This window comes from Rhinolophus ferrumequinum, chromosome 11 (assembly GCF_004115265.2).
Source record: "Rhinolophus ferrumequinum isolate MPI-CBG mRhiFer1 chromosome 11, mRhiFer1_v1.p, whole genome shotgun sequence".
NCBI classification, from domain to species: domain Eukaryota; kingdom Metazoa; phylum Chordata; class Mammalia; order Chiroptera; family Rhinolophidae; genus Rhinolophus; species Rhinolophus ferrumequinum.
This window is the reverse complement of record NC_046294.1, coordinates 39376200-39503152: the sequence shown is the minus strand read 5'-3', so window position 1 is coordinate 39503152 and position 126953 is coordinate 39376200. Positions and strand designations below refer to the sequence as shown.

The window sequence follows — 126953 nt, the reverse complement described above, 5'->3', positions numbered from 1 at the left end:
ACACATTATTAAAGTTTCTAGATTCATAATAATATAAGAGCATAATTTCTGGAATAAGTATTGCTGAGCAAACCAACACATTTGAAAAGCAAGAACATTTGGTCATGCATGAGAATATGCTGCAGTAGCACTTAAAAACTTTACAGATTTTTATCAGTGATGACATGTAGCAAGATCCTGAAATAGACCTTTGGCCCAATCAGAACGTTCATCTTTTAGTAACTCACAGACAATTTAACATTAATATATTGAGTACATAATTTACATTTATCTTTGGGTTTACTCCTCCCACCCCAATAAAAAGTTCTTTATACAGTATACATAGAAGGTAAAAACAGACTGCCTAGGTTTGTATCCTGGTTCTGCCACTTCCAACTGTTTGATCTGGGCAAGTTACTTGACCTCTCTCTGCCTCAGTTTCTTCATTGGTAAAATGAGGAAGTAATAGTACCTATTTCACAGAGGTCCTGTGAAGGATTAGATGTAAAGTGTTTGTGCTTAGTAAGTGATTAATAAGTGCTAGCTAATTATAAGTACTTCTGATTATATTACTTATATATGCTCATCACTTTAAAAATTCAGCAATACATAAAAGTAAAAAAATGAATAAAAGCCACCCAAACCATTAATATTTTTGTGAAACTCCTTTCAGTCACATTTCTATGTATGTGAGTGACATGCAGAATCCGAAATTTACTATAGAGGGGAAAGCAAATTTATATAAGGAGCACTGGTGCCTCCAAGAGGGACATGTTCCAGATCCTTCTTTGATATTCAGAGTTATTGAACCAGTGGTTTTTGAACAGTTTCGGGTGGCAGGCAACGGGTCCCCCCTGGGATTAAAAATGCCTATGACCATCAGTAACAGAGAAGGCAGTGTTTTGGCTTCTGCCCTGCAATGAGAGTGAGAAAGGTTTATGTGGTAGCAGATACCAGCCTCTGCACTGTTTCCGTTTGCAGAAAAAGCAGCTGGTGATCCTAGTGAGTGGTGTGTGTATAAGCAGTGGGAAAGCCTGTCTGTCAAGGGCTACAGTCCAGGAAGTCAAAGCCCACTTTGGAAGGCAATGACGCCTTCGAATCCTCAAGCTCTCTTACAAGTAACAAGGGGCACTGATCCAGAATATCCATGTCAGAGTCTTGTTATCTGAGGAATAACTAACATTGTACCTTCAAGCAAGCTAAACCAAAGCTAGAAGGAACAGAATAATACAGACCAAAGTGCAGATAAGTGAAATACAGAGTAGAAAAACAGTTGGGAAAAAAATCAACAGGAAAAAAATGAAAAAAAATCAACAGAACCAAAAGTTGGTCCTGTAAAAAAATCAACAAAATTGACATTGAGGAATGTCATTGAAGATTCTTGGGGTAGGAGACCCAAGAGGCAAAACTGTATTTTCGGCTAAACTGAGAATAGGATTGAGGTTATAATCATTTGAACAGTAAAAGAAATATGACTTTATTTTGTAGTCATGCATGGCTTAACGAAGGGGACACATTCTGAGAAATGCGTTAGGCAATTTCATGGTTGTGTGAGCATCACAGAGTGCACTTACACAAACCTAGATGGCGTAGCCTACTACACACTTGGCCTGTATGGCACAGCCCATTGCTCCTATGCTACAAGCCTGCACAGCATGTTACTGTGCTGAATACTGTAAGCAGTTGTAATATAATGGTAAGTATTTGTGTATCTACTATGTTTCACCGAAAATAAGGCCTAGCCGGACCATCAGCTCTAATGCATCTTTTGGAGCAAAAATTAATGTAAGACCCAGTTTTTTTTAATATAAGACCCGGTCTTATAACATAATATAATATAATATAATATAATATAATATAATATAATATAATATAATATAATATAATACAATATAATATAATACCGGGTCTTATATTAATTTTTGCGCCAAAGGACCCATAAGGGCTGATGGACAGGCTAGGTCTTATTTTCGGGGAAACACGGTAAACATAGAAAAGGTACAGTAAAAATATGATGGAAAAGATAAAAAATGATACACCTGACTTACTATGAATGGAGTTTGCAGGACTGTTACTCTGGGTGAGTCAGTGAGTGATTTTTTTTTTTGATGTCTCTTTTTTTTTAATTATTTGTTTTCAGTTACAGTTGACATTCAATATTATTTTATGTTAGTTTCAGGTGTACAACAGAGTGGTTAGACATTTATATAATTTATGCAGTGATCCCCCCAATTAGTCTAATACCCAACTGGCACTATCCATAGTTGTTACAACATTATTGATCATATTCTCTATGCTGTACTTTACAGCCCCATGACTATTTCGTAACTACCCATTTGTACTTCTTAATCCCTTCACCTTTTTCACCCACCTTCCCAACCCCTACCCCTCTGGCAAACATCAATTTGTTCTCTGTATCTATGAGCCTATTTCTGTTTTGTTTTTTCATTTATTTTGTTCTTTAGATTCCACATATAAGTGAGGTCATATGGTATTTGTCTTTCTCAGTCTGACTTATTTCACTTAGCATAATACCTTCCAGTTTCATCCATGTAAGACTTCATTCTTTTTAGTGGTAAGTGATTTTGAAGGCTTTAGGACACTACTGTACATTATTGCAAACTTTATAAACACTGTACACTTAGGCCTTAAAAGCTGCTAAAACTCCTTGATCCATGGTTGGATCAAAGAGGTGGTATTTGGAGGGAGAAACACCACTTTGATATTTGGATGAAGATCACCAATTAAAGGTGGACGCCTGGGAGCATTATTAACAATAAGCAAAATCTTGAAAGGTATGTTATTCTCCAAACAGTGCTTCTCCATTTTGCTAGCACAGCAATTCAGGAGATCTTGGAAGAGGAGCTGGTCAGCCATGACTTGTTACTGCTCTGAACAAAATACACTAGCAGTGTGTGCTTATTGAAATGCATGAAGGCCCTAGGGTTCTCACGGCCAGATCACAGGGGGTTTCCATTTGTAACCTGCAACACTGTCCTCAAGTAAGACTGCTATCTTCTCCTTAAAAGCTTTGAAACCTGGCATTGACTTGGTGTCCGTACAGATGAAAGTCCTTTCAGGCATCTGTTTCCAGAATAGGAAGGTTTTATCTATATTGAATATTTGCTGTGGAAAGTAATTTTCTTCCACAGTTTCCAAAAATTCTTCAGCGGCCTTACATTAGCACTAGCAAACTTGCAGTTCATTTTCACATTATGATTGATGAGCAAATGAGCAATGGTTTTTGAATCCTTTAAACCACCCAGAGCTAGCAGGAAATTCAACATCATAGTCAGGTTTAACCTTTTCTGTCAACATTGCAAACTTTTTGCTTTGGCCATGATCGTCATGGTGCTGAGAGCGATACACCTCTGTGTTTGGTCTTCAATTCTGGTCATTGCAAGTTTCTCCATGTCTGATATGGGCCCTTCTTGAATTTTTGTTAGTCTTGTTATTTTATATGGTACCTTCATTGAAGCAGATCCTTTAACAATCCCCAGCACTTTGTTCTTGTTCTTCAAAATCATAGCTTTGGTGGAATGGGACATGCCTGACTGACAAGCAATAACTGTCACTGGTTGTCCACCTTCATAGTCCTGAATCACTTTTAATTTTGTTCCCAGGTCAGTCGCTTGACTGGGTCTCTTACTGACAATAGTAGTAGTGAATTTTGTACACTTAGGGGCCATGATGTACAAAACAATAAGAGATTAAATCAAGCACGAGAGAAAATGATGTAATCAAGAGATGTGGTAAACATGAGTAACATAATCTTTTATTATCTTTATCAGGTATTACGTACTGTACAGAACTGTACGTGCTATTCTTTTGTACAAGACTAGAAGACTGGCAGCACAGTAGGTGTGTTCATACCAGCATCACCACAAACGCATGAGTTGCATTACAAAGTTACAACAGCCATGACATCACTAGGGGATAGGAATTTTCCAGCTCCATTATGGTCTTAGGGGACCACTGTCATATATGTGGTTCTTGGTTAACCGAAATGTCGTTATGCAGTGCATGACTGCATATCCAAGTAAATGAAGAGGGTATACCGTATTTCCCCGAAAATAAGACCAAGCTGGACCATTAGCTCTAATGCATCTTTTGGAGCAAAAATTAATATAAGATCCAGTATTATATTATATTATATTATATTATATTATATTATACCCGGTCTTATTTTAATATAAGACCGGGTCTTATATTAATTTTTGCTCCAAAAGACGCATTAGAGCTGATGGTCCGGCTAGGTCTTATTTTTGGGGAAACAAGATACTTGTAACTGATCTTTGTGGGAGCATCTTATTCCCAGAAAATATTACTTTATGATGTTAAGGTTGGGTTCGCAGTTTAAAATATCTAGAGCTTCTTCATATTCTGTTAAGCCTGTTATTGAAGAAAATAGTGGGAAAAAGAAGCCTGGGTATTTTTCATGTATGGGAGGAGTAAAAAGCTTGATCCCTGGAGAAGATTAGGGAAAAGTGGGAGAAGGCCAGTAGAGAAGTGGGGAAGTAGTGGGTTTCTTGTAACGGTAGAAATAGAATCTCTCAGATACAGTATACTGGGAAGGTACATAGGTGGCTACAGAAAGTCAGGGCAGAGTCCTGAGCACCAGGGTTTGGTGATCTGTGGCAAAGTTCTCTGTGGCTGAGAGAGCACAAATGAACCATCCACGTTCGGTCTCATGTGGTCTAATGAGATATGGTCTTGTGGTAAAACTCAGGGACTAAATAAGCCTGGACCTTAAGCATATATTCGGTAGAGATTACAACACACTGAAGGCCAGAGGTCTCTCCCCAGTTTATCCTGGAACTGAATAAGCCCTGGAATCCTGGTAAAACCCAAAGAAAGAGAAGGGAGCCATGAAGGATGACTGATATTGGATTTATCACTCACCTTGATGTAAGATTTAATTGGCCCCTGAAAAAAATTCTTTAATTGTCACATTATTGGTAGCTGCTGTAGCGTCAGTGTCCTTGAAGCGGCCCGAATGAAGGCTCGTGTCAGGGCTTCATGGCAGAGTCGACTTTCTAACACAAGCCCTGTAACTAACATGTTTATATCATATCACACGTAACGTGTGTGAAAATTAATTTGGTTAACAACTGTTTTAATTTAAATTTCTCACAAAACAGTACCTGAAAGAAGGACTTGGGTGTGGGAGCTTGGCACTATCAGGAAGCAGGAGTGAGGGAATAAAGAGAATGTGGCAGATAAAGAGAAATTGCGGATACAGAACGTGTTATTAAGCTAGTTACTGTGTGGCCAACTGGGGTTCAGTCCCTCCCAAGACCCTCTAAAGAATCATACAAAATGGGCCTCAGAATGGAAGGATGGGAGAATGGGGCATTTTTTCGTTCATTCTCAGAGTTTGTTGATTTCTGCAAAGAAGTCAGCTATGATAAAAAATTGGTACTTTAACTTTTATTAATAGAATACTTGTAACATACCTCACATGTGATCATAATACAACATTACAACACGGGTATTGAGAATTACACACACATTATTATTTTTGTTTATTTGTACTATGAAATTCTATCAAGTTGCTATTCAGAGGGTGGCAGTTGAAATCATAGCAGAAAATTTCTAACTTTGTGAAAGTCTGTATTTTTTAATATTATCTTCATGAAGCATAGTAATATACACATAAGTGTAACACAACATAATATTCTTTTTATCCTTTTCAGACGCATTGTGTGATACTTTTGTTGTAAAGGATAAATGTTAGCAAGGTGGCAGATAGATTCTTCTTATTTTGCTTAATAACAGAGTGCTAAGTAATACTGTTCAATAAAAATATTCTCTAAAATTACTTCACACATCTCATAACTATATTAGCATTAATCTTGAAGTACAACTGAAGAACTTCACACCAGTATGGAATTTCTTTTCCAAAAGAGAATATCTGTGAATCAAATCAAATCAAATCAAGTCTAACACTTTTCAGGCAGAAAGGATTGAGTACCTTCTGTACGTTTAGCCCATCTCTTCATTGTGAAACTTCTTAAAGTGACCTAAAAGTCACTTCTATCTAACCCAGATAAAATGTTTCTTTAATTGTTGAAATGTGGCTTCCTTACTTCATCACTCATACTCTTTTTGCCAAGGACTCCTGTGTTGCAACATCCAATGGTTAGCATTTCTTTGTTCAGGTAGCCTCTACACTGCATTAGACACAATCGCCTGCTCTATATTTTGTGAACTTTGTCCTGAACACCTGGTCTCTATTTTCTTCAATACTTTCTTCTGTCTTCCTACCACATTCAAGGGTCATACACTAGCCTACCCTAAGCCTTGCTCATTGGTTTCACAACCATTCCTATTCATAGCCTGCTATGTTCTCATCCAGGCTCATGCCCCCTCTTGCCTATAAGCCATATCTTCTTGGACATCACATCATCTCAAACACAGTATGTCTGGATATAGACTCACTCTCTATATCAACTTCCTTTCAACTTCATTTCTTAGCGGTAACCATTTCCCACGGTCGTTAGATTTCAGTACCCTGCCCCTTTAGCTATATATAGCTATAAATATTCCTTATATCTAATTTAGATATTCCCTGTATCTAACCAGTTGCCATAAAGCCCTGCAGGTATTTTTTTTTTTTTGAAAGAATTCTCAAACCAATGTATTCATCTTCATTCTACTTCTACTAGTTGTTCAAATGCTTATAAAATGTCTTGTTCGTGAGGTCAAGGGCAACCTAGTAGGAGCTATCATTTGCAAAGCAGCATCACCTTAGAAGGCAAGTTAGGCCCTAGGAGCTGGGGAAGACAAAATGAGCTGTTGATCAAGTTTGAGGGCCATTTTCAGAGGGTATCAAGAAGAACTTATATAACCAATACCTCAGGATTATATTTCTACAACTTCTCACCACGTCTTCCAGATGCTGTATGCTACTAAAATGTTTTGCTCACACCCACCTCTACACCTTCATTTATTGGGTTAGTCTGGGTTGGCGATACTAGTTGATTGTTGTCTCATTGCTGGTTTATGTCAGAAAGGCTTTGGTACCAGGTCAAAGCAAGAATATGGTCAAGCACATCCTCGGTTGGTTTCCATGAAAACTAAAAGGTGAGCTGCCACAAAGAGGTACACCTTAACTCAGGACATTGTTCACTAAGTCAACAGGATTTGTCAGGAACTGGAATTGAAGTGAGCTTTCCAGAACCAGCAGAGACCCAAGCCAACAGAAAAATTCTCAGCAGGAGTTTTTCTAAGCTTCTTGAAGTTCTCTGCCATCCATCTGTAAAGCAAAAGCAACTCACACCTTCACACTGAGCCCCATTTGAACTCTTCTTGTCTTTGACTCCTAACAAGGCTCAGCATTTCCTGCAAAAGAGTAGCTAACATTTATAGAGCACTTTCCATGGACTAGTGTATTAATTATATTTTTAACACTTTATAATGTTTTGAGAAAATTGAGGGGTTCTAGCTAGCTGAGGAGAGACTGCCCCTCCCAGGACTAGCTAATTCCCAGGGATAGTAAACAATTTGCCTGAAAACATGCATTTCTTACACAAATCAACCAATCCCAAGTTCATACCCCAAACCACCTCCTTTATCTAACTCTCCCACACCAAGGCATATTTCCCCTGCCCTAAATCATCCAGGGCCAAGTACTAGACAACTAGAGACCACCCCAGTAGCCTAGAGCCCACCAGAATTATTCAAACTAGCCAATCCTCAGCAGTTCCCCTGCCCTGCCTTACCTTTCGCATGGAAAACAATAAAAGCTCTGGGTCAGTCTTCCCCTCACTCCCTTCTGCTTCTTGAGCAACACTGGTGCCCTCCCCATGTGGCCCTGCAGGGTGTGGTGCACCCCTCTCCTCTCAGAAAATGGAAGTAATACAAATCTTTCAATGGCATTATCCTCTCCATGTCATCATTTAGTCCCCTTCTTAAATTAAAATCCCACAAGTACAACTGAAATAGCTAACGTGTTTCCCTGAAAATAAGACCTAGCCAGACAATCACCTCTAATGCATCTTTTGGAGCAAAAATTAATATAAGATGTGTTCTTATTTTACTATAATATAAGACCGGGTATAATATAATATAATATAATACCGGGTCTTATATTAATATTTGCTCCAAAAGACACATTAAAGCTGATTGTCCGGCTAGGTCTTATTTTCGGGGAAACAGGGAAGGAGCAATTCTAAGTACTTTTTATAGATAAACTCATTTAATTTTCATAACTCTATGAAGTTTACACTGCTATTACCCCCATTCTAACAAGGAGGACATTGGGGTACAGAAAGGGTAAGTTGCTCACAGTTCTACGAGTGGGTGGCCGAGCTGGGATGCAAACCCAGGCAGCCCAGTGTCAGTCTGTGATTTCACAACTGCACTGGATTGCCTCTGGAGGAAGTTGGGATATTCTTCTTGCTCAAGACACAAATCCCTGGCATTCTTCTCGCCACTACAAGCCTCCTGCAAGAGTTGCCCTTCTTGTTTGATAACCTGCCTTAAATTAGTTACCAGAATGAGGAGCAGACATCTCTGAGACCTGAAAACATCACTGTTCTGATCCCAGCTGGTTGGCCTGGATTGAATAGAGAAAAGAACATTTAGTTTAGATTACGTAGAACTCAGATGCTACAAGAATGACAATCCGTACTCTTTGTCCCTTGGATTTATCTTTTTATAAGAATACAGCACCAGTACTGAATACATAAGAGCACAGTCCTTTAAGTGACGCTAGGAATGAACCAAAATGCCTTATATGGAGCCAACTGGAAGCCATTCAATGTTTCTGGGGCACAAAGTACAAGATGGCACAAAGTACAAAGTAGGAGATGAGGCTAGAGAGATCCACAGGAGCCAGGCCAGGAATGGCTCTTAGGACTTGCAAAGAAGCACATAGGTGATAGGGAGCCCATTTCTTTCCCTTCCTCATGCTTGAGAAATGATCTCCCAGTGGCTACTACATAAATGGTCACTTAGGTTGTGTAACATGTAGAGTAAAACTTTTATCAATGACACTAATAAAGCTTAAAACCAACATTTGACAAACATTTTTTCAATTACTGCCTTGGGACAATTCCCAGAAATAAGATTGAGTTCAAGAAAAGTATTGTTCTCATTACTTTTTACCTTGTTAACCTCGAGACTGCTTTCATTAACTTATATAGCCTTAAGCCTTGTACATAGACATGCCAGCATTCAGTTTCACCAGGTATATTTATGCTGTCATCCTACACACTCATTCTACACTCATTCTTTCCTCCTCCACTCTCTCCAAATCTCCAACATCCCCTTCCCTTTCCTTACTTTCAAGGGATAAGCTTGTTATTATAGAGACAATCGGGAATCTGCTCCCCACAGATCTACCAACCCTCCAGCGTCCATTTACTCTTTTGACCCTCGGATTATAAAGGATGGAACTGGCACGCTCCTAAGGACAAACTGTCACCTGTTCATTGATCTTTTCCCCTCTACTCAGGACTGTGCTTCTCCTCTCTCTTCTCAATGTCTTACGACTTTAATGACACTAGTAGCTCTCCCCTGAGTTTCAGGCTTGTACTAGTATGTCTGATTTCTCAGCTTCTCTACTTGGATATCTATGGGGCATCTTTTTTTTTTTTATGTTCTCAGGATCTGTGTGGTCTTGGGTTTTCTTTTTTTACTTTTGAACTATAGTTGACATACAATATTATGTTAGTTTCAGGGGTACAACATAGTGATTCAACATTTATATGTCTTATGAAGTGATCACCACAATAACTCTAGTAACCATCTGTCACCATGCATAGTTAATACAATATTAATGACTATATTCGCTATGCTGTACATTAGTTCCCATCTATCTGGCATCTCAATTGTAGCATATCCAGAAATCCTGATTTCCTTCATCCTCCAAATCTGCTTCTCCTCCAGTCTGCCTTCTCTCTAAGTTAATAGCACAATCATTCACTCAGTTGTTCAGATGCCAGACTACGAGTTATCCTTGATTCTTCTTTCTTTCATGCCATACACCCAACCTATATGCAAGTTTGGTATATATTTTGGATATATGCCAAAATATATCCAAAATATATCCCCAAATCTCTCATTTCTCACCTCCTCCACCACTATCATTTTAGCCCTACTCTCCTCATCTCACATCTGGTTGTTATCATAGCCTCCTAAGTGGTTTTTCTGCTTTCACTCTTAGATTCCTGCACAGTATCCAAAGTATTTTATAACACAAATCGGATCATTTCACTGCCTTTATCTCAAAGTTCAAATTACTCTCCATCACCCTTAGAACAAAATCCCAAGCCCTTCCCTTGGCCTAAAAGGCCCTGCGTGATCTGACTTCCAATCATCTCTCCTTGTCGCCTCCTGCTCTTTCCCTGTTCACGCCACTCCAGCCACACTGGTCCTACTGTTCTTCAAATACAGTAAGCTGGCTCCCACCTCAGCATTTGTGCTGGCTGTTCTCTTCACAAGAATTCTCCCACATAAATCACACGACTTCCTGCCTCACTTCGGCCCATTCTTAATTATCACCTCCTCAGCACCCTGTCCACCTCATGGAAATAACCTCTTACGCCCCTTGACTTTCTAAGACCTCATTCATTTTGTCTTTTTGTTTACTCATATTTCTGCTCCCTTCTCCCCCATCTACATGACATTAGAACATAAGTGCAATGAGAAAAGGAATTTCATTTGTTCACTTCTGTATCCAGTGCCAGGAACATAGGTGCTCAATAAACATTTACTATACATGAATAATTTAATAAAAAATAAAAAACACAGTGTTTGTGTTTTGGAAAAATGTAGCAGGACATATTGATGGAAATGGAGTCTTTGGGGTTCAGATTCAGTTAGTGGGTAGGATCACCCCTCAGATCCATTTCCAAGGGTATGGCCAGGTGAATTCTCTTCCCCCTGTTTAATTATATCCACAATTTAATAGACAAAATAAAGATATTGAAAGATGTCTGATGGGCCAGAGTAGGGCTGGCTAAGATCTAGATAAAAAATAGAGAAACAGCATTCTAAAAATACACTCTCCAAGAAGATAAAAATTACATTATCTCTCTTCTGCAGCAAGGTCAGCAAACTTTTTCTGTAAAGGCCCAATAGTAAATATTTTTTGGCTTTGAGGACTATATAATACATAAACAAATATGCATGGTTGTGTTCCAATAAAACTTTATAAAAACAGGCAGTGGCAGGATTTCGCCCTCAGTTATTGTTTGTCAATCCTTGATGTATAATAGTAAAATTTTTATCCAAGTACATGGCTGCCTGGCTAAAGCTGTTTCCCAGCCTGCTTTGTACCTATCTGTGGCCATGTGACTAACTTTAGCATCTATCTAGATTAGGGTTATTCTTAATCTCAGTAGTATTGACATTTGGGGCTAGACAATTTTTATTGAGATTTAATTCATACCATAAAATTCACAGTTTTAAAGTACACAATTCAGTGGTTTTTAGTATATTCACGGGATGTATTAAAAATTTAACACTGTCATTCCAGGACATTTCATCACTCCTAATCTATTAGCAGCCACTCCTTGTATCTCCCCACTCCCACCCTCACCCCCGTGCCACATACTCTGGCAACCACCTATCTATTTTCTGTCTCTATAGATTTGCCTACTCTGCACATTTCATATAAATGAAATAATACAATATGTGGTCTTTTGAGACTGGTTTCTTTCACTTAGCATAACATTTTTAAGGTTCATCCTTGTAGTACCAACTATCAGTATTCCATTTCTTTTTCACAGCTGAATAATATTCCACTGTACCTATATACCACATTTTGTTTATCCTTGCATCAGTTGATAGACATTTGAGTTTTCTCTACTTTTCAGCTATTATTAAAAGTTCTTTTATGAAAATCATGTACTAGCTGGCTCATATTGTAACTCTATGTTTAACCTTTGAGTAACTACCAAACTATTTTCCAGAATGGCTGCACTATTTTACAGTCTTACCAGCAATGTAGAGTATTCCAATTTCTCCATATCCTCACCAATACTTGTTAATGTGTGCTTTCTCGATTATATCCATTCTAGTGAGTGTGAAGTGGTATCTAATTTTGGCTTTGAGTTGCACTTCCCTGATGACCAAAGATGTTAAGCATCTTTTCATGTGCCTATTAATGATATGTATATCTTCTTTAGAGAAATATCTATTCAAATTCTCTGTCCATTTTAAAAATTGAGCTGTCTTTTTATTGTTGACTTGTAAGAATTTTTATATGTTCTGGATACTAGTCACTTATCAGATATATGATTTGCAATATTTTCTCCAATTATGTGTGTTGTTTTTCTCACTTTCTTGATAGTGTCTTCTGAAGCACAGAGTTTTAAACTTTAATGGTTTAATTTATGTATTTTTACTTTGGTTGCATGTGCTTTTGGTCTCATATTAAGAAACTGTTGCCTAATCCTAGGTCATAATGAATTATACTTATGTTTTCTTCTAAAAATACTTTGTACTTTTAGTGCTTAAATTTAGGTCTTTGATCCATTTTGAGTTAATTTTTGTATATGATATAAAGCAGAGATCTAAATTTATTGTTTTGCATGTGGTTATGCAGTTGTCCAGATGATTATTTTGGAGGGCTGTCCTGTGCATTGTAGGTTGTTTAGCAGCATTCCTGGTCTCTACCCTTTAGATGCCAGTAGCACACCTCTCCAAATTGTGACAACCAAAAATGTCTACATTGTCAAATGTCCCCTGGGGGAAAAATTGACCACTAATCTAGAAAATGGGAACTGTCTTGAAATGAAGTGTGTAACCTCTGGGCCTTACTCTTTTAAAAGAAAAGGAAAGGACTTCCCCTTGACTATTTCTTCCTACCTGCTGGTTGGAATATGGATGTGATGGGGGGTGTTTTTTATTCACAGACATTTTATTCACAAGATAAAAACCATAGGTAAGAAATGACAGAGCAATAATGCAAAAAAGCCTGCATTCTTGATAAATATACTGCCATCATATCAACCCTACATTGTTTATCCAGCTTGATCCATAAGAGTGAAAAAAGTTTTCTAATTTATTTAAGACACTAATATTTTGAATAATCACAACTGAACTTATATCCTAACAAACAGATATAGATTTTTTTAATGTAGGAAATATTCTCTCATCTTTCTCCACCCCAGCCTTTACTTCGACTTGTAAAATTTTTGAACAAATCCCTTTTGCTCTCCCAGGAGGATAAGCACAGAGCTGACAGCCACATTTTGCCATAACAGTGGCAGTGTGTTCCTGACTCTGTCAGGCATTCCAGTACGATACTGCACGTGTAAATGCAAGGAGGAATACAACAGGATGGCCTGTGGATCGGAACAAGGAATTCAACACAATTTACATATAAGGTCCAAATGGGGAAATAGTTAAAAATGTAGGTATAAACCAGGTTTTGAAGGGTCTACCACATGTTTTGAAGAACTCAATCTTTTCCTGAAGGACATGATGAGTCACCGAAGTACTTGATTGGATTTCTAGTTTAGAAAGATAATTCTTAGGGTAATGTGAAGAATAAATTGGAGGGAATTATGGCATGGCGAGGAAAAATAAATTGAAGATAATGGCTATTTGGAGAAAAAAATAAAGCAATTTAGAAGATAAACTAGTTAGTCCAATATAGCAAGCTTTAGAAGATAAACTAGCTAGTCTAATAAAAAAGAGAGAGAGATAACAGGAAAACATAAAATGAAGAATGGTGGTAGGGGCTTACAGATAAAGGAAATTAAAGAAAGTTGCAGATGTCTCCCTCTTCTTACCCCAGCCCCATTTCCATTTCCATTCTCCTATAGGCATTGATTTTAGTGTATTAAATGTATGTTTTTCCAGAACCAATAGAAAAAAATAAACAAATGAGACTATATCAAACTAAAAAGATTTTTCACAGCAAAGGAAACCATCAAAAAAACAGTAGAATGGGAGAAGTTATTTGCCAATGATATGAGGTTTGACAATTAAGATCACGAACTCATCCTAGAAAAGTGCTACACCCCTCATCGCTGAATATCACTATGGTCACCTTCGAAGCACTCCCCTTGGGAAGCTATGCACTGATGCCAGTGCCTAGTCCACCCTTCAAAGCAATTTTGGAACTCTTTTTCTGGAATGGCCATCAGAGCTGTCATCGTATTACCCTTGATGTCCTGAATGTCATCAAAATATCTTTCTTTCAATATTTCCTTCATTTTCAGATAAAGAAAGAAGTCATTGGCAAGGGCTAGATCAGGTGAGTAGGGAGGGTGTTCCAATACAGTGATTTATTTACTGGCTAAAAACTAGCTCATAGACGTGCCGTTTGAGTTGGTGCATTGTCGTGATGCAAGAGCCATGAATTGTTGGCGAAAAGTTCAGGTCGTTTTCTTTTCTTTTTTTTTTTTGAATTATAAAATTTATTATTTTTTAAAATTAGTTTCAGATCAGGTCGTTTTTGTCTAACTTTTTCATGCAGCCTTTTCAGTACTTCCAAATGGTAAACTTGGTTAACTGTTTGTCCAGTTGGTACAAATTCATAATGAATAATCCCTCTGATATCAGAAAAGGCTAGCAACATCGTTTTGACTCTTGATTTGGACTGACAGACCTTTTTGGTCATGGAGAATTGGCTGACTTCCATTGTGCACTTTGACGCTTTGTTTCAGGGTCATATTGGTACACCCATGTTTCATCACCGGTGATAACACGGCCCAAAACATCATCTTGCCTCTCCAAAAGTTCTTGGCAAACTTCGACTCTCCTTTGCTTTTGTTTATTGGTGAGTTCCTTTGGGACCATTTTTGTACACACCTTACGCATGCCAAGATTTGCAGTTTCCTAACTGTTTCTCTATCGATGTTTACTTGGTCTGCTATGCTTCTTACAGTCAGGCGACGATTTTGAGGTACAATTCGATGAATTTTTGCAATGTTTTCATCAGTTCTGCTTGTTACTGGCCACCCTGACATCTCTTCGTCAGTGACCCGTTCAGTCCCCTCAGGAAAATGTTTAATCCATTTGTACACTGCCATTTTCTTCATGGCATTATCCCCATAAACTTGGAATAATATGTCCCTGATTTCACTTCCACTCTTGCCAAGTTGAACAAGAAATTTAATGTTTGTTCATGGCTCTAACTCAAGCTCAGACATTCTTGTGACGGCACATAAAAGCACGCAACAAGAATAATGAATGCCACTCAGCAAGACACCACCACATATTGACACGAACACAGCTGTGAGACACTGATATACCAAAGTTATGAAACCTCACCGAGCTGTTTGTACAGTTCTGCCAGTGTAAGCGCATGGTGGCAAATTCTTAAACTTTATTGTCAGACCTCGTATATACAGATCTGTGATCAAATTGTAAGTGTAAAGGTCAATAAATTATCACAAATGAATATGCTCTGGTCATTACACCAAAGTCAACAAATACAATATTGGGAGAATCCCAGAAACCTCTATCTTAACTCCTTCCTGTCACTACCTCCTCCCCAATGTTAACCGCATAACGACTTCCAGAACCGTAGATTATTTTTTGTCTGTTTTGAGCTTCAGACAAATCCAATCACATGGTACGCTTTTGTGTCTGGCTCCTTCATTAAACATCACATTAATGAGATTCACCCATACTGTGTGTAGCTGTAGTGCTTATTTTTTATTGCTGTATAATATTTCATTGCTTGCTTATACCACAATTTATTTATAATTCTACTATTGATAGACTTAATTGGGTAATAGCCACTTTTGGCTATAATGTATTATGCTTTTGTGAACATTCTGTTACATGTCTTTTGATATGCATGTGATTTCATTTCCTAGATCCAGGACTAAGATTGGTTGCACCAATATGTATTTTTATCATGAGTGCTTTCAGAGATTCAATTGCTTTTTCACACACATGGCATTGTCACTATTTTTTATTTTTAGTCATCCTGGTGGATGTATGATAGTATTACTGTGATTTTAATTTGCATTTTTGATGACTGTTGAGGTTCAGCATCTTTTCAAAGATTTATTGGCTGTCTAGATATCCTTGTTTGTGAAGTGCCTCATCAAGTCTCTTGCCCACTTTTTTAATTGGAGTGCTTATTTTTTTCCTTATTGATTTATAGGCATTCTTTATATATACTGGGTATAAGGCTTTTATTGTGTGTGTGTGTGTGTGTGTGTGTGTGTGTGTGCACGTGCACACGTGCGTGTGTGTATACCGGGGGTGCCAAAAAAAAATGTGTACAAGTGGACAATTTGGTCAACGTTGCTCAAGCAGTAGTCTGCCATAATCAGAAGTCTCTGGATGCTGATGGTAAACACTTTGAGCACCTCTTGTCATTGCAGAAGTCAAATGTGACTTGTGCTTATCTTTTGTTATCAGTATATATTATTACAATTTTAATACAGTTTTCCTTTCTTAAAATGTGTATACATTTTCATTTTTTGACACCCTCTGTATATCTTCTCAAAGCCTTTTCTCTTAGCATCTTTTGATATTTCTTCATTTTAATCTAACCCAATTTATCAAATATTTTTGCATACTACAAAATCATGGAAATAATCTCCTCTGTAATACTCTAGAACTTTATTTTTTACATAAGAGTATGGTGCTATTTCTGGCTCTTTGCTCTTCCTTTTAAAATTTAAAATCAGATTGTCAGTTTTCAAATACACAAAAAATACTTGCTGGGATATGAATTAGAACTGCATTGAATCTAGAGTTCTTTTGGGAGGAAATCGATATTTTTATAATAATTGGTTTTATAATCCATGCATAATTAGATCCTCTTGAATGTCTTTCAATAATGTTTTGTGGTTTTCTATACGAAGATCTTGTACATTTTTTGCTAGATTTACTCTTAAGTATTTTATAACTTTAAAATTTTTTAATTATGTCTTTTAAAATTTTTATTTTCTACTTGATTCTTTCAGGTTTTATATATAAGTATTGCAAATTTAGTTTGCTATTATTTTGTTTAAGAGTTTCGTATGTATGTTCATGAGTGAGAATTACCCACAATTTCTTTCTTGTTATGTTTTCACAGGTTTTTATGTGAAAGTAATCCTTGATTTATAAAATAAATCCCTCCTTTTGTATTCTCTGTAAATATTCGTGTAGCCTTGGTATAATTTCTTCATTAAATATTTGGAGAAATACCCAAGCGTCCTCACTTACTAAATTCCAATTTTTCTCTTCATGCCTCCCAATGGCTGAACCTACCTGAAAGCCAGCTGGTAAGGGAATCTTGGCCACAAAACTTCCTACACTACAAGGCAGAGCAAGGAATGGGTTTCAGAGTAAACAGAAAAGATCTGCATACCTTCCATTGCTGGAAGTAAATTGAGATAAACAACCTGTTTCTTAGCCTAAACAGGTGTAATTTACAAACTTTGATTATCCTAGTGTTCTCCCTTCATAGATCATGTACGAGATATCTTTTTGGCTATTGCATACATGATCTTGGAGGCACAAGATCTGACTCACACTTTGGAAACATAAATCAGCCTAAGGTGACTCTGCAGTTGACAGACAAGGAACACACGCATCAGTGGCTCCTTTGAGGCTAGGTCCAGTGAGGAAGTCAGGATGTAATTTAATGTTTATATTACCATGTTTCCCCCAAAATAAGACCTAGCTGGACCATCAACTCTAATGCATCTTTTGGATCAAAAATTAATATAAAACCCGGTATTATACTATATTATATTATATTATATTATATTATATTATATTATATTATATTATATTATATTTATTATATTATATTATAATTATATAAGACCCAGTCTTATATTATAGTAAAATAAGACTGGGTCTTATATTAATTTTTGCTCCAAAAGACGCATTAGAGCTGATGGTCCAGCTAGGTCTCACTTTCGGGGAAACACGGTACTACCTGCTGTGAAAATAAACCTCTGACTTAAAATGGAGTCAGGAGGCATCAAAAAATAATATAAAATACCTAGGAATAAATTTAACCAAGGAAGTAAAAGACCTGTACTCAGAAAATTATAAGACACCAAAGAAAGAAATCAAAGAAAATACAAATAAATAAAGCATATACCTTGCTCATGGGTAGGAAGAATTAACATTGTTAAAATGTGCATACTACCCAAAGTAATCTATAGATTCAATACAATCCCTATTAAAATACCAATGGCATTTTTCACAGAACTAGAACAAATAATCTTATAATTTATATGGAACCACAAAAGACCCCAAATCTTATAATTTATATGGAACCACAAGCCACAGTAATATTGAGAAAGAAGAACAAAATTGGAAGTTTATTATATTATGCTAACTGATATCAACCTATATTGCAAGGCTATAATAATCAAAATAGCATGGTACTATTTCTGGCCAAGATGATGGAGTAGGTAAATGCTGTGCTTACCTTCTTTCATGACCACATCAGAATTACAACTAAATTACAGAACAACCACCATTGAGAATTGCCTGATGTCTAGCTGAACTGAAGCCCTGCAATTAAGGACATACAGAAGAAGCCAACTTGAGACTGGTAGGAGGGGCAGAGATACAGAATAGGCTGGTCCCACACCTGCAAGTAACCACTAAAAATTGGGAGGGATATCTTGGCTGTGGCGATTCCTCCTCCCCCCAGAGGAACGAGGGGTCCCAGACCCACACAAGACACCCCAGCCCAGGGTTCCAGTGCTAGGGAGAGAAGTCCCCATCACTTCTGGCTGTGAAAAGCAGTGGAAATTGTGGCTGAGTGAGACTAGGGTGGTTGCAGTCCCAGTAGTTCCTCTTAAAGGGGTCATACACAAACTTACTTGCTGACGAACTTACTCACTCTGAGCTCCAGTGCTGGGACAGCAGCTTGAAAGGCACCAGAGACATATGGGGAGGAAATGAATTGTCTGGATGCAGGCTGAGGGCTGGAGGGGTAGCTTTCTCTCCAATGGAGGAGCTGGTGGAAACCATTGTTTCTTTGTTGAGCCCTCCCCACTCCCAGTGTGCAGATGCAGATGGCCACCATACCTGAGTCTCCATCAACCTAGCTAACACCTTTTGTTTGCCCTGATGAGACCTCACTCCCACCCAACTTGTGGGCACGTCCAAGCTGTATCCAGTGGTGTTTCCATACAAACAGCCTGTCTTGGCTCATCCTGCAGACTTCCCTAAGATCTCTCAAAGGTTTACAAAATCCAGGCAAGGGCCATTTGGCTTTGGTGTGTCCTATACTTCTTGATGAGCAGCACCAAGCCTGGCATAGTGACAGCCGGCCTTGGTTAGAGCTTGGCCTCTTGCAGTACCTCCAAGCTCAGCAGAGGCAATGGCCATCTATGGATGGTTTTGTGGCTCATGTCAGGTGGCGCCAGGCAGGGCACAGGCTGTGGCTGAACTTGGCCTACAGCAGGTCCCCTCCCAGGAGGCCCTGGGCTGGTATATCCAGACCAAGCCAGAGATCACCCTGTCACCTCCAAGGATGACACACACAAAGGGCAGACTCAGCAAGCACCAGAGCCCTGCTAAAGTGAATCCTGCTTTATGGGTCAGCCCCTGCAAAACAACTTCTCCACTGCAGTCACAGAAAGTCCTCACAACAAATCAGCATGAGGATCAATCCCTCTCATTGATGTGCAAACAGCAACCAAGACTCAACTATAAGAGGAGGGCACACACACCCCACACAAAGGGCACACCTGGAGCACCCGGGTCTGGTGACCAGGGAGACTGTGCCACTGGGCCCCACAGCACACCTACTACATAAGGCCATTCTCCTAAGACTGGGAGACATAGCAGCCCTACCTAACACATAGAAACAAATACAGGAAAGCATCCAAAATGGGGAGACAAAGAAAAAGGTCCCAAATAAAAGAAGAGGACAAAACTCCAGAAAAAGAACTAAACAAAATAGAGACAAGCAATCTACCAGACACAGAGTTCAAAACACTGGATGCTCAATGATCTCAGGCAGAACTTCAACAAAGAGATAGGAAATATAAAAATGGAGATAGAAAGCATAAATAACAGCTAATCAGAAATAAAGAATACAGTAGAAGGAATCAATAGTAGATTAGACGAAGCAGAGGATCAAATTAGCAATTTAGAAGGTAAGGTAGCAGAAAACACCCAATCAGAATAGCAAAAAGAAAAAAGAATTAAAACAAAATGAGGCTAGTTTAAGGAGCTCTAGGACAACATCAGGCGTACATTCACATTATAGGGGTACCAGAAGAAGAAGAGAGAGAGGAAGAAATCGAAAACTTATTTGAAGAAATAATGATGGAAAGCTTCCCTAACCTGGTGAAGGAAATAGATATACAAGCCCAGGAATCACAGAGAGTCCCAAACAATATGAACCCAAAGAGGCCCACACCAAGACACATCGTAATTAAAATGCTAAAGGTTAAAGACGAATCTTAAAAGCATCAAGAGAAAAGCAGTTAGTTACTGTGTTTCCCCGACAATAAGACCTAACCAGAAAATAAGCCCTAGCATGATTTTTCAGGGTGACATCCCCTACACATAAGCCCTAATATGTCTTTTGGAGCAAACCTTAATATAAGAGCTGGTCTTATTTTTGGGGAAACACCATACCTACAATGGAGCTCCCATAAGTCTATGAGCTGATTTCTGAACAGAAACTTTGCAGGCCAGAAGAGATTGGCTGGAAATGTTTAAAGTGATCTACAACTAAAGGATCTACAACTAAAGGATCTACAACTAAAGATTACCCAGCAAAACTGTCAGTTAGAATTGAAGGACAGATAAAGAGCTTCCCAGACAAGAAAAAGCTAAAGGATTTCATCACCACCAAACCAGTGTTACAAGGAATCTTAGAGAAACTTCTTTAATATGAGAAAAAGAAAAAAAAAACATGAATAAAATGGAAATAATTATATATCTATCAATAATTACTTTAAATGTAAATGGATTAAATGCTCCAATCAAAAGATAGGGTGGTTGAATGGATAAGAAAACAAGATCCTTACATATGCTGCCTACAAGACATTCATTTCAGAGCGAAAGACACAAATAGAGTAAAAGTTAAGGGAATGGAAAAGATATTTCATGAAAATGGAAACAAACAAACAAACAGAAAAATCTGGGTAGCAATATGTATACCAGGCAAAATAGACTTCAAAACAAAGGCTATAACAAGAGATAAAAGAAAGACCCAGCAATTCCAGTCCCAGGTATTTGTCCAAAGAAACCCAAAATACTATTTTGAGGGGACATGTGCATCCATATGTTTATTGCAGCATTGTTTACAATGGCCAAGTTGTGAAGGCAGCTTGAGTTGGCTGCCTCCCCATCTTAGTCCATTGATGGATGAATGGACAAAGAAGGAGTGGAATATATACACAATGGAATATTGTGTGGCCATGGAAGGGAATGGGTTCTTGCCATATGTGGCGACATGGATGGACCTGGAGGGTATTGTGCTGAGTGGAGTATGTGAGACAGAGAAAGACAGATGCAATGTGATTTCACTTGTACATGGAATCTAAAGAAAAAACAAACAAACAAACAAAACAGAAACAAACTCATAGATACAGAGAACACTTTGATGGTTGCCAAATAGGAGGGAGGTTGGGGGTGGGTAAAAAAGGGGAACCAATTAAGAAGTACAAACTGCTTGTTGCACAGTAGTCATGGAGATGTAGGGTATAGCATAAGGAATACAGTTAATAATATTGTAATAACTATGTATGGTATCACATGGTTACTAGATTTATTGGGGTGATAGATAGGAGGGGGGTTTGCAGGGAAGGTGAAGGCATTAAGAAGTAAACATTGGTAGTTACAAAATAGTCATAGAGATGTAAAGTAAAGCATAGGGAATATAGCCAATAATATGGTAATAACTAGGTATAGTGCTGGGTGGTACTAGACTAGTAAAGGGATCACATCTTAAATTGGATAAATGTCTAACCACTATACTGTACACCTGAAATTAATATAAAATATTGAATGTCATTGGTAATTGAAGAATTAAAACATGGGGTGGAGGAAGGTGAAGTGGAATAAGAGTTTCAAATCTCCAGATATAAAACCAGTAAGTCATGGGGATGTAATGTACAGCAGAGGGAATATAGTCAATATTGTGATAACATGGTATACTCATAGTGTCAGATGGTTGCTGGACTTATCATAGTGATCATTTCGTTAGGTATATAAATGTTAAATAACTATCGTGTACACCTGAAACTAACATAATATTGTATGTTAGCTAGATTTTAATGAAAATCTTAAAAAAAAACAGCATGGTAATGCATAAAAACAGACACACCGATCAATGAAACAGAACAGAGAGTCCAGAAATAAACCCATGCCTATATGGTCATTTAATCTATGACAAAGGAAACAAGAATATACAACGGGGTAAAGACAGTCTATGATAGTCTATTCAATAAATGGTGTTGGGAAAACTGGACAGATACATACAAAAATAAAAAGAGAAACTGGACCACCTTTTTACACCATCTACAAGAATAAACTCAAACTAGATTAAAGACTTAAATGTGAGACCATAAGACCATAAAACTCCTAGAAGAAAACATGGACAGTAAAATCTCTGACATTACTCTTAGTAATATTTATTCTGATATCTCTCCTTGGGCAAGGGAAACAAACAAACAGAAAACAAATGGGACTACATGAAACTAAAAAGTTTTCGCACAGCAAAGGAAACCAACAGAATGCAAAGACAACCTACTGAGTGGGAGAAGATATTTGCTAATGATACATCTAATAAAGGGTTAATATCCAAAATTTATAAAGAACTCATACAACTCAAGACCAAAAAAAATAAACAATCCAATTAACAAATGGGCAGAGGACCTGAATAGACATTTCTATAATACAAAGAATACATACACATGGCCAATAAACATATGAAAAGATGCTGAATGTCAATGATCATCAGAGAAATGCAAATTAAAACCACAATGAGATGTCATCTCACTCCTGTCAGAATGGCTGTCATCACTAAATCAAGGAACAAGCCCTTGGTGAGGATGTGGAGAAAAGGGAACTCTCATGCACTGTTGGTAGGATTGTAAATTGGTGCAGCCACTAGGGAAAATGGTTTGGAGGTTCCTCAAAAAATTAAAAACAGAACTACCATATAACCCAGCAATTCCACTTCTGGGTATTTATCCAGAGAAATCCAAAACACTAGTTTGAAAAGATAGATGCACCCCTATGTTCACTGCAGCACTGTTTACAATAGTTAAGATATGGAAGCCACCCAAGTACCTGTCCATAGATGACTGAATAAAGGAGATGTGGTACAGGTATACAGTGGAATATTACTTGGCCATACAAAAGAATGAAATCTTACCATTTGCAATGACATGGATGAAACCGGAAGATATTAGCTAAATGAAATAAGTCAGACTGAGGAAGATAAATACCATATGATCTCATTTATATGTAGACTCTGAAAAACAAAATAAATGAACAAGCAAAACAGAAACAGACTCACAGATACAGAGAACTGATGCTTGCCAGAGGGGAAGGGGGTTTGGGGAGCTGGGTGAAAAAGGTAAATGGATTAAGGAATACAAATTGGTAGTTATAAAATAGTCACAGGGACGTAAACTACAGCATAGAAAATATAGTCAATAATGTTGCAACAACTATGTATAGTTCCAGGTGGGTACCAAACTAATTGGGGGGAACCACTGCATAAATTATACAAATGTCTAACCACTATGGTGTACACCTGGAACTAATATAAAATAATATTTAACGTCAAAAAATAAAACTTAAGAATCTAAATAAATAAATAAATAAATAAATAAATAAATAAATAAATAAATAAATAAAATAAGAGTTGTGAGGCCAGAAGGGGGAGCCTTCACACACTACTACTCTAGTCAATTACAGACCCCAACAGGAAGAATCCTCAATTATGGACCTTAACCCATTTTAATGGGGTATGGAGAAGTTAAGTAATTTTTGTAAGGCCACACATTTGTTAAGGTGTGAATCTTGGCTTTAAGCCATGGCAATCTGGCCAAACAGCCTTCATTTTAATTACTTTCTAATACTGCCTCACTGAATACATAATTCTCAAAAACACATGGTTTGAGTGGGTGGGAGAGACTGATTAAATATATTAGTTAAGTCAAGGAAACTGTGAGATATAAATAATAAAAATAATTTAGCTGATGATTCAAGAGCAGTTGTCCTGAAATGATGAGGGGGAAACATGGGCATAGGCCGAGGCAAGTGTCTATTACTATGCAGAAGATAAAGAATAAAGCTGTACTTGGTCTAAAACGAGTCTCTCTGGACAGTCTGTCCCAACCAAGTCTTTTGGCAGCTCTTCATCCCCCTGAGAATTTTATGTTATTGAGTTGATCTCTTTCACTCGTTTCTAACTCTTTTGAACTCTTTGATCTTGTTAGTACTTTTCCTTTTACAATACCTTTTTCAGCAACCCAGTGAGGTAAGCAAGGTAGGTATTCTTATTCTCATTTTACAAATCAGTTAAGTGGTTTGCCTAAGGTCATACTAGAAAGTGAGTGGCAGGGTCAAAATTAGCCAAGGTTATTGTCTCCAGATTTTGTGCTGTTCACGTTTTGACACACTGGCATTCTAAAATACCACCTCCCTCCTTTTTTTTTGCCATTACTTTTTTTGCTTTTTAACTTGTCTTTTTCTCCATAGTCTATTGTACTGAATAATTACATGCAGCAACAACAGGCTTTCTTTGGTATCCATGTCTATCTTATCAAGAGATCTTGATGACCCAATTCAAGTGTTTCTTGAAAAATTATTTGTAAACAGAGTTCCTTACTGATGAATTCTCAGGTTTTAGATATTTTAAAAAGCTTTTCTAATGAGTTCTTTGTATGACTAACTAACTGATTCAAGGCATTTTAAAACTATTACCTGAGATTCTCTTGGCTTTCACTTGGCACAGTAAAATCTGAAATTACTCTAATGTTTTTCTATTTCCTTCTATTTTTCCTACCCTTAGGAAGACAAAAACATAAATCAAAGCTTTCTGTCAGTCAAGCCTTCTCTGCTAAAGCTTTCTGAACATTGACCAGTTCAGAATATGTTTATTCAGAGTTAAAATATATTCACTATTGAAATATTGGACTTCAAATCTACTCTTTCCTTGTTTAATTATTAATATAATCTCTCCATGTAAAAAATATTTAGATAATGCTAAAATCGTCTCTTATTAACTGCAACAATATGAATCTGTCCCCTTCCACCATAGGTAATAACTGGTATCACTTTCATTTTTGACTTTCAAACTTTTTTCTCTGCATTTATGCAATACATACATTCCCTTGGGAAACGAAGTTAGTTTGTAACTTGGTTTTGTGAGATTTTGTAGATTTTACATAAATGATGTTCTGAAACTTGCTTTTTTTTCATTTAACATTATGTCTTAGGGATCTTTCCATATTAACATTATTTGTTTTAGTGATTATATAGTATTTTGTGGTATGACTCTGCCACAATTTATTTCTCCACACTCATTGGCCTATTTCTTATTTTTCCATTTACAAAAAATGCTGCAACAAATATCCTTGTACATGCTTTCTTGTGCACCTCTACTGCTATTTCTTTGGGGTAAATAAATATGGAGAAGTAGAATTGCTGAGTCACCGAGTGTGTTATGTTTTAAAATTTTAACACTTTACTGCCAAATTGCCCTCCAAAAATGATTGCAATTTTAACTATTAGCAGTGTATGAGATGATCTCTTTTCCCAACCTTAGCTACCCTTGGTATTTTCATTCTCTCAATTTTGCAAATATACAAACAAAATGCTATCTCAGTGTTATAATTTGCATTTTTCTGTTTTCTAGTTGGGTTCAGTGTCCCCTCATATCTTTATGGCTATTTATATTTCTTTTGTGAGTTGTCTGTTTATATCATTTACACTTATTCTATACAGATGGTCTTTTTCTTACCACTAATGTCTTTGGTGAAAAGAGTTTTACATGTTGATAAAGTCAATTTATGACTTGATTTTTTAAAAATTGAGGCAAAATTCACTTAATAGAAAATTCACCTTTTTAATCATTTTAATGTATGTATACAATTCAATGATTTTAATACATTCACAATGTTGTGCAACTCTCACCACTATCGAATTCTAGAACATGAGGGGGAACTAGAGTTTGCCACCCCAAAATATGCCTTTTGGGATATTGACTTTAAGCTGATTATTAACAAACAAAAACCTCAGAAAGAACTGTGGCCCTCCCTTTTACCTACCTAAAGGAATTCAGATAGAAAAACTTGCTTAAAGGAAGCGAGCATCACCTTGGCATCATAATATAAACTCACTGCGGCAGTCAGGGAGAAATCTAACAAAGCCTGTTCGTTGTATTTCCGTCTGTGTCCCAATATTTCTGGTAGCCCAGCAAGAATTTCTTCACCACATGTTTGCTTTTTCTCATCCACCTGTGAATTGCCTACTTTCCCTTTGAAATCCAAGACCCCTGCTTCCCTCTCTTTAGTCCAGAACGTCATAGAAGCTAAACAGCCCAGTGTGTCCTTCTGATGAAACCCCCTTTTGTACATATGTAATAAATTTGGAAGTTTTCTACTGTTAATCTTTCTCACGTTAATTCAATTATCAGCCTGGCCAGAAGAACTTAGAAAGGTGGGAGCAAAATTGTTTTTTGTGCCCCCACAATATCATCCCCTGAAAAAGAAACCCGGTGTTCATCAGGCATTCACTCCACATCCCCCTCCCCAATCAAGTCCCTGGCAAACTCTAATCAGCTCTATGTCTCTGTGGATTTCCCTATGCTGGACATTTCACACAAATGGAATCATATGCTATGTGGCTTTTTGTATCTGGCTTCTTTCACTTAGCATGTTTTCAAGGGTCATTCATGTAGTATGTATCAGTACTCCACTCCTTTTTATTGACAAACAATATTCACTTATATGGATATGCCACCTTGTATTTACTCGTTCATCAATCATGAGCATTTGGGGCTGTTTTCAAATTTTAGTTATTATGAATAATGCTGTTATGAAAATTGCTGTGTAAGTTTATGTCTGATCCACTGTTTTCAATCTCTTGTGTATATACCTAGGAGTAGAATTCCTGAGACTTACGTCTATGCGTCTATGTTTAATGTTTCAAGGAATTGCTACACTATTTTCCAAAACAGCTGCATCATTTTACATCCCAACCAGCAACTTATGAGGGTTCCAATTGCTCCACATCCTTATCAGCAGTTGTTGTTTTTCTATTTTAAAATTATACCTTCCCTAGTGGATGTGAAGCAGTGTCTCATTTTGGTTTTGAATTGCATTTCCCTAATGATTAATGTTGTTGAATATCTTTTCCTGTGCTCCTTGGCTATTCGTGTATCTTCTGAGATATATCTTCTGGAGATGTTTCTATTCAAATTCTTTGCTCATTTTTTAGTTGGTTTGCTTGTCTTTTTTTTATTGTTGAGTTGTAAGACTTTTAAAAATATGTATTATGGATACTAAAGCCTTATCAGATATGAATTGCAATTTTTTTCTCCCATTCTGTGGATTGTCCTTTAACTTTCTTGATAGTGTCCTTCAATGCACAAGAATTTTTCATTTTAATGAAGTCTGACATCTGTTTTTCTATTTCTTATATATTTTTTGCACATGTTTGGGTATCGTATCTAATAATTCAATGCCAAATCCAAGAAATGGAAATTTGCTCCTAGGTTTTCCACTGAGAGTTCTATATCTTTAGCTCTTACATTTGGATCTTGATCCATTTTTGTGTTAATTTTTGTATATGGTATGAGGCCAGGGTCCAACTTATTCTTTTGCATATGGCTATTCGGTTGTCCCGGCACCATTTGTTGAAAAAACTATTCTTGTCCCATTGAATGGTGTCGGCATCCTTATTGAAAATCAATTAACCATAAATGTGAAGGTTTATTTCTAGACCTCAATTCTAGTCCACTGATCTCTACATCTATCCTTATAGCAATACCACAGTGTTTTGATTACTGTGGCTTTGTAGTATGTTTTGAAGTTCAGAATTATGACTCCTTCAGCTTTGGTATTTTTCAGATTATTTTGACTATCCTGAGTCCTTTGCTATTTCATATGAATTTTAGAATCAGTTTGTCAATTTCTTCGAAATATGCTATTGAAATTTTGGTAGGGATTGCACTGTATCTGTAAATTTGAGGAATATTGCCATATTAACTATATTAAGTCTTCCAATCCATGAACACAGCATGTCTTTCCATTTATTCAGGTTTTCTTTAAATTTTTTTCAACAGAGTTTTATGATTTCAGTGTACAATTCTTGCACTTTCTCAGTTAAATTTTTTTAAGTATTTTATAATTTTTGGTATTATAAATAAAATTGTTTTAATTTTGTTTTCAGATTGTTCATTGCTAGAGTACAGAAATATAACTGATTTTTGTATGTGATCTTGTGTCCTGCAACTTTGTTAGGTTCTTTTTTAGTTCTAATAGTTTGTTAATAGATTGTTCAGGGTTTTCTACATATAAAATTATGTCATCAGTGAATAGAAATAGCTTTACTTCTTCCTTTCCAATTTTGACGTCATTTTTTTTCTTGCCTAATTGCCCTGGCTATATCTTATAGTATAATATTGAATAGAAGTGGTGAAAGCAAATATCCTTGTCTTGTTCCTGATTACAGGGAGAAAACTTTAAGTATAATGTCAGCTGTGGGTTTTTCTTACAGATGCTCTTTATCAGATAGAGGAAGTTTCTTTCTGTTCCTGATTCGTGAAGTGTTTTTTTCATGAAAGGATGTTGAAATTTGTCAAATGCTTTTTCTGCATCTATTGAGATGATCGCGTGATTCCCCTCCCTTCATTCTCATAATATGGTGTATTACACTGACTGATTTTCATGTATTGAACTACCCTTACATTCCTGAAATAAATCCCACTTGGTCATGGTGTATAATTCTTTTAATGTGATGCTGGATTTGGTTTGCTAGTATTTTGTTGAGGAATTTTACATCTATTTCCATAAGAGATATTGGTGTATAGTGTGTGTGTGTGTGTGTGTGTGTGTGTGTGTGTGTGTGTGTGATTTCTTTGTCTGTCTTTGCTATCATGGTACTACTGGCCTCACACAATGAGTTAGGAAATGTTATCTCCTCTTCCACTTTTTGGAAGAGATTGAGAAGAACTGGTGTTACCTCCTAAATGTTGATAAAGTTCACCAGCGAGGCTGTCTGGTCCTGGGTTTTTCTTTACTGGAAGTTTCTAGTGGATAACTGATTCAATTTCTTTACTTGCTATAAGTCTGTTCAAATTTCTTTAGTCAATATTAGTAGCTTGTGTGTTTCTAGGAATTTGTCCATTTCATCCAGGTTGTCTAATTTATTGGTGTACAGAGTTGTCATAGTATTCTCTTATAAACATTTTTTTAAAAAGATTTTACTGGGGAAGGGGAACAGGACTTTATTGGGGAACAGTGTGTACTTCCAGACCTTTTTTCCAAGTCAAGTTGTTGTCCTTTCAATCTTAGTTGTGGAGAGGCAGTTCAGCTTCAAGTTGTTGTCTTTTCAGTCTTAGTTGTGGAGGGCGCAGCTCAGCTCCAGGTCCAGTTGCCGTTTTCTAGTTGCAGGGGGCACAGCCCACCACCATCCCTTGTGGGAGTCGAACCAGCAACCTTGTGGTTGAGAGCCCGCGCTCCAACCAACTTAGCCATTCGGGAGCTCAGTGGCAGCTCAGCGGCAGCTCAGCTCAAGGTGCCGCGTTCAATCTTAGTTGCAGGGGACGCTGCCCACCATCCCTTGCGGCACTCGAGGAATTGAACTGGCAACCTTGTGGTTGAGAGCCCACTGGCCCACGTGGGAATCGAACTGGCAGCCTTCGGAGTTAGGAGCATGGAGCTCTAACCGCCTGAGCCACTGGGCCGGCACTCTTATAAACATTTTTATTTCTGTTACAGTGAAAGTAATGTCTTCATTTTCATTCTTGATCTTATTAATTTAAGTCTTCTCTCTTTTTTGCTTGGACATTCTATCTAAGGGGCTATCAGTTTTATTAAGCTTTTCAAAGGACCAACTCATGGGTTTACTGATTCTTTCTATTATTTTTCTATTCTCTTTTTTGTTTATCTGTGCTTTAACCTTGTTTCCCTCCTTCTAATTGTTTTGAGTTTAGTTTCTTCTTCTTTTTCTAGTTCCTTAAGGTGACATATAAGTTGTGTTTTAAGGTCTTTCTTATTTTTTAATGTAGATGTTTACACGTATAAATTTTCCTCTGAGCACTGCTTTTTCTACATCTCATAAGTTTTGGTATGTTGTGTTTTCGTTTCATTCATTTCAAAGTATTTTCTAATTTCTTGTGGTTTTTTCTTTGAATCATAGGTTATTTAAGAGTGTGTTGCTTAATTTCCACATATTTGTGAATTTTCCAGATTCCTTTTTTTATTGATTCCTAATTTTATTGCATTGCTGTCGGAGACAATATTTTGTATGATTTCAATATTATTAACTTTATTAAGATTTGTTTCATGGGCTAAACATATGTCCTATATTGAAGAATGTGCACTTGGGAAAAATGTGTGTTCTGCTGTTGTTGGCTAAAGTGTTCTCTATATATATGTTAGAGTTAGATTTACAGTAAATTATATTAACAGATTTATAATATTTAAATATTAAAGTAATATTTCCTTTTTTATTTTTTGCCTAGTTGTTCTATTGATTATTGAAAGTGGGGTGTTGAAGTTTCCAATTATTATTATTGCACTATCTATTTCTTGCTTCAATTCTGTCCGTTTTTGCTTTACACATTTTAGAACTGTTGCTAGTTACATATATGTTTGTAATTGTTGTATCTTCTTGATGAATTGACCTTTTTATCGTTATGTAATGTCCTTCTTTGTCTCATATAACAATTTTTGCCTTAAAGCACATTTTATCTGATATTAGAATCCCACTCCAACTCTCTTTTGGTTACTGAAATATCTTTTTCCAGACTTTCATTCTTAATCTATTTGTGACTTGAATCTAAAGCACATCTTTTGTAGACAGCATGACACTGGATCCAATTTCTTTATCCATTCTGCCAATCTCTGCCTTAAACTTGAGAGTTTAATCATTTTGTATTTAATGTGACAACCTACAGAAAAGGATTTACTTTTGTGATTTGTCTATTTATCTATGTATCTTTTTTTGTTCCTCATTCAGTACTCCATTATTGACTTCATTTGTTTTAGATAGATATTTTCTAGTATACCATTTTTCCCTTTTCAATTCTTTTACTATATATGTTATTTTCTTAGTGGTTGCCCTGAGGACTAAAATGAGCATCTTAATTTAAAACAAAAGAGTTTAAACTAATACCAATTTACTTTGATTAGTAAATGAAAACTTTGTTTTGTGCCCATTGACATAGATTTATAATTATTCTTATGTAGTTGTTTTTTAAATCAAAAGACTAAAAAGAGATGTTATAACCAAAAATACTTTAAAACTGACTTTTATATTGAGCTATGTAGTTACTTTTACCAGTGTTCTTTATTTCTTTGTATAGAATTGAGTTACTGTTTAGTGTCCTTTTATTTCAGCCTGAAGACTCCTCTTAGCATTTCTTACATGGAATGGTCTACTAGGAACAATCTGTTTATCTGGGAAAGTTTTAATTTCTCCCTTGTTTATTTTTTGGGGTAGGTTTTCTCTTTGGGATAAAAACATGTAACATAAATTCACCATCTTAATAATTTTTAAGTATACTTAAAAGATGTTAATAATAAACACATTGTTGTACAAGAGCTCTCTGGAACTTTTTCATCTTATATGACTGAAACTCTACACCCATTGAACAATTTCCTCCTCCTTGGAAACCACTATTCTACTTTCTGTTTCTAGGAGTTTGATTACTTTAGATATCTCATATTAGTAGAAACATGCAGTATTTATCTTTTTATGGTTGAATTATTTCACTAAGCATAATATTTTCAAGATTTATCCACGTAGTATAGGACAAGATTTCCTTATTTTTTAAGGCTGAATACTCCATGGTATGCATTTACCATGTTTTCTTTATAAGTTTATCTGTTGATGGACATTTAGGTTGCTTTTACATCTTGGCTATTGTGAATAATGCTGCCATAAACATATTTCCGTCATTGTTGAAGGATTATTATGTTGGATATTAAATTCTTGGTTGACAGGTATTTTTCTCTTTCAGCAATTTAAAATTCCACACCCTCTGTCCTCCATGGTTTCTGATGAGAAATCAGTTGTTAATCTTGTTGATGATCCCTTCTACGTGACAAGTCATTCCTCTCTTGCTGCCTTCATGATTGTCTTTCACTTTTGACAGTTTGATTATAATGTATTTTGATGTGTATCTCTTTGACTTTATCCTGCTTGAAGTTCATTGAGCTTTTTGGATATGAAGATTCACATATTTCATCAATACTAAGAGGTTTTGAGCCATTATTTCTTCAAATGTCTTTCTGGTCCTTTCTCCTTTCTCCTTCTGGGACTCCTATTATGTGCATATTGGTACACTTAATGGTGTCTCACAAGTCTCTGAGACTTAATTTTTCTTCATTTTATATTTATTTTTGCTCCTCAGATCCATAATCTCAATTGACCTATCCTTATGTTCACTGACTTTTTATTTTGCCTGCTTAAATCTGCTGTTGAACCACTCAAGTGGCTGTTTTTCTTAAAATTTCAGTTATTGCACTTTTTTTTCCTCCTTCCCCCACCTCTTCCCCCCACCCCCAACTCCAAGTCAAGCTGTTGTTCTCAATCTAGCTGTAGAAGGCACAGCTCACTGGCCCATGTGGGAATCAAACCAGCGACCTTGGTGTTAGGAGCACAGCACTCCAACCACCTGAGCCACCCAGCCACCTCCAGTTATTGCACATTTAACTCCAGAATGGATATTATGATATGATGGATATTATGAATGATGGATAATATCCATCGTATCACATATCATCTGATGGATACCATCCATCATATCACATACATAACAATAAAAATAATTTCCTTGTGATGTGAATTCTTAGGATTTACTCACTTAACAGCTTTCATATATATCATACAGCAGTGTTAATTGTAGTCATGTTGTATATTACATCCCTAGTACTTATCTTATAACTGGAAGTTTGTACCTTTTGACCACCTTCTTCTAATTTCCCCTCCACACACCCCCTGACTCTGGTAACCACAAATCTGAAGTTTTCTATGAGTTTGAATTTTTTTTAGATTTTTTAGTAGATATGAGATCATATAGTATTTGTCTTTCTCTGTCTGACGTATTTCACTTAGCATAATGCTATCTATGTTGTCACAAATGGCAGGATTTCCTCATTTTTTATGGCTGAATAATATTCCCTTGTATATAGCATAATTTTTTTTATCCATTCATCGACAGATGAATACTTAATGTTGTTTCCTTGTCCTGGCTATTGTAGATAATGTTGCTATGAACATGGGTGTGCAAATATATTTTCAAGTTCATGTTTTTGTTTCTTTTAGCCTTGTTACCAGAAGCAGAATTGCTGGATGATGGGGTAGTTCTATTTTTAATTTTTTTCAGTATCCTTCATGCTGTTTATCATAGTAGCTGTACCAGTTTACACTCCCACCAACAATACACTAGGGTTTCCTTTTTGATGATGGCATTTTAACAGGTGTGAGGTGCTATCTCTTTGTGGTTTTGATATGCATTTCCCTAATGGTTAGTGATGTTGAGTATCTTTTAATGTCCTGTTGGCCATTTGTATATGTTCTTTGGAAAAAATACCTATTTGCCCATTTTTTAAATTGGATTATTTGCCCTAAATTTTCTTTTATTCTTTGAAAGACGTATGTGTTTTTTTTTAACACATGGGTCTGTAATTCATCTAAAATTACTTTAAAAAAAACAAGAAAACTTTTTATTTATTTAAGTGTTTTTTTAGGACACATCAGCTCCAAGTAGTTGTTTCAATCTAGTTGTGGAGGACGCAGCTCACAGTGGCCCATGTGGGAACTGAACTGGCAACCTTGTTGTTAAGAGCAGTGTGCTCTAACCAACTGAGCTAACCGGCCACCCTCATCAAAAATGACTGTTATGAACAATGTGAGAAAGAGATCGTGGTAGGCTAAATAGTGATTCTCTAAGAATCAGTGAATGTTACCTTAGATGGCAAAACAAACTTTGCAGATGTGATTAAATTAAGAATTTTGAAGTGGGAAGATTATCCTGTATTATCTGGGTGGCTCTGATGTAATCACAAAAGTCCTTACAAGAAGGAGGCAGAATATCAGAATGGAGTAGCAGTAAATGTGACAGTGGAATCAAGAGGGTGGAGTGCTACAAGAATGGGACACGAGGCAAGCAATGAAGGCAGTCTCTGGAGACTGAAAAACGAAATGATGCATCCGTCCATGAATCTTCCAGAAGGAATGCAGCCATGCTGGTATTTTGATTTTAGATTTCTGACCTCCAGAACTGTAAGAGAATAAATTTGCAGTTTTAAGCCACTAAGTTTGTGGTAATTTGTTAAGCAGCAATAGAAAACTAATACAGGTTTATGAGTTTAAATTTTTGTCAAAGGAATATCCAATTTATACCCAATGACAAGTACTGAAAATGTATCCTTTTCTTTCTGATTGGAAATGCAGGGATGGTGGGGAGGGTGGAAGAATTGTGCAAGAGTAACATAATCTGAATTATGTTTTTAAAAGATCATTATGGCTGCTGTCTTAACAATAGACTATGTGGGAGGGTGCAGCGATAAACACAGGAAGATAAGTGGGGAGGCTATTAACTAATCTAGTTGACAGCTATGGTGGCTTGGACCAGAGCAGTAGAAGTGGTGGTGATAAGAAATGGTCAGACTCAAGTTATACTTCAAAGCTAGAAAAAATAGGATTTCCAGAGGGTCTGGATGTGAAGTATGAGAAAAATAGGAATCCAGTGTGATTTCTTGGTCTGAGCAACTGAAAGAACGTAGTTGTCATTTACTAAAACAAGAAAAACTGTGCCTCCAAACTGCCCCCCACCTAGAGAAAACTTTTTGGCCCAAATACTGGGGAAATTCCATAAAATCTGAAGTATGTTCCTTACAACTTTATAAACGCTAAATGTGTCCTCGCAGGAGTTCTGTAATTTTTAGTAGGTGCTCAAATAATTGTTGAACTTGGTTTTTACTTAAAAATAAATAAATAAATAAAATAAAATAAGAAAAACTATGAGGAGCAGGTTTGGGGGAAGAAAGACAATATTGGACATGTATACTCTCTAAGTGGAGTTACCAAGAAGAGGCTGAAAAAGCTATTGACCTGGGAGTGGGATTAGAGGTCAGGGCTACAGATAAGAATTTTGGGAGTCATCAGCATATTTATACCATTTAAAGTGATGAGACCGGCTGAAACAATCTGGGTACGGAAGGTAGATAGAGAAGAGGGCTGGCCATTAAGCCTTGACAGACTCCAATAAATGTTGAGGAAGAGGAATCAACAATGAGCCTCTGAGAAACTGTTCTGTGAGGTACAAGGAAAATCAAAGGGATATGGAAGCCAAGTAAAATACTTAAGAAGGGCGGCTAATCGGCTCAATGGGTTAGAGCGCAGTGCTCATAACACCAAGGTCTCCGGTTCGATTCCCATATGGGCCAGGGAGCTGTACCCTCCACAACTAGATTGAAAAAAACAACAACTTGACTTGGAGCTGATGGGTCCTGGAAAAACACACTTTTCCCCAATAAAAAAAAAAAAAGTTAAAAAAAAAGGAAGTGGTCAACTCTGTCAACATTGCTGAAAGTTAACAAGATGAAACAGAAATAACCATTGGATTTGGAAACAAAGTTGGTAAATTTGCCAAAGTTGTTCGGACAAAGTCTGATTAGTGTAGATTTAAGAGGGAATAAGAGAATAGGAAATAAAATAGAGAATAGACAACCCTTTTGAAGAGTCTTGCCGTAAAGTGGAACTGAGAAATAAAGCAGCATTTGCAAGGGGATGTGGGGTCACCAAGTATTTTTTGAAAGCTAGGACATACCAAGTTATATGGCTCTGCACATTCTCCAGTGATCTAACCCAACATCATATCCCTGATCCACTCTGCAACCTCCCTAATCTACTCTGCCCTTTGGAAGTCTTGGTCATAAGCAAAACGTCCTACTCCCTCAACCTGTTCTCTGAACCTTTGCCCATTTATGTGGATCAGACTCAGGTACACCAAGTTGGGCTGGGAATAGAGCAGGACAAATCCCCACCACAGATAGTCTCTGCTCCTTTTCCTTAATGGGAATTTATTATTAGACACCTTCTGGGTTCACTGATGGCCTTCCCAGGGATTCTCAAATTGTAATCAGTTCTGGCCTTTGTTAATGATGCAAATACCTTGCTTCTACCCCAGACCTACAGATCAAAATCTCTTTAAGCACACACAAGTCAGAAGTTTGAAAACTACTGCTAGTTCTTACTGTCTCCTTTGTTGGTTCTTCTTTCTTCTTCAGCTCTGCACCTAGGCTCTTAATATCTGCCTCTGGCATTCCTGATTATGTAAGAACCATTTTACACATAATACCCTATCTCAATCTCAGATATGACTATTATTCATCATTTGGCCCTAGGATCTTTGACAGCATGTAAAGTATACTCTATCCTTAGCCTCACAGCCTCACAGTTCAGGGAATCAGTAGCCCTAAACTTATTTGTTACCTTGGAAGGCAGCCAGGTAAAAAGCTTTATTGTTGGATATTCCAAAAAAGGCGTGCTAATGCTAGAGAAATTAAGTTAAATCTGCCACTTAAATTTTGAATATGTAAAAAATGTCATAGTGGTGTCATCCAAGAGTTATTTCTTAATAAAAGAAAGACACAAATATTTGTGAAATGGCAGAATTACAAAGAAGCTTTAAGAGAGAGTTCTTTTAGTATTTAAGTTTGAACATAAGGGCAAAAAAATTATTTTCATAAGCAACGTGTAACTGTTACATAGTTATTATCTGAAGTGATGAAAGAGAAAAATAGAGTTAAGAACCAAACAGGTCAGAATTTGAATTTTATCTCTGCCTCTTATCCACGGGGTGAGTGACCTTAAGCAGCAGGTTACTCAATTCTGAATTTCATTTTTATCTCATCTGTAAAGTAGAGATAATGCACTTCCTCCAATGAGCTATTGTGTAGATTGAAGAAAAAGTATTATGTATAGTGCCTAGAACACGGTATATATTCAATAAATGTAGGTTTTTCCCACTCCATGCTCCCATGGGAAACTAAGACTTAAATATGGGCAACTTGATAAAATTTGACCTGGGGACCTGGTTTTAAACTTATGTTTTGAGCAGAAGTATCAAGCTTACCAAGGTCTATGAGGTCTGACAATTAAGTTCGCAAACTTGTTGCAATGATGTTGCTAACCATTTTTTGATATCAGAGGGATTTTTCATTGTGAATTTGTACCAACTGGACAAACAGTTAACCAAGTCTACTATTTGGAAGTGCTGAAAAGACTATGTGAAAAATTAGACAAAAATGACCTGAACTTTTCGCCAACAATTCATGGCTCCTGTATCACAATGCACCAGCTCAAATGGCACTGTCTGTGGGGGAGTTTTTGCCAGTAAACAAATAACTACATTGGAACACCCTTCCTACTCACTTGATCTGGCCCCCAATGACTCCTTTCTTTATCTGAAGATAAAGGAAATATTGAAAGGAAGACATTTTGATGACATTCAAGACATCAAGGGTAATACGACGACAGCTCTGATGGCCATTCCAGAAAAAGAGTTCCAAAATTGCTCTGAAGCGTGGGTTAGGCGTTGGGTGTCAGTGCATAGCTTCCTAAGAGGAGTACTTTGAAGGTGACCGTAGTAATATTCATCAATGAGGTATGTAGCACTTTTTCCAGGATGAGTTCGCGAGCTTAACTGTCTGACCTTGTATACTAAGAAGTAAAGCAATTTGGTGATTTGGAGAGGACCTCCAGATTTAGTAAAACAACAGTCCTCACAAGCCTGGTCTATAGCACCATATGGCACAAGCCCCTCCTCCCTGCCCCAGAGGCTCTATGCCAGCTCTGGGTTGTTCTCTGTGTCTGCTCCACCAAGCTCCTTGTTGTGGTTGTGTCTTACGTGGAATGATGTTGAATACCAGAGAGAGCCATCGAGGTGTCTTACACATCCCCAGGCCCATGCTGACCTAGTAACCCTGTTTTGTATTATGTGGCCACTTCATCCCATAGCCCATGACCACAGCTGATTAACTTAGTGAACTGACTGATGAACAACTAATACAGAGGCTGGTTAACTGAGGTAGGGGTTTGCTTACTAAATACCGAACCTTATGAAAAATGTAGATGTATAAAAAATTTCAGTTTATATATTGCAAGCATTTTCTCTGCCATCCAGGACGGAAAAACAGCTTGCTTTTGGGAGCAGACCCTCCCTGTGTTGTGGGAAGTATTATTTTTGCATGACTTTTTAGTTTTATGGATATAATTCACATATCTATTACCTTTTTTTGGGAAATTCAATGAAAATATCCAAATATAGAAGATTTACATGGAAAAATTGAGTGTCCTATTTAGAAAAGTAAATTGGTATACCTTTTAGTAGAACCATGTTCCTGAAAATGATATTAAGGACATTCTCCCCTTTTCTGGTAGTAGAATAGCCAATACCTAAAAATCACTGTTTTGGAGAAATGGTAGTGATTTTGTCCAAGTAAATAAAAATAGGAAATTAGAGCTGGAGAAAAACCGCAATCATCCAAAATGAACTTGACTGGTTGTATGCCTATAGGTGATAGTATTAAAAGCTGAATCGTTCATATTTTGGAAAATGTACTGCCCATTATTCTCAGAGGAACCTTCTAGTGACAGCCTAAGGTAAGGAAGGACAACCCCAAGGATAGGGGATGAAGAGAATGTGTGCTTCCACCTTCAATCATCCTGAGAAAAGAAAAAATCGGGAGCATAAACTATGGGTTCTCTGAGAAAGATAAAGGCAATTTCCCTCACTGAGCCTTGAGAATTTGAGAAATGGACTTTAGGGAGGAGAAATTTGCTCAAGGGTACTCTAGCTAGAATTAGGCTGGCCCTCATATGCAGGCAGGATAAGGCATAGTTTCCAAACACTATGCGGACGCAGTCGGGTGCAACATTTCAGGAAGTGCTCCTCAGACTTGTGCAAATGCATGGTTGGCATCACAGAGTGAGCATCTTCTGAAATTTTATGCCCTGGGTGCCTTGCTTGCTTCACCTTAGTCGTGGACCTATGTGGCATTCTGGATTATTGGAGAATGAGCTGTGGCAAACAGATTCTCACTTACAGGTGTTTAACTGCAGAATTCTAAAAGATTCTGTAAGTTAAAGATGAGAGCAGAGAGGCTCAGAAGTGTGATCCCTGAGGGGATCAGAACATGCCACCCCAAAATATAATGCTTTGACATGTTATTTTGAGCTGAAGTCACTTGAGAAACAGCAGATGTAAGAAGGGCTCTCTGACCTCCTTCTTTCTGCCTAAAAGCAGATCCTAAAATTTCCTATGAGAAAGATGCCCTACCTGTACCAGGAAGAGAAGAATATCCTTATTATTAGAGACTGGGAATCAATGCCAAAATGGCTCTGTACAAACACACCCACTAAAACAACCCTTATTTTCCATTAGTTTACCCCCTATATTTTCTAGTCACTTCCTCACAATTTACCATTAGTAGAAGCTTTCACTCTTTTCCTTTGTCATGTCACTTCTCCACAAATTTATCGTTCTTTGTGTTAAAAACACAAAGCAGTTAAAAACTGCTTCTTCAGGTCTTCAGTTTTGCTATGAAGGCTCCAAGTGCACACAAAAATATTAAGTAAAATTTGTATACGTTTCTCCCGTTAATATGTCTTACGTCAGTTTAATTCTCAGGCCCAGCCACAGATCTTAAGAAGATAGAAGGAAAGTTTTTCCTCCCCTGCAGTGGCCATGAGTATGCTGAGAACAAATGAAAGGTTGAGTATACAGAAACTGGGAGCTGGAGAAAAAATAAAGATGAGGAAGTCAATTGGTGGTAGGGAGAGAACAGATGCAGAGAGTAGCAGATAGGCAGAGAATAGTCCATCATGTCATACTCGAGAGATACTTCTTGAATTTCCACTGTTGTGGGCCATAGAGCTGTTTTGGATTCTGCATGACCACCCAGTTCCATGAGATCCAGCCCTACCATAGTTCCTGCCATTCCTAAGTGAATCTTGGCTCTAACTTAAGCAGAAGGGAAATGTGTTCAAAAGGCATTAGGGATTTAATCAAACAGATAGAAGGTAGGGGCGTGCGGCCTGAGAACGGGCGGGAACTAAGACAGCCGTGGAGACAACAGCAGTCTCTGTGGCTGGAATGATCTGGTCAGGATGCTGTTATACAAGAAGGGACACTTAATCCCTGGGAACTCTGTCCCTGTGCTAGAGATGCAAATCCCAGGGACGGAATATACAATGCCCTAGCTTGGGTCAAGGGCTTGTCCTCGTTTGGATTGCAAGCCAAGTCCCAAATAATAGCTCTACCAAATTAACTAATGTGGAAGAGGCAATGGGGAAAGAAAGGAAATTGGGGTGCTAAGAAGGGGAAAAAGATGAATATTGGTAAGCCAAACCAAGAACTGTCCACTACCCTGCAACATGGTTTTTTGTCCTTCCTGCGTTCCCATAGACCTTCTCACATGCCTGGGATTCCTGCCTCGGATTCCTGTGAGGACCAGGACTCCCGCGATCCCGTAACTGTTAGTTGAGTGATTCTCAGTCCCTTGCAACCATCAACAGCTGGAGCAAATTGCTGAGGAAAAGGGTGCTGGTTTGTTTATTTGTTTGTTTGTTTATTTATTTATGTCTATCTCCTACAGAAATGATTAAAACCTCTAAAAAAAAAAAGGACTCCAACCTGCTCCTTCAGCGAGTGTTTATCTCTGCTGGATTCTCTTGTCTTTTCTGTCAGCTTTCTCTTGTGACATTTTCCATGTGGAAAGGAAAAGGGCCATAATATTACAGTATTTCTTTTTCCAGTTAATGCTTTCGCCTGATATGGCTCAGATATCAGCCCAAACAGGGGCAATAATGGGCCCTCACATTCCCTTGTTCTTTCTATTTAATTGAGATATAATTCACATGCCATAAAATTCACCCTTTCAAAGAATGAAATTCAGTGGTTGTTGTATAATTACAAACTTGTGCAACTATCACTACTATTTAATTCCAGAACATTTTCATCAGTTACTCCCCATTCTCCCCTTCCCTCAACCCTGACAACTACTAATCTACTTTCTATCTCTATAAATTTGCTTATTTTGGACATTACATATATATGGAATCATATAATATGTGGCATTGTGTGTCTGGCTTCCTTCACTTAGCATAATGTTTCAATATGCACCTATGTTGTAACATGTATCAGTACTTTAATTTTTTTATGGCTAAGTGATATGCCATTGTATGTATACATCACAATTTATCAGTTCATAATTGATAGACATTTGGGTTGTTTCCACTTTTGGGCTGTTATGAATAATGCTGCTATAAATATCGTATAATTTTTTGGGTCAACTTGTTTTCAATTCTATTGAGTATATCCCTAGGAATGTAATTACTGGGTCATATGGTAATTCTACGCATAACATTTTGAGAAACTGACAAATTGTTTCCCAGAGAGGCTGCACCATCTGCAAAGTATGAGGGTTCCACTGCACATTTGCAACAATACTTGTTCATTATTTTAATTTTAAGCATTCTAGTGGATGTGAAAAGGTCTCTCATTGTGGTTTAAGTTTGCATTTCCCTACTGGCTGATGATGTTGAGCATCTCTTCATGTGCTTATTGGCCATTTGTATAACTTATCAGGAGAAACATCTATTCAAATCCTTTTCCTATATTTTAATTGGGTTGTCTTTTTATTGTTTAGTTGAAAATGATCTTTATGTATTCTGGATACTAGAGTCTTACCTGAAATACAATTTGCAAATATTTTCTCCCGTTCTGTGGTTTGTTATTTCACTTTCTTGACTTTGAAGCACAAATGTGTTTAATTTTGATGAAGTCCAGTCTATTTTCTATTTGGCTGGTTGTGCTTTTGCTGGCATAGCTAAGAAATCATTGGCTAACTCAAGGTAACAAAAATCTCACAATCACGTTTTTTTCTAAGAGTTTTATAATTTCAGCTCTTACATTTAGGTCTTTGATTTACTTAGAGTTAATTTTTGTATATGGTTAGGTAGGGGATCCAAATTCACTCTTTTGCATATGAATCTAGTTGTCCCAGCATCATTTGTTGAAGATTATCCTTTTCCCCAATGAATTGTTTTGGTACTCTTGTTGAAAAATCAAATGACTGTAAGTGTAAGAGTGCATTTCTGGACTCTTAATTTGATTCCATATATCCATATTGCTATTTTTATGCTAGTAACACACTGTCTTCATTATTATAGCTTTGTAGTAAATTTTGAAATAAAGAATTGAAGAATTTTGTGTTCTCCAACTTTGATCTTTTTCAAGATTGTTTTTGCTACTCTGGGTCCCTTGCTATCCTGTGTAAATTTTAGGATCAACTTAATCAGTTTCTGCAAAAAAAAAAAAAAAGCTGCTGGGATTTTGATAGAGATTGCATGTAATCTGTAGATTAATTTAGGGAGTATTGTCATCTTAACAATATTAAGTTTTTCAATCTATGAATATGTCTTTGCATTTAAGTCTTTAATTTCTTTCAAAATTTTTAATAATTAAAATTTTTTTTCTAAGTATTTTATTTTTTTGATGCTACTGAAAATAGAGTTTTCCTATTTTTTGGCTATTTGTTGGTGTACAGAAATGCAATTGATATTTGTATATTGATCTGGTATTCTTAAAATTTGGTGAATAAGTCATTTCCTAGTTTTAATGCAATCCTTAGGATTTCCTACATACAAGATTATGTCATCTACAAGTAGTAGTTTTACTTCTTCCTTTCCAATCTGATGCGTGTTCTCTTTCTTCTCTCTTCTCACTTCTCTCTCTCTCTCTCTCTCTTGCTTAATTTCCCTGACTAGACCCTTCAGCACAATGTTGAATAGAAGTAACAAGAGCGAACATCCTTGTTTTGTTCCTGACCTTAGGGGAAAGCTTTAAATCTTTCACCATTAAGTATGACGTTAGCTGTGGTTTTTTAACAGATGCCCTTTATCAGACTGAGGAAGTTTCCTTCTATTCTAAGTTTGTTGAATGTTTTTATCGGAAATATTAAGATAATGATGTGGTTTCTTTTTTACTATTAATGTGGTATATTACATTGATTGGTTTTGTATGTTAAACCAACCTTGATTTCTTGGGATAAATCCCACTTGGTCATGGTGTATAATTCTTTTTATATGCTGCTGAATTTGGTTTACAAATGCATAAATATGCAGCTTTTATTTTCCTGAAGTGTTTTGTGATGATATTCACAAGGGATATTGGTCTGTAATTTTGTTTTTTTTTTCCCCTTGTGATATCTACCTGGTTTTGGTATCAGGATAATACTGGCTTCACAGAAAGAGTTGGGAAGTGTTCCATCCTTTTCTATTTTTCCAAAGAGTTTGGGAAGGCCTTTAGTAATTCAATTAAGGCCAAGAAAGTAAAAGGCTGCTTAGCACTGAATAATTCTACCCTTCTGGGTTATAAGAATACAAACACAGACTCTTATGAACAAGGTACTAAATATTTAAAAGACAAAAATCAAGCCAAGTTTTGTACCAGATAAAATTCACCCCCTCCTAAAATTTCTAGAAATAATTTACTTAAGCTATGAGGTCTGATACTTAAATTTGCGAACATGCCACCGTGCGCTTACATTGGCAGCACTGTACAAACAGCTCTGTAAGGTTTCATAACCTTGGAATATCAGTGTCTCATAGTTGTGTTCGTGTTGACGTGTGGCAGTGCCTTGCTGAGTGGTGTTCATTATAGTTGTTAAGTGTTTCTGTGTGCTGTTGTGAGAATGTCTGAGCTTGAATTAGAGCAATGAACAAACATTAAATTTCTTGTTAAACTTGGCAAGAGTGGAAGTGAAATCAGGGACATGTTAGTCCAAGTTTATGAGGATAATGCCATGAAGAAAACGGCAGTGTACAAGTGGATTAAACGTTTTTCTGAGGGAGAGAACATGTCACTGATGAAGAGAGGTCAGGGTGGCCAGTAACAAGCAGAACAGATGAAAACATTGCAAAAATTGTTGAATTGGGCATCAAAATCATTGGCTGACTGTGAGAAACATAGCAGACTAAGTAAATATCAATAGAGAAATAATTAGGACAATCTTAACTGAAAAGCTTGACATGAGAAAGATGTGTGCAAAAATGGTCCCAAAGGAGCTCTTGCATCACAACACGGCACCAATTTACACGGCACTGTCTGTGAGGGAGTTTTTAGCCAGTAAACAAATAACTGTATTGGAACACCCTCCCTACTCACTTGATCTGGCCCCCAATGATTTCTTTCTTCACCTGAAGATCAAGGAAATAGTGAAAGGAAGACATTTTGATGACATTTAGGACATCAAGGGTAATATGACGATAGCTCTGATGGCCATTCCAGAAAAAGAGTTCCAAATTGCTTTGAAGGGTGGACTAGGCACTGGCATCGGTGCATAGCTTCCCAAGGGGAAGACTCTGAAGGTGACCGTAGGGATATTCAGCTATGAGGTATATGGCACTTTTTCTAGGATGAGTTCGCAAACTTAATCGTCAGACCTTGTATATCACAAATTTATATTTAGATTAATGATTATGCTTGTGAAAATGGAAATATAGCATATCACTTGAAAAGAATTCAAGCAACACAGAAATATATTAGTAAGTAAAACAATAAAATTCTATCACCCAGAGATAATCATCAGAAATATTTAGTAAACACCATTTTAGACCATGCTTTATTTAATTCTATATTTAAATGTATCCATTGTTTACCATCAATTCTTTTACTTTATCTTCTCTATACTTAAATCTCATGGATATATGGATTTTATTAAAAGTAGTTTGTTCTAGGACTTCTGGGTAGTGTGATTCCTGAGTTCCTTTACATTTAGAAATGTAAATATGCTTCCTTATATGCAAACAACTTTGCTGTGTAATATTCTTGTCTCACATTTTAACTTTCTAGATATTGCTATTATAATCTGGCATTGACTATTGCTGTGGAAGAGTCAGAGGATAATCTGATTTTCCATTACAGATGACCTTCTTTTTGTGTGCAGATGATTGAAGAACATTCTTTAATCCTTGAAATTCAACTAAATTTGACAAGCTTCATCTCAAGTCAATTTCTTTTCTTAAATTTATTTTCAATTACAGCTGACATACACTATTATATTAGTCTCAAGTGTACAACATAGTAATTAGACATTTATATACCTTATGAAGTGATCACACCGATAAGTCTTTTTTTTTTAATTTATTGGAGTGACAGTTGTTAGTAAAATTACATAGATTTCAGGTGTACAATTCTGTATTACATCATCTATAAATCCCATTGTGTGTTCACCACCCAGAGTCAGTTCTCCTTCCATCACCATACATTTGATCCCCCTTACCCTCATCTCCCACTCCCCACCCCCCTTACCCTCTGGTAACCACGAAACTATTGTCTGTGTCTATGAGTTTTTGTTTCTCATTTGTTTGTCTTGTTCTTTTGTTGTTTTTGGTTTATATACCACATAGCAGTGAAATCATATGGTTCTCTGCTTTTTCTGTCTGACTTATTTCGCTTAGCATCATACTCTCAAGATCCATCCATGTTGTCACAAATGTCTCTATATCATCTTTTCTTACCGCCGAATAGTATTCGATTGTGTATATATACCACAACTTCTTTATCCATTCATCTATTGAAGGACATTTTGGTTGTCTCCATGTCTTGGCCACTGTAAACAAAGCTGCAATGAACATTGGAGCACACGTGTCTTTATGTATAAATGTTTTCAGATTTTTTGGGTAGATATTCAGGAGAGGGATTGCTGGGTCATATGGTAGGTAATTCCATTTGTAATTTTTTGAGGAACCTCCACACTGCCTTCCATAACAGCTGCACCAGTCTGCATTCCCACCAACAGTGTATGAGGGTTCCTTTTTCTCCACAGCCTCTCCAACACTTGTTACTATTTGTCTTGTTGATGATAGCCATTCTGACTGGGGTGAGGTGATATCTCATTGTGGTTTTTATTTGCATTTCTCTGATGATTAGTGATGTTGAGCATTTTTTCATATGTCTATTTGCCATTTGTATGTCCTCTTTGGAGAAATGTCTCTTCAGGTCCTCTGCCCATTTTTCAATTGGGTTGTTTGTTTTTTTGTTGTTGAGTTGCATGAGTTCCTTGTATATTTTGGATATTAGCCCCTTATCGGAGGCACTGTTTGCAAAAACCTTCTCCCATTCAGTTGGTTGCCTCTTTATTTTGTCGATGGTTTCTTTTGCTGTGCAGAAGCTTTTAAGTTTCATATAGTCCCATTCGTTTATTTTAACTTTTACTTCCATTGCCTTTGGAGTCAAATTCATAAAATGCTCTTTGAACCCAAGGTCCATAAGTTTAGTACCTATGTTTTCTTCTATGCGGTTTATTGTGTCAGGTCTTATGCTTAAGTCTTTGATCCATTTTGAATTAATTTTGGTACATGGTGACAGATAGCAGTCCAGTTTCATTCTTTTGCACGTGGCTATCTAATTCTCCCAGCACCATTTATTGAAGAGGCTGTCTTTCCTCCATTGTATGTTTTTAGCTTCTTTGTCAAAAATTATCTGTCCATATTTATGTGGTTTTATTTTTGGGTTCTCAATTCTATTCCATTGGTCTATGTGTCTGTTTTTCTGCCAATACCATGATTATTATTACCATCACTAAATATTTCTGATGATTATTGTAGCCCTGTAGTATAAGCTAAAGTCAAGGAGTATTGTTCTTTTTTCTTAAGTTTGCTTTGGCTATGCGGGGTCTTTTGTGGTTCCAAAAAAATCTGATGATTTTTTGTTCTATTTCTTTAAAAAAATGCCATTGGGATTTTGATGGGGATTGCAATAAATGTGTATATTGCTTTGGGTAATATGCCCATTTTAACTATGTTGATTCTTCCAATCCATGAGCATGGAATGTATTTCCATTTCTTTGTGTCTTCTTCAATTTCTTTCAAAAATGTCTTATAGTTTTCAGATCGATAAGTCTTAATACCGATCTGACATCAGGTTGATCATTTCATATGGTATCACTTATTTTCTGGAACAAAATGCGTCCTTTAATTTATAGATTCACTTTCTTTTAATACTTTTTTTTTCTGCTGCAGTATTTAAGCTCACTCTTTTAGGGTCAATTCGTCTTATGTTGGGTAATGTTTGTCCCCTGCAATATTAACTTCTCTTTAAATGCTTTAACCTTTGTTTTCTTATCCTCTACAATTGTAGTGATTAACCAGGTTTTCTTTTGTGTTAGAAATCTCATTTCAGTAGTGTCCATTCTGTTTCTTGCTATTCCACATTTGTTAGATGACAGCTGGTATTATTTTGGTCCTTGAATTGTTTTCTTAACTATGCAATTTCCCTTTCCATCTCCTATTGTTTTATTTAGTGTTCAAGCTCTTACTTTATTGAATTAATAGTCTTATTAAATTTTCCTTAGGTGTAAAGTACCCATGAACATTTTTATTCTGTTGCTTAGTACTGAATATGCGTAGTATTTATTTTTCTCTTTGAATAAGCATAGTATTTAAATAGTTACAGGGTGGCTGGGTAGCTCAGTTGGTTAGAGCATTGTTCTAATAACACCAAGATTGCCGGTTCAATCCCTACATGGGCCACTGTGAGCTGCGCCCTCCTTAAATAAATAAATAAATAGATAAATAAATAAAATAGTTACAGATGTTTCTTCTTAAACATCTCACACTCCTCTAAACTTTCACCATTTCGGTGTTTTGCAAGGACAATGTTTAATGTAGCTCTCTATTTCTATCATGTTTTAATCCTATCAGTTAGGATGGATTGGACTACAAATAACAGAATCTTTAACAATGTTTAAACAATAAAGATTTTCTATTGTCTCACATGTTTACTATCTAGAGGTAGTCAGTTACAAGATTGGTTCTGCAGTTTAACTATGTCATCAAGGATTGAGGCTTTTCCCATCTTTCTGCTCTGCTGTACCTCAAAAATCACAATATGTGGCTGCCATAGTGCCAAGATTCAAGTCCACACACACTCATATCCCAGGCAGCAAGGAAGGGGAAGGGACTAAAAGAGTCTTATCACTTTTTAGTTCTTTTTTTCCAGAAAGGAAAATCTTCCTCAGGACCTCCTGCCTTCCACCTCCAACCCCTAAAGAGTCTTTTCCTTCCATTTTGCCAGAAGTGGATCATATACCTTCCCCCAAATAAGTCACTGGTAAAGATGAAATGGATTGTCATTAATGGTCTAAGACAGTGATTCTCAACTGAGGGTGATTTTGCCTTCCAGGGGACTTTTGACAATATTTAGAAAGATTTTTGGTTGTCACAACTTCAAACCAAAATCAAGGTTCTATTGGCAAGAAGGAAGGGGAGAGAGAATAGGAGTTGAATATATGCACTACCTATCTAAACACCACTGTCTAAAGGGAGGAAACCCGTTTTCAGCTAGAATACCTATCAATAATTTATTTTTCTTACCAAAGGGATTGCTAAACTACCCTTCGTTTGCCATACAAGGACAAAATAGAACTCAGAGAAAATGTAGAGGTCTCATATACAGAGAGAAAAATGCTTCAGAATCATGCAATCAGAAAAAAAGAAAAGTAATTGGGGTTTAACAAGTGAAAAGTTCTTTTTCAGAGTATTAGAAGAATAAACCTATGAAAAAAATAGACTAATCAAAATAGTCCTTCAAGTGAACTCTGTAAATAACTTTATGAGTAAAAATAAGGGTTAAATAAAACAGAGAATAAATTAGAAAAAAGGACATCTGTGGTAGATAGAATAATGAGCCCTCAAAGATACCCATGTTCCAATCCCTGGAATCTGTGACTGTCACTTTATTTGCAAAAGGAGTTTCTTACATATGATTAAGTTGTTATGAGATGGGAAGATTATTTTTGAATTATCCTGGTAGGCCCACGGTAACCACAAAGATTCTTATAAAAGGGAGGTAAGAAGGCCAGAGTCAGAAAAAGAAATGTGACAACAAAAGCAGAAGTTGAAATGATGCAAGAAAGACCATTAGCCAAGGAATGCAAGAGGCCTCTTGAAACTAAAAAAGGCAAGGAAACAGATTCTTCCCTGAACCCTCCTGCGGAAGGAATGTAGCCCTGCTGACGGTCAGAACTGTGATAACAAATTTGTGTTGTTTTAAGCCAGTACTTTGGTTACAGCAGCAAAAGAACATCCAAGTGCAGACTGACATAGAATAAGAACAGCATGAGACACAGTGATAATCTATAGTATAGGCCTTGGACAATGCAAAGGCAAGAAGAATCAAAACTGGATCAAACAGAGGCAATATCTCGCTAAGCACTAAGAGTTTTCACTTTTCATAAAAGGGAACTGGACATTTCTACGGGAATTTACTGTGTATTGATTACAGTTTGATATATGCAGTAGTAAGGGTTCTCTAGGGAAACAGAACCAAGAGGAGATGTGTGTGTGTGTGTGTGTGTGTGTGTGTGTGTGTGTGTGTGTGTATGTTTTAAAACACTTGTCTCATGCAATGCGGGGTAGGGAGGGCTGGCATTCTGAAATTTGTAGGAGAGGCTGGCAGGCTGGCAATTCAGTTAAGAGTTAATGTTGACACGGCACCTTGAGCTGAGCTGCCTCCCGGATGGCTCAGTTGGTTGGAGCACGGGCTCTCAACCACAAGGTTGCCAGTTCAATTCCTCGACTCCCTCAAGTGATGGTGGGCTCCGCCCCCTACAACTAAGATTGAACACGGCACCTTGAGCTGAGCTGCCGCTGAGCTCCCGGATGGCTCAGTTGGTTGGAATGCATCCTCTCAACCACAAGGTTGCCGGTTCAACTCCCGCAAGGGATGGTGGGCTGTGCCCCCTGCAACTAGCAACGGCAACTGGACCTGGAGCTGAGTTGCGCCTGACACAACTAAGACTGGAAGGACAACAACTTGTAGTTGAACGGCACCCTCCACAACTAAGATTGAAAGGACAACAACTTGACTTGGAAAACAGGCCTGGAAGTACACACTGTTCCCTAATAAAAGTCCTGTTCCCCTTCCCCAATAAAATCTTTAAAAAAAAAAAAAGAGTTAATGTTGAAGGTTTGAGAATTCTATAGGGCAGCAGGCTGGAAACTCAAGCGGAGTTTCTGTGTTGCAGTTTTGAGGAGAATTCCTTCTTTTTCTTCAGGAAACCTTAGTCTTTGCTGGTTAAGACCTTCAAGTGACTGAATGAGGCCTACTCATATCATGGAGAGTAATCGCTCTACTCGAAGTCTACTGATTTAAATGTTAATCACATGTAAAAAATGCCCTTACAGAACATCTAGACTGATGCTTTGACCAAACAACTGGGCACCATAGCTTAGCCAAGTGGACACATAAAATTAACCATTGCAGTATACACGTGTACATTTACCTCTACAGAATACAGTCAATAATTTTCAACAAATCCTTTGTTGTGTTCATCAACTTGACTTAGTGTTTAGATCAAGATTCTTAATGTGGAATCCATGTACCACTAGAGGGTCCCCCATTTTCAGGTGGGGGCAGAGCGTTCATGAAGCTTTTCCGATTATATAGAGCATTTTGACTGGATGTATACTAATGCATTTTTCTGGGAGAAAGGTCCATAGCTTTCACCATATCCTCAAAAGAGTCTAGAAGAGTCCAAGACTGGCCAAGAAAGGTTAAGGAACCATTCTAGACAGACATTGAAACTGAGCGAACCATTTTTGACATTTGAAGCTAGGTTCTGATGTCTGATCAAGCAGGACACTTACAGACTGCTCTGAGAGTTACTCATCACAGAAATACAAAGTTCTCACCAAAGTCCTTATAAATAATAGAGTAAATATACATCTTTGCTTTTCAGCAAGGTTATTCATATCTTACTCTGACATGATACTATAAAAGAGATAGAATAAGGGAGATGGAACATAGTGCAGTCCAAAATGCGTCTTTCAGAAGCAATTTTTGGTCATTACAATTTTATGGATGAGTTATTTAGGTAATAAATGGCAGTGAAGTGAGCAGCAGTGAGGAGCCTTCCAAAATCTTAGAAATGAACAAGAATGCTGCCCTCTGCATCCTAAACCTATCAACTCAGCATATATGAGAAGCCGGCAAAATGTCGCCTAGACCCTCAGAATGGCTGTGGAGTGCAAGTGAATCAATCAATTAATAGGAGAAACTAGTATTTTAAAGCAGTTCAGACTACAAAGGGGCTGCGCAGGGGAATTTCTAGGGTGATGGAAATATTCTGTATGATATTGTAGTTATAGACAAATGACATGCCTGTGTCAAAACCCACAGAATTATGCATCACAAATAGTGAACTTCTCTGCATGCACATTTTAAAAACATCAATCAGGATGTTCAGGGATCCCAGGACAGAATGTAAACAGTGACAAATGAATCGATAATAATTGTATTACAAACACATGAGATAACTTCATTAAAGGTAGTGGGGAAAACAGGAGCTGACCTAAGTAACTTTGGAAAACCACGTTTTGACTGGATACTTTAAGGCTAAAGACAAAAAGAAACACACACACACACACACACTATAGTTGGTATGAGTCAGCATTTCTGAAACTGGGTATACTGGGGTAGAACAAATAATGAAATTTTAGATAATAGGAGCCAGATTTCTCACTGTCGGAGAATAAAGTTAAAAATTAATCAAGAAGAGAAGGCTAGAATGAATAGTAGTACTCTATTAGAGTTGGGAATGTCTGTATGCACTCATGTTTGTTTTAATATATATGCAGATACAGACACAAATATAGATATGTTTGTTTGCAGGGTTAGCGTCTGTGTGGACACATACAAACACACACACACACATATTTGCTAGCTCTGTTCACTAAGTGGGCCTGGAAGCAGTAGCACCTCAGCAGCAATGAGTACTTCCAGCACGGAAATGTTGGTTTCTAAATACAATTCTCTAACAAAGGGACACAGGAGGTAACCTGAAAGAGCTTCCAAAGCTGGAAAAATTTGGCCAAAGCTGGAACAATTTGAGCAAAACATTTATAACCCAAAAAATAAAATAAGTATCTATAAGCCCATAGTAATACAAATAAGCAACTGAATAAATAAGTAGAGAAAGAATAAATTGTCCCTATAGAAGAATTCAAAACAGTATTTGCAGACACTCCCGGCTCTAGGAGGCGGAGCTTCATTCCCCTCTCCTAGAGTGTGGGCTGGACTGAGTGACTTGCTTCCAAAGAACAGAGTATGGGAAAGAAAAATAGGAGAAAACTGGTAAGCACTATCTTAACCAAACAGGTGAGGTTAACGTCATCAGTGATAAATCATGCTGATAGCATCTACCCCCTGATGTGAGGCAAAGGCAGTTCACTTTTGTGGTAATTTCCCCCAAAGCTGGTAACTTTAGTGTAATCCTGAGAAAAACCCAAACTGAAGGACATTCTAAAAAATATCTGACCAGTACTGCTCAATACGGTCAAAGTCATGAAAAACAAGGAGAGACTGAGAAACTGCCAAAGACTAGACGGGATTAAGGAAACGTGATGATGACTAAATGCAATGCGGGACGCTGGGTTGGATCCTCGACTAGAAAAAGGGCATTAGTGGTAAAATTGTAATAAGGTCCATGGTTAATAGTGTTATATCAATTTCTTAGGTTTGACAACTGTACCATGACTGTGTAAGATGTTAACACTAGGGGAACCTGTGTGAAGGTTATATGGGACCTCCTGTAATATCATTGCAACTTTTTAGTAAATCTAAAATTATTCCAAAAGTATAAGAAGTTCAGAAAAAGCAAATTCTAACAAACTATCTAGTGAAAGAAAAATGTTCTTCTGTGGGTCAGGAATATTTCCCCAGGTCTGAGCTGCCTGAAATATGCCTCAGGTCTAACAGTCTCCTTTGAGTGGAATTCCTTGCTTACCCAACAACTTTGGACCACCAATTCAGCCTAGAAGGAAGGGGCTCTGGTCCTGGGAAAAGGAATGCACTGAAGCGGGCACATGACCATATTGTTACTAGAAAGACATATCCCCTAATTACAAATCAATCAACTGGCATCCAGGTCAATTGTACCAACTTTATTAAATTTAGTTATGAATCTCTCACTGAGAACCTGCTCATTCTAGGGTCCAAAGTCTACTTTCTGGACTAGCAAGCCCCAAATCCAGACTTTACAATCTGGTAGGCTCCCACCCCAACTCCTAACCATCCCCACCCACCTTTATCCACATTGTTGTTCCACCTCAGTAGGCCTCCTGGCAGCCAGCAATCCTAGCAAGGCTTCCAGTAACAAACACCATACTTGCTCTATACAATAAAACCTACTTCTGATACCTTGGCATCTTTTACTTTCTTGAATAACATGAATACCAGTTTCAAAAGTGAGATTTCCTCAGCCCCCTTGATGTTTTCATTAAGTAGAAGTTGTGGTTGTGTTCTGGAAAAATTAGGGCACAAAAGAATCCAGCTTCTAGCAGATTTTTACTGTGTTAAAACTTGATTCTCTCCCTCCTGTACAACTAATTTTTCTTTAATCTGTGCTTACAATCCCTGTGCTTTTTCTTATCATTCTGTGTTTAAAGGCCTGTGTAACCTGAATTGCTACTTTCCAGAGATGAAGAGAGAAATACTCATGTGTCATTTGTATTTTAAGTATTAGGTCATTCCACTTTCTCAGTTTTTATAGTTTCTAAAACTTTCTAAAACTTTTAGTTTCTAAAACTTTTCCTTGAACTTGAAGTTATTCTGGCCAACATAACTCAAACCTGATTGTCACTAATTTTTAGTTAATTATTGTAACTGAGAGCTTGTCTTTACCACTCAAAGTTCATGAAACCCTATATTGAAAACTACAATGTGTTAGTGAGTCAAGCGTAAGGCATGCAGAGCTTGCCTGAATGAAAACTAAAGTTGCTGAGTATTTGTTTCGTCTTCATTGGCCAAACTTTAACATTCTTTTTGTGTATGTGGTTATTACAGTAAATAAACACTTGACTTTAAAGTAATGGATAGGGTGATTTTTCTTTATTTTTACTACAGCACTTTATTTTCCTCACAAAGACGTCTTGCTGGGGCCTAATGTTCTCACGTGACAGTGGAAAAACAAAATTTGCGGTGATTTGTTAAAGAATTGCATACAAAAACTTCACACAATAGGCGGCTCTTGCACAGTACCACCCTGCACAGAAACGCATGGGCTACAGATTATCAAGCCACCAATTTCTCTTGCATAAACATGTGCTCTTCAGCCACCAAGTGACTAAGCCGCATGTACCAGGGGTTTAAATCTAAGATATGTACAGGCTATTAAACATGTACAAAGGAAACAGTTAACTTGAATACAAAGTCAAAATCAGCAACCAGGTCTACGATCCAGTGCAGATATCAAATACAAGCTTCAAGGACAGATTTCTTTTCAAAGGCTTATTCCAGTTTCATGAGGCTAGCATAAGGTGTATCCATTTGCCAGGGCAAACTTGTATTTCTGATGAACTCATGTAGCAAATGCTATGCATCTGCTCGTAGTCCATTTAGAAGCATTTGCGGTGGACAATGAAGGGGCCCGACTTGTCATACTCCTGCTTGCTGATCCACATCTGCTGGAAGGTGGACTGTGAGGCCAGGATGGAGCCCCCATCCACAACGAGTACTTGTGCTCTGGTGGGGCCATGATCTTGATCTTCATCGTGCTAGGCGCCAGGGCAGTGATCTTCTGCACCATCGGGGATGCAGAGACACACGGTGGCCCCACCAGACAGCCCCATGTTGGAACACAGGTCCTTCCGGATGTCGACGGCACACTTCATGATGGAGTTGAATGTGGTCTCGTGGATACCAATCGCAGGACTCCATACCCAGGAAGGAGGGCTGGAAGAGCACCTCTGGACACTGGAACCACTTATTGCCGATGGTGACTACCTGCCCGCAGGCCGCTCGTAGCTCTTCTCCAAGAAGGAGGATGCAGAAGCAGTGGCCATCTACTGCTCAAAGTCCTGGGTGACATAGCAGAGCTTTTTTTGATGTCACACATGACTTCCTGCTTGGTGGTCGTGGTGAAGCTGTAGCCATGCTCTGTGAGGACCTTCATGAGGTTGTTATCAGTCAGGTCCCGGCCAGCCAGGTCTAGACTCAGGATGGCGTGGGGCAGGGTGTACCCTGATAGATGAGCACAGTGTGGGTGACCCCATCCCTAGAGTCTATAACAATACCAGTGGGGCAGCCAGAGGCATACGAGGACAGCACGGCCTGGGTGGCCACGTACATGGCTAGAGTGTTGAAGGTCTGGAATGTGATCTGAGTCACCTTCTCACGGCTGGCCTTGGGGTTCAGGAGGGCCTGGGGCAGTAGCACAGCGTGCTCCTCAGGGGCCACACGCAGCTCGTTGCAGTGGTGCCAGAGATGCTCCCCACTGTCCCAGTTGGTGATGATGCCGTGCTCAATGGGGTACTTGAGGGTCAGGATGTCGCTTGCTCTGGGCCTTGTCACCCACATAGCTGTCCTTCTGCTCCATGCCCACCATGACGCCCTGGTGTTGGGAGTGCCTGATGATGGATGGGAACACAGCCCGGGGCTTTGCACATGCCAGAGCCATTGTCAATCATGAGCGTGGCAATTTTTTCTCACTTTGCAATCGTGGAGGCAGTGGCAGCGGGGCGCAGAGGAACAGACAGAGGGGCAGCAAGAGGACCAGGAGGCGGAGCCGGCTGCGGTGAGTGAGCTGGGTAGGGTCACATATGACTGACAAAATGTTTGTATTATTGCTGCAGATGAGCCTGGACTTAGTGCTCAGTTTCCAGAGCACTGTTCAGGGATGCACAAATCCAACGACATAGTTCTATGAAATGCACATTTTCAATTTTACTACACACTGCCAAACTGTTTTTAAAATGCAATGCAAACTAATTTACAAGCAGCTTATGGAATTTCTGTTTCTTTACATCCTTTCCTAAACTTTATAGTATCAGACTTTATACCCATTAATTTGTGGGCTGATCTCTCCCCTCAGGGATCAGAGTTCTGTTCTAAGTGGCTATCTCATTAGATGAGGAACCTTAGCACAAGACTTTTGAGAGTTTAAGGTCCCTGAGAATAAAATATAATACATTCTAGAGAAGTAAAATAAAAGCGCCATTAGTGGGCCAATAATCCCCTACCCCTAGATTTAATAATTTATTCTTCTTTGATCTGTAGTAAATGTTTTAAACATAATCACACAATGTTAAGACATTCTCATCAGGAGTCCAATAAGCACCACTACCTATAACCTGGACATAAGTAGGCCTTTGATAAAATTATTTGTTGAATGAACAGAAGAAAATGTCACCATGCAGCCAGTACAAAGATGGCTGGGTGTTTCTCTTGATCCCTCTTTTCTTTGCCTCCCCAACATGAGTTACCAGGTATCACTTCTACCATACTGAGGTATCTTTTTTTGGCCCTGTCCTGCTCTGAATTCCCAATTCCATTGCCCAAATTATGGCCATCTAAATCTCCTGTCTTCATTTTCCATTCTCTCATCCCAAGTCTTTTTCCTACTTCCAGTCCAACCTCCATATCACCACTAGGGTTATCATTCTAAAGCTCAAATAAAATAACATCAGTCCTCTTTATCAAAAATTTCAATACATGGCACACAAGGGTTTTCATAGACTTTCTTCAATGTATTTTTCCAATTTCATCTCTTACTTTCTCATCAAGCACTTTGGCTCTCTATTCCAAACTTGACAAAAGTCAAACTATTTCTCACATTTCAATTTGTTGGTTACTCTTCCATGTTTATGTGACATTCTACATGCTCATCTCCTGGCTGGAAAACACTCGCCTGACAATGTCCTTACTCATCCTTTGGGATTCAAACATTACCTCCTCTGTGGAGCCTTTCTTGACTCCTGTATGCCATAGCACTTATACTTTGTTGCGTTCATCTTGACCAATGCTGTCCAATAGAAATACAAGCCACAAGTAATCTTAACTTTTCTAGTAGAATTTTAAAAAAGTAAAAACAAACAGATGAAAAAATTTTTTAATATTTCTATTTAACCCAATACATTCCCAAAATTGTCACGTAACTCATATAAAATTTATTAAGGTATTTTACTCTTTTTTGTACTAAGTCTTGAAAATCCAGTGTTTTTTATACTTATAGTACATTCCAATATGCCACATTTCAAGTGCTCAATAGCCACATGTGGTAAGTAGCTCCTGTATTGGACACCTAGTGTGAGCTTTAAAAGAAATCATATCTTGTTCATTTTTATATTTCCAGGTGCCAAATTTGTAAGAAATACCCAAAAAATGAATGTCAAATGAATGAATGTATGAATGAATGAATGAACAATGATAAAAACAGCAAGCGTTGGTTGCTTACCATGTGAAAGACACTGTGGTAAGCAATATCCATAACTGTTTATTCCTTGCTTTACCAGCAGATGGTTGGTTGGCATTCAATAGCTGCTGAAAAGTCATTAAGTAATTAGGTAGTACTGGGAAAGTCACTTAACTTCTTATGATCTCAATTTACCTATTTGTGAAAGGACAGAGGGGATGTACAAAGGGATTCTTTTTCTCTGAGACAGAAGCTTTTTTTCTTTTTCTAACTTTTTAACTTTTTATTTTTCAATTACAGTTGACATTCAATACTCAGTTTCAGGTAGGTGTACAGCATAGTGGTGAAACATTTATACAACTTTCAAAGTCATCCTCCCTGATAAGTTTAGTACCCATCTGACACCACACATAGTAATTACAGTGTTATTGACTATATTCCCTGTGCTGTACTTCACATCCCCATGGCTATTTAGTAACTGCCAATTTGTGCTTCTTAATCCCTTTACATTTTTCACCAGCCCCACAGCCCGTCTCCTATCTGGCAACCATTAGTTTGTTCTCTGCATCTGAGTTTGTTTTGTTTGTTCGTTTGTTTTTTAGATTCCACATAAAAGTGAAATCATATGGTATTTGTCTTACTCTGACTTATTTCACTTAGCATAATACCCTCTCGGTCCATCCATGAACATACTGACCTTGGATAGAGGACATATCAGATATTAAGCTAATAAGAACAGATAGTACACTTGTCCTTAGCCAAAAGGCCAAGTGATGTAAAGTGACTCTTAAGACCAGTTCTAAAACAGTGTAAATATAAATAAATGTAGAAGATGGATAAGAAGATTTCGGAAACTATGTTGCACAGTGGAAGGGCACATTGGAAGTAGACACTCTAGGTTAGAATTCCCAACTCCATTACTCAGTTATATATTCTTAGGCAATTTCACTAAATTCCCCAATTTCCTACTCTCTCATCTGTAAAACGGAGACAATAATACCTACCTTGCTGTGAGGTTCAGAAATGATACCTATAAAATTTTTGGCATATTAGTAAATCTTCAAAAATAGAAGACAGGCATTATTATTGGTTCTGGGAAGTTTTTCACTTTATTATTTTTCCTTAAGATTTAACAAACTTAAAAGTAAGCCTTTAAGACAGGGTTTACTACGTGCCAGAAACTATGCTAAATGATTTAAAATGTTAACTCATTCAGCTTCGTAGCACCCCTATGATGTAGGTGTTAGTTCCCATTTTACTCCTGGGAATCTAGGCACAGAGAGTAAATAACTTGCCCAAGGTCAGAGAGATAGTAAGTGGTAGTACTAGGATTCTACAACCAGGAGTTCAATTCTAGAGTTAGGACGCCTAATCACTATGCTCTATTCTTCTCAAGCCAATTGTTGCTTAGTTCATTAGAAAAAAAACTACAATTTGCTGTTGTAATAAATATTGTTACAGTGATTAAATGGTTTTGTCTATGGAGAAACTACAATCTGTGCACTGTTCTCTGCTCTGAATAAGAGATTAGGGACTGAGTCAAATGTAAGTTTCACTGTCTTAAAGAGTCATACCTTTGTATGTAGGTACATTTTTTTTACATATAGGTGTGGTTTGCTGCCTGAGGTTCTCCCAGTTTGGGGCCATTATTTACAAATATTTCTGGGAGGAAGACTTTCCCTTGAAGTTCAAAGGTGTGATGGAACTGATCTTAAAGACTGTAGGCACAGTCCTCAAAAAGCACCACCCAAAGAGCAGGAAACAGCTGACTCAGAGTCTGTGGCTTACACCTTTGACATGCTATGATGTTCAAATACAGATTGTGTGAACTCGCGGGTCCCATTTTGGGCATCTGCAACAGCTCTGTTCTGACTCATGTACAAAGGTAGCAAATCTCTAAAAAAAGAAAAAAAAAAAAGGACATAGGAAAAAAAAAGAATAATCTCCAGGTCTCAGGGTTCTATTGAGTTACTATTGCCCAACAATGAGGTCCAAACAATGACAATGCCACCCACAAAAGAAGGGCAAAATGATCATCTAATCAATGTGGGAAGAAATTGTCCCGCAAGGTAGTTTCTTCTTTTTACAATGATGCTTGGAAAACAGACAACCAACAGTATTTAAAGAAATATTACAAATACTGTTCCTCTTCCTCCCAACTCCTATGAGCTAGGGAACACCAGGACACTTTTATCAATCAATAGGGTCTAGTGGAAACAGTTGAGAATGTAGGGGAGGCAAAATTTTACCTCTACCTTTTTAGTGTTTTTCAGCTAGGCTTGAGAATTAAACCGATATAAGACAGATTAACAGGTGAAAAGTATACAAATTTATATGTTTTATAAATTTCCTAAGAAATGAAGACCCAAAGAAATAGCAAAACCTACAGGCTTTTACATTAGATTGAACAAAAGAAAGGCAATTGTGGAAACGTAACTATACTATATGGGGAGGCTAAAGGAAGATAAGAATTATTTTAACAAGGTCTATTTATACAGGATTCTCTCAGCTTTGATTCCCCATTGAGGAATGTGTTAAACAAAAAAAACTTTGAAGCTGAAAGTTTTTCTGGAAAAAAGGGCTTATTGGGCCATATGCTAGCCAGAAAAAGGACCAGGTCCTGGGGTATGCAGTCTAAACTGCCAGTGGCAGAACTAGATGGAGAAGACAAACGTGTCTGATGTGGCTCTTTTATACAGTTGAGTTTGGGGAAGGAAGAAGTATGTTGTTTTGAAAGAATTTACATTGGCTATAGACAGAGGAAACAGGAAAAGATGAAGCAAGGCTAGTTCTTGGTTAGGTGTATAGTCTGTAAGGAAGAAGTATCTGCTCTTTCTGGATTGGTTGTGGGCAACAGTCTGGAAAATTCATGCATTGGCTATTCTATCTGGATAACCTCAGAAATAGCCACCTGGAAGTTAATTCAAGTTGTAAGTTTCAACATACATTCAGGAAAGTAAACAGTATTTTTTGTTGCTTTTCTCTGGAGGTTGTTAACCTTTCTTGTGCCTTCTTCCTACCCTCCTGCCTGCTGAAATTTAATTTAGGACATCTCAGAACATTTTCCTTGTCAAATGTTTCTTTTCTCCAGGTATAGTGAGGGTATCTTTCACACAGGAGTTTTTATCTCCTCTTTTCAGGAAGAAAAAGGGGGGTTAGAATACACTTCTTCTATCTACTGTTTTTAAAGTGTCTTTGCTCTAAGTAATCCTTGTGCCACTACTTAAAATAGCCAAGATATGGAAGCCACCCAAGGGCCATCATTAGACGATTGGATAAAGAAGATGTGGTACATGCATACAACGAAATATTACCTAGCCATAAATAAGAATGAAATCTTACCATTTGCGAGACTATGGATAAAACTGGAAGGTACTACACTAAGTGAAATAAGTCAGGCTTATTTCACTTATATGTGGAATCTAAAGAAAATAAATGAACAAACAAAACAGAAATAGACTCACAGATACAGAGAACTGATGGTTGTCAGGGGGACGGGGGGTTTGGGAGTTGGGTGAAAAAAGTGAAGGGATTACGAAATACAAATTGGTAATTACAAAACAGTCATGGTGATATAAAGTATAACAGAGAATATAGTCAATAATGTTCCAACAACTACATATAGTGCCAGGAGGGTACTAGGCTAATGTGGTGGGGGGAATCACTGTCTAAATTATATAAATGTCTAACCACTATGCTGTACACCTGAAACTAATATAATATTGAATGTCAAATGTAACTGAAAAAAATGTTTTAAAATAGTGCCTAACTGCAAATGGTATGCTGATAAACCTTAGCAGTGGTTAACTTAGTGCCATGTCTAAGAAGATACCCTTGAATTTCCTAGGCTGAGACAGATCTTTATACGTATTCCCTCATACTGCATTCTATTGGAATTACCTATTTATGTCTGTCTCCCTATTACACTCTTTGCTTTGTGGGAAATACTGTCTTATCTAACTTTATATGCCTAGTTCAGGGGCAAGTACTTTACACCAAGGTATTTATCAGAACTGATCAACTTAATGATGAAATTAGTAAATATGAATCCCATCATCTTTAACTGTTTTGCTGCTGGTGCCTTTTCAAGGCTAGAATTTGGCCCAGTTCTCATGTTTGTTTTAGGGAGAATATTGACCCATTTCTAAGACTGTTTCACCTGACCCTGGTTATTTCAGAATGCTGCTACTGGACTGGGTTCCAGGAACCCATATCTTGCCTAACCTAGTGGAAAGTTTCATCCCTGAGGGTTAGCAGCTGTGTTAGCTTTGTATTCTGTGCCCTCCTCACAGAATGACTATACATGGTGCTGGACTGTGAGCTCCTCCAGGACAAAAGCCACGGTATTCAAATGAAAGTTTCTCGGGTTCAGACTTAAGTGGCCACAAAGTAAGCAGCTCAGTCAAGTTTTGTGGTGTCCAATTGGGTGCAGCACCATGGGTGCTTTTGTGTTACCAACATGGCCATGCACTGAGACAAGCTCTAAATCCTTAAAGAAAAACCATTTTGAATCATTCAGTTCATTCAGTTCAAAATCATTTAGTTCATTCTTAAAGTACTAACGTGTGTGTTTTATTCACCGTGCCAGATTTCATTCATTTTAAAATCTCACAGTCCCCAACCCTTTTTTGCTTTCTACAGTTTTCATTTTTGAATAACAGCTAAATCCTAGTGGGAATGTTTATACCATGGGTGTCCCATGGAGCTCTATAACCTTACCATAAGGTTACGGTAATGTTCTTACAGAATGATTCTCACGATCCTTTTATTTTAAAAATTGAGATATTATACATAAAGTGCGTTGAGTGCACTAATCCTAAGTGTAAGACTCGATGAATTTTTACATATGTATACACGTTGGTCCCAGATCAAAAAGTAGAGCGTTTCAAGCTCCCATTAGGTTACCTTGTGCCCTTTCCATTCCCCCGCTCCCCGAGATAACTATTATTCTAAATTCTCTCACCATAGATAAGTTTTGTATGAAATTATTCTGGAAGGAGTGGAAAGTGGAAAGATTTGGCCAACAGTCCCGTGGGGCAGGACGGGACGCACGCTCCGCTCCCTCATTAAAGGGAATCCCGCGGAGGTTCCAGTGACCCACCGAGCAACGGCTCCGCTCTCACAGATGCGAACTAGCCCCACCTGAAAGCGCCGGGCCCCACGTAGGCAGTGCTGGAGCACGCCACAATGGCCGCCCGCGACCTCCCACGCTGGACCTCGCCGCATGCTTACCACTATTCGAGTGGGCGCCCCTTCCGCGCGACCGAAAGCCGGGCGTGGCCCTGGGCGCGACCCGCCAGTACACGAGCCGCCAGGGAAGGCGCTCCTGAGCCCAGGATGTGAAGCGCACGCCCATTGGCTGAACTTTCCCCCGCGGGCAGACCCTCCAGCCCTCTCTTGGCGCTCCCATTGGCGGTTCGCGTTCCATCGGCGCCCGTCCCGCCCCCCCTCCCTCCCGGATGGAAACGGGGTTGGGGGGTGGGAGGCCGAAGCGGAGAGGCGGGTGAGCGGTCCTGTTGGTTAGGGGCCTCGAGGCAGCCAATCAGTACAAGACGTGGAAGAGAGGCGCTGCGCCAGCCAGTCACATCCTGCGGTTCGGGTCGGGGCGGCTGACGTAAGTGAGGGCCGCAGCCAATGGGTGTGCCACTGCCCGTCCGCTCTTCAGCAGCCGGTCGGGGGCGGTGGAAGAGCTAGTGAGGAGAGCGCGGCGGCGGCGGCGGCGGCGGCGGCGGAGCCATCGCTGGACGGCCAGGGGGAAAGCGAGGCCTGAGCCTCTGCATCTCGGTGAGAGGCAGGGACGCCGGGGTGGAGCGGTCGGGCTGCGGTCCCCTACTCGCCTGGCCCGGGCCGGAGCTGCGGGCACCGGGGCTGCAGGCCGGGCCGAGGCGGGGGTTACACCCGCCGCCCCGCCCACGCCCTCCCCTCCGCCCCCGGTCTCCCTGAGGTGGGGGCGCCTGTTTCTGCCCTGATGGTCTTTGCGCTGCTTGGCCGGGCCACCGCCCTCCAGAGGGCGGGGACCGCGGGCAGGGACGTAGGGAGGGGCCTGGTTAGCGGCTGCGGAGCCTGGGGGCGCTGCTTGGGGTAGGGAAGCCGCGTAGAGGTGGCGAAGGTGGGGTGGGGTAGTAAACGGAGGAGCTGGCTAGTGTGTTCGAGGGTGGCAGTAAGAGGCGGCCTGTGATTGAAGGATTCCGGGTGTGGGGAGGAAGAAAGTGATGGGTAAAGGGTGATGCTCCGAAAAGGGTGCGGGAGGAGAAGGTGCGGAGTGGTGGAGTGTTGTTGGCCTCTTGGAAGTAGCATTGACAGAGGGTGGGGGGAAATCAGCTGGGAATGAAGGGAGGACTTGCATGGGTTTTGAAGGTTAAGGTTTCTGGACAAATGGGGACACGTGGATCTCGAGTTGGAGGCACCTACTGAAACCAGAAGGTGACTGAGCGGAGGTTTTAGGTGAGGGGTGGATGGAGGCTGTTTAACTGGAAGACGTTAGGTGGCCAGTTAGGAGAAAGTATACAAGGAGCCAACAAGGTAGGTTTATGTATAGTAGCTGAAGGGTGTGGATCTTTTATGAGTAAAGGAGGAGTAATAACTGTTGGATTTGGCCGAACTGAATGTCTCAGGAGTCAGTCAGCCAGCCAGGTTCATAGCTTCATTCACAGTGCTCATTGAGAGCCAGACACTCAGACTTGTTAACTCTCACTACTGAGGCTGTTCGACCTCCCAACCTGGTGGCAGGCAGTTCATCTCATTGCTTTGCCTCAGCAGCACACAGGCTCACCCGCTCAAAAGTAATGGCGCAAGTATTGCTTGCTTTTGATTGGATGGCAGTGAGGAATCGCTTAATTCTTATTTAAAAAAAAGTCGAATGTGTTGGTTTAAAGGCACCATCAGAAGTTACTTTAAGAAAATCTGCCATACAGGGAAGTATCTGAACTATCTTGTTGGGTATGTGTAATATAGCATAAAATGATGCAAGATCTCTTACGATAACAGAAGTGTAAGTTAACATATAAGTACAGCCCTGTCATTCTGTAGGATCAACCATTTTGATGTAGTAGAATTTGGTTATGTGTCATGCTTGCTGGGAAAATTTTCAGCCTTGGGAAGAGCTTTATAGCTAAATAGGTTCAAAGTTCTTTTCATTTAGAGAAAAGACAGACATGGTGTGTGTGCTACTGCCTTTCTGTTTCAAGCTTTTAGAACTTTTATTTGTGGGGTGTGGGCAGAGCTTGGGGGCAGAGAAGAGGTAGCAGAAAAGAAAGTGGCCCACTACCAAATTTCCAGTGGATTTAAATGGCAAGAAATGATAAGCAGAGACATAATTTCTGCTTGAGGATAGGACAAAAGATTGTGAAGAGTTTAGCATTTCTTGACAAACTCATGTAGTGTCAAGGACGGAAACCAAACATGGCATTCATTGTATAGGGTGTTTCCTTATTAACCTTATTAAACAAAACATTATAGCTAATGGACGATTCTTTAGGATGTAGAAATAATTTTGTGGAAGTAACTTCTTGGTAATGCTATTCACTGATCACATTTTACCCTTAGTATAAAGAATACCTAAGTGCTGAGGTGATTCAGAGCAGAGAAGTAATCCCAGTGGTGTGGAGTTAATCAGGGATTTCCTGAAAGGTGAGTTTTGAGCCATTTTTTGAACTAGGAGTTGGGACGTGGTTATTAGAAGACATGAAGATTATGATGAGTGACAAATTAAAAATGGCTTTAAAGGGGATTGAAGATTTGAATGAAGATTTAAGGGTATGGAAATCAACTAAGTGTTGTTGCTATATAATGGTTTTGTATGGTGGCTAAGAGGAGAATTAGAATAGTTGATGATGGATTGGAGGCAGGTAGTAAAGAAAACGAGTGCAAAAATATTTCTTGATAGTTGTAAGAGAATATGGTGAATCCAAAGTATGTTGGATTATTGAGAGGTAGATTTGGTGTTCAACCATATGTAATAATCAGAAACATTTTTTGAGTCCTGTACTAGATTATGTTGATAATAGTAGTATAATTTATTGGATGCTACTTTATGCCAGACTTTGTGCTTTCCAAGCATCATCTTCCTTTGATTATCCCTATTTTATAGATGAGGGAACTTGAGATTCAGAGAGATGTAATTTACCCACGGTCACACAACTAGTGAATGGTACGTCAGGGTTGGCAAAGTCAGTCAGTAAACATTAATTGAGTATCTCTTTCATGCCAGGTACTGTGGTAAGTGCTGGAGATTCAAAGTTGACGAGCAAATCCAAAGGTCAGGCCTGAGCCAATGTTTTTTAGAGATTGTCATGAGTCAACAGAAGAGAGCCAGTGAAGAAAGAGAAAAAGATTAGTTGGAGAGACTTTTGTAGACACTGAGGAGTATACTGTTTAGGGAAGCTTAGAATAGAAAAGTTTTAAGAAAGAGGAAGAAGTCAGCAGCAAAATATGTAGCTTAGAGACTCAGAGTAAAGATTGAGAAGAAACTATTGAGTTAAGGAAAAAAGTAATGTGAATTTAGGCTCAAGAAAGCCTGGAAGAAGATATTAAGATGTAAGTTCACAGTTAATCATGTTTAGTGACAAGTGCTCTATACAAATTAAAAATTTGGTATGATCACAGTTTTGGTCAAATTCATAGGAAAGATGTTGGTATGTCCCTTGTAATAGTTTAATCTTTGGCTGGTAAAATTATGGGTGGTTCAAAAATTCTTGTTACGTTTTGTATTTTTCCAAGTTTTAAAAAAATAAGCATTATTTTTATAATTAGCTGGGAAAAATCATTCCACTGAAAGGAGCTAATAGTGAGGGAATATGTGTGTGGGCTAGCCTGAGTTATGTTTGGTGTAGGAGAAAAGATCTTACTTTGGTGCCTATTGCATACGAGCCAGTTGAGTAGTAAGCACATTTCCATCTTGGAAATGACTGGCTTGTTACCCGTAGAAACGTCTTGAAACTCCATGTTGAAAGATGGCATGTGCTTAATCTGAGGGACCAGGTTACTAAAGCACCCTGAATCATGGAGCTATGCTCTTGGTTCTTCTGAACGTTGTTTTCTTAGAGTTTAATAAGGAAATATAAAGTTAAAAAAGAAACTAAACCACCCGTACAATTGAGTCATTTTAACTGTGTCTTTTGGCCTTATAGCTTTCCCTCCTACCACATTGGTTCTATAGTTCCTCTCTTCAGTGGGTTTATAATGGTCTTAGAGTCTTAGAGTTCAGTAAGACAATATAAAGTGCTTAATTTACGTATAACTAACTGAAACACTTAAAATTTGTCATTGTTTTCCGTTCCCAATTTGAAAAAGAAGAGAGACAAATTTCAAGAAAATAAGCTTTTCTTATCAAATAATTTTTCCAAAGCGAACTAGTACGATTTGCCCTAGGATCAGTACAGAATTATTCCAATCTCTAATGTGGAGCAGGAAGAACTTTGTAAATCAAGAAGAATATGTTCTAGTTTTTGGTTTAATTGCATTTAGCCCATAGGGATTGTGGGAGGAAACTTAATATTTCATCTAGGTACTGTACTATTTTTCTTAAATAAATTATCACATTTAATTCTCATACAATTCTCTAAGGTGGATATCCCATTTTACAGATAAAGAGAATAAGGCTCAGAGAAGTTAGTAACTTTCCAAAGGATAGAGAGCTAAGTGGCAGAGCTGAGATTTAAACCTTGCTTTCTAAAACTCCAGGACGCATGCCTATAAGACAAATGGCAAGAAAGATTTATATCAGTACCACAATTGTAAGAAATGCCACATAGCCTTTGGTATTTAGTAACTGTTTGTTACCTTAGAACATGGGACTCTTACTCTGTGTGTTTGTGCCTTGTGACACTGGCTCTTAAATGATAGTGATTTTTGTGTCTTACAGAGTGCATTATATGACATATGTGTGTGTTTTCACATTTTAGTATTTTTTGAAATGAAGATGAATTTTACAGTGCCATATTTCTTTTAAAATGTTTGTGAAATGGATACTATGTCTTCAAGTTAAATGTGTCTCAGAATTGAGGAAGTGTGATATATACATATGACTTCATGTATAATTATCTTAGTTTGTTGTATGCATTTTCTTCCCAGCCTCCCCCCTTTTATTAAGCTATTACTTTCTTTTTTAGTAAGATATAACATAGAACTGAAGTATATATTAATAATAAAAATCATTGTCTTTAGCTAGTGAATGTTTCAGTGTAGAAGAAAACATTTAGATGTAGAAAATTCACACAGCACTGTGAATCAGCAGATCTGAGTTTTAATTTTGTTTTTGCTAGCAACTTGATGTGAGACCTGAATGAAGCAAGTCACTTCCCTTCTCTGAGCTTTAGTTTCATCTGTACAATGGAGTGGGGAGGGGAACTTTTAGACCTGTTTAGCTGAAACAAAATGTATGTCCTCTTTCTAATAAAAAATGTGGATGTATTTATCGCGTTTCTAAAAACCTGTATTTATCGCGTTTTCCTATTTTTTCTTTCTCTTCATCTCCTTGTCTTCCCTCCCTGCTCTCTTTTCCATGGATCCTTGAGGTTACTGTCAGATTCTTAATCTATTAAAGAGAATGAATTATTTTTGATATCCTGCATTTACCAAGACAGGATATCTGAGAAAGTAGGTTCCTGGTAAATAGTTAATGAATGAATGAATACTGGGGATGCCAAAAAAATGTATACACATGGCTTGTATTCATCCGTTGTTATTGGTATTTATTGATTATAACAATTTTAATACAGTTTTTTCCTTTCTTAAAATGTGTATACATTTTTTGACACCCTCTATATATGTTTTATCTGAGTTAATAAAAGAATCATTTAAATAGAATACCATAAAAAAGCAGTTGAAGTTTCATTGAAAGTTATGCCTAAAGAATGAAATGTGTTTTGTAAAATAACTTTATCTGCTCTCTGCTGGGCAGATGTACAAGAAGAAAGCTACTGGACCTGTCTTTAAGAAGCTCTCTGTCCTGGTAGGAGAGTCAAACTTCTTTTAACTTTGTATTGTGGGTAATTGCCAATATAAAAATACAATAATAGACATATCACCAGCTTTAACAATTGTCTACTTGTGGTCAATTTTGTTTCATCAGTAGCTCCACCCACTTTCCCCCTTTTTTTATTTTGAAGCAAATCCCTAGACATTTGTTTCAATAATTACCATATAGCGTGGTAAGTGTAGCAATAGATATGCTATTATAATGGATATAATCCAAGTGACGTGGAATTTGTTCATATATATAGTCATACATACATATATATATATATATATATATATATATATATTTTTTTTTTTAAGGAGGGCGCAGCTCATGGTGGCCCATGTGGGGATCAAACCGGCAACCTTCGTGTTATTAACACTACTTTCTAACCAACGGAACTAACCGCCCACCCTGTTCATATATATTTTGAGACTTAAAATTACACTGTACCGGGCAAGAGAAGTTAGATATAGTAACCTACTGTAGGACAGGGATAATATAATTAAGGAGACTGAATATACATATATAAAACTGTAGCGAGATCATATGCCAAAATTGGTTATAGAGATTCTGAGTGGGAAATGACATTATTTCTGACTGAAAGTAGGATTTAGACAGGGAGAAAGGACATTTAGTGGGGTGAGGTGAGGATGATCATGTGGAGAAAGCATGCAGTTAGGAAAACCTAACTTGAGCCTCATAGAATAAGTTATATCTAAATCTGTATCTTTCTATCTACATACATCTTTTCCGTCCCTGCAAGATGTTATTGACATACTCTAGACCTTACATCAGTACTTGAAAGAAGCCATTGCTATGAAAGAAGCCAATTGCTGTATTGCAAGTTAGGACACACTCACTACTTTGTGAATGTAGCACTGTCCATGGTGGATTGACACATTCTATTAACACACCTTCTAAATATCTTAGTACCACATATGTTAATGGATTCATTTTGTCTAGAATGTGTGTGTGTGTGATCAGCTTTCAAGTATGTCATTTTGAGATTTTAAATGGTGGCTTGTGTGTGTGTTTAATTTTTTAAAATTTTATTGTTATTATTTTTTTGCTTTGCACTCCCCCCGGCTGAGGCAGTTGGTCACTGGTCGTTAGTGGGCCGCTCATGGCAGCTCTTGCCGGCTGCCAGCCGCTCACACTGGCCACTGGCCACTCACGCTGGCCACCGGCCGCTCATGGCAGCCCACAGTAGCCCAAGGCAGCACACAGCAGGTGTGTGTTTAATTTAAATGTTAACCATTTGACAATTTTAGAATTACTTTGAAATATCTAGTTTACACATTCTTATCGTTTATGGAATTCTTGCCAGAAATGTTGCGTGACAGTTCCATGCGAAATCCTTCTTGAATGTTAGGAATTCTTACCTTTATATCTTACTATCTTGGAATGTTGACTTAAGTACTTTGAAGTATTAACTGAAAATAAAATCTTTAAGGTCATGAACCTCTTTGTGTATCTTCTCAAAGCTTTGTGCTATCTTCTCAGAAAAATATACGTATATAGTTGTTTTTTTTTAAATTTATTGAGGTGACAATTGTTAGTAAAATTACATAGATTTCAGGTGTACAATTCTGCATTACATCATCTATAAATCCCATTGTGTGTTCACCACCCGGAGTCAGTTCTCCTTCCGTCACCATATATTTGCATATACAGTTTTTCATATAATTTCAGGAGGTTGATAAGACTCTCAGAATCTACTCAGATATCCTTGGAGGGGACTATGGATTCTGGTTTAATAATCCATTCTTTAATGTATAGGCAGAAAGCCCACTGCTAAAATTCAACTCAAATTTATTTTTGTGCATACTGCTCACAAGCAGGTGTTTCTATTATTGAATGGTAACGTTATAAAACTCATTATGCAAATGCTTAATTTACAAAAACATACCAATTGTTAATTGGATTCTTTGGGGAAAACAAGCTATAGCCAGTTTCCTATACACAGGAATGATTTTACCAAAGATTTTTGTGTACATGTGTGGTATTTTATATAATGGCTGCTAATTATCCTGAATTAACAGGAAGTAGAATATATGATATAAGAATGAATAAATGCATAAATACCATTTTTTCAGAGGAAAGGATTTGTTAAAGTACTTTGAAGTTCACATTTGTGTTAAAATAACTCCTAGATGTGATACAGGGCGTTAGAAATGCATATTGGGCTGACAGAGGGGTGATTCTCAGTGGAGCCCTGAAATCATAAGTCTTTACCAGCAACTCAAGTTTCAGAGATGATCCTAAGTAAGTTTCTTAGAAATATGTGGTTTTAAAAACTTGTAGATTGCACCTAAAATATATTCAAAATCATGGTTATTATCATGCACAGACTCCTTGGGAGAGGGGAACTGGTGAATTGCCTGCTATTGGGATATTTGGCTGCAGAGCAGTGCATAGGCTGTTGGAAGATCATTGAGTATTAGGTGTATTGCTTTAAAGAGATAACCTTGTGACCTATGAGAGTTAATAATTCTGTGTATCTAATGTACTATTAGGAAAAAAAAACTTATTCTATCACATAGTAATAGACATATAGACTGAGAGGTAGAAGAGAATTTAACCATCAGTGATTTGGCCGCACCTTCGATGAATTTTACTAATGATCAGAGCAGCTAAATGACATGCCCAAGGTCAGGTGGTTAGTGCCAGTTCCAACAATGTAGTTATTCATTACCCTACCTGATTTTGTGTAAGTCTGTTGTGTTTATTTATTTTGGCTGTCTTTTCATTTTGGATCTCATTTTCTGGAGAAAGAAGTATCTTAACACTAGGATTTTTAGCATTGTGATTTTGACTCTCTGTTAGTAAATTGACTAAGAATTCCCTGAATTTTTATATGGTAATGTTTTTCCTTTGCTATTCATGTCTCACCCCATACTTAGCACAAATAACCCATGGCTACAAGGCTTACTGGGCTTGGCTTCTTAAGAGCTTAAGTGAGTTTCACAGCTGGAAACAGATACTAAGAATCCAAAAAACGCCATCAAATACTACTTCCCTTGTTTTTTCTATGTCTTTTGGGGCTGATCCCTGCCTGACAGCATTTAGTTGCAAGCTGTATCTATGAACCTGGCAAGGTTTTAAAGATAAGCCAGGAAATGATTTTTGAAAAGAGGGTTTGTTATGAAATTGAGTCATTTGAAGACATTCCTGGAAGCTTCCCATCAAAACTGGAGACTGGATGTATCACTGACATCCAAGTTTAGAGAAGTTATTATTACTTCCATGATGGTATCCGATTCCAAGTCCTTATGCTACATTTGGTTGGTGTGGACCAGGTAGCCAGGGAGAAAACCTGCCTCTACATTAATGACCTCATAGCCAGGGTAAGGACCCTAAGAACAGTGATTCTCAAGCTGTTTTAATCCCACCTCTTTAGTTGGATCATTCTTCAGCTCAATAATTCCCGCTTTCTAGTGGAATAATAACTAATGTCAAGGTATGAGGTCTGACAATTAAGTTCGAGAACTTACCACCAGGCACTTACATTGGCAGCACTGTACAAACAACTCGGTAAGGTTTCATAACCTTGGTATATCAGTGTGTCACAGCTGTGTTCATGTCAACGTGTGGTGGTGTCTTGCTGAGTGGCGTTCATTATTGTTGTGTGTTTTTGTGTGCCATCATGAGAATGTCTGAGCTTGAATTACAGCAATGAACAAACATTAAATTTCTTGTTAAACTTGGCAAGAGTGGAAGTGAAATCAGGGACATGTTAGTCCAAATTTATAGGGATAATGCCATGAAGAAAATGACAGCGTACAAATGGATTAAATGTTTTTCTGAGGAGAGAGAATGTGACAGTGATGTAGAGAGGTAAGGGCAGCCACTAATGAGCAGAACTGATGAAAACACTGCAAATATTCATCGAATTATGCGTCAAAATCGACAGTTGACTGTGAGAAGCATAGCAGACCAAGCAAACATTGATAGAGAAACAGGAAACTCTTAACTGAAAATCTTGGCATGAGAAAGGTGTGTACAGAAATGGTCCCAAAGGAGCTCACCAATTAACAAAAGCAAAGGAGAGTCGAAGTTTGCCAAGACCTTTTGGAGAGGCAAGATGATCTTTTGGACCATGTTATCAGTGGTGATGAAGCATGGGTGTACCAATACGACCCTGAAACAAAGCATCAAAGTGCACAGTGGAAGTCAGCCAGTTCTCCACGACCAAAAAAGTTCCGTCAGTCCAAATCAAGAGCCAAAACGATGTTGCTCACTTTTTCTGATATCAGTGGGATTCATCATTATGAATTTGTACCAACTGGACAAACAGTTAACCAAGTTTACTATTTGGAAATGCTGAAAAGTCTGCTTGAAAAAGAAGAAAACGACCTGAACGTTTCGCCAACAATTCATGGCTCTGCATCACGACAATGCACCAGCTCACAAGGCACTGTCTGTGAGGGAGTTTTTAGCCAGTAAACAAATAACTGTATTGGAACAGCCTCCCTACTCACCTGATCTGGTCCCCAATGACTTCTTTCTTTACCTGAAAATATAGGAAATATTGAAAGGACGACATATTGATGACATTCAGGACATCAAGGGTAATACAACAAAAGCTCTGATGGCCATTCCAGAAGAAGAGTTCCAAAATTGCTTTAAAGGGTGGACTAGGCACTGGCTTCCCAAGAGGAGTACTTTGAAGGTGACTGTAGTGATATTCAGCAATGATGTATGTAGCACTTTTTCTAGGGTGAGATCCCGAACTTAATTGTCAGACCTCGTATAAGCATTTCTTCAGCAGTTAGGGATATGGATGGTTTCTAATTGAACCACATATACTTTTGTCTTAAAAATCTAGACTAATTAGAAAACCATAGGCTTCAAAATCCTAGTGCTGCAACTGTGTATGTAATAAGTTCTGCAGGTTTAATAATACAACTAAAACTAAAATGATAATGAAGCTTGACTAATAATATATATATTTTTTTATTATTGGGAAAGGGGAACAGGACTTTATTGGGGAACAGGCCTTTTTTCCAAGTCAAGTCGTCGACCTTTCAATCTTAGTCGTGGAGGGTGCCGTTCAAGCTTCAAGTTGTTGTCCTTTCAGTCTTAGTTGTGGAGGGCGCAGTTCAGCTCCAGGTCCAGTTGCCGTTGCTAGTTGCGGGGGCACAGCCCACCATCCCTTGCGTGAGTCGAACCGGCAACCTTGTGGTTGAGAGAACGCGCTCCCACCAACTGAGCCATCCGGGAGCTCAGCTGCAGCTCAGCTCAAGGTGCCGTGTTCAGTCTTAGTTGCAGGGGGCGCTGCTCACCATCCCTTTTGGGACTCAAGGAATTGAACTGGCAACCTTGTGGTTGAGAGCCCACTGGCCCATGTGGGAATTGAACCGCAGCCTTCAGAGTTAGGAGCATGGAGCTCTAACTGCCTGAGCCACCAGGCTGGCCCTGACTAATAGTAAGTTTTAATTGAGAAGTAACAGTAATGATCATTGGAAACCATGACAGCTAAAGACAGCACAAGTTCACTGATAGTGAGTGTCCCCCTTGAAAATTACAGAATTCAAGCTTTTGAGTGTGCATATATGTGTGATAGGAGCTTTGCACCACTGGGTTGTAACAGCCAGAGTTATTAATTGTATACAAATTGAAATCTTTGGTACATTCTAATAACATGCTCATTTTTGTAATTCTTCAAAATTGCAAAATAGTTTATTCTTAAGTAGTGTTAAGGGTCAAAGGAAGGTCATGCTTTCTAAATACTTTGTAGTCCATGGGTGGTCTGGCCCATTTTTTGGACAGTCATTACCTTTGAAGGTAATCCAGTGTGTATTGGAATACATTTCACTTTTCTGAGTCAAAAGTACTAGGATAAAGATTTTGTGAATTAGCATGAAAACATTTTTATTCAAGTTAAGGAGAGACTATAGTATAATAGTTTGTCTAATCACGTGTGACTTATGGTAGTTACTCTTTAAAAGTTGTTTTCTCCTAAAATGGCACTGACTACATGTTTTTTGCAAGCAATGGAATAGTTTATTACCAAACTATGTGTTCACAGGAGCACAGCCCATTTTCTGTCGGCTTCAAAGTAGAAAAGTTACCCCACTGGTACAGGCCTTGAGGATAGAAACAGAAACAAAGGAAAATGGATATTGCTGAAAAAGTTTTTTGCTTGTCAACACACAATTTTAATGCTGTAGAATTGACATTTCCTCTCTGATAGAGTAGAACTTGATTTCTTAAGATGTCTTTGTGTTTGGATTTTTACATTTCTCAAAGGAATTCTGAGTGTCTGATATTTTCCAGAATAATGAGGCCTTAAGAGGCATTTTTAACTCCTCTCAAAGTGCCATGCTTACGGAGCAGCATCAGTGTATGTAATACTTGTGTGATGCCCTAAGAACTAATGAACCTATTGAGAAGCCTTACTATCAATGAGTACCTTCGACATTGGGGAAAATAGAATACAGAGAGTTAAATATTGGTATATCAGGATCTGTGTAGGCAAACAGAGTGGCCATTATATCTGCTTCAATGGGTGCTTACAACAGGGTTGGACACTAGCATCTTTTATTGAAAAAAACGTTAACCAAGATGCTTCAGCTATTCTTTTGTTTGTGGAAAAATGCCTTATAAGCCTTAATTTTTGAAAAAGCAAAAAGGAGCCCACAATTCTTACCAACTTAACTACAGTAAATCGTTGTACATTTTGAGTTTTTCTTTTGGCCCTTTGTTCGTTGCTTACAGCTTTTGCTTTCAGAGGAGGTTTTCTTTTTATATTGAGCCTTAAAACACTAAAGATTCTAGAGTTATTAAAATATTGTAGAAAACACACTAGACGAGTAGTTCCCAATATGCCTGTAGATGGCAGTTGATCAAAAATCGTAAAAGACAGTGTATACGAGGTCTGACAGGTAAACTTGTTTTTGCAAACTTGTTGCAACGATGTTGCTAGCCTCTTTTGATATCAGAGGGATTATTCATTATGAATTTGTACCAACTGGACAAACAGTTAACCAAGTTGACTATTTGGAAGTACTGAAAAGGCTGTGTGAAAAAGTTAGACGACCCGAACTTTTTGCCAACAGTTCATGGCTCTTGAATCACGACAATGCACCAGCTCACACGGCACTGTCTGTGAGGGAGTTTTTAGCCAGTAAACAAATCACTGTATTGGAACACTCTCCCTACTCATCTGACCTGGCCCCCGATGTCTTCTTTCTTTACCTGAAGATATAGGAAATATTGAAAGGAAGACATTATCATGACATTCAGGACATCAAGGTAGTAAATACGAGGACAGCTCTGACGGCCATTCCAGAGAAAGAGTTCCAAAATTGCTTTAAAGGGTGGGCTAGGCGCTGGCTTCGGTGCATAGCTTCCCAAGGGGAGTACTTCAAAGCTGACTAGTGATATTCAGCAGTGAGGTGTGTGGCACTTTCTCTAGGGTGAGTTTACGAACTTAATTGACCTTCATACTTACCTACGAGGTGAGGCCTCTTCATAGCCTAATTAAAATGAGTTGGCTTGCTTTTGCCTAGAAGTGTGTCGACTCCAAGTGGTTACTTACTGGTTAGAAGTTCATAATTAAGTGAACATGGGAAAATGGAAATTTTTATTCAGTAAGGTTATATTTGGTAGGTAAAATATGTCCAAGTATGCGTCCCATAGGGCCTAATTTTTTTAAAAGGAGTTGGGGTGGCTAAAAAATGTAGTAAGGAACAACTTGTTCACTAGCCCATTGAAGCAGATCTAATATGGATTAAATAGTTGACAGTCTCAACAGTAATGAAGCAGTTACTTCAACATTCCCTTTGTGGCCGGTTGTATTTTCTAAAGATGGTTGTAACAATATCTCTCATCATGTTATTTCAGTATGACCTTGCCTCTTCTCTCATCCTGAGGTGGGGTTTATGGTCCCCTATTCTTGAATTTGGGGGATCTTGTGAATCATTTGTAACCACTGCGGCAGAAGTTATACTGTGTGACTTTCAAAGCAAGGTTAGAAAAGCTGAGAGCGCTTCTACTTAGCTCAGTACAATATTGGCCTTGAAGCCTTTAGCAGCTTTGTAAGCAGTCTAGCCTGAGATCGCCTTGCTGCAGGGAGGCGCAAAAACTACCTACCTCATGTGGAGAGACCTTCCAAAGAAGATCTAAGATCAGGAGTTAGAAACTGTTCAGCTAGAACTGCTTCGTCAAGCCCGTCTCAAATTCTTCACTCACAGATATTGTGTGAGAGAATAAAATGATTATTGGTTTAAGACACTGAATTTTAGAGTGATTCTATTACATAGCAATAGATAATAAGAACACTTCTTTTCTTGAATCTGTTACTGTATACTGAGATTTGACAATATACAGATGTAGTTAGGAATATACCCCAATGATTTGTTCTGGGATATGAACATTAATCTTATTTTTGATCTTCTACCTTTGGTATGTAAAACTTTTTCCTACCATTCTTTCCTGCACCCATTTGGAAAAGCCATTCCATTTTAAGTATTTAGTAGGGAATATTTTGGTAACTGAAACTCATGTGTATTGGAAAGTGTCCACGGATATGTTTACTATGGCATGAGACCATATGCAGCATCTTTAGAAGTTGTTTTGCTCTGTACCTTAATTTTAGTTACTACGATACTTGGCCTTCTGTTAGTTTCCTAGGACTACTATAACAACGTACCACAAACTGGGTGGCTTCAAACAGCACAAATTTATTGTTTCATAGTGCTGGAGGCTAGAAGTCCAAAATCTATGCTCTCTCTGAAATCTGTAAGGGTTTCTCTTCCTTTCTTTGTTGGCAAATTTGGCATTCTGGCCCGTAGCTGCTAACTCCAAACTCTGCTTTGGTTGTCACATGGAGTTCTCCCTTTGAATCTCTGTGTCTTCAAATGTCCCTCTTATAAGAACACCAGTGATAACTGGATTAGAGACCCACTTTACTCTAGTATGACATCATTTACCTTAACTAATCACATCTTCAACAATCCTGTTTCAAATCAGGTCACATTCTGATGTACTGGGGATTAGGATTTCAGTGTATCTTTTCAGGGGGAAGACAGTTCTATCCACAACAGGCCTCAGGGACATTGGTATAATTATTTACACATTTTTACTCTAGATTAGATGTGGATGGGGTTTTCTTTAAGGGTTTTATTAAAACATATAGCTGACATACAACACTATATCAGTTTCAGGTGTATACCATAGTTGTTCAACATTTATACATGTACCTAAAGAATTGATCGGCATAAGTCCAACAACCATCTGACACCGTACACCCTGTCACATTATTGACTATATTCCCTAATGCTGTACATTACATCCCAATAGTTACTTGTTTTATACCTGGAAATTTGAACCTCTTATTCCCCTTCATCTTCCTTCCCCCCTTTGTGAAAGGGGTTTTGACTCAGTGTGTCCCTGAAGCTCGTATTCTCTGCATGTTAATCCCCTGTCTCTCCAGCATACACACATAATACACAGAAAATTGAATAGTCATTTTTGTTCAGGCTCATTGACCCCTTTGAGGATCTCATGATTCTTCCCCTAGAAAAATGTACAGTTGTATGCGTGGGTGGGCATGCTTGTACACATATACACATAAACACACATTATTTTAGCTGAAACTGTAACATGTTCTTGGATACCTCCGCAAACCTGTTCACGGACTTCTAGTTATTAATTTCCATTGGTTAGAGATGCCTAATCCCCATTTCCCTTTTAGTGGAAAAACAAACAAAAGGGAGGGGAAGGAAGGAGGAAGCAGAGGTGTATGCCTCGGATCCCTTTTGTAGCTCGTTGCAGCTTTCTGGGGAATTTTCATGTTTGTGTGATATTTACCATATGCTTAGCTTTTATTCCCTCCCAACCCCTTATATATAACCTTTGTAAATATAAATTTACGATTTATAAAATAAATAACATATTTCTCTGTAAAGAAGAATAATCTAGGTTCTTTTAGGCCTGTACACAGTGTAGAAACGGACCTTTGTATCTTGCCACAGTATTGGGTTAGCTCTTGACTTCTTTAAATTCTGTGTTATTTTGTTGTTATTGTATCAAAGTTTTTTTGAACAGGGTAGTGGTTTAGGGTTTCTGAGTCTGTGACAGAATTATATTCTGTGCTCTTCTTCACTTGAAGCCTTTTCTCCAAAATAATATTGCCCAAACCTCACCCTTGAACAAATTAATGAGCTTTCCTTTGAAAACAGATTTCTTTTACATACCTTGAAAAAGGCTATAGGTCATGTCGTTTTGCATGTAATTTTTGACATATCTATTTCTGAAGCCTGGCATTCATTTGTTGGTTTGTTTTTGAAACTATTATCAAACAAGTATTTACTGTCCATTTTCCAATGAGATATATATATATATATATATATATATGCACAGTAATTCTAGAAGTAGTGAATTTATAGGCAGTGAATTTGTAGACTATACGGTTTTGTATTGATACCTTTCTCATTTGTAGTTTATTTTCTGACCGTTTAATATTGGGAATCATTATTTAGAAAAGGGGTTGGCAAATTGTGGCCTGCAAACTGTCTTCCTGTTCTTGTGAGTAAAGTTTTATTGGAACACAGCCATGCCCATTCGATTACTTACTGTCCATGGCTGATTTTGTGCCTCAAATGGCAGAATTGAGTAGTTGCTACTAAGATGATATGGCCCACAAAGCTGCAAATAATTTACTACCAGACCCTTGACAGAAACTTTTGCCAAACTTGGTTTAGAAGATTTTGCAATTAATTCCCCCCTTTTAAGGATGTTTGATGTTCTTTATTTCCTTACCTTTTCAGTCGTGGAATCTAACGACCATTTAGCTCAACTTTCTATCTGCTGCTTGAATTTCCTTCAGTGTTCCTGCCAAGTGTTCTTCCAGCTTAGAGGTGTAGGACAGTGAGACAAAACAGCATTAGATGTGGCTGTGTTAAACACAGAAGAATTACCCTGATTGGGAGTCTGACTCCCAGTGAAAAGATAGATGAAATATCTAATTTGTCCATTTGCCTTCCCCACTGTCTCCATTGATAGGTTTTGACTCTGGGTTTGTTTATGAGCTGAAGGCACAGAGGAACCCGTTTTTAATAAGAAGACAACTAAATGGACCTATAGCTATAGATGGTAGAAATTTTGTAGCAGCTAAAATAAGGAACTAAGAATCCTTACAAATGCCCTTTGTCAGATTTTACTGTTTGTGTTCAGTATATGCTGGTGCAGAAAGAAACATACAGGTGGAGATAGTCTAGATTTCACTGCAGAATTGTTTTTGGTAGTTCTGTGTACTTGACTGCTTGGTGAACGTAGGGGATCTCTCAGGAGGGGCATCTGATCTCAAGATCAACATATCTTGAGGGGAGATGGATTTCTCACATTCCGTTCAGGAGACCCAGCCTGAGTCCTGTTCATCAACAGTTTCATAGTTAAGTAATCATCTGGTTTCTAATCTAATAGATTTTCCGTCTAATAAAGAAGTGGAATGAAAATTTAATAAAGATTAGCAGAAGATAATTTCTTAATGATATTCTTTTGTTTTCACTTTAAAAAAGGTTTGTCAATTGTTTTTTCTAGTAACATGGAAATAAGTTTGTAAATTGTTAGAAGACAGTGGAGACTGGCTAATTGAGGGGAAAAATTTTCTTTTAAATATTTTTTGATACTTTTTGAGTTTTCTATTTTTACAAACATAGTGGTTTTTTAAAAAATGTGTAATACATGCACATAGTATGTAATTTAAACATGTACAAAAGGATATACAGTGAAAAGTAAATGCCCATTATCTCTGTTCCTCATTGGTCCAGTTCTCCCAGAGGTAACCATCATTACCAAGTTTTTGGCTTTTTTTGCCACAAATAATCTTTGTATTTATAAGCATATGCGTACTCTTTTTCTTTTTCCATAAAAGGTGGTGTATCATACAGTATTACATCTTGGCTTTTAAAATTTATCATGAATGCTATTCTATAACAATATATGTTAAAGCACCTCATTTTTTTTTTTAGATGACGAGTATATACCATTATAGGAATATATCAGTTTGCCCAGTCCCCTATTGGTGAACATTTAAGTTTTTAATCTTTTGCTATCGGTGTTGTAATGAATATATCTTTGCACACACATGAAAGATTTCAGAAATACGTAGTAGAGTTAATTACCGGGTCAAAGGTAATGGGCACTTAAAATTTGATATCCTTAGATCCGCGTCCCCTCCACCCCTATAGAGGTTGTACTAATTTATAGCCCTACCAGCAATATAATAGTCTCTGTTTCTTGTGTACCCTTTATCAATTTTTTTGGTCTTTATAAGTCTCATGTGAAAAAAATCTTGTAGTTTTAATTTGCATTTTTCTGAATGAGTAAGGTTAGGTATCTTTATAGATGATTAAGAGCTATTTGTATTTTTTTTCTGTTTTCCATCATGTCGTTTGCCCATCTAATTAATTGTTGGTCTTTTATTAGATTACAAATGCTCTATATGTTAACATGAATTGGCCCTTTCTCTTTGATGTGATATACTTCCTTTTCTGGCCAATTGTAGCATTTTGGAACATTGCATTTCATGTTAGAGACGGTGGGTATGTAATGTAAAGTTGTGTGTGTGTGTGTGTGTGTACGTGTATGTGAAAGTGGGGTAATATTCTTGGTATTTTCTTTGTTCCTTTTCATTTGTCTTGTTAAGTAAAATAGGTTATTACAGATTATTAAGTAGTCTTGGCTCTCAGGAATACTGAGCCTCGGTGGTGAACTAGCAGTGGAGGGTCTAGGGGAGTCTTACCACTCAACAGTGTGACCTATTGAATCAGAGTCTGGGTTTTCATGAAGTCTCCAGGTCACTTGTGTGCACATTCAAGTTAGGGGGTGCTAGTAAAGGGATTCACCTGGCCTAAAAGACTGTAGCCTCCCAAAGAGGGTAAACAGTATACTATTTGGTGGGGGTGGAGGTCTCATGAACTTAGTTCTCAGTCGAACTAGCAAAAATATTTGAGGTGTGGGTTTGTGTGCCTGGAGTAACTAGAGCAGGGGTCTATGGATATGGTTTTGGTTCTCACTAGAATGTCTCATTTCCATAGGGCTCCTGAGGGTCCACAATTTATTAGGATTTAAACAGAATTTCTAAGTAGAGGCTTTAGGTTTAGAAACAGGTTCTGGGGAAAGGGAACTGGTGAGAGTTCAGCCTGGAGGAGTAGGGTTTAAGTCAGAGTTGAAGGGTCAGTGGAAAAATAAAGTGTAACCCAGGAACTGGGGCAGAAACTCAGGATCTTGGTCAAGACCAGAGGTCCGCAAACTTTTTCTGTAAAAGACCAAGACAGTAATTGTTTTAGACTTGTGGGCCATAAAGTCTGTTGTGTTTACTCAATCCTGCTGTTAAAGTATAAAAGTGAGAAGGGTTCCTAGACCCGATTCCAACATGTATGTGGAGGTTCCCACACCAACAGGCAGTACTCAGGATGCTGGGAGTGTGTCCCAGAATTCAGCTCAATTCTGACACTACTTAGAGAAGCATCAGATGCCACAGATAAAGGGCTCAGTCCCACATCAGGGGCCGCTCCCCACATCAGGGGGCCCAGGTTGTTACCTGTCCTTCCAACCTTACTGACTACAAATTTGATGTTCCGAAGACCCCTCCAACTTAGGATGCAAATTCTGAGTCCAGGTTGTTACCTGTACTGCTGACGGACTGGTTGTAAATCAGAGGTTCCCATAATCTCCTCCTCGGGTTCACTTAATTTGCTAGAAGGCTCACAGATTTCAAGAAAACCCATTTACTTACTAGATTACCGATTTATTACAAAGGATATTAAAGAATACAAATCAGTAGCTAGATGAAGAGAAACATAGGGTGAGGCCCCAAACAAAGGACTTCTGTCTTTGTGGAGCTTGGGGCCCAGAACAGTGGCACATGGAAGAGTTCTTGTTCCCCAACTTGGAAGCTCTCCAAAAAGGGCTGTTGAGGTGTCCTTTGGGGGTTTTATGGAGGCTTCAATATGTGGTTGTGATTGACTAATTTGCCTTTGGTGATTGATTCAACCTCAAGCCCTTCTCCCTTCAGGGGATATTGGGGTGGGACTAAAAGTTCCAGTCCTCTAACCACTTTGTTGGCAACCGGCCTGAACCTCCGTTGGGGTCCAAAAGTCACCTCATTAACATAACAAGAAGACATCTTTGTTTGCTTTCATCACTTAGGAAATTCCAGGGGTTTTAGGAACTTTGAGCCAAGAATGGCGGAGAAGACCAAATATATACTTCTTATTAAAAATTACATTATCACAAAAAGCAAGTATGGATAATCGCAAGGCTGTATGTGGCTGTGTTCCATTAAAGTTTTATTTATTAAAACAAAATAGAGATTTGGCTTTGGGGCAGTAGTTTGCCACCCGTTAGTCTAGACTCATACTATGAGAATAGGGAATAAACTGCAGCTTTTTGAGCAGGTAGATGCCTCAGAAGCTCATTTACTGCTTAATGGATTCCAGATTTAAGGCAGTAGACTCTTCTATACCTCCACATTGCTGGAGAAATCAGGCCTTGTAAAGCTCTGTTAGGTCTTTTTTCCTTAGGCAGTGACTGGATGGGGCTTTCAGGTTGAAGTTCTTTATTACCTGAGCTGGACAGGTATTAGTTCTAAAGGCTAGGCATAAAGACTTTTTAATCCTCTTCCTTTATTTCTTCTGTTTTACATTGAAAATGGATTAGGTGATATTTCTCAAAGTTTGGTTTTCAGCAGCCTGCCTTAAATCAACTGTGATTCTTAAATTTGGAGATGGCTTTTGTAAAGCTATTTAAAACTGATGGTGAGGTTGCATCTGGGTTCTTGGGCTAAAATTTGAGAACTCAGTTTCATTGCTGTGTAGGATTTTTTTCTGATAGAATATGCCAATTTTTTTTCCATTTTCGTGTTGATGGATGTTTGAATCTTTTCCACATTTAGGATATTGCAAATAATACTCCTGTGAATCTTCTTTACACCTTTTGGTGTTCCTTAGTAAATGTTACCATACAGTTTTCCAAAGTGACTACCCATTTCCACTATACTAGTAGTGTTAGGAGAGCCCCAGTTGTTCTACACCACCATCTACAAGGTTGAGAACCCCAGGGCAGAGGGATTACATGGGTATATTGCCCTTAATAAAGCTGCTAATTTTTTTTCATAGTCTACAATGATTCTTTCCAGAAAAAAAGACCATTGAAAATTTTTAGACTGAAATACTACAGATTGGACTGACTGCCGACAGATCATACTGAGAATCACTGCCAAAGAAGTAAGGGGAAGATGAGTAAGGAAATGTAATTATGTGCCTAGTCTTCTGTGTGTTAATTACATTTAATCGTCACAGAGATGCTATGAAGTGGATTAGAGAGTAGGTGGGTATACTATCTACATTTTAGAGATGAAGAAACTACAGACCCAACAGGTAAGTAAGCTTACTCCCAAGATAAATGACTTGTGAACAGGACTGCCATAAACATTCATGTACATGTACTTGTTTGAGTACCTGTTTGCATTTCTTTGGGGTATACCTAGGAGTGGAATTGCAGTGTCATATGATAGTTCTGTGTTATATTTTTGAAGAGCCACCCAGCACTCACAGCAGTTGGACCGTTTCACATTCCCACCAGTAGTGTCCACGGGTTCCACTCTCTCTATATACTCATCAATACTTGCTATTTTTCATAATGTTTTGGTGTTCTAGACAGTATTATATAGGTGGCCCAGACAGCATTATAGGTGGTATAGTTTTGTGGGGTTTTCTTTACTTCATTTTCTGTGTGTTGCTGGTGTACAGAAATACTTTTTTTGCATATAAACCTTGTATCTAGTGACCTTAAATTCACTTGGTAATTCTAATAGTTTGTATATTTATTGGATTTGCAATGTACATCTGAATTTCTGATTTCCAAATGCTTATTCCTTGTTCATTTTGTATAGTAGCTATTTTATGGATGCAATATTCTTGTGAATGACTTGGAGGATATTTATTAGAATTAATTTAATTTCTCTTTAATATTTTCATTACTTTAGTTTCCTTTGTGGTTGATTCTATTACCTTTCACTTTGGATCCTTAATTTTGTAAGTATTTCCTAGGTATCTAGTGATCTTTGGCTATCTATTCATATTTATGAAGGACTGAGGTTGGTTTTGGTACCTGATGCTGGCTTCCTCTCAGTTTTTTGAGGTCTGTTTTTCCAAAAGAGTTTTTCTCCCAGTGGGATTACTGATTGAGAGCTCTGCATGAGTTTAAGGGCCAGCAGCAGTCAGTTAGCTGGGAACCTAAAATTTATTCTGAGGCTCCAGTGCTATGAAGACTTTTTTCTTTTGGTGGCTTTTGTTTCCTATCTCCTGCTCCCCCACATCCCCCACCACCATTTGAGGATGTTTGGAACAACCTCAGGCTTAGCCCTCCTTCTCTTTTATCCCTAGCACCCATGCTGGATACTCTTCTCTGCAGATCTGGATACTAAGCCTGGGAGCCAAAGTTTATACAGGAAGTAAGACTGTCATGAGTGGCTCTGCTGTTCTGTGAGCAATGCTTTTTAACAACTTTGATTTCCCTATGCCTTCATTCAGCTGCTTTTCCTGAGTTTGATGTTTTCTTTTTAGGAGGGTGGGACAGCTCTTGCCTCCTTATAATCCTTTCCTGTGCTTGTTTTGCTTGGGTTGTTACTTCTGCTATGGCTTCTTTATCATAGTCTCATCTGTTTCTTTTAGAAATTCCCCTCCCTCCCTCCCTCCCTCCCTCCTTCCCTCTGTTCCTTCCTGTTTGCTGATGGGCCTATTTCTTATTTTCAGATTGCCATGAATTAATTCTTTTTATAATTATTGAAGATTTGGACATAAAACACATGTGTCTACTTCCTAGCTTAAATAAAACAAATACAATTGAAGCTTTTTATTCTTTTCTGTGATTGTATTGCACTCCCCCTCATGCATCTGTTAATATTATCGTGTGTGCATTTCTAAACAATAAAGAGCATCATTTTGAATGTGTTTGAACTTTGTATAGTGACATACTGCATGAATCCTTCTACATCTGGGTTTTTTCCATTCATCATGGTTCTTTTGTTTGTTCATTCTCTTAGTATACTATCTTTTCTGCTGTTTCACTGGAATTTGGGTAAGGAGGCTAAGTCAGCCAATGTATTTCTTAGCATGGCTTTTTTAAAATGGAGATTTAAGCACCTTTTGGATGTATTGTCACTACAGACGTGTAGGAGAAAGGACTTGGTGTTACCTCTTCTTGTTTCAGCTGGTGATGATAGGTGAATATGACACCTCACCATGTTATACAAGCTAGGCAATTGAGTCTTGCTGCTGACCTGTATTTGGTGTTATAAATCCTTTTGGAGACAGAGAGACACCATTCATTCGTGTTTAGGGTTTGACTGAGGTTTAAATGAAGATTTGAGTTCTTATTGCTGGAAGGACTTTTTACAGGCCATTTAGTACAAACTGTACTAAAACCCAGGCTCAGAGAAGGTGAGTGGCTTGGATGAGGTGATCCAGAGGGAAAACAGGGATTAGAAGCTGTTGTTTGTAGTGCCTTATTCTTCCCACCTTACTGCAATGAACCAGAGGTTAAAGTCTCCTTTTGTAAACATTCAACTTTGATTTTTGCCTGTCCTTTAAAATACTTTTTTGAATGCCTAGATTTTAGTACGTAAGAATGAACATAAATCTTTGAATTGATGCTTATTTGTTGTGTTTTTCTTAGGATCAGAATGGTTTCAATCCCAGAATACTATGAAGGCAAGAATGTTCTCCTCACTGGAGCTACCGGTTTCCTAGGGAAGGTACTTCTGGAAAAGTTGCTGAGGTCTTGTCCTAAGGTGAATCTAGTGTATGTTTTGGTGAGGCAGAAAGCTGGACAGACACCCCAAGAGCGAGTAGAAGAAGTTATCAGTGGCAAGGTAAGTGTAGAAAATAATCATTTGGAAGAGAGACGAAAATGTGGTGTTTGTGTGTGTGTAATTATTGTAATCATCAACAGCTTCGTATATTTCTTCAGTATCCTGAAAAAATTTAATAAGGAATTACCCTACAGAATGGCAGTAAGCTGGATATGATTTGTGATCAGTAGGAGAAAAAAGCTTTCGTCTACGATGGGCAAAATTGTGTAACAAGTTCTAAATTACCTTTATGGTAGATATTTAATGTGTTTTTGGGATATTTGGGGCAGGTTATTTGTAATTACTAGGTATTTTAGTCTTCAGAATAATAATAATAAAGAGAGAGTTTCTAGTGACTCCCTGTCTGTGAGATACTATGTTTTGATACCACTTAAAAATTTTTAAAAACAGATTGCTCCACACAGCAGTATTAGAGGGTAGGAAATTCACATATTCCCATTTGACAAATAAGAACATGATGACAGTGGGGTCAAATAGAAATCAAGAATATGTAATACATGTTCACACTTGAGAAAAATATTGCTATGCTGAGTAAAAACGGAAGTGAGCTGGAGTAAAATTCTCTCAAAATGAATGGATTTACCTGGCATTCATTAATAATTAGTTTAGTATAGTTAGCTATGTAAGTTTTTATTTACTAGGTTAGGTATGTGGTACCTTTTAACCTAGAGCAGTTAGGACTTATGTTTAAAAAACAAAAAACAAACCTCTCAGTCAGTCTGAGCAGTCAAAGAATTGCTGAAAAGTGTCAAAAGATGTGATAATTAATTACAGATTAACAACTCTTGTGTTAATACATAATTTATTAGACATGATTTGTTTTCTAGTCTTTGACCTTTTAGTAGAAATCCATAAAGTACTTAGTAGTGACTAACATTTGAGTATTTACCTGTGCCAGGCACTATGTGCAAAGCACCTTATATGTATTTAATTATTACAGCAACTTAATGTAAGCACTGTTGTTAGTCCCATTTTACAAGGTCATATACTTAGTGAGTGTTTGTACCAGTGTCTGAACTCTGGCAGTCAAACCCAGAGAGAAGGGGCAGATGTTGATAGATCCCATTTTACAAATATGGACAATGAGTCTCAGAGGCTGTCATTTTATCTGAGGTTATGTAGCTGACAGATGTTGGAGATCACACAGATGACTTGATAACAAATCCCTAGTATCATTCTACTTTATGGCCTTACTTCCCCAATAGATGAGAAAGTAAGGGAAAGATGATGGCAGACTTTGTAGTACAATGGGAGGAAGTAGTCTTTAGAGCTTACTAGTTGCAAGAGTTGTAGCTTACACAGTGAAAGTAGCTTAATTTTCCGAAGCTAATAGCAGTTGGTGCCCAAGCTGACAAAAAGTAGAAAATGACAAAGAACAGAAAAGAAGAGGGTGAAAGACAGAGAGTAACAGGTAACACATAACAAGAAGTAGTGAGGGAATGGGGTAGCGCAATAATGGGAAGCATATCTCCTAGCAGTGGTGAAACACGGTAGCAGAGGCACAATTATGAGGAAAAAGAGAAGATACGCAGTGAGACACATACAGACATTTGGGGCTATTTAAATGTAACTTTCTAATTATAAAAAGTTACATCGTAGCATTATAATAAAATACAATAAACAATATTAACGTGGTGACTTAGAATGAATTAAGAAAAGGCTAAACTATATTTAGAACGTTTTCTTTACTGAACTTTTATTGTTTGGGAATGATTTTCATTCAAATGTAATTTTGGAAGATAAACTTCACTTATGTGTGAAGCATCCATGTTTTTCTTGTTTGTATTTTTTTTTGCCCCGCAGAAAGAGGTAATTTTAGACCTACGGGGTTTTAACATTGAGGTATATAAGTTAGTAGTTTTTCCTTTTAAAAATAAATTATTTGATACTATTAATAGGGAGTTAAAGGATACAAAATAATATTTACCTGTCTCCACTCTTCATTTTAGTAATTCAATTTGTCCCTACATGAAAACTTTGAATAATCCTTACTTCAACTGGAAAAACTATGTCTACTTTAAGGAAAAAAAAAAGTCTACTTTGAGAGCTATTTGGTGATAGTATAACTCATAGCTAGTGACACTTTAATAACATTCTTCCCATTGCCCCAAATTCTCATGTGTTTGTGTTCCTCCCTCCTGCCGTCCTGCTATATATCAGGGGCTGTTCAGGTTACCAGAGACATAGCAGTGAACAAAATAAAGTTCCGAGCATTCTGGGAATTTGCATTTCTAGTTAAGGAGACAAGTTAATAAATACATAACATGTTGAGTAATGAATGATACATGTTGTGCAGAAAAGTAAAGCACATAAAGGGGCTGCTTATATATGGTGATCAGAATAGTTCTGAGGTGACGAAGAATCCATATGGGTATATAGAGGAACAGTGTTCCAGGCAGAGGAAATGTCAAGGGCAAAGGCTCGGAGATGGGAGCTGCTTGACAGGTAGGTGTAAAGAGCACCTGGACCAGCTGTGGTTTTTATCTTACTTGGAGCTATATGAAGCATGTAAAGTCGGTACTAAGGGTATTGTTCCTTACAATTGCTTTTCTTCTCCCCAGCTAAGCTTTCTGCCTCCTAAAATACAATAAAATTGTTAGTTTATTATTCTTTAAAATTTTTGCTTGTTTGGCTTGAGGAAGAAGGCTTCAGACAAATATTTATACTTACATATGAACTGGTATTAACTTTAAACTCGTATAAAGAATTATCACATGAACTTTATAGGTACTTATTTTGAAAAGTAAGATGTGAATTAATATTTAATATTTACCAACATGAACAAAAGAACTGTTTGAAGAATTTGCCATCTTAAAGTTCTCTTTCAGTTTTCTGAAAGAAAGTTCGTTTTCTGTTTTCTCCCAAGAAGTGAGAAGATGGACTATGTTCCATGTGATTTTAAAATAAAAACTGTTTGGTAGGCTAGTATAAGGACATTTTTTTTTTAAGTTAAAGTTTATTGGGGTGACAATTGTTAGTAAAGTTACATAGATTTTAGGTGTAGAATTCTGTATTACATCATCTATAAATCCCATTGTGTGTTCACCACCCAGAGTCAGTTCTCCTTCCGTCACCATATATTTGGTCCCCTTAGGACATTTTTTAAAAACATATGATTTATAGCTTTTTTCCAAGTCACTTTTAATTATAACTCTGAGTAAATTACCTGAATCGGTAGATTGACTACAGTGTATTGCAGACTGATACCTTTACCTTGCGGCTATACTTTTTCGTATCCGCCAAATGCGTTGAAAGGTTCTGTTTATTTAAGGCAATGATTCTCAAACTTTTGGTTTCTGGACCCCTTTATACTCTTACAAATCAAAGAGATTTTGATTTTGTGAGTTTTTGTTTCAAATATTTTATTGATATTTATCATAGTAGAAAGTAAAACAAATTTGTAAAGCAAAAAATATACAGGCACACATTCTGTTAGCCATCAGAGTGATGATATCACACATGGGACCTTTGGAAAATTCTTCTCTACACTTGTGAGAGAATGAAAGTGAAAAATGCAGATAATATCTTAGTGCGAAAATAGTTTTGACCTTGTGAACTACATGCAGGTGTCTTGGGGTCTCCTAGGCTCCTAGACTACTCTTTGAAAACTGCTGCTGAGGAAGAGTGTACAGTGTTGCTTAGACAATTTGGGGACTGCCTGCTGGCACATTCTTATGGATATATCTAATAGGGGCAAATATTCATGCTTTAAGGAAAAAGTTGACTTTTATAGACATCCAAAAATTAATTTGAACCCAAGCTTAGCAGTAAAGATTCAGAGATTGAAGTTGGGGTCAGAAACAAAAGTGATTAGAAAACTATGAGCTTAAATTTGGTACATGTAAGAAATCTGAGTCTGTAGGCGTATCCCAAAAAGGAATTTCGATTATAGCATTTGTTTTGGAATGAGAGTGATGCTCATTTAAGTACCTAAATTCTTTATAGGCCTGTTGAAAAAGCCCTACACAGCGACCAACCAGATATTTTACTTTGAATGAACTGCATATGCCTTTATGATATTTCTTTGGATGGGAACTAATTGTCATATCACATTAGCTTTTCTTTGATGTCATGCAGCAGATACTCCTCATCGTGTTGCTTTTATTTTTAACTGTGGATTGTAAGATTCTTCCTTGGTAATTTAGAAATTATCCTTATACTTCTTAACTATTCAAATTAGTCTGCATTAGTCTCCCTTCACCGTTTTTTTTCTTTTTCTGATTCTTTACTGAATCCTTTGGGAATCTTTTGCTTCCCTCAAAAGCCATGAGAAAGGAGTCATCAAGGGGGTTGTAAGACCACAAGGCTTATTTGAAGTAAAAATGCCTGCATGTGTGTTTTGTTGACCTTTGTTTACTCATACTGGCATTTTATCATGAACCATTTGTAATTAGAATGTTTTAATCCTCCTCCCACCATTCTCCCTCCCCCTAGTAAGAGGTTATTTATTCTTACTCATTTTTTATTTTCAGAAAATACTTATTGTACCTATTCAGTGCTGCATAATTTACTTGAGGCAGGGGGTTGAATTCAGGGATAAGTAAGATAGAGTCCCTGCCTTAATGGGGCCTACAGTCTAGAGAGTTTTTAAGAGGAATGAGGGAAGGAAGAGAGAGTGTAGAGGTGTTGTGAGCTTGGATAGGACCAGTAATTACAGTTGATGTCTTGGTTGGAACTGAGGGCCCGAGTAAAATGTGAAAGATTTGGGCCTCTCCTCTGGGGTCTCCAGGGCAGTGCTTCTAAAACTTTTCCTCCACAGTAAGGCTAATTTGTAAAGAAAATTAACATCTTCTTAAAGCCTGAAATTTCATTGAACTTTTGTGGTTGAGCCTAAACATATGGCCATTTCAGTATATTTTCAATATAAAGATGCATTGTTCCCAAATATTTGTCTGAATAAATATTTGACTAGAGTCTCCATAAAATGATGGATGCCATTTTATCTTAGGCCTTTAATTCCCTTCTGGTTCATCCACCATGTAATCGTAGGGCTACTCATTCCCCATTATGTATAGCATTGCTGGTGAATCAGTAAAATGAGTCCTTAAATATATACTTGAAGTTAGTAAGAAACTTATGGGGTAATGCTACTGTGATTTTGGAACAGGAATAAAAAGCGTCGGCAAAGAGCATATACCATAGTGGGACATTGTCTTATAGTGGAGTTTCTCAAATTCAGCACTATGGACATTTTCAGCCAGGTAATTCTTTGTTATACGGAGCTGTCCTGTGAATCGTAGGGTGATCAACAGCACTCCTGGCCTCTACGCAGATGCCAGCTGCTCCTGCTCTCATCCTCCCAGTTTTGACAACCAGAAATGTCTCTCCAGCTGTTCCCTCGGGGCAAATATTGCCCCAAGTTGAGAACCACTAATTTATAGGAAGGCCTCTAGGAAAAGAAACTCTATTGGATGGTGAGGGTTAAATTAAAATAGTTGACCATGAAATAAATTCTGGAAAGGGACGAATAAAGTATATTAAAGAGGGCATTAGTGAAGTTAGTAAAGTTGGAACGAATTGGGGTACCAGTGGGAAGAAAATGGTATTAAATAAAGAGACGGTGGCTAGGGAAGGGAAGAATATGGTTTCTGGTACAGCTTGGGAAGCAGCATGATCCTGTCTGGGTGGTAGTGGGAGATACCTGACAGGAAGGGGAACTAAAGGTCAGCGGCAGTCTGGGAGAATGAAAAAGTGTGGAATAAAAACGTGTGTGATCAAGTTGTTCAAAGTACTTTTCTGGTCATTCCTCAGGATCTTATTTCTCTTCTTGCTCCTTAAATATTGATATTCTTGAGAGTTTTGTCCCAGGCCTAAATCTCTTCCAACTAGGTGATGACTCAGCAACTGTCTGTTTTATGTAAGCTGAATGGTTGTACTTTAAATTAGATTCGGAGAAAACTTCGTATAGTCTGGGCCTTGCGTGCCTATCACTGCTGCGACCTGGGTGATCTGCTCCCAGGGCTCCCTGTGTGTGGTTAGTAAAATCGCTGTCTGTAGTCGGACTCTCTCTGCCCTGAACTCCAGGCCCAGAGAGCCAGTTCCCTCTTCTAGACCTGCCTGCTGCGGTGTCGCATAAGCACTTTACACTCAACATTCACAAAACTGTTTTGGAAAATCCTTCAAAAACCTGTATCTTTGTAACTGTACTGTCACTTCCAGTGTTTCTCACCTAATGAATTTATTCACTTAGTACATGTTTATCATGTCTATATGTTACGAGGCAAATTCTGCTATTTAGCACCTGCGTGCTGAGCAAATAGATACGGTCCGTGTCCTCACGGAGTTTACATTTCTTATCTCTCATGTCTAGTTATTGGCCACATCTTACTGAATTATTTTTAATTTCCCAAACATACCAATACTCTCGCACTTCTAAGTGGTTCTACATGCTACTTTCTCTGCCTGGAACACTATTCTTTATAATCTCAGGTCTTTCCCAAGATGGGTTAGTTGTTTCTCCTGTGCAGCCCCATAGAACTAGACCTCTGTTTCATTGCTTACCACTATATTTTAATTGTCTGTTTATGTGTGTGGTTTTTCCTGGTAAATTAAGGTCTAGATTTTAGAAATCCGGTTTTTTTTTTTTTAACATTGTCCTGATGTTTGTACTTCTTAAGTCTGTTCTGAAGGATAACATGATCTAACCAACAAAGGCAAATTTTACTCTGCAAACTACCAGCTCTGTGCTTTGGCAAGTTTCTTAACCTCCCTGTGCCTCAGATTCCTTATCTATAAAATGGGGATAATAATGTGGGCCTCATAGAGTGTTTTCTGTATACAATGATAACAGTTAAGAATAGTAACCATAGGATTTCCATAGTTGAAGTTTTAAATATCATGATCCTTGGTGGGGAAGAAGGGAGGGGCGGTGATAAAGGGTTTTAGAAAGTTGAAAAATACTGCCCTAAAATATTTTTTCTCCTTTGATAGCTCTTTGACAGATTGCGAGATGAAAATCCAGATTTTAGAGAGAAAATTATAGCAATCAGCAGTGAACTTACCCAACCTAAATTGGCTCTTAGTGAAGAAGATAAAGAGATCATTATAGATTCTACCAATATTATATTCCACTGTGCAGCTACAGTAAGGTTTAATGAAAATTTAAGGTAAGTAAAGGTATTTATATGATATTTGAACTTAATCATGGTTAAAAGATCTAATTTGAATTCTACTTTTTAGTCAAGTTGTTTTGAAAGTGATTTGAAACTGTCGATTGTAACTTTTAGTGTCTACAGACTTAAAGGAATTTCCTTTCTCTTATTATCTGTTTAAAAACATTGGGTAGCTAGTATATATTTATTAGAAGAAGTTGCCATGAATGTAAATATGAGATAGGGAAAAATCAAGAAATGGGAAGTATGGAGTAGAAGAAAGATAAGTTTACCTTGGTTAGGAGTGGAGTGTAAGTCTTAACAGCTAATAGCGTTTATTTCCTTTCCTTCCATTCTTTCCGAATCCTATACCCCAGCAGCTTTATTTTTCTACTTCATATATATCCATCTGAAAATTTTAAAAAATTAGGCTCAGGTTTGCAGCTTATAAATTTAAGTCATACCTTGTTTTTGTCTTAAAACTTTGTTAGCAGCATTAGGGGCAGAGTACATTGGATATAATTTTAATTTAAAAAATAATTTGGACTTCCTTCAAGATGCCTGTTTCAAGCAAAAACATTCTAAATGTTCACTATTTTTAAAAAATTTTAACAGATATGCATTTCAAATAATGGTGTTTAATTTAGAGCATTCTTTTTGATGGTGTGTCCAGAAATACAATTTTAATACAATGTTAATCTAATTTTATGGTCTTATGCCGGTTAAAACTGGCGTAGACTTCTTTAGGTTTCACAATTACTTTGAAGGCTGCCTTCTTAAAATATTTTTTCATTCAATTCTGATTATAAAGGGTGTAGAGATTATCTTCTATACTGTCTGTAATTAGTTTAGAAGTATAAACTTTAATTGACATTATATAATGTTACAGTTTAGTGCCAAGGCATCACAATGTATTTTGGCTATATTTCAGGTAAGGACACTTCTATAGTCTGCTTTATAGTTTTCAGGGTATTTTCCCATCCATTATTTTATTCCATGCTAACATTACCCACTGGAATAGTATGGGCAAATCCATGTTACGTTTGAGGAAGCAGAGGCAGCATTGTGTAATGGAAAGAGTATGAGCTTTGGAATTACATACCTTAGTTCTAATCTTGACGTGATCATTTACTCTCTGGTGATACTAATTTGTTATTTACTTTGTAGTTCTTTTGATGCAGCTATTATGTGTTCATGATTGAAACGTGACCAAAGAATCTTAGAACTATAGTAAAATAACATTTTCATAAACCGTGTATATGTATGTATTTATATACATGTCTTTTGATACTTGCCAATCATCTATGGGTAATGTAATTTCAGGTAGGTTTTTAGTATGAAACAGTCTAACAGATATTTTCCCCCATAGTTCTTCTAGCTTTTATTTTTTTCATAACCAGAAGAGTTCACACAGCCTTATGAAACCGTTTTCAAGGGAAAAAAAACGTATATAGATACTAGATAATTGTGGTATAGTCCTCATTGGAACAGGTAACATTAATTAGGGCAAAACTCATCAAAGTAACCTTTACAAGGAGGGCCAAAGTACAGTACTTTCACGGTACCTTCTTTCTTTCTGTTCCTCTCGAGGTAAGCAAGGCTACCATCAATGAAAGGGAAATCTTTCCATTATTCTTTCTTCTTCTACTAGAGAAACCATAGAGGATGGGATAGGCAGGTGAATAAAAAAATTTATTGTTCTTCTCTTTCTTGTCAAGTCATGTGTATTTGCTGACCAAAGCTTTGTCATTGAAATTATTATTATTTTTTTTTATGAAGCAGTTTTAATGGATATTGATGTCTAAGTGGTGATACTGCAACTTTAGATGTGGGCCTGATATTCTAAATTACTGTAGGTTGGCACATAATAACTACTTATAAAACAATTACTCTTTATAACCACTTTTTAAGTTAACCCACAAATAAAAAATGGCACAAAGCCTTTACTGCCAGGGAAAGAAAATCCAGATTTTGCTCCCAACGTTTTTGGGAGAAACCAAGATAAATTGCTCACAGATCCTGTTTGCAAAGTCCATACAATATAATAGAGGAGATAGAATATGCTTAAATAACCCTAATATAGGATAAAAAATAAGGAGTTACAGAAGAGTATACATTAAGGGCTGTGAGAGTTGGGAGGTGGTAGAGCTCATTTATTTTCAGATATGGTGGTTTATAAACTCTATGGTGGGAAAAAATGGATATCAATTTTAGAAATTGTAGAGAGATACTGACGAAAGACAGGGGGAGAGTGATATTGAGGATAATAAAGGGAGTTATTTAAATAGTTGATCCATGGGGTCTGGTATACTTTGGTAGGAAGGAAAGTGAAGGTAAGACACGGCGAATGGAGTTGAGAGGAAAGAAGTGTCAAGAAACTAGACAGAAACCATGAGGACAGAAAACAGGCTTAAGGGAGAAATGGAAGGACAGATAGTGTGGCCTGGGCAAAATTCATAGTATGAGATTTCAGAGATGGAGCAGTTTTGGGTGATAGGCCCCGAGTATGAATATGAGAGTAGGTGTTCAGAAAGGAGTGGAAGTAAAGATTGATGATTAGAAAAGATCAAGAAACTGTTAAGTCTAAGGACATTTATTTGTAAACTTTAGAATGTATTTTGAATCTTAAGAATTCTTGGAAGGTATGTTAAAAAGGCAGAATCTTAACTTTACTTGACAAATTAAGACCCTCTAGTTTTGGGATAATACCCAGAAATTTTAATTTTTAGCAAGAGCCTTGGGTGTGATTTAAATTACAGGGGTCTGGGTTCCCTGCCGTAAGATTGATTAATTGGCCCCTAGACATCTGTGTTTATATCATCATTGAGTTAAAAAAAAAATCTGCAACAACAGCGATGAGATCTCATCTAAGTAGTATTTTCTCCGAGGTGGGTAAGTGAGGAAAGAGATCAGAATGGCCTGGGGAACTTATGTAAAAAGTAGAGTCACAGGTCTCACTTCAGACATTAAAGTGTCTGAGGATAAGTTTCAGTGATCTGCATTTTTAATAAGCTCCCAGGTATCTGTCATGCCAAGTGTGAGATCTCTGGTTTAAAGTCTTAGAAGTATTATCGACAAGATTTTGAACAACCCAGAATGTCTGCAGAACATAGGTAAACAAGAAAATTTACTGGCAGTTCAAGTTGGTTTCCTTTCTTTTCTTTTTCTTTTTTTGAAGTGATTTCTATGTCTACGTTAGTGATGGACCATAATTACAAAGATTTGTTCATTTTACCCCACTCTCACCGCATAACCAATGTTATTTAGGATGCATTTAGGACTCTAGAAAACCAAAACATAATGAGAACATTATTTTTGTTTAGTATTAAATGCTTTCTGATCTAACATGTTAGGGTCTTAGCCTGAATTTCAGGGGAGTAGAAATTGGGTGGTGGTAAAATAGAGTGAAGTAAACCTGGCAGAGATACTAAGAGTTTCTTCTGTTGGCACAAAAATGCCTTCAGGTTTGAGCTCTCAGGTACAGGTAAGGGTAAAGGGGGGCAGGGAGAAAGAAGGCACAAGAGTGTTTCCTCTCTCAAGTTATTCCTTCTTTTCAGTGACCCAGAAACTTGTCACCATCCTCAGGAACCTGTAACAGAATATCTTTTGTGTACTGCTCCCAAAACGTTACTCTCCCTACCTCTATTGTTTTGCAAATGCAGAAGAAAATAGCACATTGCCCTACAGTCTAGGGGACAGTATCCTCTCTGTGAAATGGTTTTTTTTTTCGTTTTTTGTTTGTTTTGCTGGATTTGCATTTGAACAGATTTCACCTTACCCCAGTTGCGATAAGGAAGAAAAAAGATACACTCATAATTATAAGACCTCCAACCCAGTTTATTTCATTTTTTAAAAATTTCCTGCCAGTATGTTTTCATAGGCTCTTGGATACTATTGAATTAAAAGACAAAATAAGGCACAGGAGTTTTTCAAACTCTCATGAATTACTTCTTGTTCCTGGTGACCCAGAACTTCTTGTCCCGTCCTCAGGAACCTGTAACAGAATATTCTCTGTATACCTCTTCCAAAACTGTACCCTCCCCATCCCCATTGTTTTGCAAATATGATAGACATCAAAGTACTGCTTTACAGTCAAGTGGACCAAATTCTATCTGTGACATATCCTGGCCCCTTAAAAGAATGGCTGGATTTTTTCTTAAATAATCAAAATGTGAAAATTTTGGAAAGTACTCAAAACTATTTCTATTTTTTTTTTTAATTTCCTTGTAGTCTATGTTTGAACATATACTGTTTTACATAAAATGGAAATATAGAATTTACGATTTTACTTATAGAAACAATTCCATATTTCTAATTTTTTTCAGGTATAACGTAACGTGATGTGATGATATTCCATCATGTCAATATACCATAATTTATGTAATGTTCACTTTAGCAAATTTATGAAATTTTAATTTCTGTTTGAAAAATTAGGGTTAGAACAGTGTTTCCTCTGAGTTAATTTTAGTATGTTAACTAGATTAATTATATCATTTCTATAATTCCTCCTATTTTGTTCTAGACTCTTTCAGATCAGTTTTATCAGGTATAGTGTCACCAGCCTTGTATTACCATGCCAGTTTTATCAAAGTATTACTGGTATTGAGAATTTCAACTTTTCCCCCCTCAAATATCAAGCTATATAAACAAAAGTTTAATAGAAAGCAAAAACCACCCATTGTCTTACTACCTTAAGTAATATTTATTGAATGCCTGTTCTGGGACTGTATTAGGGATAATGCTAAATACTTGTAAGCTATTTATTTCATTTAATTTTATACAAATCCTGTTAAGTAGATTCCATTATTGTCCCAGTTTACAGGTGAGGAAACTGAAGCCTGAGTGACTTTAGAAGGACACCTAGTCCTAGCTGTTAGGTAGTCCAAGTCAGGATTTCAACCAAGGTCTTATTCCAGACTCTTGTTCTTAATCTTGCTTCACTTCATAGTGTATGTATTTTCAAAATATTCTTACAAATTTTCCATGTTTTATAGTTGTCATAGTTATTTTAATGACTATAATCTTTCATTGTGATAAAATATCCACTTTATTAAATCATTATATTAATAGTGAATATTTAGGCTCTGTAGGTTATTGCTATTACTAGATGATGCTTCACTGATTAGTCTGCATATTTACTTGTGTATTTGTGGAATTATTTATTTCAAATGAATCTCAAGAACGGGATATATAGATCATTTTGATGTCCTACATGTACCTCTCATAACTTATGTACCAGTTTTATTATAATACCCTTTTGAATTTTGTAAGTAGCCTTAAAAAGCTATTTAGATTAATTGCTACAAAGAAGGTAGTAAACATTCTTACTTGATTATATGTTAATATAATTTAATATTTCTGAGTTTTCTTTCACCCTTATTGGCGACTCTGCCATAGCATTTTAAAATTACTTAACCATTCTAATTTCTTCTTCTTTAGTACATACATATCATGTAATAATATACTTTTAAAAATCAAGATGCAAAAGAAATCTAACGTAACTTCAAAATGCATACAGAAAAGCCAAAGACACAGAAATTATCTGTTTATTTCTGGATAATTTAAATTTTTTAATTTGTATTTTTATTTTTTTAATTCTAATACGAAATTGATTTTATAATCAGAAAATGTTTATTTTTATTTTTTAAAGATTTTTATTAAAATATAGCTAACATACAATATTATATTAGTTTCAAGTATACGGCGTAGTTACTCAACAGTACCCACCTAGCGTTATACAGAGTTATTACCACATTATTGATTATATTCCCTATGCTAAAGAAGTGATCACCATGATAAGTCCAGCGACTATCTGACATTGGAACCATGCTATCACAATAATTTTGATCTTTTTCCCCCTTTTAAAATGTGTCAATTGGAATTGACAGTCAATAATATTTTATATTATTTTCAAGTGTATAACATAGTTGTTAGACATTTATATAATTTAGGAAGTGATCCCCCTGACTAGTACCACCTGGAACTATACATAGTTATTACCATATTATTGATGGTATTCCCTATACTTTACAACCCTCTGACTATTTTGTAACTACCAACTTGTATTTCTTAATCCCTTCACCTGTTCTACCCTGCTCCCAACCCCGTCATCTACTACCCCAATAAATCTAGTGCCCATCTGATACCATACCTAGTTATTACAATATCGTCTATATTCCTTATGCTATATCCTACATCTCCATGACTACTGTGTAACAACCAATTTGTACTTCTTAATCCCTTCCCTTTTTCACCTACCCTCCAAATCCCCTCCCATCTGGCAACCATCAAAATATTTTCATATCTATATGGGTTTGTTTCTGTTTCATTTGTTTGTTTATTTTGTTTATTAGATTCCACTTATAAGTGAAATCATATGACACTTGTCTTTTGCTGTCTGACTTATTACTCTCAGCATAGTACCCTCTAGGTTCATATATGTTGTTGCAGATGGCAAGGTTTCCTTTTTTACATCAGAGTAATATTCCATTGTATATATGGTATGTACTGCCACTCCTTTATTCATCCATTCAGGGACACCCAGGTTGCCTTCTTATTTTGGCTTACGTAAATAATGCTGCAGTGAACATATAGATGAGCACGTCCTCTCCAAGTAGCATTTTGTGTTTGTTTGGATAAATACCCAGAATTTGGCTTGCTAGGTCCTTCTTTGTCTCTTGTTATAGTCTGTTTTAAAGTCTATTTTGTCTGGTATAGTATTGTTACCCCAGCTTTTTTTGGTTTGTTTGTTTCCATTTTCATGAAATACCTTTTTCCATCCCTTTACTTTCAGTTTGTGTATGTCTTTAGATCTGAAGTGTGTCTCTTGTAAGCAGCATATATAGGGGTCTTGTTTTTTTATCCATTCAGCCCCCCTATCTTTTGATTGGAACATTTAATCCAGTTACATTGAAAGTAATTGTTGATAGGTGTGTAGTTATTGCCATTTTATTATTCATATTTTCAATTTTTTTTTTTTTTTGTGTCTTAAGTCTCTCTAAGATTCCTTGTAATACTGGTTTGGTGGTGATGAGCTCCTTTAGCTTTTTCTTGTCTGAGAAGCTCTTTATCTGTCCTTCGATTCTAAATGAAGGCTTTTCTGAGTAGAGTGATCTTGATTGTAGGTCCTTGCTTTTCATCGCTTTGAATATTTCCTGCCAGTCCCTTCTGGCCTGCAAAGTTTCCATTGAGAAACCAGCTGACAGTCTTATGGGAGCTCCCTTGTAGGTAACTTACTGCTTTTCTCTTGCTTTTAGGATTCTTTCTTTGTCTTTAACCTTTGCCATTTTAATTAAATGTGTCTTGGTGTTGGCCTCTTTGGGTTCATCTTATTTGGAACTCTCTGTCCCAAACTTTCTGGGCTTGTTGTATCTATTTCTTTCGCCAGGTTAGGGAAATTGTCTGTCAGTGTTCCTTTAAATAGGTTTCAATTCCTTGCTCTTTCTTCTCCTTCTGATACCCCTATAATGTGAATATTGGTACGCTTGATGTTGTCTCTGAGGCACCTTAAACTCTCCTCAGTTTTTTGGATTCGTTTTTCTTTTTGCTGTTCTCATTGGGTATTCTCTGCTACCTTACCTTATACATTGCTGGTTCGATCCTCTGCTTCATCTTTTCTACCATTGATTACCTGTAATGTATTCTTCATTTCCATTATTGTATTCTTCATTTCTGACTGGTTCTTTTTTATGTTTTCTATCTCTATTTTTATATTTCCTATCTTTTCGTCAAAGTTCTCCCTGAAATCATTGAGCGTTCTTATAACCAGTATTTGGAACTCTGCGTCTGGTAGATTGCTTGTCTCCATTTTGTTTAGTTCTTTTTTTGGAGCTTTGTTCTGTTCTTTTATTTGGGACATGTTTCTTTGTCTCCCTATTTTGGCTGCGTCTCTGTGTTTGTTTCTATGTACTAGGTAGGCCTGCTGTGTCTTCTGGTCTTAGTAAAATGGACTTATGTAGTAGGTATGCCAAAGCAAACTGGGCTCAGTGGTGCAGTCTTTCTGGTCGCTTGAGCATTGCATTCCAGGTGTGTCCCTTGTGTGGGTTGTGTGTGCCCTCCTCTTGTAGTTGAGCCTTGATTGCTATTTGCACAACAATGGGAGAGAATGACCCTTGGGCTCACGGGTTGTGAGGACTGGCTGAGACTACAGTAGAGGAGTTGTGGTGCAGGGGCTGACCCTACAGAGCAGGGTCTGCCTCAGCAGGACTCTGGTGCCTGCCCAATCTGCCCGTTGGCTGTGTTGTTCTTGGAGATGGCTGGATGATGCTCTAGCTCGTTTCGAAGCTGGCCACTGGGGGCACCAGCCCCAGGATCACCTTGGAGGGGATGTACTGCAGGTCAAGTTCAGCCATAGCCCCTACCCCACATGGAGCCACCTGGCAGGAGCCACAAAGAATCTGCAGATGGCTGCTGCCCATGCCATGCTTGGAAGTGCCTCGAGAAGCCAAACTGCAAACCAAGGCCAGCTACCACTAGTTCCGGGCTTAGGGCTGCTTAGCCAGAGGTACAGGGCATGCTCAAGCCAGATGCTGCTTGTCTGGGTTCCGCAAACCTTTGAGAGACCTTAGGAAAGTCTGCAGCATGAGCTACACCAGGCGGTTTGTACGAAAAAGTCACTAGAAGTGTCTTGGGTGTGCCCGAAAGTTGGGTGGGGTGGGGTCTCGAATCACCAGGGTGTGGCAAACGAATGGCAGCTTGATGGACACTCAGATGTGGCCGGCTGCCTGCGTCTGCACTTTAGGAAGAGGAAAGGCTCAACAAAGAAACAATGGCTTCTGCAATTTCCTCAGTCCAGGAGAAAGCTACCCCTCTAGCCCCCATCCCAAGCCAGATAACTCAGTTCCCCACCATATGTCTCTGCCGCCTTTCCCGCTGTCACAGTCCTGGAGTTCAGAGCCAGTGATTCTGTCAGTGAGTAAGTCTGTGGATGGTCCCTTTAAGAGGAGCGCCTGGGACTCCAGCCACCCTTCGTCTTACTCAGTCACAACCTCTTTTGTTTTTCACAAAACGTCCCCAGAAATTCTGGGGACTTCTCTCCCCAGCACTGGAACCCTGGGCTTGGGAGGAGCTGGGACCCCTCGCTCCAGGAAGGGGTGGGAAACCTCCAGCTGAGATATCCCTCCCAATTTTTAATGGTCACATGTGGTTGTGGGACCAGCTCATTCCGCATCTCTGCCCTTCCTACCAGTCTCAAGGTGTCTTCTGTATGTCCTTAGTTGTAGGGCTTCGGTTCAGCAAGATTTTAGGTGATTCTCAATGACAATTGTTTTGTAGTTTAGTTGTAATTTTGATGGGTTCATGAGAGAGGGTAAGCACAGCATTCACCTACTGCGCCATCTTGACTGGACCCTGAAAATATTTCTTTTTAAACACAACTAATAGAATGGATGTTCTTCATATTGAAATAAAATACACAAAAGCAAAGCTAAGGAATCAATTGTAAAGAAACAATCTCTGTCTCTGTCTCTCCAGTGGAAATAAGATTTACTTAGCAGGTGAAATAAATGACGTAGCATCCCAATTTTTTATTGTCACTTTTTCATTTACAGAGATGCTGTTCAGTTAAATGTGATTGCTACACGACAGCTTATTCTCCTTGCCCAACAAATGAAGAATCTGGAAGTGTTCATGCATGTGTCTACAGCATATGCCTACTGCAATCGAAAGCACATTGATGAAGTAGTCTATCCACCGCCTGTGGATCCCAAGAAACTGATTGATTCTTTAGAGTATGTTTGCTTGAAATTTACATATGTTTGCTTTGATGCAAAAACTTTAGATCCAAGTTTATTTATATGTGTCTCTTGGTCTATTTCAGTTTCTTTCTTGTCCACCCACACATATGTATACATTTATCTCTTATTTATTCAAAAAAATTATTCTTTATCTACTGTGTTTTTTTATTGTCTAGATTTATATCTAAATGACTGTTGAAACTGAGGGTTGCTAGATGGGCGGGGGGGTGGGGGGTGGGGGGGAGGGTGAGGGGATTGTAGGGCAGTCGGTGACCACAGGATGGCCACGGGGTTTGAAAATTAATCTGGGGAACGTAATTTGGTGGTTACCAGAGCGTAAGGGTGTTGGGGGGTGGGGGATGAGGGTGAGGGGGATCAAATGTACGGTGATGGAAGGGGAGCTGACTCTGGGTGGTGAACACACAGTGTGATTTATGGATGATGTGATACAGAATTGCACAACTGAAATCTATGTAATTCTACTAACAATTGTCACCCCAATAAATTAAAAATAAATTTTAAAAAATAAATAAATAAATAAATAAATAAAAGAAAAAAAAAAGTAACCAAATAGAAAAAATAAAAAAATAAAAAAAAATAAAAAGAAAAAAATAAAAAGAAAAAAAATAAATGACTGTTGGTGAAATCAGTGAGGAGCTTTCACTTTCGACCAAGTGTGATGGTTGGAAAGCCTCTGAACAACTCATCCATGATATTAGGGCCTCTAATAAGTATGAGAGCTTACTGAGACATTCTTAGGATAATTACCTAGTTTCTGTTTTCTAACTCCATTTCTTAGATGGTCCCAAACATCTACCTCATTTTGCTTACAGGTCAGTCGGCAGAAGTTTTTAATAACTCTGGGAAAAGCTAAGTGGAAGTTAACGAAGCTTTTTCCTTTTTCTCTTATTCGTAGTTGATATTTCCAAACATTTTCCAAACATTTAAGTTACTGAGAAAGAGCGTGTAACCTTCTAATTTTATATTAATATCTTCTTTCCTTGCTTACAATGAAATCTACCTAACATAATTTTAGGATAACTCATAGATTGGATCTGTAAACTCATTCCAGTGATAAGGCTTACTGGCTAAGTCCTCAGTTTAGCCAGTGTGTTGTTTTTCTTTTAATGCAGCGACTCTCTTTCCCATTTTTCAAAACTGGTCTCCACTGTGGAGTTTTTCTTAAGTTTAGTAGCCACAGCCCTTCAATTTCGTTATTATTCTTTTCCTGCCACACACAAAAAGTACTTCCAGAAGAAAATTTATTTTGATAATCTCCATTTTATGCTTCCTTCTCAGTATGACTATCATTAGAGTGACGGTATATTGAGTATACAAGTACCATACTATACACAGTATTATAGACAATAAGGGAAAAGTATCTGAAAACAAGTACATAACATTGGAATCAGATATTTAGACTGGGAAAGACCATAGGTATCACCTAGTATATCACGCTCCTTTTACAGATTATCAGAGTAGACCTTTTCTTCAGAGACACTGAGAAAACTGGAGGAATTTTATGACTTCATAATAGGTTGATAATTGAATTTGTATAGCGTGGTTCAATTTATTTTTATAGTTTACCCTACTTTTTGTTAGTCTTGCTAGTGAGAGCATACAGTTTTCAGTGCCGCACCTTAAATATTGAAATTATTAGACCTTTTATATTAATTGTAGATCTGTGTTCATTGCCATTGTATATGATTAACATATTACGCTGTTAGGTGGTTATATGCTGATCTATAATTCCTAATCTGAAACCCTTAGGGCCAGATGTATTTTGGAATTTATTTGGACTTTAGAAAGAATATAATCTATATACTATATAATATGAAATAATTTCAGTTAGATCTGAGGTAGCACCCCTGATCAAACACATATGAAGTAGTATTTTAAAAAATCATGAATCATTTCAGATTAGCTTTTGCTACATGCCATATGATTTATGAAAGAACTCTAGGTTTTCAGACCTTTTTGGATATAGATATTGGGTATAAGAGATGTGGACTTGTAATCAATGTATGGTGAAAGTAAGACTAGCATCCACATTTTTAGTAAAAGTTGTGAAATCATTTCAGTCAGAGCAACAGATGTTTGAATATGCAAGCTAAGTGGTTTTTCATTTTATAGTAAAACATCTGAAAATATTTTTGCATGCAATTTCTTTGTTTACCAGGTGGATGGATGATGGCCTAGTAAATGATATCACCCCCAAATTGATAGGAGACAGACCTAATACATACATATACACGAAAGCATTGGCAGAATATGTTGTACAACAAGAAGGAGCAAAGCTAAATGTGGCCATTGTAAGGCCATCGATTGTTGGTGCCAGTTGGAAAGAACCTTTTCCGGTAAGTTGTTAGAAATCTCTAAATAATTGAAATTGAAAATTTAAGTCATAGCTCTTTTGAAGAGTTGGCAGCTATTTGATTTGAGAGCACGTTTTATTCACATGGCTTAGTATGGCAAAGCTGTTTCTGTTCATAGAAAGAGACACTTTTTTAGTACTTTTACTTCTGATGTAATGCTGTGTGTATAGAAATGCAGATCAATATTTAAAAATCTTATTGAAAATTAAATCAAAGACACTAATGTTGTCTTGAGTCAAAGGAGACCATGAGCTATGTGTTTTCTTTGTGATCGATGAGCTTGGACTTTTAACAAATAAACGTTTGTTGGCTTTTAAAATTATGTGCTGATTAGTTTCTCTTGCAGCAGAGGGGAAAGGAATAGGGACAAGAATATTCAAGATCCTACTTTATTTTGTTTGATTTTTAGTACCAAAAAGTAGCAGGCCTTCCAAAAGATGGATTCATCCCTATAGAGATCACAAGCTAAGAAAGATAGAGATTTCTATGATAATTTGCTATAGAAAAGCAGGTCATTATGGTATTTGGGAATCCCTGGTATAAGAGAAAACATAGATATAAACTAACAGATAAATTGGTTTAGGTAAAACCTAGGTCTCTATAATGGTAGCATTTCTTGTTGCTTTGAGATTGTTTTATTTTCCCTCTGTTTTATTCAGTAATTTTGAGGATAATTTACCATTTCTCCCTGATCTCAGGATACTGCATCAGTTAAATAGCATAAAATCAAACTTGAACAGGCTTAATTTAGCAAAAATATTTGACAGATATGCACTCCTTTTTATAAAATTCTCAGAGTTAATGGAAGAATAGGTAACACCTTGAAAATTATTTTACTTAGACACTTGCAATCCCAGAGGAAGACTGCTTTAATGTAGGACGGGGAGAAATATTCTGGTCTGAAGCTAAGTCTAACTTTTCGTTTTTAGAAGAGAACTACCAAGTATATATGTGGAGCTGTAGATTTCAAATAATAAATCTCTAGTTTCATAATATTTATAAGCTTCCAATTTTTTTTTTTTTTTTTGGTATTAGGGATGGATTGATAACTTTAATGGACCAAGTGGTCTCTTTATTGCGGTAAGTAACCCTTTTGATATATTTAATATTCTGTATTTTTTTTTCTGTTTTCTGTATTTATATGTATATGTGGACTCTGACTTATATATCTTAAAGTGTTGTTCTTAATTTTAACAAAGGCAGGGAAAGGAATTCTTCGAACAATGCGTGCCTCCAACAATGCCCTTGCAGATCTTGTTCCTGTAGATGTAGTTGTCAACACGAGTCTTGCGGCAGCCTGGTATTCCGGAATTAATAGGTATATGAGGTGACAGTGTCGCTTGCTACATATATATAGTAACTGTGAATGGAAAACAGAACTACTGACTAATGTTAATCCCTCAGTCTTGATATTCCCATACCAATGTATGTATATGTATGTGTATATATATATATTTATATATAGGCATTATCACTTCCAACTACAAGAGTTGGCTTATCACAGGTAGCAAGTGGTTCCATTAGCAGTAATTAAGAATTAATATTAATTCTCATGTACTACCTGCAGGATAGACAAGTTCATTAGAGATTAAAAATGAACTCCCTCCACCCCGATGATTTTTTTAATCCATATTAAAATTTGGTATAAACTCAACATAAAGAGCTGAAAATTCAGAGAATGGCTTACATATATCAAACATGTTACACTAGAGCAGCTTTAATCAACTCATGGGCCTCCTTTTAAAAGGGAGTATTTACAGGTGACACAAACTTTAGGCTCAATAACTTTTGTTTTCTAATTAATAAAACTGCCCTTATTTTTGAAGTCAGTATTTTTTATATCTTAAAAAAGGTGGGATATGATTATATGAATATACGGTTTCTGGTAAAAGGGAAATCAGTCTATAATATTTTCAACTAGAACGTCTGAAGATGAGAAGGAGATAGGAAAAACAGATTATTTGTCGTTGTTGTTCTTACATTTAAAAACAACAGATGTTCCTGCTAATACAAGGAAGAAAAATATAAAAAGACAAAATTTGTATTTTATTAATAAATAATATTATTGGTAGGGGAGGTGGAAGGGTAATTATAGTCATTAATAGACACAAAAATTAATTTTTAAGCATAATTTAAAAAATAATGTAGAAAAGGTACCCATCCTCATTTTTGCCTACTTGAATATCATATAAGATTTAGATAGGACAAGTTAGGCCTCTCTTTATATTTCATTGCTTTGATCTTTGTTTTGCAGACCAAGGAACATCATGGTGTATAATTGCACAACAGGCAGCACTAATCCTTTCCACTGGGGTGAAGTTGGTATGATTTTACCTGTGTTTTTGAATGTTAGAATAAATCTTAACTTAAAATGTTCTCTGAGTTATGTCAGATTAATCCATGAGACATTAAGGCCACTGAATTACCAGTTTATTCTTATTTTAATTGCCATCTTAAGAATATCTACCTGCCTTGTGGTCCTTAATAATGTTTTGCAAATTTAAAAATATCCTGCTATATATCCCCTTCCCATCCCACCCTTGTCTGATCCTTACTCTTTTTCTGCTGCCATTTGCAGCAGCCCTCATAGATACCTGTGGCATGGAAACAGTGCTTTTTTTCTTTCATGGGCACTCTCAATGCTGATGTTGCCTATCCATAGGCAATAGCACTTCCAACTACAAGAGGTGGTATATCACAGGAGATAGGTAGTGGTCCAAAGAGTAATACATGAAAGAGTTAGCAAGTAGGATACACTTTGTTAGAATATTTTCCATTATATTTATTAACCTATATAAATTGACAAATTCATAGCAGGTAGTGTATATGCTTTGTTACGTGTTCTAAATTGGGAATACTATAACTTAAAGCCTTCTAAAATTGAATCATGTTTAAGTTGTTGGTTGATGCTTTCAAATTTAAAGTAAAATACCGTCTTTCCCCCAAAATAAGACCTAGCTGGACCATCAGCTCTACTGCGTCTTTTGGAGCAAAAATTAGTATAAGACCCAGTATTATATTATGTTATGTTATGTTATATTATATTATACTATACCCGGTATTATATTATACCCAGTCTTATGTAAGACTGGGTCTTATATTAAAATAAGACCAGGTCTTATATTAATTTTTGATTGAAAAGACGCATTAGAGCTGATGGTCTGGCTAAGTTTTATTTTCGGGAAAACACAGTATCTATGGCATTGATTTATTATAGGTCTTATTTTACCTCTAACTGAACGATTTTTGTTAACCTTTGTAGAACAATTTTGATTTTAAAGTAAATCTTTTATATCATTCGTCTACAGTTTTTCTATAGCTTTTTTATTTCAATTTAAAGATTGACCATTGGAGCATATAAGAAAAAAAAATCTAGGGTGATTTTAATTTTATGGTAATTATATTTAAATAGTATTCTTTTAATAATTTTAAAACACTTCAAATGAGAGGTATTTTTTGTAATCTTTTTTTGTATTATAAAGTTCAGTAAAAATTAAGTTGAGCATTATTTTTTAGTGAGTGTCTCAATATACATTTCCACTAAAGTATTAACATAGATGATAATAGATTTGATTGTGTCGACATTGCATAACCTAAATAAATTATAGTAGAAGTTAATTTGGGGTTGTTTTAAGCTGCTGATGTGTGTTGAGTACCTTAATTATTCATAAGCAAAGGATGATGACTTTCCTTTTCTTTTTTAAGTAAGTACAGTAATAAGAATCTGGAAAGAGGAACAGAAAGAAAGAAGCTATCGTGAGAGGTGAAATATAGAAAGTGACATTGTAAACTGACATAGGTAAAACATTAAAAGGATTTTTAAGAGTGAATTTTAGCAAAAATTCATTCACCTAAATAAAATTCATAAATAGTGGCAGTTTTAAAACCACTTGAGTTCAGCAGTCTAACACCCATATTCTCTTAGCTACTATAGAGAGCAGAACAGTTTGTTTTTTAAATGAACGAACTCTTGACATTTTGGTAAAATGCTTTGTAAAAACATGATTTTTTTTTTTCAAAACTTCATTACATGGTTATTATCAAAGCTGTTACACAACTTTTCTTCTTCAGAATACCATGTAATTTCCACTTTCAAGAGGAATCCTCTCGAACAGGCCTTCAGACGGCCCAATGTAAATCTAACCTCCAATCACCTTTTATATCATTACTGGATTGCTGTAAGCCATAAGGCCCCAGCATTCCTGTATGATATCTACCTCAGGATGACTGGAAGAAGCCCAAGGTAATGGTGACTAGCTCTGTCTTATCTGTTCCTCTGACTGTTAAACAGCCCATGCTTACACTAAAATGCCTATTAACTCTGTATTTGTTTATGCTTATGATAAGGCTTAATGGCCTTTTGTGAATGAGAAGACTCTTGAATTTAAGACTTTGTCAGAAAAGCAAAGGTAGTGTTACAATTCACTCTAATTTATTCTAAAGTTTGGATAATAAATTATTGTCATGTGCTGAATTCTAGGTCTAACTTTAGGTATTTTTTCTGAATAACAAATAACATTCAAAATGCTTTGACGCTTATTTTTCCTACAGGATATTATCTAAATCATTCCTTCAAGATGAATCCTTTAAATCAAGTATTCAGGCGCCCCAATGTTAAGTTGTATTCCAACAACTTATTGCTTCATTATTGGAAGGGTGTCAGACATACAGTACCTGCATTATTGCTCGATCTTGCACTCAGGTTGACAGGTCAGGAACCGTGGTAAGAAGAATAGCAGTAAATACACTCTGTATTGGTAAGGTGGTGGAAGCTTGCTGGAGAGAGGAGAAGTCGCTAGCATGAGCTTTATCCTTAGAATACTAACCTGATTAATCACAATCACAGTCAGGATGCTAAGACATTTCTTATCAATTAGGGATGTTTGGGGAGACTGACTGGATCTTATCTTATTGGGCCACTGATCCTCCAAAATCCCATAATATAGGAAATGTCTAACATCAAGATTGTCATTGTTATTATAAGCTGAAGTAGAGCCCTTCTCTCCCTCTTAAAAACATAGGGTAGCTTTATAGGGGTTTAAAGTTAAAATGTTTTGCTTTAAATAGATTATTCAGTTTTATATGAAAAAACATAGGATGCTTCTAGAAAATTAATGGCTTGAATTATCTCAGCTGCCCATTCAGCTTATAATATGGTAATTACAGTTTTTGACTAATTTTCCAGGTTGAGAGTATTTTTTTTTAAGTTAATAACAAATGGAAAAGTTTTGTTTTCTTATAGTTGTTATAGCCTTTTTTTCTTTTATCTTTTCTTTTTTTTGAAACCCCCAAACTTAAAGTCTTTCTGTCTTTACCCCAATTATAGTGAAATGTATTATAAAAATATTTACTTTTTTAACTACATTGGCATTACAGTGGAGCCTTTGATTGGAGAGTTCAGGATTTGACTATTTATGTATAAAGAAGATGCTGATTCCAGAACTTCCATCAACTGCTCAAAAAGTAAAAGTGAGGTATCTGCCAGTTATAGTGTATCAGGATCTGAATTACTTGTAGGGATTTTCTGTGGATTCAGTTGTCCATTATGTTGCTAAATCTATATGTTATGTATTGAAGTATGTGAGAGGTGTTGAACAACTTTAGAATAGGTAAAGAACTGCTTAATGGATAAAAGATCCAAAATATATCAAAGTTATTTTCATGTTTTCTAGAATGATCTGAAAAGTGCAGTATTTGTCATTGGCAGCATTCTTTTGTGGCTAAAACAGATGTAAATTTATGAGTGATTACAGTGTATGCTTTCTTGATATTAATAAAGTTGTTGCAAGTTAGAACAGGAAAGTCAACACTAGGTCAAAAAAGTAAAGTGGGTTAAATATATCAATGCAAAGAGGGCTTAGTAAACTTAAAAAATGAGTGAATAACCCATGTTTATTAAATAATTTATACTGAGTGTTGCTACATAACAAGTCATCTCAAGTTTAGTGACTCAAAACAGCAGTCATTTTATTATTTCTTTCAATTTATTCTGTCAGGATCAGGAATTTGGGAAGGAATCAACTGGGCAGTTTTGGCTTGGAGATCTTTCATGTGGTTGTTGTCTGATGGAGCTGAAAGGGATGCATGCGGTGGAACAGCTAGTATCACTGTCTCTTCATACAGTGTCAGGATCTCATATAGTCTCTTTGCAAGGACTGGTGGTAGCCTTAGGAGAACTGGACTGCTTACATGACAACTGTGGGCTTCAAGGTGAAATATTTCAGCAGGCAAGGTGGAAGCGACACACATTTTGTGACCTACCTAGGAAAATCATGCAGCACTACTTCAGCCTCATTCTTATAGTCACAAGTGAGTCACAAGTCCTCCAAGATTCACGGAAAGGAGATGTGGAGATTGGTCAAGATCGTGTATATGAACGAATGAGATGAAAGGTATTGTTGCAGCCATTTTGGGGAAGTGTAGTTTGCTGCAGGCAGCCTCCTGGCCACAACAATTTATAGTTCTTTTACATGGAAAATACACTTGTTTCTTCCCCCCCTCACCCCTCTGACATCAGCTTGAAGCCAGTGTTTCGTCAACTACATCTGTGTAATTGCAGATGAGGCTCTTTAGGAATGGTTTTGCAGGTATAGTTCCTTAAAGTATTGGTCTGAAAACCTGTGAACTGAAGCAACAAGTTACCTGCTGCCCACACATCCAATATATAATGGTGAGACAAGCATCGGAAAATGACTTTAGACAGTCTTGTGCAAAAAGAAGAGAAAATAAGAGGCACACAGCAATCACTGGTTCATAACAGTGTGACATTCCAGCTGGGTATGTGTTGATGGTTTCTTATTTAGGGCTCAGTCCTACTCTCTGGGAGTTCCCGAAGGCTCTTGGTGGCTGCCTTGTGAGTCATTCTTCTTTTTCCATTAAAAAATAGCCCGCATTTGCAACTAAATAGCTTTCTTAACCTACTTCCTGCCCATAGAAGGTTGGGAGTCCCTGGGAGGAATCACCTTCTATAAAAGGGCTATGTGGTTTCTGTTGCAGCTACTAAACTCTGCTAATTGTAGCCTTCACCATGCAACTATCCAACTCTGTATCCATAAATAGTATGTAAATGAATAAGCATGACTGTGTTCCAATAAAACGTTATTTACAAAAACAGGTAGATTTGTCCCTTAGACTCTGGTTTGCTAGCACTTGCTTGATCCAAAGGCCACTTTTAATTTTGTACTGTCTCTGTCCCTTCAAGTACAAACTGATACGATTCCTTTTAAAACTGGATTTTATGTGTATCTATTTTAAGACAATCTACTCCATTAGACCAAAGCCATACCCACAGATCTCTTTGAGATAAGCCCTTCTTTGTCTTGGGTTCCTTATGAGGTAGCTATGAGACAACATCCTTAGATCTTAGATCCTAGCCTCTTAGGTCCTTAAACTAGACTCTTAGGTCCTGCCTCTTGGGTTTCTATGAGACATTTCTTTACGAAGCAAGCCTTTTGTTTGAAAGGTTCTATTTAGGTATGTTGAACAAACTCAAAAAGTCTGGATGTTTTGGTTAGAAATAAATGATAAAGATTTATTCAAAGGTTTTGGGGTTTGCAAATCAGAAACACAACTAGGCAATACCCAGAGTGTTCTGAAGAAGAAAGAAAAGTTGAGTTCTTATAGTAAAAAGTACATGTTTAAGAAGAATCAGTCCTGCATTTTAACCCTAGGATTGGTCCAGGAGAGTTATTAGTCAGATGTCAGTCAGGCTGGATGATGAATGCCAGGTGACCTGGAGAATGGGTGCCAGGAAGTCACATCTGGTGGTCTGGATAGTAGATGTCAGGTGGTGGATGTTAGGTGGTCTGGATATGTGAGTCCTTGGGAGAGTAATCAGGGTTATCTGAAGGTCTGGTGTATGTCCAGGTATTGACATACAATGAAGTGATATATATCCAGGCATTGACACAGGACTGGAAAGTTCAGAGGTTTAAGTGCCAAAGCCAGTTAAAACAAGAATAGAATTGTTTCCTCTAATTTAGCAGCTTGACTATAGTGACTCTATTTCATTTCTTCACTCTGTTCCTCAGGTACTACCTTAGATCTTTTTGAGGTCTTAACAAAATATCTGACATCAAAATTCTGGATTTGACCTGTGCTCAGAACCTGTTTTTTAAAGAATTCCTCCCTGGAATTTTACATTTCCTCTAAATTCCACTCAAAGAAATAGTTCATTTTTCAAAGATCACCTTTTTCCTCTTTGAGGAAATCTTGGCTAGATCATCAAGTTTATTAGGTACAGTTTCTGTTTTCCATGTTACTACTGGTGACAGTTTTGTTCTTCCAACTCCCAACAATATTTTTCTCACTTTTCTGTAAGGCCTCACCAGCAGGTTCCTTAAAGCCCTTTAAGGCTTCACTCAGATTCTTTTCTTGGTCCTTCAGGTTTCACCAATGGTCACCTCAGAGACCTTTTAGATTCTGTCTACCATCTGACCCTAAAGCAAATACTACATGTTTCAGATTTTATTATAGCAGCCCTACACTCGCCAGTACTAAGATCTGTTCCCATTACCTTTGCTGCATGGCAAATCCCCTCAAACTTAGTATCTTAAAACATCATTTTTTTTTTTTTTTAATCGCCTATGATTTTTGTGGGTCAGGAATTCTAGAAGGATTTGGCTACATGGTCCTGTCTTAGAGTCTTTCAAGTGGTAGTTGTCAGATAGGGACTGGAGCAGGTCACTGTGGAGTAAGTGGTAAAGGAGAGGAAGGGTGCAGAGCAGCTGAGGTGGCCGGGTCTTTCTCTTGTTCTGTAGTCTCTCAGAGCCTCTCCATGTGGTCTCTCCACATGGACTAGTTTGGGCTTCCTCACAACATGACAGCCCCAGGGGAAGTGGTACAGCATACATGGTAACTGAAGGCTTCAAGGGCAAGTATTCTAGCGAGCCAGGCAGAAAGCTCTATCACCTTTTCTTATCTACCCTCGAAAATCACAGGGTCATTTCCACCTCATCTATTGGGTATAAGTTACCTTCACCTCTTGATGGGAAGATAGTCAAGGTGACATTATAGGTGAGCATGTAGGATGGGAGATGATATTGCAGCCACCTTTGGGAATTAAAATCTGCTCCAAATAGGAAACATCAAGTAAAGAATCTTATTCTCTGAGGTTTGTCTTGTGTGAGGCTATGTATTAAATCAGGAATGATCTGACCTCTGGGAATTTAAAGTCTAAAAGCAGTAAGAGACAAAGTTTCTTTTTTTGTTTGTTTGTTTTTTATTTAGGCACTTTTATATTATAAATGTTAACTATGAAGTCTTATAATTTATATTATTTAATTTGTTCAGACATTTACTGAGCCAATCACTGGGCTTTATACCTTATATTGAGGCCTTAATATAGTGCCTACTTCTACATTAAACTAATGTCAATTATGTCATTCATGGTGTGCATTTTATTCATTCACATCATTCTGAGTGTCAGCTAGATAAAAATCTGATTTGCTTTATATCTTGACATAATTATAAAAAGTACACCTTATGTATCATGGATTCCTGGTTAATAGCCATTAGGACTGGGATGCATGATATTACATTGTAGAAGCAGTATAAATTGTTCACTGTAGCTCTTGAAATGTATTTCATCACTTAAAAATGACATTAAAAAATGGTTACATGGTCTTGTCTTTTGGTTATTTAGCTTGACTTCTCTGAACCTGATTTTTTTTAATCTGCGTGGTTCTCTACACCTCGGGACATTTGACAATATTTGGAGATATTTTTAGTCATCACAACTGGGGGAGGGGTGCTACTGGATCTAGTTGGTAGAAGCCAGGGATGCTGCCAGGCATCTTAAAATGCACAGGATAGCACCCCACTACAAAGAATTATCTGGACCAAAATGTCTGTAGTGCTGAGGTTCAGAAACCCTGGACTAGATGACTGTTAAGATCTTGCCCTGCTGTAAAGAATTGTGATTGATTATTTTTTGTGCATTGCCGTAATAAAGAGTAAATAAATACTCAGAACATGCATGGCAGTGTAGTCCCAGGCATTTGCTTTTATGTCATGTCTCACCAAAGAGTGATGGTCCAAAGTTTTAAGTTTCTTTTTATCTCCCATAGGTTTGATAAATACTCTATGAACTTGACTCATATATGGCCTTTCAGAGTTCCTTTTCTCACTTCAGTTTTTATTGTAATTATTTTTGAATGGCTGAATCAGTGATAGAGTTTAGGGTAATTCTAAATTACTTGAATGAACCTGAAGATAAAACTAGGTGAGAATTACCAGTGAAAAAGGAGTTAGGAAGAAAAACTTTTTAATAAGATGTATGTTGGAAAACCATATTAACCAAATACGTGTATGTGTTGTGATTCAAGTATACTATACTGGCTGTGATAGTCAATATTGATTTAATTACAAATTTGTCCCTTTTTTTTCTTTTTAGAAAAAAAGTGTTTAATCTCTTTTCTAAAAGCAGCATGTACTGTTTTTTTCCAAGTGCTTTTGAGCTGTGTGAACTATTTTTGTCCAAATATAGCCTTTGATGCCCAATAATTTTTTTCGTGTTTAATGGAGGTTTTATTTTGTAATTGTTTTCTTGCATGAACTGCAGTTTGTTTGCTTTTTTTTTTACAAAGTCAGTGTTACCTCATTTTCTCTCAGCATTTTGGATTCAGGGTTTCTTTCTAAATGTATGTGTCATCAGAATTGCTTAGCTAATTACGTTACTGTTTTGATTTTTCCCCCCTCGCATTTCTAATGTTCTAATTTTTCCCCATTTCTAAAGCGCCTGATTTGGGGACTCCCTAAACTACATATCATGCTAATCATTGTTGTGGGAATATAAATTGAGTTCTTTTAAAGTATCTCTCCAAAAATTATTTTTTTGTTTATCGGAGGTTAGGAATTTTGGGTGCGTTTTGTATCAAAAAGTTTTTTCTTCCCTTTCCCTACTTATCATAGGTGATTATTTTATAGATGTTACTGCTCGGGTTAGTGTTATGATATCAATGACTTAACAGTGAGCCAGCCGTGATACATAAAATGACAAATTTAAAGATTAAGACCCCATACCCTTTTAAAAAGAAAAACTCGAACACCTTTATTTCTATAAGGATGGATACTAGGGATTTGGAGAGATGAGTGAATACCTATTTCAGAAAGTTTTCAGCATGAGTCATTGATTTCATGGCACATCCAGATGATCAAGAGCAGTACCTGTCAGTGTTAAAGAGAAAGTTATTTAAAAAATATATAGAGAGAGTTGACTAAATCGCGAATGAATATTTCTGTGTAATGTAACACAATATGTTTTGAATTCAGAGGAAATATTAGTAAATGCAGCTGAACTAAAATGTGGTTTACGGAACAAAAAGTAAGGGAATTCTAATTGAATCCATTTATTGCTTAGTATTATATGTAGAAAATTTGACCTTTAAAGTATTGTATTTCCTTTGAAAATTAATTTCATACATCAGCAGAACTCTGTTTAGATAATATTAAATGCATTTGCTGCTGCTTAAAATTTTTTTTTTCGTTTTGGATTTATGAAATATCCTTCCAAGATGCAGAAATATTCTTATTAGACCTGCTGGTTTGGTACACTTACTGAATTACGCATTATAATTTTACTGTTAATGTCTCGGTATAGAAACTGATTCCCTGGGTGGTGGTGAGATTTTTCCTAATCTATGCAAAATATAAATCTGTCATTTTCTTATAACAGGATGATGAAAACAATAACTCGTCTTCACAGAGCTATGATGTTTCTTGAATATTTCACAAGTAATTCTTGGGTTTGGAATACTGATAATGTCAATATGTTAATGAATCAACTAAATCCTGAAGATAAAAAGGCAAGTATTTTCTGTTTTATATTAGAAAATAAGTAGCATACTAATTAGACAACCATTAGCAACCTGAAAAATAATTGGATATTTTCCACAACCATTATGCAGCAAGAAAGTCTCTCATTAAAGCTTCAATCATAATTGTTGGTGATGAAATAAAATTGCTTTACCTTAGAATTTACAATGTAAGAATTTGAGAAGCAGATATTTTAAAAATATAATTGAAATGTTAATTCTCTTTTTTCTTTTAATGTCAGTTTCAAAGAGAACTTTGATTTCTTTATGCATTTTCCCCCCAAATACTTTGTTTTCTGAGTTTTGAAAAATCTTTTCTCAGAAATTGTTTTTCATATACTTTTTGTAGTTCCACATTTTTCCCTCTGTTAGTTTGAAACAAACTCTTTGAGTACTTTTTGAGGTTACCTTAGGTATTTTAACATGCATACCTAATAAAGTCTAAATTACAATTTCTATAGTCTCTTCCTCAAGGACATTCAGGACCTTAAAATGTTTTAGCTGTGATTGCCAACCACCCCCACTAACTTACATGGTTAATACATTGCTTTAGTTTTCTATTTAAACCTCTTAAGTAGAAATGATTATTTTGTTTAGTTTTATTTAAATGTAGCTATATATTTACCAATGTCTTGGCTATCAGATCCTCTCTTTGGATCATTGTCTTTCCACCTGAAATATATCCAGAATACTAGAATATGATTTAGTATGGGGTCTATTAGTAATGAACTCTAGGTTTTTGATTGTCTGACATGTCTTTATTTCACCCTTGTCTCTGTAACATGATTTCAGCACATTAACGGTAACTTTCTTTTCATGTGTTTCTTATGTTATTGCTTTTGAAAAGTCTAATTTGCTGCTGCTTTACACGTGATATGTTACTCCTAGCTTCTTCTCAAGAGTTTTTCTCTGTGTTCGGTGTTCTGCAGTTTCACTATGAATGTGGGTATAATTTTGAAAAGTTTATCCTGTTTCGGTTGGGCTTCCTAGATCTGAAGTTTTATGTCTTTTAGCAGTTCAGGAAAATACTTAGCCATTGTTTCTTCAAATATTGCCTCTTCACCATTCTTCATCTTCTTGTGAAATTTTAGTATATGTTAGATCATTCGCTCCTCCAGGTCTTTTAACTTTAATTTCATATTTTGTATCTCTGTTTCTGCCCTGAAATCTAGATAATTTATTAAAGTTTTATGGCACTCTGTTAGCTGTGTCTAAACCACCCAATTGAATTTTTGGTTTCAGTCATTATATTTTCATTTTTAGTTCAATTTATTTTTCAGATCTTACGGACATTTCTTAATTAAGCAATCTTTAGAATTTTTTACTTAAAACATGTTAAACGTAATCGTTTTAAATTCTGTTTCTGATCATTCAAACTTTTACAGGATGTTCAGATCTGATCTGTCTGTTGGTTAAGCTGGGTTTCTGTTTAAGCTGGCACCTGGTTTCTGTTTTTTATTGGTGTTTGATTGTAAATTCACATTCCTTGAGGATTTCTGTGGGAATTTTTTCCCCCCCTGTTTTTGTCTCCCCCGCCCAACTCCAGTTCAAGCCGTTGTTTCTCAGTCTGGTTGTGTAGGACACAGCTCCCTGGCCCATGCTGGTATTATGAGCCTTGTGCTCCCCCCGGCGGAGGCAGTCAGTCTCCGGTCGTCAGTTGGCCGCTCACAGCAGCTTTCGCCGGCTACCGGCCACTCACGCTAGCCACCGGCCACTGCTGGCAGCACACAGAAGCCCACGGCAGCTCACACCGACCTCCAGTTGCTCACGGCAGCCCAGCTCCAGGGAGAGCCATTGTTCATAATCTTAGCTGTAGAGGGCCCAGCTCACTGGCCCATGTGGGAATCAAACTGGTGATCGGCGTTAGGAGCACAGCGCTTCAACCACCTGAGCCACCAGGCCGGCCCTGTGGGAAATTTTTGGAAGCCTAAATTGAAATTGCAGTTTCCCAGTAAGGATTTACCTTTGCTTTCACCAATAGCCTAGTGACTATTAGCATTAACTAGCTAGGTGTTATTAACAAGCCAGAACAACTTTAAAATATCTGATTAGGTTTCTAGCATAACTCAGGTAAATACAGGCCTTAAATAGACTATTGGGCTGGTTAATGCATGATTAGTTTCTCAAAGGAGATTTTTCCCCCCATCTTCCCAGAACCAGCTTCCTTTCTCTTCCTAGTTCTTCCAAAAAAAAATTTAATAATATGTCATTTAACCCAATATATCCAAAATAACATATAATAACAATTTTAAAAGTTGTTTAAAAAGTTTTTCAAAGGCTGTTTTGCTTTGTATTTGTCATACTGAGCCATCGAAAATCTGTGCATTTTGCATTCCAGCTGACTCCAGCATATGTCAGTTCAGGCTAGCCACATTTCAGGTGTCCACAAGCTGCTTGTGGCTTGTGGCTACCATATTAGATAGTGCAGCTTTAGTCCATTCTATTGGTTTTGCATGACAGAAGTGCTCAAGTGTGCTGTTTCTCTGCCCACTTCTATGTGTGGTAGGTTTACTTCTTTTTCATCCTTGCTCTGAGGATAAAACTTTTTGGACTCTTATGTTTTTGCAGGAGTGTTCTGTAAGAATATAGAACACTTCTGAACTTGTGGGCCCACAGACTTTATAGCCATTTTTCCTTTCTGCCTTTAACGTTCAAAGCAGACGGTCTAAGTTAGGGTCCTACAGATAATCTCAGGCTGAAAGATTTATGACTTCTGCTGATTCCATACTCTCCTCCACCCCACATTCGCCCTCCCACCCTACATCCCAAAGCATAATACATATTGCTCAATGGATTATTAGAAAATGAGCACCCACGTGAAAAAATAGAAATTACCTCCAGAAGATTTCCTCATAACCCCTTTCAAATCACTACCTCCTCTCTCCTAACTCTATCTTGAGTTCTAACACTAAATGTTAGTTTTATCTATTTTTGACTTTGCACAAATGATACGATGTGACAGTGGTTTTTTTTGCTTTTTATTTATAGACATTTGAGTTATTTCCAGTTTTTGGTTATTGGGAATAATTCTTCTGTGAACCATGTACATACATTTGTGTAGGATATATATCTAGAAATAGAATAGCTGAGTCAAAGGGTATAAGTATGTTCAATTTAGTAGCTAATGCCAAAAGTTTTCCAAAGGGGGTGTATCTACTTACATCTTAACATTTGGCATTTTAATTTTCATTTTTAATTTGAGCCACTTTGGTGGGTGTGTAGTGGTATTTCAGTGTAATTTAGTATGCATTTCATATTACATAAAAAAACTTACGTTTCTAGAAATGGCCAAAAATGTCAATACTAGAGAGACAGTTTACAGAAAAACAATTCTTAAGTGATTCTTAACGATTTGAAAAGGTACTCAACTTCACTCAGAAAAAATGGAAATACAAATTAAGACTGAGATATTTACTACTTATTAAATTTGCAAAAATGCAAACTCAACATATTCTGGTGAGGCCTTGAGCAAATGGGCATTTCATATATTGCTGGTAGAAATCTATATCTTTCTCCATCCTTTTATTTTCCACTTTTCTGTTTCATCTTTCAAATATTTCTCTTATAAATAGCATACGGATTTTTTTTTTCAGTCTGACGATTTTTGACCCTTAATTGGAGGGTTTGATTCATAATATAGTTCCTGATAATTTTGGTTTAAATCTAACTCTTAGTACTTTCTATTTGTCTTACCTGTTTTAAGTTCTTTTTCTTTTTTGCTTTTTTTGAGGTTATTTTTACAATTTTATATTTTACCATTTGTATTAGTTACATGGAAATATTTTTCAGTTGTTTTAGTAGATTACTCTGGAGATTACAGCATCTTTAATTTATCAAGGTCTAATGTAATACTGATAATTCTACCTGTTCTCAGATAATGCAAAGACTAATACCTATTTGCTATTGTTAACATATTTTAATTCTATATGTGTTATAGGCCTCATAACCATTCTTTTTTTTTATAACCATTTTTCTTATTGCACTCTATGTAATAAGTATTCATACAGATTTACCAGCATAATTGTCCTTTTATTGTTCTTTTTTATTTTTTTCATCTGAGACTTCAGTCTGGAATCATTTTCATTATGCCTAAAGAATGCCCTTTAGTACACTTCCAGTAAGTATGAGTTTTCTGCTCATGTCAGATTGTTTCAGTTTTTATTCTTCTGGAAACATCTTTATTTTTCAAGGGTACTTGTACTGGTATTGAATTCTATGTCAGCAGTTTTCTTTGAGCACTTGGAAAGCATCTTTGGTTTCCCATTGCTTCTTCCCAAGTCAACTGTCAGTTGGTTTTTTTTGGAAGTAATCTATATGGTGTTTTCTGACATCTTTAAAATTTTTCTCCTTGACTTTCAACAGTTTTATTTTGATATGTCTAGTTGTGTGTGTATGCATATGGTATATGTGTGTGTTGAATCTATGTCGTGATATCTCATTATTTTTGGAAAATTCCCGGCTATTCTCAGATATTACTTCTATTTCATTCTTTTTCACTCTTCTGTGGGAATCCAGTTACACATTCGTATGACCTTCTCATATCTTCTATCTTAAGTCAAGTCTCCATTTTAAGTGTGATGTTACTTTAACAACTTATTTATGGTAGCTTTTTTTGGTCTAAAACTTGCTGTTTTTAGATAAGTGATGGTATATAGTGAACAATCTGTTTATCACCCCAAAAGTGTGGAGGAGCATTTCGTAGTGCATAGCCCTCTTATTTTGTTATGAAATAGCATTTTTGTAAAGCTTCCTTTTCCAGAATCATCTACCTTTTTCATCAGGTGGCCTAGTTACCGTCTTTAAACTCCTAAGCCAGCTTTCATAACATATTCTTTCTCTTGATGTCAGTACTATTTGCTAGGAAGGTTATTCTGTGTGGTATGCAGGATGTTCAAGAAAAGAGAAGATATTGTAAATAGAAACTGGAAATAAATGTGTTAATACATGTATAAAGCAGTGAGGAATACATAGATCTATTTAGAGAATGGGATTTTGTCTCTTTTTTTGATGTTGCAGGCTTCTTTCTCCTCACACTTAATATACTCTTTAAATATTGACATGAGTTTTCAGATTACCTTCTTAGTGTTTCTGTGTTTAATAGAAAGTATGGAATAGGAATAAGAACTTTTTTATGAACAGCAGTAAGATTTTAAAAATATTGTAAATATTTTGTAATCATGTCATTTGGAATTAGCCTTTAGAAAAAGTATGAATTTTTACCTAGTTGTGAAACAAAATTAAAGTAACCAGTCATTTTTTTTGTTTATGTAGACTTTTAATATTGACGTACGGCAATTACATTGGGCAGAGTACATAGAGAACTACTGCATGGGAACTAAGAAATATGTTTTGAATGAAGAAATGTCTGGTCTCCCTGCAGCTAGAAAACATCTGAACAAGTAAGTTTTACATGGGTTTGGTTTCCTCTTATCTTCCTTAGGAAATATTACACAATTTTTTTGGGGGGGGGTATATTGAATGAAAGATACTGCTAATCTATTGTTTTAGGAAAAGGGCTTACCTTTGGATTGGAACTATGGTAGCATTGATTTAGCTTAATATTGTTAAAACTTGATATCTTTATCAATTTATGCTGTTTCTTAGCAGTATGTCCAGGTGGAATTTAGTTTTAAAAATAGCTATTATCTTCCCTTATATTGCTACTGAAGAAGTAAAGATATTAAGAGAAAATAAAAATATATTTTAAACTGGAGGTAATTTATTTATTTAAAGATTTTTTTCTTTTTTTTACCCTACTCAAATGCCTCTTTGGAAGAAGAAAAGAGACAATAATACATGATTCAGCATGGGATTTATTTCTTTGTTTATAAAACAGAGTTGTAATTATTCCCTTAGTCTCTTTATAAAAATAATACTTAATGATTGTTTAAAAAAAAAAAAAAACCCAGAGGAGGAAAAATCACTGTTAATTCATCACCTTCAAGACTTTTATGTTCTTCTCATGCCTCCAAACTGTGAGGCTTTTCAGGGCAGTTAGTTGTATAGAGGAGGAACTGAGGTTTAGGAAAGTTGTGTTTGCCTAGGTCATATTGTATTAAGTGGCAAAACAAACTAGAACAATGAGCTTTTGGCATCGAATTCAAAGCTCTTTTGTCAACACCCATTATTCATATACTATAGTCCTAGTTTGCACTGCCTGTTGAATTTGAAGGAATGTGTGTAACATTGCACATCTAAAGATTTGTGTTCCCTTTCTTACACCATTAAAAACATCAAAATGTTTTGAAACCTTAGCAAGATAATATGCACGTCACTCTTTGAGAATAGGAGGGTCCTCCTATCTAGAGCTAGTGCCATGTTTGATTCACGAATGAATTCTTGTCCTGTGGCCTTTGATCACTCACCTATAAATGAAGGACTAAGTTCACTTGTCTGACAACTCGTAAGAAGCTAAAGATGTCAAAAAAATGTTTATTTTGTCTGTAGGATGATATGTATAATGAACAAACTTTTTTAGATTAGATAGGGAGCTCTAGGCGTGTAAGGGATATGTGTGTTTTACCTACAATATACTTGCTGCCTGGCACAGTACTGGGCACACAGAAGGATGCTCAGTAACACTTGTTGAATGAATAAATTAGCATCCCAAATATACTGTTGTAAAACGCTTTGCGTTATTCATTGTTAATAGAGGTAATATTTTATTTGATGGGTTGCAGTCCAGAATATGCACAGTCAGGTTTGATTTTTGCTTACTTTCTAACTTAAGGATTTCTAGTTTTTAAATAAATTTCAAATTAATGTGGATTTGAACTTTGATTATATTTAAAACTGAGCATTAATTATCTGCTATCCAACAATATTTATTCCAGAAAATATTGTCTAATATGTCTCTTGATTTACTTTCCAGGTTGAGGAACATACGTTACGGTTTCAATACTGTCCTTGTAATTCTGATCTGGCGTATTTTTATTGCAAGATCACAAATGGCAAGAAACATCTGGTACTTTGTGGTTAGTCTATGTTACAAGTTTCTGTCGTACTTCCGAGCATCCAGCACTATGAGATACTGAAGACAAGAATTTAGCATTAGAACATCTATGCATATGGTGGTCTAAATGCACAAAATGTAAAATGTACTTAAGTCATCTCACCTTTTGTCAAGACATTAAACCATCTTAGATCGGAGTGTGGAGTAAATTATGGTACATTTTATGTAACATTTTAATGTTTATGCTCATAAAAACCTAGTGAACACATGCAGTATGCCAGCTCAAATCTGCAATAGCCACCAAAACCATGACTTAATATTTGGATCCCTCGGGAAAAGGGGTGGGGTGAGGGTAGGAGTGGGGACGTAGGAACACTGACCAGTATAACTGTGCAATTCTGGAACATATTAATTAAAATATGCCTTAACGTATAGTGAATTTCTAATTCTAATATTTAGTGCAATGGAAAGCATTTATTTGGACAGGGATACTAGCGAAGTTGGTAGGTATTTGATTTCTCAGTGTTTAATTTTTTTCCTCAGTTGAAGGGTTTTAGTTTAATAAAATTATAGCCAAACTATTTTCACATTATCCTGTAAGTTGTTGAGTGATTTCAGACATGAAAGACGTGTTCTCATTTTTCTTTCTCTGATTAGAGGTCTGATGCATATCATTTTTCTATAAGCAATCAGTTGCTTTCATAATCAGAAGGCTTTCTACGTATTATTTTAAAGATCTTACTGGATCTAAATGGGTTTGAAAATCCATATCAACATATGCTATGGGTTTCTTGAAGGAAAATTAAAATGAATTCAATAAGACGATTAGCGTCAAAAAATTATACATTTTTCTTGTTCACATTATGACCGAATAAAAATCGATCCTGTGATGTGTTGTTCTTGTTTTGAAGTTGGAGGATTTCTTGAGACTTTGGTAAATGGGGGGGGGGGTTGGGAAGGGACTCACCATACTTGTGCTCTCCTCCCTTTATAAATTTTATTAATAAGACTTTAAAAAGGCTTATACTGTCTTTCCAGTGAAAACTGAAAGTACATTATTATGGAAGAATGTATTTGCAGGTAGTCACAACATTAAGAAAATGTTCTCACATGTGTGTAAACATATGTTAACCCTTTTAACCCTGAGAGCTAAATTCCTTCAAGAAAAATAAAATAATGCATAAAATAATGTATATAAAATTAAAGACTTTATTTACATACCACGTAAAGTAGCAAACTGTTGAATGAGTTTGAAGATATTTATTTTTTCTGCATGTGGTTTTAGCTTTAGAAAGAAATGCATTATAGAAACAAGCAATAGTAAGAAAATTAATGTATATTTTAATGATATAATTCCCTTTAAACCTTAATAGTAGTTAACGCTCCTGTTTTAACATATATTTGGTTTAACAGATCAGCATAACGTTCTAATTTAGCTGATCAAGTTGTACTATATTTAAATCATCAACAGTGTATCTTGAATATGTTGAATGAGGTCATTTCACAATATAAAAAGTTTCATAGACCTTTACATTTTAATTTTCTTTGTCATTTTAAATGCAGTGCAAAAGAAGTTTATTTTGTTATTGTGAAAAAAAACTAAATGTAAAGGAAATCACCTTCTTCCATGCAGGTGTGTAATCTTGAAAAGGAAAAGTGCTTCCATGTTGAAGCCAGATTTTCCGTAGTAAAACATTTAAACATTATTTTAAAAGAAATATGTATATAAATACATATGTATTCTTTGGAATGATACTAAAGTCTGGTCTAGGACCAAACCTGGTTTAGGGTGTGAGAGACAGACCATAACAGTATCTAAAGATGGAATAAATGGTGATGCCTTTGATTTCAAGTGGCCCGCGTAATTAACATAGATGCTGTGTACATTGAGTGCCCATCTCTCCAAATACATTTGAATAATGTGTTGAAAACATGCTCACATTTGTATGATTTTTATACTTCTGCCAAATATACTGAGAATCAGATGGACTGTATTTGTATCTTGAAAATGAATCAGGTACAACTTCAGTAGGCATGTGAAATACACACGGGGTGTGTGTCTTTGGAACTATGTCATTGTTCTTGTAATCTAACAAAGAAATGCTCAGTGGGAGGGTGCTGAGGCCACTGCATTTATTTTGTGTATTTAGAATTCTGTTGTGTCAAAAGAAAGCTAATGAATAAATTAACATGTCATTCCAGAACTTAGTGTTAAAATTAGTATAAAGCACATATAGATTGGTAATCCCCACTAACTAGATTTCAGGCTTAACTTGAATTTAAAAGATTGTGGAAATCAGTTCTGTTTGTGTCATTGGCTAGACATGGTTTTTAGTTCTGTTTGATTATATTTTCTACACAAACTCAATTTTAACAGGATAGCCTATTAAAAAAATTAAATAAATTTAACATTTTGTTTAATTCACTTGATAAAGCTGTATTGTAAAACATTTGTTTTTTTTCCCCCATTCACTCTTGAGTCTTATAATTCTGGCATATGCATTTGTCAATTGTGATGTCACTAACTGTATTTCAATTTGACCTGGCAACATTAATATGTCCTAAAACTCAACACAGAAGCATGGCAATATGTTCTTTGACTTAAGGATGGTATAAAATAAACATTTTCTGAATTGGTGTAATAAAGCTTGGAAACAGGGAGGGAAAAAAATCTTATTTCTTCCCTTGTTTGTGTTTGTAGGAATTGGTTCAGGGTTTTTTGCTTTTTGTTTTAAATGTAAATTGATAATCTTTTATAAGAAATACATAGAAGCATTATTGGGTGCCTTTGTTTGTAAACCAAAAAGTAATAAATGAA

The 126953-nt window shown here is 37.1% G+C and overlaps 1 protein-coding gene, 1 non-coding gene and 1 pseudogene across 8 annotated transcripts; 1 reads left to right on the top strand and 2 right to left on the bottom strand.

The window, feature by feature from the left end:
• Positions 1-53321: 53321 nt before the first annotated feature.
• Positions 53322-62695, bottom strand: LOC117030684 (actin, cytoplasmic 1-like; annotated as a pseudogene).
• On the bottom strand, positions 57920-58101 carry LOC117031377 (U2 spliceosomal RNA). The gene has a single exon (XR_004424524.1). It is a non-coding gene; the product is annotated as a U2 spliceosomal RNA (small nuclear RNA).
• A 270-nt stretch (positions 62696-62965) lies between the features above and the next one.
• FAR1 (fatty acyl-CoA reductase 1) lies at positions 62966-126339 on the top strand. Of its 7 annotated transcripts, none has more exons than XM_033119412.1 (13): positions 63028-63110; positions 68227-68277; positions 85975-86170; positions 93101-93276; positions 102810-102989; positions 105175-105352; positions 106406-106450; positions 106570-106688; positions 107625-107692; positions 109442-109613; positions 117045-117174; positions 122455-122582; positions 124055-126339. In XM_033119412.1, the coding sequence occupies exons 3-13, from the start codon at positions 85982-85984 to the stop codon at positions 124215-124217; spliced, it is 1548 nt and encodes a 515-aa protein (XP_032975303.1). In that variant the 5' UTR covers positions 63028-63110; positions 68227-68277; positions 85975-85981; the 3' UTR covers positions 124218-126339. The 7 variants fall into 7 exon arrangements, with proteins under 7 accessions (XP_032975302.1, XP_032975303.1, XP_032975306.1 ...); XM_033119415.1 differs by lacking the exon at positions 68227-68277 and adding an exon at positions 83435-83522 and having other exon boundaries at positions 63042-63110; XM_033119414.1 differs by lacking the exon at positions 68227-68277 and adding an exon at positions 84684-84751 and having other exon boundaries at positions 63044-63110.
• The last annotated feature ends 614 nt before the right edge of the window (positions 126340-126953 follow it).

Bases quoted from the DNA above. Each gene is read 5' to 3' on its own strand.
- FAR1 (XM_033119411.1), top strand. From the start codon at position 85,982: ATGGTTTCAATCCCAGAATACTATGAAGGCAAGAATGTTCTCCTCACT. The intron at 105,353-106,405 runs GTAAGTTGTTAG...TTTTGGTATTAG, and splicing joins GTTGGAAAGAACCTTTTCCG to GGATGGATTGATAACTTTAA. The intron at 109,614-117,044 runs GTAATGGTGACT...TTCTTATAACAG, and splicing joins ATGACTGGAAGAAGCCCAAG to GATGATGAAAACAATAACTC.